This window comes from Nicotiana tomentosiformis, chromosome 6, assembly GCF_000390325.3.
Source record: "Nicotiana tomentosiformis chromosome 6, ASM39032v3, whole genome shotgun sequence".
NCBI classification, from domain to species: Eukaryota; Viridiplantae; Streptophyta; class Magnoliopsida; order Solanales; family Solanaceae; genus Nicotiana; species Nicotiana tomentosiformis.
The window spans coordinates 38,255,134-38,399,312 of NC_090817.1; the positions used below are offsets into that span (position 1 = coordinate 38,255,134).

The 144,179-nt window shown below is 39.6% G+C and overlaps 5 protein-coding genes across 7 annotated transcripts; all 5 read left to right on the forward strand.

Moving 5' to 3' along the window:
* Positions 1-13,457: 13,457 nt before the first annotated feature.
* LOC138893823 (uncharacterized) lies at positions 13,458-14,048 on the forward strand. The gene has a single exon (XM_070178487.1). The coding sequence runs from the start codon at positions 13,458-13,460 to the stop codon at positions 14,046-14,048; it is 591 nt and encodes a 196-aa protein (XP_070034588.1).
* Positions 14,049-16,809: 2,761 nt separating this feature from the next.
* LOC138893824 (secreted RxLR effector protein 161-like) lies at positions 16,810-17,283 on the forward strand. Its single transcript, XM_070178488.1, has one exon. The coding sequence runs from the start codon at positions 16,810-16,812 to the stop codon at positions 17,281-17,283; it is 474 nt and encodes a 157-aa protein (XP_070034589.1).
* A 10,833-nt stretch (positions 17,284-28,116) lies between these two features.
* Positions 28,117-49,069, forward strand: LOC104085544 (uncharacterized). Its single transcript, XM_070177279.1, has 17 exons — positions 28,117-28,333; positions 28,732-28,903; positions 29,249-29,551; positions 29,649-29,738; positions 36,127-36,573; positions 36,699-36,806; positions 40,955-41,085; positions 41,184-41,316; positions 41,642-41,969; positions 42,059-42,573; positions 42,699-42,881; positions 42,957-43,115; positions 43,398-43,472; positions 43,771-43,951; positions 44,820-45,007; positions 45,528-45,743; positions 47,558-49,069. The coding sequence occupies exons 1-17, from the start codon at positions 28,155-28,157 to the stop codon at positions 48,203-48,205; spliced, it is 4,056 nt and encodes a 1,351-aa protein (XP_070033380.1). The 5' UTR covers positions 28,117-28,154; the 3' UTR covers positions 48,206-49,069.
* Positions 49,070-55,874: 6,805 nt separating this feature from the next.
* LOC104085184 (thiosulfate/3-mercaptopyruvate sulfurtransferase 1, mitochondrial-like) lies at positions 55,875-107,024 on the forward strand. Of its 3 annotated transcripts, XR_011408488.1 has the most exons (13): positions 55,875-56,117; positions 56,832-57,017; positions 57,601-57,660; positions 57,849-57,911; positions 58,148-58,272; positions 58,355-58,517; positions 61,652-61,711; positions 62,350-62,408; positions 64,223-64,304; positions 69,527-69,590; positions 75,282-75,489; positions 75,578-75,645; positions 75,729-76,022. XR_011408488.1 is itself a non-coding variant. In XM_070177280.1 (12 exons), the coding sequence occupies exons 1-12, from the start codon at positions 56,010-56,012 to the stop codon at positions 75,822-75,824; spliced, it is 1,134 nt and encodes a 377-aa protein (XP_070033381.1). In that variant the 5' UTR covers positions 55,876-56,009; the 3' UTR covers positions 75,825-76,022. The 3 variants fall into 3 exon arrangements, 2 of the variants coding, with proteins under 2 accessions (XP_070033382.1, XP_070033381.1); XM_070177280.1 differs by lacking the exon at positions 75,282-75,489 and having other exon boundaries at positions 55,876-56,117; XM_070177281.1 differs by lacking the exons at positions 75,282-75,489; positions 75,578-75,645; positions 75,729-76,022 and adding an exon at positions 106,987-107,024.
* A 1,031-nt stretch (positions 107,025-108,055) lies between these two features.
* LOC138893825 (uncharacterized) lies at positions 108,056-108,976 on the forward strand. Its single transcript, XM_070178489.1, has one exon. It carries the CDS (start codon positions 108,056-108,058, stop codon positions 108,974-108,976), a length of 921 nt encoding a protein of 306 aa, XP_070034590.1.
* Positions 108,977-144,179: the final 35,203 nt, after the last annotated feature.

Here is a 144,179-nt window from a genome sequence, read left to right on the forward strand (position 1 = left end):
TCTGAAACGTGGAACCCCTCGGCTTTACTCGAGGTCATGTCAGATCGTCCTTTTCTCTCATTTTTTTACTGGAAAATCGAGGGTAACTTTATCTCCGATTTTATCCGTACACAATACCAATCATAAGAATTTAATTTAATAGTTTGCGTCCCTCTTTCTATGCAGAAACATGCATTTTCCTGTTTGTTTGAGTCTACACTAACATACTTTGACTCATTGATGTTGTTCTTATGCCCGAGTTGAGTTTTCTAAATGCTCCTATGCAATAGGGGCAAATTCGTTCTTATCAATTGCACTTTTAAGTTGCTCTCCGGAGTTTTGCCTTCACATTTTGTCCTAATTTAAACGCTTTTTTTTTCACTCTAAATTTAAAGCGATTAAATGACTAATTTCTTTACTGTTTTTCCTGCGGGTCCATATAAGTTCACACTCCGACAGGAAAACAAGTCTTACTTGTGACTTTTAGTTTTATTGTTTTACTTGCAAATATTAGCTTATGGGATTTGGTTAACATGTAATTATGCATTGTAATTGTTTGAGTTGTGATCTTACATCATATGAATCATATGTGTAGTTTCGTTGAGTAAAATATTATTGCATTGTTTTTAAAAATCAAAATCGTTTATAATAATATTAACATGAATTGGATGTAATAAATATTCTTGTAATTCTTTATTGATATCTAAGGGGAATAATTTGGATCTTAATTTATTTTTTAACTTACAATTGTTTAGGGTTTTGCTTTTCAGCCAATGTTGCTGCTACTTTAATCATGCTTTACAGGATACTGTTTTATCTATGGATAAATAATTTACGTAAATTCATATAATATCTTGATGGGTTTAAAGTATCTTAGATTTATGTTTTGATGATCTAACAAACTTATTGTTAAGAACCATATAAAGGACTTGATGTACACTTGTTATATATCTCTATCAACGGACTCAAGCTAATGTGTGTTGTATGACTTCAGACAGAAAAGAATCAACTCAGGGACCTGATTCCTTTGAGTTTCCCTGAAAGCAGTACGAAGTCAACTCTACAGCTGGAAAGTGACTGCCTGCACTGTACATGCTATAGTGCAGAAATAGTGCAGCAGTCACATCCCATTGGGAAGGGCTTTTTACCAACCAAGTGTTTACATCATCCAAGTGATGTCATCCAAAGGATATTAACAAGAACCATTACAAGAAAACATCACTTTAACACTTTTGAAATAATTCAAGCACTCAAGATCTGATAATCAAGCATTTAAGTCACAAGTGCATCAAGAACAAAGTACAACACTACTACGAACCAGTTCCTACAACAAGTCTTTTGTATGTCCTTAGTTGAGTTGTATCTTCGTATTAGTTTTTCATTGTAATTCCTACTTTGCTTACTTAGAAGCTTTAAGTAGGAACCTCCAAAAACCATAAACTCTTAGAGTTTGTGTCGTGACTAGAGTTAGTCTTGAGTTGAAGTCTTTGAAATAGGTGTATTGCAAAGTGGCTTGTAATAGGTATATTACAAGTTAGTGAGGGATTAAGAGTTTAATTCCTAGGTTACAATAGGTTGTAATCTAAAGATTGCTCAAGTAGTGAAGTTGAAATCCTACAAGTGTAGGTCGTAATTTTTTATCCTCTTGAGCATGGATGTTTCCACATAAAATCTCCTGTGTCATTTACATACTGATTCATTAGCTATTTCTGTGGGAAATAGTATAGGACCAGGTCTCTATACAGTTTGGTAGACTCATACATTCTATCAATTGGTATTAGAGTCGATTCTTTCTAAAAGGTTAACACCTAGAGAGGATCCTCACCATGGCTGCTCCACCAAACATCGAGGAAGGACAATCAACCTACAGGCCCCCGAGATTCAACGGCCAATACTATGGCTGGTGAAAAACTCGAATGCATGACTTGATAATGGCAGAAGACTCCGAGTTATGGGATGTTATTTGTGATGGTCCATACGTCCCAACAAAGAAGGTAGGAGAACATACTGTAATGGTGCCAAAAACCAGCAAAGAGTACAATGATGTCGACAGAAAAGCTGCAGAAAAGAACTTTCACGCCAAAAAGATTTTTGTGTGTGGCATAGGACCTGATGAATATAATAGGATCTCAGCCTCTCAATCCGCCAAGGAGATATGGGAAGCTCTACAAATGTGTCACGCCCCAAAACCGAGGAGCGCGACCGGCGCTCAACCGAGTGAACCCGACCGAGCAAGCCTGTTAGATGTCATTCTACCCAAATTCACTCGTGAATAAAGAGGAGATGTACTCCGTTAATGAAATACTAAAGAGATTTCATTAGCCGCTTCCATTTAATTCCCATTAACAGCATCATTCAATATTTCTAAAATAGTACGAGTTTATAGATTTAATGAAAAATATGTTGCCAAATACCAACAGTTCTAATCCAATTCCCAACATCAAATACTACCCACAACCTGTCTACGGAGCCTCTAAGTACAACTGAAGAGTAATATGAAAATGCCGGCAATAAGGCCCCGGCTATACCTCAACAATAATACATAAAGAACAAAAGATACATGACCCCGGGATGAAGTGGGGCTCATCAAGTCAGCTGGGAAAAAAGTGTACTGCTATCACTGATCAATGTCTCCTGCTGTGGAACCACCTGCATCCATTTAAAGATGCAGCGCCCCCGGCAAAAGGGACGTTAGTACCGTCGAATAGTACTAGTATGAAAACTAAACACCAATTTAAGAATTTAGAAATCCAAGATAATTATGATGAACCAGTGTGGCAAAAGAATAATATAGATAACCATCTCAACCATAGAAAGCTTATTAAAAGCTATCAACAATATTTATAGGATTTAAGATGAGATCCTCTATAACCATCTTCACACAAAGCGACCCGCCGCCTCACCCGATGTAGGTAGGTGGAGGTGTACGTACAATACCACAACTCAAATCAAGCGGCCCTGCCGCCTCACCTCAATGTATGTGGGTGGATGTATAACCACAGTACCAAGAACCTACACAAAGCGGCTATGCCGCCTCACCCCAATGTATGCGGGTGGAAATGTATCAACGATACCAATACCAACACAAAGCGACTATGCCGCCTCACCCCAATATATGCGGGTGGTGGTGCCACAAAAATACCAAAACCATACACAAAGCGGTCGTACCGCCTCACCCCCAATGTATGCGGGTGGTGGTGCCACAACAATACCAAAACCATACACAAAGCGGTCGTACCGCCTCACCCCAATGTAAGCGGGTGGAGGTGCAGTCCCACAATATCATAATCCCTACACAAAACGATCATGCCGCCTCACCCCAATATATGTATGTGGGTAGAGGTGTATCACCATCACAATCTCTATACCATAATCCCCACACAAAGCGGTCATGCTGCCTCACCCCAATGTATGCGGGTGGAGGTGTATCACAATCACAATCTCTATACAACTGGGCATAATAACATTGACATAAATCACGACTACAAATTATAACATGTGGATACGTAATCCATTGTTTGGGACATATCCTCAATTTATAATGCAATATAATAAGAGCATTTGAAATACGAATTGAACATATATCTTCATCACAAAACTTATCGGAATACTCGATTTATAATCAACATCTCGGAACTTACAAGGATAATGAGAATTCCAATTCTTAAAAAAGAGTTTAGCCAACATACCTCAATTGAGCTTCCTTAAACTCTAAAATGTTCCAGAATTCTTAGCAACTTCAATCTATTTTAGAAATATAAAAAATTGAACCACAATTAGGAAGATGATTATGGTTCTAGCTCATTTGAGCATTTTATCAAACATTAGGTGTGCATTAAGGTTCAAGGTCCTTATATGGAGGATTCCATCATGCCACAATCCAACCTTTACCATTTTTTGCTCAATAATCTTTCTACACCCTTTGATAACACATGCATGTCAAATAACCAACCATCTTGCCCAGAAATTATCTTGCTTATTATCCATTTCCATACAAAATTCGAAATTGAGGGTTAGGGTGTAGAATCTTACCTCTAGGATGAAAACCTAGTGAGTTTTCCTTCTTAATCTTCCAAATCTTAAGCAAGAATTGAAGAACAATTATTGAAGAATCACCTTCTCACTCTAGGGCACCCTCTCTCACTCAAAAATGTCAGATAATAGCTCAAAAATGGCCCAAAGAGTGTATTTAACGAAATAGGGTCAAGTTTTAAAAACCCAAAAATGGAGCTTCGGAACAAGGTATACGATCGCATAATCGATATGCGCACCGCATATCAGTTGCATAGATGGTTACAAAATAGCCAAAAGAACTGTTTGTGTATGCGATCACTATACGGTCCGCATAACCGTTATGCGGTCGCATAATGCACCGCATAACAGTTACGTGGTCGCAAAATGCACCGCATAACAGTTATACAGTCGGATAGTCGACCGCATAATTGCTTTCAATTGGTCCAATTAACTGCCTCACTCTGCGGCCATTATGCAGTCCATAGAGTAATTCTGCGGTCGCATAATGGACCGCATAAATGCACTTTTTCGCCAAATATTTTTCTTTACTTTCCGGTGCATTGTTCAACCCAAAAAGTCCGAGCCGCTACAATACTCAAACACGTAAGCCCAGTCCGATACCATGAAACATTATTTTCTTTGCAAAATTTACCGGGTTTACCACTTAAGTACTTCGAAATTTTCTGGGGTGTTACATTCTCCCCCGCTTAAGATCATTCGTCCTCGAATGAGGGTAAAAATCCGTTATTAGTATCTTATGCAACTTAGTTTGTTTTATAACACAAACTAGCATCCCCAAATTTGACTAACTCCCTAAATTTCCAAATATTTCGTCAGAGTTTCCCTTGTAATTAGGCCTATCCACCTTTCAGAGAGCCCTAGAAACATATCATAACAGCATATACATAATTCAACAACGTAACATAATACAAAATAATACCAACTGTGGCCTCACAAGCAATTATATTACCACAACGGAACACCCTCAACACCAAATGTGCAAGTCATACATATTTCATAGGAATATCCCTTAGAATTTTCATAAGGCACAACTCATAATTACATGGTTATTCAAATAAATAAGGATACATTTTCTTCATTTCTTCTTCGGCCTCCCAAGTAGCCTCTTCAACATGTTGGTTTCGCCATAGCACTTTCACGGATGCAATTTATTTGTTTCTCAACTTTCGGACTTGCCGATCAATAATAGAAACCGGAATCTCTTCATAAGTCAATTCTTCATTTACCTCAATAGTCTCAACCGGAACAATGGTTGTCGGGTCTCCAACTACTTTCTTCAACATAAACACATGAAACATCGAGTGTACTAATGGCATCTCGGGTGGTAGGTCAAGCTTGTATGCTACCTCACCGATCCTCTGAATGATTTTGTACGGTCCGACATACCTCGCACTCAAATTCCCTTTCTTACCAAATCGCAGTACACCCTTTATGGGGGAAACTTTCAAGAATACCCAATCATCTTCTTTGAACTCCAAACCCCTACGACGAACATTCGAATAGGATTTCTGACGACTCTGAGCAGTCTTTAACCGCTCCTTAATGATTTTAACTTTTTCCTTAGCCTGATGCACGAGGTCTGGCCCTATTAACTCTGCTTCCCCAATTTCGAACTGCCCAATGGGAGATCTACATCTCCTACCATATAAAGCCTCGAACAGTGCCATTTGAATGCTAGCGTGATAGCTATTGTTGTAGGAAAATTCTATGAGTGGTAAATGATCATTCCAATTACCTTTGAAGTCTAGAACGCAAGCATGCAACATATCCTCAAGCGTCTGAATAGTCCACTTTGCCTGCCCGTTAGTATGCAGATGAAAGGATGTATTAAGATTCACCTGAGTACCCAAACCTTGCTGAAATTTCTTCCAAAAATTAGCAGTGAATTGTCCCCCCCGATCAGAAATGATGGAAACTGGGGTGCCATGCAACCTGACTATTTCTTTGATATACAACTGAGCATACTGCTCCACTTTGTCGGTAGACTTAACCGGCAAAAAGTGTGCTGATTTCGTGAGCCGATCCACAATCACCCAAATTGAGTCAAACTTGCGCGGAGTGCGCGGTAATCCTACCACAAAGTCCATATTAATCATTTTCCATTTCCACATTGGAATTTCTATGTTCTGTGTCAACCCACCGGGCCTTTGGTGTTCGGCCTTCACTTGCTGACAGTTCGTACATCTTTCTACAAAGTCCGCCACATTCCTCTTCATATCATTCCATCAATAGACTTCCTTAAGACCATGATACATTTTTGTAGAACCTGGGTGCACAGAATACATAGAAGTGTGAGCTTCAGTCAAAATTCTTTCACGGAGACCATCCACATTTGGAACACAGACTCCCTTGGTACCTTAGTGTACCATCATCCATGCCAAGAGAAAAGGCCACGGTCTTATGTTTATGAATCCCCTCTTTCAACTGCACTAACAATGGATCGTTGTATTGCTTCTCTTTGACTTCCACAACAAGCGATGATTCAGCCCTATTTTGCACAATTACCCCTCCTTCACTAGAGTCCGCAAAACAAACTCCCAAACTATCCAATCGATGAACTTCTTTGGCCAATGGCCTTTGATATGCCTCCAAGTGTACTAAGCTACCCATAGATTTCCGGCTAAGAGCATCTGCCACAACATTAGCCTTCCCCGGATGGTATAAAATATCAATGTCATAATCCTTGAGTAATTCAAGCCATCTTCTCTGCCTCAGATTCAATTCCTTCTGTTTGAAAATATATTAAAGGCTCTTATGGTTCGTGAATATATCCACATGGACCCCATATAAATAATGACGCCAAATTTTCAATGCAAATACCACTGCTGCAAGTTCTAAATCATGTGTTGGATAGTTCTTTTCATGATTCTTTAGTTGCCTAGAAGCATAAGCTATAACCTTCCCATGTTGCATTAATTCACATCCAAACTCGATTCTTGAAGTATCACAATATACCACAAATCCATCTATACCCTCTGGTAGAGTCAACACCGGCACCGTAGTCAGTCTTGCTTTCAATTCCTGGAAACTTTTTTCACAAGCATCTGACCATTGGAACTTAATTGCCTTCTGCATCAATTTAGTCAATGGAGAGGCAAGAGTAGAAAACCCCTCCACAAACTTTCTGTAATATCCAGCTAAGCCTAAGAAACTACGAATCTCTGTTAGAGTTGTAGGCCTCGGCCAATTCTTCACAGCCGCAATTTTCTGAGGATCAACCTTAATCCCCTCACTAGAGACAACATGACACAAGAATGTGACAGACTCGAGCCAAAATTCACATTTCAAAAATTTCGCATACAACTGGTGTTGATACAGAGTCTACAACACTACCCTGAGGTGATCGGCATGGTCCTCTCAATTTTGTGAATATACCAGAATATCGTCAATAAACACTATCACAAAAGAATCGAGGAATGGCTTGAAAACACGATTCATAAGATCCATGAAGGCTGCTGGAGCATTTGTTAGCCCAAAAGACATTACTAGAAACTCAAAATGCCTATACCGGGTTCTAAAAGTTATTTTCTGAATATCCCGCTCCCTGATTTTCAATTGGTGATACCTGGATCTCTGGCACCTTGCAATTGATCAAACAAGTCATCTATCCTTGGCAGTGGGTATTTATTCTTGATTGTGACCTTATTAAGTTGCCAATAGTCAATACACATTCTCAGTGACCCATCTTTCTTTCTTACAAAAAGGACCGGTGCGCCCCAAGGTGACACACTCGGCCGGATAAAATCCTTTTCTAACAAATCTCTTAATTGTTCCTTTAGCTCCTTCAATTCTTCCCGTGCCATTCTGTAGGGTGGAATAGATATAGGATGTGTGTCTAGCATCACATCAATCCCAAAATCAATCTCCCTGTCCGGTGGGATCCCAGGGAGTTCATTCGGAAAGACTCCTGGAAATTCATTCACAACAGGCACGGACTCAAGTGTACGTGTCTTAGCATCGGTGTCCGTAACCCGGACCAAATGGTAAATACATCCCTTGTTTATCATCTTTGTGGCCTTAAGGTAGGAAATAAACCTATCCTTTGGCACTACATTATCACCATTCCACTCAATAACTGGCTCATTTGGAAATTCGAACCTAACAGTCCTAGTTCGGCAATCAAGCTTGGCAAAACAAGAATAAAGCCAATCCATCCCCATTATCACGTCAAAACCGACCATTCTCAATTTAATAAGATCGGCCACGGTGTCTCGACCACGCAATGTGATAACACAATCCCTGTAAACCTGCGCGGCCAAAATAGACTCACCAACAGGAGTAGATACAGAGAACGGCTCATAAAGCTGTTCTGGTTCTATCCCAAAATCCATAGCAACATAAGGAGTGACATATGACAAAGTGGAACCGGGATCAATAAGAGCATATACATCATGAGATTGGACAGTCAATATACCTATGACAACATCTGGAGAAGCCTCTGATTCCTGACGTCTCCGCATAGCATAAAATCTGTTGGGTCCTCCCGAATTTTGTGCACCACCTCTAGCTGCACCACGCTCTACGGGTGCTGGGGTGCCTCGAGCTGGAGGTGTTATGGATGTAGTAGCTGCAGAATTAGTTGGATGTGCCACGCCTCTGCCTATATTTCGGCGAGACGAGCGAAAATCTCTCTGAATGTGACCCCGCAAACCACACCCATAGCATATTGGTAAGTCCATAAAATAGGACCCAAAGTGCATCCTCCCACACTTAGGGCATGGAAGCCTCCGCTGCTGAAACCTTCTGTCGGGCCGACCCTGATGGTGGGGTCCCCTGTTGCCCTGACTGGGTCCAGATAATTGTGCACCCATCGAAGACTGGGCGAATGATTGGAAAGGTCCTGATGACGCTCCCATGAATACCGACCTACCACCACCACCACTGGAAGAACCACCAAAGTTGCCCGCAGACCGGGCCTTGCTGCTACTCTGACGCTCCATTATGTTCTTCATTTTGCGGGTCTCTGTGGCTTGAGCAAATGCTACCATCTTACCATAGTTCATAACGAAATTCAAGGCAGCTGTAGAGGCCTCATTTATAACCAAGGGGATAAGGCCCTGTACAAACCAGCGCACTCTAGACTCCATAGTGGGCAATATGTGAATAGCATACTTGGACAGGCGCGCAAACTTCATATGGTACTCCCACACATTCATACTACCATGCTTCAGGCTTTCAAACTCAGTGGCACGAGCTGCCTTAGTTTCGGCAGGCAAGAAATGATCCATAAAGGCATCTATGAACTCATCCCACCTTGCCGGAGGGCTTCCCTCCTCAAGGGATTCCTCCCACAACTCAAACCAAGAATAGGCCACCCCTTTTAGGCGGTAAGAGGCCAACTCTACTCCCTCTGTCTCTGTAGCATGCATAACCCGGAGAGTTTTGTGCATCTCATCAATGAAGTCCTGGGGGTCCTCCTCGGGATCAGTACCCATAAACACTGGAGGATCTAACTAAAGAAACTTGTTCACCCTGGAACTAGCGGATTCTCCTGAATGACTGGAAGGAGTAGGCCCAACACTCGATCTTTGGGCCTGAGAAGCCACTATCTGTGTCAATATTTGTATGGCTCCCCAAATATCAATATCAGACACACCAGAATCGGAAGCTGGAGCTGGAGGTGGAACTGGAATATCAGTTGGAGAAACTGTTGCACCTTCTGTAGGTGTAGGGACAGGTGCGGTCTAATCAGTTGTAGTAGAGTCAGGCAATGTAGTAACTGGAGGAAAATTTCTCACTCCTCGGTTGCTCACCCGCATCATCAATTATACGATCAACTGTCACTCCTGGGGTGACATTGGCTCTTTGGCCAGTTCTTGCCTTCTTCTTAGGTCCCATGTACTGAAAATTAGAGCAACGCAAGAGTTAAAGGAGGAACAATCTTACAACCAGCTTTATCGCACGATCAAGAATCATGAAAGAAGGGCATTATTCCTTAATGCCCATGTAGCATCCTAATTATAGATGTGGTCGACAACATACCGATAATAAGGACTCTACTAAACACGGCTCCGAGACATCCTAGGACACTTTAAAACCTTAGGCTCTGATACCAAGTTTGTCACGCCCCAAAACCGAGGAGCACGACCGGTGCTCAACCGAGTGAACCCGAACGAGCAAGCCTGTTAGATTTCATTCTACCCAAATTCACTCATGAATAAAGAGGAGATGTACTCCGTTAATCAAATACTGAAGAGATTTCATTAACCACTTTCATTTCATTCCCATTAGCAGCATCATTCAATATTTCCAAAATAGTACGAGTTTATAGATTTAATGAAAAACATGTTGCCAAATACCAACAGTTCTAATCCAATTCCCAACATCAAATACTAACCACAACCTATCTACAGAGTCTCTAAGTACAACTGAAAAGTAATATGAAAATGCCGGCAACAAGGCCCCGGCTATACCTCAACCATAATACATAAAGAACAAAAGATGCATGACCCCGGGATGAAGTGGGGCTCACCAAGTCAGCTGGGGAAAAGGTGTACTGCTATCACTGATCAATGTCTCCTAGTGTGGAACCACCTGCATCCATTTAAAGATGCAGCGCCCCCGGCAAAAGGGACGTTAATACCATCGAATAGTACTAGTACGAAAACTAAACACCAATTTAAGAATTTAGAAATACAAGATAATTATGATGAACCAGTGCGGCAATAGAATAATATAGATAACCGTCTCAACCATAGAAAGCTTATTAAAAGCTATCAACAACATTTATAGGATTTAAGATGAGATCCTCTATAACCATCTTCACACAAAACGGCTCTGCTGCCTCACCCGATGTAGGCAGGTGGAGGTGTACGTATAATACCACAACTCAAATCAAGCGGCTCTGCTGCCTCACCTCAATGTATGTGGGTGGATGTATAACCACAGTACCAAGAACCTACACAAAGCGGCTATGCCGCCTCACCCCAATGTATGCGGGTGGAAATGCATCAAGGATACCAATACCAACATAAAGCGACTATGTCGCCTCACCCCAATGTATGCGGGTGGTGGTGCCACAACAATACCAAAACCATACACAAAGCGGTCGTACTGCCTCACCCCAATGTAAGCGGGTGGAGGTGCAGTCCCACAATATCATAATCCCTACACAAAGCGGTCATGCCGCCTCACCCCAATATATATATGCGGGTGGAGGTGTATCACCATCACAATCTTTATACCATAATCCCCACACAAAGCAGTCATGCCGCCTCACCCCAATGTATGCAGGTGGAGGTGTATCACAATCACAATCTCTATACAACTGGGCATAATAACTTTCACATAAATCACGACTAGAAATTATAACATGTGGATACTTAATCCATAGTTTGGGATACATCCTCAATTTATAATGCAATATAATAAGAGTATTTGAAATACGAATTGAACATATATCTTTATCACAAAACTTATCGAAATACTCAATTTATATCAACATCTCGGAACTTACAAGGATAATGAGAATTCTAATTCTTAAAGAAGAGTTTAGCCAACATACCTCAATTGAGCTTCCTTAAACTCTAAAATATTCCGGAATTCTTAGCAACTTCAATCTATTTTAGAAATATAATAAATTGAACCACAGTTAGGAAGATGATTATGGTTCTAGCTCATTTGAGCATTTTATCAAACACTAGGTGTGCATTAAGGTTCAAGGTCCTTTTATGGAGGATTCCATCATCCCACAACCCAACCTTTACCATTTTTAGCTCAACAATCTTTCTACACCCTTTGATAATACATGCATGTCAAATAACCAACCCTCTTGCCTAGAAATCATCGTGCTTATTATCCATTTCCACACAAAATTTGAAATTGAGGGTTAGGGTGTAGAATCTTACCTCTAGGATGAAGACCTAGTGAGTTTTTCTTCTTAATCTTCCAAATCTTGAGCAAGAATTGAAGAACAATTATTGAAGAATCACCTTCTCACTCTAGAGCACGCTCTCTCACTCAAAAATGTTAGATAATAGCTCAAAAATGACCCAAAGAGTGTATTTAACGAAATAGGGTCGGGTTTTAAAAACCCAAAAATGGAGCTCCGGAACAAGGTATGTGATCGCATAAACGATATGCGGACCGCATATCGGTCGCATAGTTGGTTACAAAATAGCCAAAAGAACTGTCTGTGTATGCGGTCACTATGTGGTCCGCATAACCGATATACGGTCGCATAATGCACCGCATAACAGTTATGCGGTCGCATAATGCACCGTATAACAGTTATACGGTCGCATAATGCACCGCATAATTGCTTCCAATTGGTCTAATTAACTGCCTTACTCTGCGGCCATTATGCGGTCCGCAGAGTAATTCTGCGGTCGCATAATGGACCGCAGAAATGCACTTTTCCGTCAAATATTTTTCTTTACTTTCCGGTGCATTGTTCAACCTAAAAGGTTCGAGCCGCGGCTCGCAAGCTCGTCGCGAAGAATTTCTACAATCCTCAAACACGTAAGCCTAGTCCGACACCATAAAATATTATTTTCTTTGCAAAATTTACCGGGCTTACCACTTAAGTACTTCGAAATTTTCTGGGGTGTTACAAAACGGCACATAAGGGAACCACTCAAGTAAAGCAGTCCAAGATCGACATGCTCACCACTAAGTATGAGCTATTTAAAATAAAGGATAATGAATCCATTCAAGACATGCATACTCAATTTACTTCCATTATAAATGAGCTACACTCTCTTGGAGAAATCATTCCTAGGAACATGCTTGTGAGGAAAGTTCTTAGCATTTTACCTAGCTCCTAGGAAAGTAAGGTGAACGCTATTACTGAAGCCAAGGATTTTCAAACACTGACTATGGACGAGATGGTTGGAAATCTGAAGACATATGAGATGAAGAGAAATGAGAACCAAAGAAGGAGAAGAACCTGGCACTCAAAGCTAAAAATAATGATTCGAGTGAAGAGGATAGTGATATGGCATACCTTACCAGAAGGTTTCAGAAAATGGTTCAAAGGAATGGAGGTATACCAAAAAGAGGTAGTTCCAGCAAACCAAAGAATTATGACCTATGTCATAAGTGTGGAAAGCCAGGGCATTTCATCAAGGACTGTCCTCTTCTGAAGCAAGAACATTTCAAGCACGACTCTGATAAAGCAGCCAAGAGGAACCCGGTTCCTGACAAACGCTTCAAAAGAAAAAACGCAGCTGATAATGTTGTGAAGCAAGTTCTTGCAGCATGGGGAGACTCCTTCATTGAGTCTGAAGAAGAAAATGATGCAGGTGATAGCTCCATGTTGGCAGTTGAAAGTGAAGCAAATGAATATGATTCAATATTCATCTTGATGGCTCAGTCAGCCGATGATGAAGACGATGATAATGATGAGGTAAATTTTAGGGATGTTCAGAGAAATCTGAAATCCTATTCTCCTAAAAAAACTCATGTCATTAGCTAATGTATTGATTGATGCATATCATAGTCTGATGAGTGATACGGATGCCTTAACCATAGAGTTAGGAGATGTTGAGCAGACTAGAGATGACTTGGTTGTTTGTGTAGTTGACCTGAAGGAAACCATAGAAAATATGAAAAATGAAAAGGAGGTTCTAACAGAAAAAATTGCTAGTGTAGAACATGATAGAGATGATTTGATGGTAGTTGTAGTTGACTTGAAAGAAACCACTGAGAACTTTAGTAAAGAAAAGAATGCCTTAGTGGATAAAGTTACTATCACTGAGCAAGAAAGAGATGATCTCCTAGTGGTGATTGCAGACCTAGAGGAAACAATTGAGGAACTTAAAGCAGACTCTAGGCCTGAAAATTCTGAAAAAGGAAAGGAAATTGCCAGTGAGGCACATATTAAACTTGAAAGTGAGCTGAATATTGTGAAAACTAGTTTATCTGCTGAGCTTGAGAAAAATAGGAAGCTTCAAGCAGAATTAGAAAAAGTAAAAAATGATCTTGAGAAATCTCTTAAGTGGACCTGGTACTCAGATGCTATTACTGCCATGTATGTTAACAATGGTGGAAACATGCAGGGAATAGGGTTCCAAAGGGAGAAAAGTTCCCTATAACCCTCATAGCAAGTACGTCATTGTACCTGATAACTGGATTTGTACCCACTCTGGGAACAATGGGAATTTCAAGGAAAATTGCCAAGCCAGAGTCCAGTTTGTTCAGAAAAATAAAGTTTTTTGCTGAAAAAGTAACTACTAGAAGAAAACCATGTGCCACTCACAAAAAACGCATGTTGCATGCATGGACTAGAAGAGCTCCCATTCATCCTTTTTCTCATTACAAGGGACCCAAACTTGTTTGGGTTCCTAAATCTAACCCTTGAATTCCTTGTGCAGGGAACAGTGAGAGGAAGCAGTCAACAATGGATCATGGACAGTGGATGCTCTAAGCACATGACTGGGAATACCATGGACTTCCTTTCACTGAAAGCCCTGCAAGGAGGGAATGTGTCCTTTGGAATTGGGAAAAAGGGGTAATTCTTGGTGTTGGAAAAATTGGAAAGCCTCCCTCACACTCAATCGAGAACGTGTATTATGTCAATGGTCTGAAGTACAGTCTCTTGAGTGTTTCTCAAATTTATGATAAGGGAAACAAAGTGGAGTTTTTGTCAAAGATATGCACAATTACTAATCTGGTAACTAGTGAAGTGGTACTTGTGGCCAAAAGATACAAGAATATCTACGTTGCTGATTTTGAGTCCCTACAAAGCGGTGACATGAGCTGCCTGAAAGCTGTTGATGATGATGCCGAGTTGTGGCACAGAAGGCTGGAACATGCAAGCTTCTCTCTTCTGAACAAACTGATACAGAAGGACCTGGTTCGTGGCTTGCCAAATTCAAAGTTCAAAGAGCACAAAGTATGTGGTGCCTGTGCTAGAGGGAAGCATGTGAAATCTTCATTCAAGCCAAAGAAGGATGTTAGCACATCAAAGCCACTTGAACTACTTCATATGGATCTATGTGGCCCTATGAGAGTGCCAAGCAGGGGAGGAAAAAGATACATTTTTATGATAGTAGATAACTACTCAAGATTCACTTGGACGTTGTTTCTCAGAACAAAGGATGAGACCTTCGAAGTATTTGTAGCCTTTGTGAAGAAAATTCAAGTGAAGATGGAATCAAAAGTGGCTTGCATCAGATCCGATCATGGAACAGAATTTGATAATGCCAAGTTTGATGAATTCTGCAGTGAAAATGGCATCACCTATAACTTCTCAGCTCCAAGAACTCCACAACAAAATAGAGTGTTAGAAAGGAAGACTAGAACCCTTGAAGATATGGCCAGAACAATGCTTATTGACAGTGGGATAGCCAAAAACTTCTGGGCAGAAGCCATAAATACTGCCTGCTACTTGGTGAACAGGTTCATGATCAGATCCTTCTTGAACAAAACTCCCTATGAGCTGCTAAATGGAAGGAAGCCCAAGTTGACTCACTTAAGAACGTTCGGGTGCAAGTGTTATGTTCTCAACCATGGAAAGGATCAGCTTGGAAAATTTGATGCCAAAAGCGATGAAGGAATTTTTTTGGGGTATTCTTCTCAAAGCAAAGCTTACAAAGTTTACAGTAAAAGGACTTAGTGTGTGGAAGAAAGTGTTCGTGTAATCTTTAATGAGTTCCCTTCATCTGGTGAGAAGAGCAACAAGGATGATCAAGACAGTGAGCCACTGCTGGTTCCAGGAGAAATCATTGATATGGCAAATGGAAAGGCAGATATGATGAGTCAAGTGAAGGAGACAAATGAAGGCAATGCAACCTCCTCCACTCCAACTCAAGCGGAACCAGGTACCCAAATCACAACCACTGAAGCTAAAGAAAGAGTGGTTGATGCATTTCAAAGTACTCCACAGGTAGCAGAAAGAAGAATGCAAGGGAACCAGCCAGGATTACCTAGTTCCTCCACTAATGATATTCAAGTGTCAAACTGGAAACACAAAAGCTCCTATCCTCTCGATAATATAATCACCCCCTTGATTTTGGAGTCCAAACTAGATCAAAAGCAAGAAATTCACTTGCCTTCTCAGCCTTCCTCTCCCAAATAGAACCCAAAAATATTAAGGAAGCCTTGAAGGATGCAGACTGGATCAAAACTATGCAAGAAGAGCTGCATCAATTTGAACGGAACAAAGTATGGCACTTGGTACCTAGACCCTTAGATAGAACCATCATAGGGACCAGGTGGGTGTTCATAAACAAGCTTGATAATCATGGAAACACTACAAGGAACAAGGAAAGGCTAGTTGTTCAAGGCTACAATCAGGAGGAAGGGATTGATTATGATGAGACCTTCGCTCCAGTTGCTCGTATGGAAGCCATCAGAATTCTCATTGCCTTTGCATCACATATGGAATTAACCTTGTTCCAAATGGAAGTCAATAGTGCATTTCTGAATGGTTTTCTCAAGGAAGAAGTCTATGTTAAGCAACCTCCAGGTTTTGAATGTCATGAACATCCTGAATATATGTTCAAATTGGACAAGGCACTATATGGTTTGAAGTAGGATCCTCGAGCTTGGTATGAAAGGTTGTCAAAGTTTCTCTTAGAAAATGGATTTACAAGAGGAAAAATTGACAACACTCTATTTATGAAGAAATGAGGAAGAAACCTGCTCATTGTTCAGGTATACGTTGATGATATTATCTTTGGGGCAACAGCTGGCTCACTTTGTGAGGAATTTGCAAAACTCATGGGAAATGAGTTTGAGATGAGCATGATGGGGGAGCTGAACTTTTTCTTGGGTCTTCAAGTGAAGAAGTCCATGAAGGGAACCTATATCAGTCAGTAGAAATACATCAAGGAGCTTTTGAAGAGGTTCGATATGGAAGCATCAAAAGTGATCGACACTCCCATTGCCACTCGACTAGACTTGGATGAATCTGGCTCTTCTGTAAATCAAACAATGTATCGAGGCATTATTGGATCTCTCCTCTATCTCACTGCCAGTAGACCAAATATTGTATTCAGTGTGGGGCTATGTGCAAGGTTCCAGTCAAACCCCAAGGAATCTCACCTAAAGGCTGCCAAAAGGATTCTGAGATATCTTAAGGGAACACAGGACTTGGTTATGTATTACCCTTCAGGTGACAATTTTAATCTTGTTAGGTACACTGATGCAGATTATGTAGGTTATCTGGTGGATAGGAAAAACACATCCAGAATGGCTCACTTCCTAGGATCCTATCTGATTTCATGGAGCACAAGGAAGCAAAACTCTGTAGCTCTCTCAACAGCTGAAGCAGAATATGTTGCTGCAGCTTCTTGTTGTCCCCAGCTCTTATGGATCAAACAATAATTGGAGGATTTTGGAGTATACATTGACTGTGTACCTCTTCTATGTGACAACACCAGTGCACTCAACATGGCAAAGAACCCGGTCCAGAACAAAAGAACCAAGCACATTGATGTGAGACATCATTTTCTCAGAGACAATGTGGAGAAGGGGCTTATTAACATGAAGTTATGTAGTACAGAAGACCAAATTGCAGACATATTCACCAAAGCTCTGAGCAGGGAACATTTTGAGAAAAACAGGATGGCACTGGGGTTAATCAAGCCTAATTGAGAACCTGATTCCCTTCCATGTGGCTATGAAAGTTACATTCAGGTAAATCTAGCTAAAGTGTTTTCCGGCCAAGCCTAACTCACCTCTATACCGTTGCAGGTAGACACACATGATAATTATAGAAGGTGAAGAAACAATGCGTGAGCGGTAAAAGAGAGTTGAAAAATCTTTTCCGAAAGACCGGTCAAGAACCTGGTTCTTGTACCACAGGTTAGTAGTCTTGTGTTTTTTTCATGCATATCTCAAAAGAAACAAAATTAACTGTCACGTCATCCACCTTTTCCGACCTTGTATATCACGTCTTTTCTTTCAAATCTTTTCACTTCCCTCTGCAACATTGCATCTTCCCACAAACCTACAGCCATTTCAGAACCCGTTTATCATCCCTCATAATTATCCTTTCCCTCCTTAAAACCCCTACACCTCCTAACCTTAAGCGATCATCCTTCTCTCTTTCCACTCTTCCAGAACCTTCTACCCAACTATCTACCATGGCTGAAGAGCAAGCAAACCTACCCACCTATGAAGAGAAAACCCTTGACTCATCCGCCATGTTAGAAACACCACCAAACGTCCCCTCTTCCACCATTGTTGACCCAGAAACACCCAAACCCGATTCCCTTTCACCCCCTATCTCTCTCATCACTCCCTCTGTCGATACTCCTTCCTTAAGTGTTGAGGAGTCAGAAGCAACAAAAATAGATAGTGTTTCTTCTCTGTTGCCTGATACTCTCAAAGAATAGAACAAGGATGAAGAAAAGGGTGAAACTCAACAAGGAAAAGGGGTGTCCGAGGAAGATACTGATCAGTGTGCTAGTCTTCTGGTTACTGGTGCTGCTATGGAACCTCAGGAAAAGGAGGCCATCGAAAACATGTTGGCCATTGCTGCCGAGAGACTAGTGAATGAGGTAACTTCTTCCATGCCTGAGTCTCAGGGGGAAGGGACTCCGCTCTTAGGAGAAGAAGGAACAATTGTGCTCTTCGGATCTTCTGCACCTGAAGAAGCTACTGGGAACCCTACTGATGAACCTGATCCCCTCCCTGAGGAAATAGGTCAGGAATCATCTTCCCAGGTCAGCTTCGATCCTTCTCCATCTCCTCACTTTGATGCTGAACCGTTGGATTCCATCCCTCCCGTTGTGAGATCTAGTGATGAGGATGAACAGGATGATGTGGTTCTCAGTGCACACTTTAAGATTAGAAAGCCCATGGTCACTTCTGAGCCCCCTTCTAAGCGACCTACCACAAGGTTGTAACAGAAGGAGTAGCAAGAAAAAGAAGAAGAGGTTGGTGAACGATGGGGAAATTGTGTGTGACAAAAGTATACCTGTAGTGGAAGTGGATGAGGATGCTCAAGAGGAACCAAGTTCCCTGGTTAAGAGATCTCAGAAAAAGAAATAATCTGTTGAGAGTGCTTGAAAGGAAGCTGTTGAAACATCAAGTAAAAAGTCTGTGAAAGGTAGTATCAAGTCTAAGCAAGTTGTGGAGGAAACATCAGTGTTTGATGATGATATTCTGGTGAAATCAAGTAGCAAGGGTAAGTCCATTGAGAAGTCTGGTAAAAGGAAGTTGGAAACTGTTGGGGCACCCGATTCTGTCAAAAGGGTGAAAAATGTAAGTGTGCTTGGGCAAGAAAGGCTGCAGTACCAGAAGGTACTGTGGGGTCGCACGTTTGACCCAGAGATTTCTGAAATGGCGGGTATGAGACAAATTCTTGAGATGGTGGAATTTCAGTAGTGGGGCCATCTGTTCAAATAGGATGTGCCCAAGGTGTATGAGGATGAGGTCCAAAGTTTCTATGTTGAACTCTTCACTGTTGAAGATGACCACATCTGTGTCCTAGTAAATGATGCGGATATTGTTATAGATGCTACTGTGTTGGGAAACATTCTCAGGGTTCCATCTGAAGGGTTGTCATCTATGAGAGGCGCTCGTGGCTCTAATTTTAGGCGCGCCATTGTGAAAGAGAAAGTTGTCCAGCATGGGGAACGGGTAAATAAGAAGGCTCTGCTTCCTGTGTACCAACTGTTATTTGAGTTGGTTAATAAGGTTCTGCTCCCTCGTGCTGAGAGAAGGTCCATCACATCCTGGTTTGATCTATACTTAATGGAAGCATTGGATGAGTTTTGCTCTATCAATTTGCCTGCCATTATGATTGAACATATGCAGAAAGTGGCAGCTTTCAAGGATGGGAATCATGGACTCCCTTATGACTTTCTTCTCACGCGTGTCTTCAAGTTCTTTAATGTGCCCTTAGGACAGCCCAAGATGGGAATTAGGAAACAGACCTTCTCAAAAATTACACTGGAGGAATGTGAATGTGTTGAAAAGGTTGGAGGAATGGGCAGCACTTCGACGATCTCCCAGCTGATCAATGCCCAGAATAGTGCTATAGAGGAGATCAGGAAGCTGAAGGCAAGGAATGCCATTCTCGAGACTCAGCTAAGTCAGGCTATAGGGGCACCAGGACCTTCCAGTTCATCAAGTGAAGAAGTTGCTCGTCTGTCAAAAGAAAATGCTGAGCTTAGGCAACAGGTGGAGAACCTGTGAGAGAAACTGCTCGCAGAGAAGATGTCCGCAAATACTCGGATTGACCTTGTTCTCAACACTCTTGTGGCCTCCTCCAAGCCTTCTTCCTCTAGTGCTCCCTAGGAATATCTTCCAGTGACCAGTGCCAGTGACTAGTGTAAAGTTTCTCTCTTTTGTTTTGATGACTTGTGGTAGTTTTTTTTTTTGTGATGTAGATGGACTTCACCTGAACTGCTCCCGCTTTCAACAGCCCAAACTTGCCTCTGCTTTCTTGACAGAGGCTTATGTCTTATAAATCAATGAAGACTCTCTTTTTGCTGTTAAATGCTTGTATTTTTCTGCTTCTCTTTTCTATCATGTTATGTGCACACATGTGGCATGAGTTAGCTGGGCTAGACTTCTTTATGTTGATAACTTGCTTGTGTATTTTTAATGATGCCACAAGGGGGAAGATAAATTGAAGCAGGGGCATCTGAGTAAGGGGAAACATAGAGTCAGGGGGGACTTGTGAAGTTCCTGGTACTTTATCTGCTTTATTGTGTTCTACAAATGGTTTTCAATTTTTAAGTTTGTCATCATCAAAAAAGGGGAAATTGATGGGTTTAAAGTATCTTAGATTTATGTTTTGATGATCTAACAAACTTATTATTAAGAACCAGATAAAGGACCTGATGTACACTTGGTATATATCTCTATCAACGGATTCAAGCTAATGTGTGATGTATGACTTCAGACAGAAAAGAATCAACTCAGGGACCTGATCCCTTTGAGTTTCCCTGAAAGCAGTACGAAGTCAACTCTACAGCTGGAAAGTGACTGCCTGCACTGTACATGTTATAGTGCAGAAACAGTGCAGCAGTCACTTCCCATTGGGAAGGGATTTTTACCAACCAAGTGTTTACATCATCCAAGTGATGTCATCCAAAGGATATTAACAAGAAGCATTACAACAAAACATCACTTGAACACTTGTGAAATAACTCAAGCACTCAAGATCTGATAATCAAGCATTTAAGTCACAAGTACATCAAGAATAAAGTACAACACTACTACGGACCAGTTCCTACAACAAGTCTTTTGTATGTCCTTAGTTGAGTTGTATCTTTATATTAGTTTTTCATTATAATTCCTACTTTGCTTATTTAGAAACTTTAACTAGGAACCTCCAAAAATCATAAACCCTTAGAGTTTGTGTCGTGACTAGAGTTAGTCATGAGTTGAAGTCTTTGTAATAGGTGTATTGCAAAGTGGCTTATAATAGGTGTATTACAAGTTAGTGAGGGATTAAGAGTTTAATTCCTAGGTTACAATAGGTTGTAATCTAAAGATTGCTCAAGTAGTGAAGTTGAAATCCTACAAGTGTAGGTCGTGATTTTTTATCCCCTTGAGCAGGGATTTTTTCACGTAAAATCTCCTGTGTCATTTACTTACCGGTTCATTAGCTATTTCTATTGAAACTGGCATAGGACCAGGTCTCTATACATTTTGGTGGACTCATACATTCTATCATATCTCAAGTTGACAACCAAAGTACTTGTATTAATTACACATTTCGTGCACATTCACAATATACATTAAATTCAATATATAAAAAAATGAAAGATAAATAAGTGGTTCTTATTTTTTCTTTTAAGAGAGAATTTTGGGGAATTTTAAAATATGTTAAAAGCAATGAATAAGGGAAGAAATCAAATAATTTCAAAAAGTTAAATACCTTTCTTGGCCTATGAATCATATGAAACTTCCATGAGATACGATTTTACTTCTGGCTTTTGTTTTGGAGGGAAATTGTTCTCTCTTTGTATGTTGTTTTAATATGTTGTCTTTGAGACACTGGATGGACTATCTCAATATCACGAGGTTAAAAATTATATTTATCTCTCCTAGATTACCTCTTTGATTAGTATACAATGAAATTTTATTATAAAAATTCTAGTAATAATTACTTATCTGTTATGAATATATTATATTATGGATGTTCATTTAGTACTCCGTTGTAAATAAGCTTCATGAAGAAGCTTATCCATATGAGGCTCCGCCGTAAATATGTTTATCCATTTAGTACTCCATTGGAAATAAGCCTCCTGAAGAAGCTTATCCTTTCGGTACTCAGTTATGGATAAATATTGCCCATGGTAGAAGATTATCTATATGTGGTACAACAACTTAAAGTAGCAGCTTACAAGCAGCTTGCAGTAGTAGCTTACACAGCAGCTTGCAGTAGCAGCTTACACAACAGCTTCCTTTCTTCTATAAATAGAGGAGAATTCAGTTCATTATGTACATAAGTTTGAAGTTTGAATAATATATCAGTTTCTCTCTATACTTGTCTTTACTTTACAGCTTTTATTTTATAACACGTTATCAGCACGAGACTCTGCCATCTCGAGCAAATACTTTGAAAGTATAAGAGGTACGAATTTTCTTTTTCTAAATAATGTCAAATCTTTCTAAACTTGAGTTTGTAGCCCTGGATATATCGGGCAAAAGCTACATGTCTTGGGTGCTTGATGCCGAAATTCATCTTGATGCGATGGGTCTGGCAGACACCATCAAAGATAAAAATCAGGCATCAAACCAAGACCGTGCCAAAGCAATGATATTCCTACGCCATCACCTTGATGAGGGCCTGAAAATGGAATATCTTACTGTTAAAGATCCAGTCATACTGTGGAATAATTTGAAAGATAGATATGACCACCTGAAGATGGTCGTTCTTCCACAGGCACGTTATGATTGGACTCATCTAAGGCTACAAGATTTTAAATCTATCAGTGAGTATAATTCTGCTATGTTCAGAATTATTTCCCAATTGAAACTATGTGGTGATAATATTACTGATCATGATATGTTGGAGAAAACTTTCACCACTTTTCATGCCTCGAATATGCTCCTGCAGCAGCAATATCGAGAGATGGGATTTAAAAAGTATTCTGAACTTATCTCACATCTTCTTGTAGCCGAGCAACATAATGGGCTATTAATGAAAAACTATGAAAGCCGACCTACTGGTTCATGTCCATTCCCTGAAGTGAATGAGATGAACTTCCACCAAGCTAAGCGTGGAAGAGGACGTGGCCCCAGTCGTGGTCATGGTCGTGGTCGGGGAGGAAACTCTAATCGTGGTAATAACAATGCACCAAAGAACCCTCCTCACCACCAGCAGTGGAAAAGGAAGGAACAAAAGTATGAAGCGATGCAAACAGCAAAGCCAGAAAATGCATGCTATAGATGTGGAGGAAAAGGGCACTGTTCACGTACATGCCGTATGCCAAAGCACCTGGTTGAGCTATATTAAGCCTCCCTGAAGAAGACAGAGAAAAATGCTGAAGCAAATTTTATTTCTAAAGATAATTTAGACTTCATGCATTTGGATGTAGCTGATTACTTTGCATTCCCAGAAGGAGAAACAAGTCATGTGATCGGTAGTGAGTCTGTAGAGATGTAAATATTTTAATTTTTGTTATTTGTAGTAGATAGTATGGTTATGTAATTGTTGTACATAAATAAAAGTTATGCTTTGATAATAATGTTTACTATCATATTTATTTTGTTTATGTCATTTTGAAGAATATGGATAATCCTCAAATTATGTTTGGATCAAAGACCAATCATGAAGATATTTGTATAATTGATAGTGGAACAACTCATGCCATATTCAAAGATCAGAAATACTTTTCTTATTTGCATAAGGAAAAAGCAAATGTTTCTACAATTTCTGGTAATATAAGCTTAATTGAAGGCTCCGGAAGAGCTATTGTATTTCTGTTTAAGGGAACAAAACTTATTATCGACAATGCATTGTTCTCCTCCAAGTCCCGAAGAAACTTGTTGAGTTTTATAGATATCCGCCGAAATGGGTATCATGTTGAGACAATAGATGAAATGAACGTGGAATATCTTTGTATTACAAAGAATATTTCTGGCCAGAAATGCATTGTAGAAAAGTTACCAACTTTATCTTCTGGCTTATACTATTCAAAGATTAGTACAGTTGAAGCACACTCTATCGTAAACCAGAAGTTTACTGATTCAAATACTTTTGTGCTTTGGCATGGCCGATTGGGCCATCCTGGATCAATAATGATGAGACGAATTACTGAAAATTCGAGTGGGCATCCATTAAAGAACCTGAAGATTCTTACAAATGATGAATTTTCTTGTGATGCTTGTTATCAAGGCAAAATGATCACTAGACCATCACCAATGAAGGTTGGCATTGAGTCCCCTACCTTTTTAGAACGTATACATGGGGATATATGTGGACCTATTCACCCACCAAGTGGGTTGTTTAGATATTTTATGGTCCTAATAGATGCATCTTCAAGATGGCTCATGTGTGCCTATTATCATCTCGCAACCTGGCGTTTGCAAAGTTATTAGCCCAATTAATTCGATTAAGGGAACAATTCCCAGATTATCCTATAAAGGCTATTCGCCTTGATAATGCTGGAGAATTCTCATCTCAAGCTTTTGATGATTACTGTCTATCAGTTGGGATAAAAGTTAAACATCCGGTAGCTTATGTTCATACTCAAAATGGCCTTGCAGAGTCATTTATTAAACGACTGCAATTGATAGCAAGACCACTACTTATGAAAACAAAATTGCCCACTACTGTTTGGGGCCATGCTATCTTGCATGCAGCATCACTTATCCGTCTCAGACCAACACATTATAATAAATATTCTCCGTCACAATTAGTTTTTGGTCATGAACCAAATATTGCCCATCTACGAATTTTTAGATGTGCTGTATATGTGCCAGTAGCACCACCACAGCGCAGTAAGATGGACCCCCAAAGAAGGTTAGGAATATATATTGGGTTTGAATCACCCTCTATTATTCGCTATCTTGAACCATTGACGGGAGATTTATTTACTGCTCGATTTGCAGATTGTCGATTTGATGAAACAAATTTCCCACAATTAGGGGGAGAGAAAAAGGAAATCAAAAGAGAAATTGTGTGGAAAGTTTCACCATTATCTCACTTTGATCCACGTACCCCTATATGTAATCAGGAGGTCCAGAAGATCATCCATTTACAGAATATAGCAAATCAAATGCCAGACGCATTTACTGATTTAAAAAGGATAACTAAGTCACATATCCCTGCAGAGAATGTGCCTATCCGAATTGATGTCCCAGCAGGACCATCTATTAGCATGAGAGCTAGTGAACCTAAAGCACGCCTGAAGCGTGGTAGGCCTGTGGGTTCTAAGGATCGAAATCCTAGAAAAAGAAAATCGGCAAATGATCAAAATGATATTATGAAGGGATCTCCTGAAGAGACCCAAGGTCTGATTAGTTATGGGATTCCTGAAGAAATCAATGAACCTGAGACTCAAGTGAGCGAGGAACTTTTAATAAGTTCTACTGGTGATGGGATTAATTTAAATCAATCTGAAATAGAGGTGGATAATATTTTTGCATATAATGTTGCACTTAACATTATGCAAGATAGTGAGGATTTTGAACCCCGATCTATCGAAGAATGTCAACAAAGATCTGATTGGCCAAAATGGCAAGGGGCAATTCAATCAGAATTGAACGCACTTGCTAAAAGAGAGGTTTTTGGACCAGTAGTCCAAACACCTGCTGGTATAAAACCAGTTGGTCATAAATGGGTTTTTGTGCGAAAAATGAATGACCAAAATGAAGTTGAAAGATACAAGGCTCGCCTTGTCGCACAAGGATTCTCACAACGACCTGGAGTCGATTATGAAGAAACATATTCACCTGTTATGGATGCCATAACATTTCGATATCTCATCAGTTTAGCCTTACGTGAAAGGCTTGAAATACATATGATGGATGTGGTTACAACTTATCTGTACGGATCACTTGATAATGAGATTTACATGAAAATCCTTGAAGGATTTAAAATGCCTGAAGCATATTCAAAATCTCGGGAAATGTACTCAATCAGATTACAAAGATCTTTGTACGGTTTAAAACAATCTGGGCGCATGTGGTATAATCGCCTCAGTGACTATTTGCTGAAAGAGGGTTACATAAATGATGTTATTTGTCCATGTATTTTTATAAAGAAAATGGCTTCAGAATTTGTTATACTTGCTGTTTATGTTGATGACATAAATCTTGTTGGAACTCCAGAAGAGCTCCAAAAGGCAATTGAATATCTTAAGAAAGAATTTGAGATGAAAGATCTTGGAAAGACAAAAATTTGTCTTGGTCTGCAAATTGAACATTTAGGAGACGGGATCTTTATCCATCAATCCGCCTATACAGAAAGGGTCTTAAAACGCTTTTACATGGACAAAGCGCACCCATTGAGTACACCAATGGTTGTTCGATCACTTGAAGTGAATAAGGACCCGTTCCGACCTCCAGAAGAGGATGAGGAACTCCTGGGTACTGAAACACCCTATCTCAGTGCAATTGGTGCACTTATGTATCTTGCTAATGCTACAAGGCCTGACATAGCATTTTCTGTTAATTTACTAGCAAGATATAGCTCTTCTTCTACACGGAGACATTGGAACGGGATTAAGCATATATTGCGATATTTAAAGGGATCTCTTGATATGGGTTTGTTTTATGCTAACAAAAATAGTGCAGATCTTGTTGGTTATGCAGATGCAGGTTATTTATCTGATCCTCATAAAGCTAGATCTCAAACCGGGTACGTGTTTACATGTGGAGGTACTATCATATCATGGCGCTCCACAAAACAATCTATTATTGCTACTTCTTCAAATCATGCTGAAATAATAGCTATTCATGAAGCAAGTAGGGAATGCATATGGTTGAGATCAATAATTTATTTTATTCGAGCAAAATATGGTTTGGAATGTGAGAAAAGACCCACAATTTTATACGAAGACAATACTGCATGCATAGCCCAATTGAAGGGAGGATTTATAAAAGGAGATAGAACAAAGCACATTTCACCAAAATTATTCTACACACACAATCTTCAGAAAAATGGTGACATTGATGTGCAACAAATCCGTTCAAGTGACAATCCGACAGATTTATTCACCAAATCTTTACCAACTTCTACTTTTGAGAAGATGGTATACAAGATTGGAATGCGGAGACTTAAATATTTGAAACAAGGTTTTCATCAGGGGGAGTAAAATACGCGATGTACTCTTTTTTCCTTATTAAGATTTTTTCCTACATGGTTTTCCTTATAAGGTTTTTAATGAGGCAACTAGCAATGCGTATTACTAAATATGTGTACTCTTTTTCCTTCACTAGGATTTTTTCCCACAGAGTTTTTCCTAGTAAGGTTTTAACGAGGCACATTATCTTTTAATGAACATCCAAGGGGGAGTGTTATGAATATATTATATTATGGATGTTCATTTAGTACTCCGTTGTAAATAAGCTTCCTAAAGAAGCTTATCCATATGAGGCTCCGCCGTAAATATGTTTATCCATTTAGTACTCCATTGGAAATAAGCCTCCTGAAGAAGCTTATCCTTTCGGTACTCCGTTATGGATAAATATTACCCATGGTAGAAGATTATCTATATGTGGTACAACAACTTAAAGTAGCAGCTTACAAGCAGCTTACACAGCAGCTTGCAGCAGTAGCTTACACAGCAGCTTGCAGTAGCAGCTTACACAGCAGCTTCCTTTCTTCTATAAATAGAGGAGAATTCAGTTCATTATGTACATAAGTTTGAAGTTTGAATAATATATCAGTTTCTCTCTATACTTGTCTTTACTTTACAGTTTTTATTTTATAACATTATCCATATTTTGATTCTCTTTTTACGAGCACGTGAACCGCGGATAAATTAACTAATTTCAAGGAAAATAGTGAATGAGCTTTTTTCTGTTTTAAGTTTTAATTTTCTTCTACATTCTAGCTATTTCGACGGTGGACTAAACCTGTCAGGTATTTCAAAGTTTAAGGATAGTTTCTGTAAACATGTATATTGGAGGAATGTACTTAAACTTGTGGTACTACTTACGGATGTTTGCGTTAAAACTTAAAAACAAGAACAATCCGACCCGCTCCGACCCTTTATTTGACCAAAGTATATACTACCATGTAAACCGGTGTGTTTGCTGCAATTGGTATTGGTAAAAAGAAAATGGAAGGACGTAATGACGACGAAGAAGGTGGAAGCAGCGCCATATTTTCTGAACTCAAACACTACTGCATAGAACTACTGGAACTCCGCCTAAACCCTAAGAAAAACTCCTCCACTCTCTCTCATCTGCTTCAACTTCTTCGCCTCTCCTCTCCTGTTTCTCTCCAGCCCTTCTTCGAGTATGTTCCTTTCTATTTAATCAACTTTTTTCCCCCTGCTATATCAATCCTTAACTTTTGCTATCTAAGTTAACTTTTTTGGATTTAAGTTTTATATCGTGAAAATATAAAGAATTCTTACACTATTAGTTCAATTTAACTGATTATATCAGGTTATCACTCTATTTTCCAGGGTACCATACTGAGTTACCTATTGTTATTGGTCAATTTTACTTGATAGTTTAAAACGCATATATACTGTCAGAGCACAAAACTTATAACTCTTGGTCTGCTTGTAAGAATGCATGAGTGACAGGCTCTGTATAAATTTGCTTTTGTTGTTTGATATGTATTTTCTCTTTCATTTTTAGTCTTTTAATTCAGTGACAGGCAGATTTCTGTTTGATTTTTTTTTTCAGCTTCACATTGTTACCATTGCTGCTTCTACTGGACGCCGCTGTTGATAGCAGATCATCACCCGGCATTGATTCTAACGTGACGCCACATACAGTTAGTGATATCGTGATGGAAGATGCTCTTCATTGTCTAGAGGAACTTCTGAAGAAGTGTTGTTTAGGGTCCGTGGATCAGGTAGTTAGACTTTCTGTTTAAGTGCAGTAGCTGCATTTCCTATGATTAGTGATAATTGAAGAAAATTTTTGTTACCTTTCATGACAGGCCATGCTTTTAGCATTATTTCTAAGCTTGACAAACCTTTGGTTATAACGTCAATTTGAAATTCGCACTACCAATAGTAGATAAACTTTTATCTTCTTTCGAGAAGTACCAGTAGTGGATGAACTATGTTGAGGGTTCACAATCTCTTTTGTCTAAGATTTTAACACTTGGGTTTGATAACCTACCTGTGCAGAATTAAATATAGCTGTTGACGTTTGATTGGTACTGTTCTCAAGAATCCATAATTTGCTTTTGCAGTTCATTGAACTAACAAAGAAATTGAGTCGCGGGGCGTCGCTTTCTCCTCTGGAGGCTTCAGAAGAGTTCCGTGAAGGAGTGATAAGGTGTTTCAAAGAACTGTTGGTTAATCTGCGTTGTTGTTCCAGTGAGTCCTGCTCATGCAAACAAATCAGTGGTTGGCCTTTGCTTCTGGAAAGAAAAAATTTGCACTCTCCACCTGTCTCAAAACTTAAATTCAAGGATGAAGAGTGTTTAGTTGCATTTCTACAGTCTGAAACTGCTTCAGTTGCTGTTGGAAATTGGCTCTCACTTCTGCTGAAGGTATAAATTTAGTCACCTCGAGGAAAATATATTTCCTTAGCCATTCTTCATAGTATTTCTCTAGTATTACTTTTGAGAGTATTTATGGCTTTCTCAGGCAGCAGATGCTGAGGCAGCACGGGGGCAGCAAGGCAGCGCAAGCCTTCGGATAGAAGCTTTTTCCACTCTGAGAATACTTGTTGCTAAGGTTCCTTATTTCTCCTTTCCGAGCTGCTTTTCATATTATTGGCTTTTCGAATTCTCAGTTATTCCTTCATAGGTTCTGTTAGTTTACAGCATGTATATAGTCCCACATTGGTAGAAGAGTAGTATGTCCTTGTATAGTATAGCTATAAATAAGGACCTCTTGTATTGTATTCTTCATCTAATATCAATAACATATTTTCTCCCGTGTCTTCTCACATGGTATCAGAGCAATTGTGAGAGACTTATCGCTGTGCATAAATTCCAGCAATTCCGGGAAAGAGAAATCGCTGTGCATAAATTCCAGCGATTCTGGGAAAGAGAAATCAGTACTTTTTTAAGTCTGTTTTCTATCTGCTTCATTTCTGTCAGTGTTGTGCAAAATCCAACACTACCACAAGAGTCGTCATTGTCCGGCGACCAAACCCCAGTGAAAAACTCCGGCAGCAGCCTCCTCACGCGCCACCAGAAGCTCACGTGCCGGCGCATACGACCACTTCCGGCCATTTTTTGAAAATCTTCCTTCAGAATAGTTGGGTCGCCTGGTAATTCCGATTCTACCCTTACTGTTTTCATTTCATTCCGACAACTTTGAGTTTTTTCCGGCAGCTACAGTACTATTCCGACAGCCACAATACTATTCCGACAGCTGCAGTAGATTCCGGCAGCTACACTACTTCAGTATTCTGTTTCTGTGTTTCCGTACACTGTTTCAGTGGATTACAGTTGATTCTTTCTCCTATTTGGTAATAATTTGCAACAATGTCTTTGGGATTTGATGCTTTTGGGTCTAGAAACATGAGTTCTGGAAGCTCTAGTGCTATTATTACCTCGGAACCTTTAATGGGAGGTTCAAACTACTTAGCTTGGACTTCATCTGTCGAGTTATGGTGTAGAGGTCAAGGTGTTTAAGATCATCTAATCAAACAGTCTAGCGATGGAGATGAAAAGGCAATAGCACTTTGGGCAAAAATCGATGCTCAGTTATGTAGCATCTTGTGGCGATCTATTGATTCCAAGTTGATGCCCTTGTTTCGTCCATTCCAGACATGTTATTTGGTTTGGGCAAAGGCACGCACCTTATACACTAATGACATATCTCGCTTCTATGATGTGATATCACGGATGACAAACTTAAAGAAGCAGGAATTGGATATGTCTACTTACTTGGGTCAAGTACAGGCAGTCATGGAGGAATTTGAGAAGTTGATGCCAGTTTCTGCTAGTGTGGAAAAACAACAAGAGCAGCGACAGAAGATGTTTCTCGTTCTTACCCTCGCTGGACTTCCTAATGATCTTGATTCAGTACGCGACCAGATTTTGGCTAGTCCGTCTGTCCCGACAGTTGATGAATTATTCTCTCGATTACTCCGTCTTGCTGCAGCACCAAGTCCACCAGCGATCTCATCACAGATACTTGATTCCTCTGTTCTTGCATCCCAGACAATGGATGTTCGGGCATCTCAAACTATGGAGCATAGACGAGGAGGAGGTCGTTTTGGAAGATGTAGACCCAAGTGTTCTTATTGTCACAAACTTGGACACACTCGTGAAATGTGCTATTCCTTACATGGTCGTCCACCCAAAAATGCTTACATTGCTCAGACCGAGACTCCAGGTAACCAAGGATTTTCTTTATCTAAAGAAGAATATAATGAGCTCCTTCAGTATCGAGCAAGTAAGCAGACATCTCCACAAGTAGCCTCAGTTGCTCAGACTGATACTTCTGTTACTGGTAATTCTTTTGCTTGTGTTTCCCAGTCTAGCACTCTTGGCCCATGGGTCATGGACTCCGGCGCTTCTGATCACATCTCTGGTAATATATCACTTTTGTCAAATATTGTATATTCACAGTCTCTTCCCACTGTTACTTTAGCCAATGGATGTCAAACTAAGGCAAAAGGAGTTGGACAAGCTAATCCCTTGTCTTCTATCACCCTAGATTCCGTTCTTTATGTCCCTGGCTGTCCTTTTAGTCTTGCATCTGTTAGTCGTTTGACTCGTGCCCTCCATTGTGGTATATATTTTATTGACGATTCTTTTATTATGCAGGACCGCAGTACGGGACAGACAATTGGTACAGGACGTGAATCAGAAGGCCTTTACTACCTTAACCCACTCAGTCCTTCCACTACATGTCTAGTTACAGATCCTCCAGATCTAATCCACAGACGTTTAGGACATCCGAGTTTATCCAAACTTCAGAAGATGGTGCCTAGTTTATCTAGTTTGTCTACATTAGATTGTGAGTCGTGTCAACTTGGGAAACATACCCGAGCCTCTTTTTCGCATAGTGTTGAGAGTCATGCAGAGTCTGTCTTCTCCTTAGTTCATTATGATATATGGGGTCCTAGTAGAGTCAGTTCATTCTTGGGATTTCGTTATTTTGTTAGTTTCATTGATGATTATTCAAGATGTACTTTGCTTTTCTTAATGAAAGATCGTTCTGAGTTATGTTCTATATTCCAGAGTTTCTGTGCTGAAATCAAAAACCAATTTGGTGTTTCTATTCGCATTTTTCGCAATGATAATGCCTTAGAATATTTATCTTCTCAATTTCAACAGTTTATGACTTCTCAAGGAATTATTCATCAGACATCTTGTCCTTATACCCCTCGGCAAAATGGGGTTGCTGAGAGAAAGAATAGGCACCTTATTGAGACTGCTCGCACACTTCTAATTGAATCTCGTGTTTCGTTGCGTTTTTGGGGCGATGCAGTTCTCACAGCTTGTTATTTGATTAATCGGATGCCTTCATCTCCCATCAAGAATCAGATTCCGCATTCAGTATTGTTTCCCCAGTCACCCTTATACTCTTTTCCACCTCGTGTTTTTGGGTGCACGTGTTTTGTTCATAACTTAGCCCCTGGGAAAGATAAGTTAGCTCCTCGTGCTCTCAAGTGTGTCTTCCTTGATTATTCTCGTGTTCAGAAGGGATATCGTTGTTATTTTCCAGATCTGCGTAGGTACCTTATGTCAGCTGACGTCACATTTTTTGAGTCTAAACCTTTCTTTACCTCTGCTGACCACCATGATATATCTGAGGTCTTACCTATACCGACCTTTGAGGAGTTTACTAGAGCTCCTCCTCCTCCTTCGACCACAAAGGTTTCATCCATACCAACCGTTGAGGAGTCTAGTGTTGTTCCCCCTAGTTCCCCAGCCACAGGAACACCACTCTTGACTTATCATCGTCGTTTGCGTCTTCCATCAGGCCCAACTGGTTCTCGTCCTGCACCTGACCCTGCTCCTGCTGCGGACCCTGCTCCTAGTACACCGATTGCACTTCGGAAAGGTATACGGACCACACTTAACCCTAATCCTCATTATGTCGGTTTGAGCTATCATCGTCTGTCATCTCCCCATTATGCTTTTATATCTTCTTTGTCCTCGGTTTCCATCCCTAAGTCTACAGGTGAAGCGTTGTCTCATCCAGGATGGCGACAGGCTATGAGTGACGAGATGTCTGCTTTACATACAAGTGGTACTTGGGAGCTTGTTCCTCTTCCCTCAGGTAAATCTACTGTTGGTTGTCGTTGGGTTTATGCAGTCAAAGTTGGTCCCGATGGACAGATTGATCGACTTAAGGCCCGTCTTGTTGCCAAAGGATATACTCAGATATTTGGGCTCGATTACAGTGATACCTTCTCTCCCATGGCTAAAGTAGCTTCAGTCCGCCTTTTTCTATCCATGGCTGCGGTTCGTCATTGGCCCCTCTATCAGCTGGACATTAAAAATGCCTTTCTTCACGGTGATCTTGAGGATGAGGTTTATATGGAGCAACCACCTGGTTTTGTTGCTCAGGGGGAGTCTCGTGGCCTTGTATGTCGCTTGCGTCGGTCACTTTATGGTCTAAAGCAGTCTCCTCGAGCCTGGTTTGGTAAGTTCAGCACGGTTATTCAGGAGTTTGGCATGATTCGTAGTGAAGCTGATTACTCTGTGTTTTATCGGCACTCTACTTCAAGTCTCTGTATTTATCTGGTAGTCTATGTTGATGATATTGTTATTACTGGCAATGATCAGGATGGTATTACCAATCTGAAGCAGCATCTCTTCCAGCACTTCCAAACTAAGGATCTAGGCAGATTGAAGTACTTTCTAGGTATTGAGGTTGCCCAGTCTAGCTCAGGTATTGTTATTTCTCAAAGAAAATATGCTTTAGACATTCTTGAGGAGACGGGGATGATAGGTTGCAGACATGTTGACACTCCGATGGATCCGAATTCTAAACTTATGCCAGGACAGGGGGAGCCGCTTAGCGATCCTGCAAGCTATAGGCGGCTGGTTGGAAAATTAAATTATCTCACAGTGACTAGACCCGACATTTCTTATCCTGTGAGTGTTGTAAGTCAGTTTATGAATTCTCCCTGTGATAGTCATTGGGATGCAGTTGTCCGCATTATTCGATATATAAAATCGGCTCCAGGCAAAGGGTTACTCTTTGAGGATCGAGGTCATGAGCAGATCATTGGATACTCAGATGCTGATTGGGCAGGATCACCTTCTGATAGACGTTCTACGTCTGGATATTGTGTTTTAGTAGGAGGAAATTTGGTGTCCTGGAAAAGCAAGAAACAGAATGTAGTTGCTCGGTCTAATGCAGAAGCAGAATATCGTGCAATGGCTATGGCAACATGTGAGCTAGTCTGGACCAAACAATTGCTCAAGGAGTTGAAATTTGGTGAAATCAATCGGATGGAACTTGAGGTTTATATGGAGCAACCACCTGGTTTTGTTGCTCAGGGGGAGTCTCGTGGCCTTGTATGTCGCTTGCGTCGGTCACTTTATGGTCTAAAGCAGTCTCCCCGAGCCTGGTTTGGTAAGTTCAGCACGGTTATTCAGGAGTTTGGCATGATTCGTAGTGAAGCTGATCACTCTGTGTTTTATCGGCACTCTGCTTCAAGTCTCTGTATTTATCTGGTAGTCTATGTTGATGATATTGTTATTACTGGCAATGATCAGGATGGTATTACCAATCTGAAGCAGCATCTCTTCCAGCACTTCCAAACTAAGGATCTAGGCAGATTGAAGTACTTTCTAGGTATTGAGGTTGCCCAGTCTAGCTCAGGTATTGTTATTTCTCAAAGAAAATATGCTTTAGACATTCTTGAGGAGACGGGGATGATAGGTTGCAGACATGTTGACACTCCGATGGATCCGAATTCTAAACTTATGCCAGGACAGGGGGAGCCGCTTAGCGATCCTGCAAGCTATAGGCGGCTGGTTGGAAAATTAAATTATCTCACAGTGACTAGACCCGACATTTCTTATCCTGTGAGTGTTGTAAGTCAGTTTATGAATTTTCCCTGTGATAGTCATTGGGATGCAGTTGTCCGCATTATTCGATATATAAAATCGGCTCCGGGCAAAGGGTTACTCTTTGAGGATCGAGGTCATGAGCAGATCATTGGATACTCAGATGCTGATTGGGCAGGATCACCTTCTGATAGACGTTCTACGTCTGGATATTGTGTTTTTGTAGGAGGAAATTTGGTGTCCTGGAAAAGCAAGAAACAGAATGTAGTTGCTCGGTCTAGTGCAGAAGCAGAATATCGTGCAATGGCTATGGCAACATGTGAGCTAGTCTGGACCAAACAATTGCTCAAGGAGTTGAAATTTGGTGAAATCAATCGGATGGAACTTGTGTGCGATAATCAAGCTGCCCTTCATATTGCATCAAATCTGGTGTTCCATGAGAGAACTAAACACATTGAGATTGATTGTCACTTCGTCAGAGAAAAGATACTTTCAGGAGAGATTGCTACAAAGTTTGTGAGGTCGAATGATCAACTTGCAGATATTTTCACCAAATCTCTCACTGGTCCTCGTATTGGTTATATATGTAACAAGCTCGGTACATATGATTTGTATGCACCTGCTTGAGGGGGAGTGTTAGTTTACAGTATGTATATAATGTAATATTGTCCCACATTGGTAGAAGAGTAGTATGTCCTTGTATAGTATAGCTATAAATAAGGACCTCTTGTATTGTATTGTTCATCTAATATCAATAACATATTTTCTCCCGTGCCTTCTCACAGGTTCAATGGAGTTTACTCATGTGAGACCATGCCTTTAACATGATTTAACTTCTTTACTCGATTTAATGCTAGAATTCTTCCCATAAAATGACTGAAAAGTCGTCAAGCAAAGTAGAAATACATGAAAATTATGATTAAGATTCATTGTAGACAAGGTGTCTCTTCTCTTCGTGATACAATAGTATATCTCCAGGTGTTTATCAAAATATACATGTTCATTGCCTAGAATCTTGTCAGATGGTTGTTATTTTTACTACTATCAGTTTGTTATTCTAGTGCTCAGTCCTAGGCAGCATTGCTGTTCAGGTTCATATAAGTCACATCTTTACGATTTTATATGATGCCTGGCAGGTTGGCACTACAGATGCTTTAGCCTTTTTTTTGCCTGGAGTTGTTAGTCAAATTGGCAAAGTTTTGCATATGTCGAAAACATTCATTAGTGGGGCTGCTGGGAATGCAGAAGCTTTGGACCAAGCGATTAGAAGCTTGGCAGAATTTCTTATGATAGTTCTCGATGACAATTCTAACTTGCCTTTTCTTGATCCGTCCCTTGATGATGTCAAGAAAGAGAAATCACCAGTGGCGTTTCTGGAAGCACTTCGTCATTTGCTCTCTACTATGCATGATCAAAATTTGAGTGAGGCTGTTGACAGAGGCACCCTTGTACTTAGCTCTACAGAGAGGGAAAGTGTCAGTCCTAGAAACGTGAATGGATCTTTGCGTGTAATTCGTACAAAAGACTGGATTGTTGATACCTCGTCGCATGTTGATAAGCTGTTATGCGCAACTTATCCCCATGTAGGTTATAACAAGTTTCTCAGTGGCACTTGAGTTTAGAAGATTTTTTATCAAGTCAATTTCAATTGATAGTTCCATGTTTTTTGCCAAACAGTTTAAATTAATAATTGCATTTGTGTTCTCAGCTTTGCATGCATCCAAGCAGAAAAGTAAGACAAGGACTCTTGGCGGCAATACAGGGACTCTTATTAAAAACCAGTTGTGTGTTGAAGGGAAGCAGATTGATACTTTTGGTGAGGTCCAAACTGGAACTTATATCCTATAATATTTGTATATCTAATAGTTAATGTACAATGGGAGTTGATCAGCCCAAGAAAGATATCCCTTTCATAACAAGTTTCCTTTTCTCTTTCCTTATTCGTCTTTTTTTTTTTTTTTTTTTTTAAGCGTCGGACACTAAGATGCTCTATGTGTGCTTGAACTCTCAGAGTAGCATTGATTTTGAATTGTAGCTTAAATAGTGGGTCAATGTAGGTAGAGAGATCTCCTTTTGATAAGTTCAACATTTATGAAAATAGACATGGGATCAATGGGCTTTCGAGTAGTGAAGGGCAAACATCCCTCTTAAGAGAAGTATACCATTTTCAAACAGAACAACAAAAGGAAATTAAGACTGTCCGTTTTGGGATTGAGGGAGTCAAAAGTTATTGTGCCTATGGTAGTGCTTTTTGCATTTTCATCAGCTAACTTTAACCTATTCTAAAGTTGGTCCTAGAATCTGGAAGTTTTTTTAAATTGCAGTTGCTCTAGCCAAGACTCGGGTGAGGAAAGTTGTGTGTGTGTGTTGGGGGGGGGGGGGGGGGGCTCGGACCACTTCCTAGTTGTGATGGGGTTGCACCAGGGGTCAGCTCGCAGCCCGTTTTTATTTGCCTTGGCAATGGACACACTGACGCGCCATATTCAAGGGGAGGTTCCATGATGTATGTTATTTACACATGAAATTGTACTGCTTGACGAGACGCGAGGTGGTGTAAACGCGAGACGGGAGGTTTGGAGACACCCTAGAATCTGAAGGGTTCAAGTTGAGTAGGACCAATGCAGAATACTTGGAGTGCAAGTTCAGTGACGGAACCAGTGAAGCGGACAGAGATGTGAGGTTTGATACACAACTTATCCCTAAGAGAGATAGTTTTAACTACCTTGGGTTTATTATCCAAGGAAATGGAGAGATAGATGAGGATGTTACACATCATATTGGAGTGGGGTGGGTGAAGTGGAGGCTAGCATCCAGTGTTTTATGTGATAAGAATGTGCCACCTAAACTTAAAGGCAAGTTTTAGAGAGCGGTGGTTATACCGACTATGTTGTATGAGGCTTAGTGCTGGCCAGTCAAGAACTTGCATGTCCAGAAGATGAAAGTAGCAGAGATAAGGATGTTGAGATGGATGTGTGGGCATAGCGGGATGTATATGATTAGGAATGAGGATATTGGGGCTAGAGTGAGAGTGTCTCCGCCTCTCCAGTGGAGGACAAGATGCGGGAAGCTAGGCTTAGATGGTTTGGACATGTGAAAAGGAGAAACAGAGATGCCCCGGTAAGGAGGTGTGAGAGGTTGGCTGGAGGGGTTGAGAAAAGGTAGAGGTAGGCCGAAAAAGTATTGGGGAGAGGTGATTAGGAAGGACATGACGTTACTTCAGCTTACCGAGAACATGACTCTTGATAGGAATGTGTGGAGGTCGAGAATCAAGGTAGACGGCTAGTAGGTAGTCGTGAGTATTAGTGTTAGACTTGTATTCTGTTATTGTTAGATTTATTACTTGTTGTTCCTCTCGTTTTATTTTTTTACTATCTTCTTGTTGTTATTGCTTGGTGATATTGCTTTTCTTCTAGTCTTTCGTGAGCCGAGGGTCTATCGGAAACAACCTCTCTACCTTCAAGGTGAGGGTAAGGCCTGAGTACACACTACCCTCCCCAGGTCCCACTTGTGGGATTACATTGGTTTTTTTTTTTTTTTTTTTTTTGTTGTTGTTGCTCTAGCTGATTTGGCTGGATGAGATTAGTAATTGTGAAATAAAGTTCCTGCTAATATGCTTCCATATTTTATTCTTTTGAGAAGTAATATGCTTTCATGTTATATTCGGCCTATTAGCATGTAGAAATCTGTTGCATACCATTCAGACGTCACATGTCTTAAATGAGAAAATAAAATAAAAGCAAGACTTGTTTATTAGCTGGTGTTGTGGACCCATTCTATTAGCACTTTGGTCTTATGTAGTAGTTTATACTGGCTCTTTCTGTCATATTTCCCTTAGAAGTGGAATTTCATAGTGCTATACCTGGAGATATCAAACATCCAGAAGCCATTGCAATATTATGAAATTATCCAGACTTCCAAATTCTTGTTGGCATGTCCATATGCTACTAGCTCATAGCCATATTGATTCACAAAGATTGACATTGTAAGACATATCGGAGAGTAGAGATGTAATATTTTTTCTTTCTTATAACCAAATGCCCGAGGACTAGTGGCGCAAGGTTTGAAACTCGCTAGATAATTGGCCCGTCCCTCCACTTTTCTCTGCTTAAATACCAGGCTTTATCCGTGGGAGGGTTCGAACCCGTGACATGCGTCAAGAATAAGAGATGTATTTATAATTAATATCAATTAAAAGACACGCACTACACACCTGGAAATTTTCCGCTGTGGGACAATGTCTAACTTACTACTAAACATGTCTTACATTTTCCCTTAACTTCTAATAGTAACACTTAATATAACACTAACAGGCCTTCTCAAACTCAAATGGGAAGAACCACTAACTTTATTTATTTTGAAAATACAAAAAAGTGAACAATTTTCAGATTAGTGAATGTACTGTAAAATTGCTTGATTATTGTTGCGGGAACAGTTGTGGGAAAACTTGCTGGAAGTTGCTGGAATCTTGTCAGATATGGTGCTGGAGAAATGGTTGGAATATTGGCCAGACAGAGGCTGTGCTGCCAGAATGGTCACGGGGAAAGAGACGCGATGCCACTTGAAAAGTTACAAAATAGTCATAGTGCCACAGGAAGGAGTACTGGAAAAGAGGCATGGTACCTTGGAACGATTATTAGAACTGGGCATGGTGCTGTTGGAATGAGCACTAAAATAGGAGAGATACTACTGAATGATCATCGAAATGATGCTAAGAACAGTAAAATTATGAAAAGTGAAACACTTGTTCAGGTGGGCGGCATAGGGCCGACCTTCAATATTTGGAAGTTGATTTCTGCCAAGATCATAGAGGTTCTGACACCAAGTCAAAAATACGAAAAAGAAGAGATGTATTAGTGACTTGATTAGAATTGAATACAAGCCACAGTTATTCATAGGTCTGGAATACTCATTATTTTACATTGTGGGACAAATATCTGAGTTGACCAACTCTAACTTAACAAAACAGTTATAACATTCTAATATTAAGACATAATATTCTAACAGATGCTGTGGATTGTATCTGTGTGGCGGAGCCACTTGCATAATCTATTGTGCTATACCGGTTTTTCTTGTGCTTTCCTCTCATGGAACTCAATACTCCATAATGTTTCTAGTGATTGCTGCTACAGTCTGTCAAAAGGTGCATAACCCACTATTGCAACAAACACATTGCTTTACCTTAGTCTTTGACAGTGTGAGGAGACTGTAATTGGCACTTGACACTTAGTTTAGTTTTCTGATAAATATCTGCTCCTTTTTAAATCTTCACTCGGTAATACTTGCAAGCTTGCGATGCCGTGATTTTCGATGAATTGGTACAATTGTAAATATGAAAGTCGGAATATATTGACATACAGGGGCGGATGCACATGGGGGGAGGGGGGGTGAGTTCACGTGAACCCATCCTCCTCTCCCTAAATCATTTAGAGTAGCAATGAATTTCAGCTCAAATGCCTAAATTAACATGGGTGAACCCAATCTCAAGTGAGCATTTTAGTGCACTGGTAAGAAGGTGCACCTTCTATCTTTTAGTCAGGGATTCGATCCCCGTACTTTCTTTTTTTAAAATCATATTTTAATTAATAAATAGGTCCAAAACCCCGTGCCTTTGCCGCTTTTTCTAATTAAACACGCCTCTTTTGTTTCTTTTCTTTCTTTAGGCTTTGTTTTGACTTTTAAAATTTCTAAACCAAAAATACATCTCTCATACACCCTTTCGGAAACTCGGATTTTTGGTGCTCATGGTGCACCCATGCTCTTGAAATCCGGAATACGCCTTTGTTGACATACTCTTGTATATAAGTGAATTGCATTTCCTTGTTTTTTTCTTTTTGGTGCCATTGGGTCCTTTATTAGCAGAGTCTTGAAGCTTCTTTGAAGTGCAAAATTTGGTACATATATTTTTCATTTTTCACTAACCAAATATTTTGTTCTGAATGTATTCTTGGCTCTTGTAAATTGCAGGAAAATCTATGTGTCTTGGCATGTGATGACTCCGAGGAGGTGTCTTCAGCTTCACAGTTGTTCTTTGGGTATCTGCTCACGTCACATGGAAAGCGTCAAGTAAAAGATGATGTTAGAGAGGTTTTTAACAGGTCTTTGTAGTCCTAATCTTTTCTCTGTTGAAACATATATATTTGGTAGCGGCCTATGCACTAGAAGTGATCTAATGGACTTTACATCCTCTTCACAGGCTTGTTAAAAAGCTTCCAAAAGTGGTCCTTGGAGCTGATGAATCATATGCAATTGCACATGCCCAGAAGCTACTCGTACTGATCTATTTTTCAGGGCCTCGGCTCGTGGCAGACTACCTCCTTCAGTCTCCTGTAGGTGCAACAGGCCTAGCGTTTTCTTTGTTTCTATCCTTTTAGGCAATTCTGAGCTATCAATTCTTAGCTTTGGGGTCATTGTTCTTTTCTTTTATGGTTCTCTTTTGCTTGGAGAGGCGGGGTTGAGTGGATGAACGTATACTCTCCCACTTGCTTGCTTACTTGCCACTGGACACTTGTGGAGCTGCTATTTCTTACATATATTTAATTGTTACAGAATTTATTTCTTTTTTCTTTTTCCTTAGTATCATCCCTCATTCAGATCAGAATACTTAAAGTGTAACGCCTTTCATCTTTTAATGCCTTTCAGTGGAATGTGTAGGTGAGATCTGCTCAATTCTTGGATGTTTTAGCCCTCTGTCTGAGTCAAAATTCAGTTTTTGCTGGTTCCCTTGAGAAGAATGTTGTAGCAAAGCCTTCCTCATCAGGGTTCATGCATTCCCTAGCAGAGATAAGAGCTATTAGAGCTGCTGGCTTTGACAATCTGGGAAGTAGAGAAAATCAAAATAGAAGAGTACATGCCACAGAAAGTGTAAAGAATGAGCATCAGCTGCCGCGCATGCCACCTTGGTTTGTTTATGTTGGCAGTCAGAAGCTGTACCGTTGTCTAGCGGGGATCCTTCGACTTGTAGGTTTATCTTTATTTGCAGGTTGTTTTTCCCTTCTGAACTTTTTAACCGTATATTTACTTCTTTCCTGACCTAATGTTATGACATTTTCCTTTTGTTGCTTTGACTAGATTCTCGAACTGAAGGGTCTCTCTCTGTTATCATTGACCTTCCATTGGAGAACCTGCGGAAATTGATTTCTGAAATACGGATGAAGGAATACAGTGAAGAGAGCTGGCAATCTTGGTACAACAGGATTACTTCAGGACAATTAGTACGACAGGCCAGTACAGCTGTGTGTGTCCTGAATGAGTTGATATTTGGTTTGTCAGATCAAGCAATTGATGACTTTACCAGAATGTTTAGAGCATATGTAATGGCACCACAAGAAAATAAGAAATGTCAAGAAGATGAGAGTCAACATTGCAAAATTGAACAATCTGCGCCAGAGGGATCTATTTGGAAGATTTGCCAAGTTAAGGGAGAAAGGAATCATTTAGTTGACTGCATTGGCAGCATATTACATGAATACCTATCCCCTGAAATATGGAGTCTGCCCGTTGAACATACGGCTGCTTTACAACAATCTGATTGTGAGGATACGAACATTAGCTCACATTTCTTTAATGACAACGTGATGCTGCACCAGGAAATTTTCTTTTCCATCTCTTGTTGTGATTGTGGTTTCATGCGTTACTTATCTTATCAATGTCTTTTCTAGCGGATCAAATTATGCTTTGTCATATTGATGTTAGTTTTGCTATTGTCAAACAGGTTATTATTGATGGAATTGGCATCTTTTCTATGTGCCTTGGGGAAGATTTTTCTTCGTCCGGATTTCTTCATACATCTCTTTATATGTTGCTTCACAATCTTAGTTGCTCTCACTTCCAAATCAGAAGTGCATCTGATGCTGTATTACGCATTGTTGCTGCTATGCATGACTATCCAACAGTAAGCAGCAGCTATGGATTTCTTTCTTGTTGTGTCTTTGAAGGTTACTGGCACTAATTATAAAACTTCTTGCAGGTTGGACACTTGGTTATAGCAAATTCAGATTATATAATTGATTCAATATGCAGGCAGCTGCGCTCTCTAGAGCTTAACCCTGATGTACCAAATGTACTTGCTGCCATGCTTTCGTACATAGGAGTGGCGCACAGTATATTTCCTCTGTTGGAGGAGCCAGTATGTCTCAACTTTGATATCCTGGAAATTGGAATCAACAAAAAACTTTTTTCTAACTTCTCGTTCTGTTTTGTTGTCTCCAAATGCAACTAGTTTGGAAATGAGGCATATGTTGTTGTAGGTCCTGTCGTCTGTTTTATTATGTCTGCCTCTATGGACATGACCGATAAATATGTATGTGTGTGTGTGTGTATATATATATATATATATGTATATGTATATGTATGTATAGTTTTTAGTTTAAGTTGCAATATGTTCAGAATGAATTTGTGATTTCTGCAGATGCGTGCTGTTTCCATGGAGCTTGAAATTCTTGGCAGGCATCAAAACCCTGGCTTGACCATTCCCTTCTTGAAGGTGATTTCTGACATTTGCTTACTGTACTCTAATTTGAATGCACTTACTGATAGATATAGCTATAGAGGAGAACAATCAGTTCTCTTAGTCATATTCATTGTCTTAAAATTAGAAAGTGCATTTCTCTTTGACTGTTATGTCTTGCCTGGAAAGAAAGCTCACTTAATTCGTGTATCTCTGCATCAGACCTTTTGTTGTGATTTATTGAGCTATCATTAAATTTCTTTAGATTCTGACTATTGGATGCGGTGCTCTTCTCTATTCAGTTGCTTGGTTATAATCTTCCTCCACTCTTTAGGCAATGGCAGAAATAGTTAAGGCATCAAAGCATGAGGCTAGTGCTCTGGTGGATCAAGCAAAGTCATATTATGAGGATGTGGAATCTAGAAAGCTGAACCTGCAGAAGGGGACAGAAAAGATTTTTGATGATTCAGGTTCATATAATGATGACAAAGTTGGCAAGAAGTCGTCTGAATCTGGTATGTATCCATTAAATCATGCGACAATTGAATATATATTTATATTTATATTATATTAAAAGCACGAAGACCCTTAGCGAAATGTTGTTCGTCCTTTTTACCCTTTTATAATAGAGTTCACACTTAACAAAATAGTCATTTAATTAATCTTATAATATTTAGGAGTTTTAAATTAGCTAAAATTAATGTTATAAAATCTTTTCCTATTTGTTTTGTGTAGGAAGTCCTATTATTTAGGATTTTGAGATTCATTAAAACTTTACCTTATATAAATTTTTATTGGTTCTACACATCATAACTACAATATCTTTTATGATAATTTTTTAAATATTTATATTATGTTAATTCTAACATAAATAAATAAATTGACCATAACGAAAACTCCTGAACCTTTTTTACCTTATATGCCTATTAATAAATTGACCATAACATAAAGTATACTGAAATAGGAGATAATAAAAGGTTAAAAGTTTGTTGCATCTAGAAAAATATTTTAGAATAATGCTTATTGGAAGGCTTAAACAGTTGCATATATCTGAATAAAATTTAGAGACCATTGTGATAAAGATGCTTTCACAAGTTCCATCTTGGGAGACACTCTTAAAGAGTCACTCATGAAAATACCAATTGCAAGCACTGGCAACATAATAATATTAGAAATTTGTGCTCAACTCCATGATGCTGACATGAAGTATGGTGATATCTTATTCTTGAGTATCAAATTTTCTTTTGGTGTTGAATCATATTTTGAGGAACACTCGTATATAATATTGAAACATCAGGGTCATTTGCCTTTTTTGGAGGTCATGTCTGAATTTACCTGATTGATTGCATTGGCCATCTGATGGTGGTATTCTTCTTTTAATAGGGATGCGGATCTACGCCAATGATGTTCATACGCAAATGGAGTGGGAGACTATGCTGTTCAAAATGAGTGACTTCAGAAGGTTTAGACGAACAGTTGGATCTATTGCAGGTTCATGTTTAACCGCTGCAACTCCATTACTTGCTTCAGCAAAACAAGCAGCATCCCTGGTAGCACTTGATATAGTTGATGTATGGTTTTGAGCTTTATTTTGTGGCAATTAAGTAATTTCACAATGAAATTTAAGTGTTTAAATGCTGAACCTTCTATGCTGATACATAATATATTATATGCATACACAGTTTCACGGGTCTTTGGAAATTCGTAACTTCATTTTGTTCCTGCTCAGTAAAAATAAGTTCATTCCTATTCATGATAGGATGACCTTACTGCCGCAGTCCCTCTTATACCACTTTCCTTTTCTCATGTAAAAACTTGTCTTAGTTGGCCAGTCTTGTTTTTGTAGATACTTTTATATTCTTCTGACAGAAGATCGAAGTTGAGGATTCCTTCTCAAAAAAAAAAAAAAATCTAAGTCGAGGATCCATCATACACTTTTGTCTCATTTTGCTATGGTTGATCATTTATCCACCCTCATATTTATTAAATGCTGCATATATGCAAATTCCTTGGAAGGAACAAACTTATTTACTTACTGGAATATTGCACATGAAAGTTTCCTTTGATTCATTTATTTTCAAATGTCTTTAGGATGGATTTTTGACAGTTGCCAACGTGGAGGATGCCTACAAGCATGAGAAGGAAATCAAAGAGGCAATTGAACATGTGGCTGAAATGTGTTCATTCTATAGTCTTAAGGATGCTTTAGATGCTGATGCTGATGAATCTACTGAGAACAGACTGCTCCCTGCAGCCAATAAAGTATGGCCTTTTTTGGTTGCTTGTATTCGAAATAAGAGTCCATTGGTGAGTGGCTTTTTAACATTGTTTTTGGAAACCTACTAATCATTTCTGTGGATTGTTTCTTCTTATAAATCTTTTTAAATTTAAATAGATATTTGACTATTTTCAATTTTATGGCAACTGTAATTATGAGATGTGCTAGGGGGAAGCACGATTGGAAACTGATAGAATATAGAAGTTCCTAATTTATGGTTTGGATTCTAGGATGCTGCTAATAAGCAGTTACCGTGAAATAACTGAATCCATAGTGAGCGGGACGAGAACTTGTATGTCCGGTTTGAGCTATCATGCAATAGATTGGACACTGGAAGCAATAGACAAATCTGTGTCCAGTGGGCAGTGGCTAAGATTTCACGAATTTTGGGCCAAAAACATCCCTAAAGTATATTTTATGACTTAAATTACATCCTTGAAGTATCTTTATGAATAAAAAATATCCTTTTAAGTTTTCCAAAGTGAGCAAATTTCATCCTTCTGTTACCCATCGTTACAAAACTAACGGACCCCTACAAAACCACAGGTGACATGACATCTGCCCAAAACATTGCCTGCTTCTCCATGCCTGATCGTTAAGGCGCACTTTTTGTACTGAAGGAAATACTGTTGTATATATGAAATAGTGTTTAGAGTAATTTTCTCATTTCTGTGATATCTCAGATTTTCTTGTTTCTGGAGTTTCTGATTTCTCCATATTCTGGTCTTCTGGAGTTTCAGCATTTTCTGCATTTCTGGTTTCTAAAACTGCATGTTTTTTTTTTAGCATTTTATGCATTTCTAGTTCTGCACTTCTGCTGCACTTTTTCACTTCTGGTGTACCAATTGATTGTTTTTAGGATGGGATCTGGTGGAAGCTTGTTACAGAACTTCCAAAATTCTGTAGTGTTTCTGGTTTAACCGTGAATCTTTATTGGTGAACAATAATGGTGAGACGATGAATTGGGTTTTAACATTTTTTTCCCTTTGATGAGTGGTGAAAAGGATGAAAAAAGATGGAATCCTTTCCTGGTTATGCTACACTTATGCTTCATGTTCTACTTGTACATGTTTAGTGTGGAAAAGGATGATTGGATGGTTCTACAAAACAATTTGAAAAAATAATTCCTTGAAACCTCCTCTTGATCATGCTTCATCTTACAACTCATAACTAGTGATAAGCATCACCCAGAAGCATGTCTAAGTGGATCTACCAGTGTTATGAGTACCGACTTCAAACAACTCTGTTTGTACCATAACGTTTTGTTTTTTACTTCAGGGTTGGGCAAGGGGGTTGTAAAGCAGGGTGTTTGGAGTATATGACATGTGCTGCCCGTGATTTTGAGGGATTCTGTTAGTTCTGTAATCATGAATAACAGAAGAATGAAACCTGCTCATTTCGATAAACTTGAAGGATGTTTAAAATGTGTGCTGAGATATTTTAAGGATGTAGTTAAGTTACAGATATATTTATGTAATTGGCCAAAAACTCATGATTTCACTGTTATCTTTGTTTCATAAGTACTTTTACATTCTTTAATGATTACCATTAGAGTCCTTGAGATATCTGGAGGTGAAACTTGGTTATCATTCTGACAATGAAATCTTTAGTAGGACAAAGTAAAGAGAATTTTGTCTGATTGGGAGGGACTTGAGAAACATCCCTACTATTTCTTTTTCTTGGTTGTACCATTGTTTGGTTTTTGCTTCCCTTGCCCACCCCCACCCATGAAGGAAAAAGAACTTGTCGAGCAAAATTGAAATTGTAAGTTTGTTTCAAAGGTAGTAGTATCGTTGGTAAAGCAGCTTTCTGACTATTGGTTTTTCTGTTCAATAATAAGCAGGCTGTTCGAAGATGTGCGCATACAATTAGTAATATTGTGCAAATATGTGGAGGTGACTTCTTTACTCGGCGTTTCCATACAGATGGGAAACACTTCTGGAGCCTTTTAAGTACTTCACCATTTCAAAAGAGAGCTCCACATTTAGAGGAGGCTCACTTGAGGCTTCCATACCGAGGTGATTCTGCATCTTCAGGAGATCCGGTAGCTGAGATTTCTGATCTAAAAGTCCAGGCTGCAGTGCTCAGCATGCTTGCGGATCTGGCTCGGAATAAACATAGTGCTTCAGCACTGGAAGCAGTTCTGAAGAAGGTCAGCGGTCTCGTTGTTGGGATAGCATGTAGCGGTGTTGTAGGCCTTCGAGATGCATCTGTGAATGCCCTTGCTGGACTTGCTTCAGTCGATCCTGATCTTATTTGGCTCCTTCTAGCTGATGTTTATTACTCGAAGAAGAGAGAGACACCTATGCCTCCTACAACAGTAGAGTTTTTAGAGATACCTCAAATTTTACCTCCACCTTTGTCCTCCAAAGGTTACCTTTATTTGCAGTATGGAGGGAATAGTTACGGTTTTGACATTGATTTTACTTCTGTCGAGACTGTGTTTAGAACACTACATTCCCAGGTTTTCAGTTCACAAATGTACAGTTGAGTTCCAATATCTCTAGTGACTTCTTTCTTGTGGTTGGGGTTGAGGGTGCAAAGGAGCTTATTGAAAAAGAAAAAAACAGTAGTTGCTCTTAAATATGTTTGCTCAGTGCCTTTAATCTATTTGCTAATCATTCAATCCTAGGCAATCTGCACTCTCGAAAGATCCATCGTAACAGGAAGAAGAGTAGCAAAGGGGTGTTTTCAGTCAAGTCATGCTATAGATATCACGAAAAGAATTACACTTGAAGCCTTGGCCCTGGAAGCAGATCTGGAAAACAAAAGCTCCATAAAAAGTGGCATGCTTTTCTTGGATAGTAGCCAAAGAGGCTTGCCAGCTCATGATAATCTTCAGAAGAGAGGAATGAGGTAATGCAGTAGATTTAACCTTTGTGGATTACTGAGGCTCCCAACTACTTGTTTTTGCTCTGCTCTGTCACATCAAATGTGCCAATTGTTATTGAAGTTTGCTGGCACCAAATGGGCCATTCCTGGGACAAACATTGCCCGTTTGAGATGTTGGCAAGGAAAAATGAAGAACTAAGTGGTGGTACACAGCTCCTGCATGCATTCTGGTGGACTGTTTGATGTGAAAGAAATGCTAGATGCTTTGAAGATTAAGTTCAACTCTATCCAAAATATCAAGTTCAAGTGTACTTTGTCCTTTTAGTTTTTGGTGTAAAGAGGAACTTGTAGAAGAAACAGATTCAATACTTGGTTCCATCACTCCATGGTTAGAAGAGAGATATGACTTTGGATTTTGCTCACTCTGTACAGATTTGCAGCGCTTAACTTAGTGCTGCTTTTGTGAATAATATTTGTTACCTTTTCGAGAGCAAAAGAGAGTCATGATGCGTTTTACTTTTAATTTAGTGATACCACTAGTATCTTGCCCATGCCAAGTCAAGGTTCGATGCCCTTTGTTTTAATGAAATTTCATAATTAGCAGAAACGAGTTACTTGAAAGAGATTGAACATTGGAAAAAGATCATAAATAAACCCAACTTATGACTTCTCTTCCTAGCATCTATGTTACTTCTTACTTTAGAATTAGAATGTACAAAAAAATCTTCACTTCAATTTGATGTTAAATGCTTTACTAACTTTATAGAAAAGAAAAAGTCATGATTTAAAAAATTATTAGTTAGTGCAATTTTGCATTGAGATGAACGTAAAGAAAAGTATTTAAAAGATCAACCATTTGACTTGTTCTGTTATATTTCAATATCTATGCATTTGTAACGGATGTGCTAGACACTTTAAACGTTTATTCGGTTCGGAAGATATTACGAGTCAATACGGGTTGGATTGATTCTGTAAGTCAATTTACATAGATTAAGAAAACAACTTCATTTTGGTTAACAGGCACAAGATTCACTTGAATGTTAATTTTAAGGTCCAAACATATACCACGTCAAAAGTTAATTTGACGTAGTGTGCCAAATCAAATTAAAGATTAAACAAAACCCTTCTAAGTGTCCTGTTCACAATGTGAATGTTACTTTATTATGTTTCGGCCAGTGACGAAATCAGAAATTTCCTCAAGGGTGTTTAAACTTGAAAGAAGTGAAAAACAATTCTCGATAAAAAATGTTCAATATATGTTATATACTTCTAAAACTTAATATTTTACCTATATACATTATAATTTTTCGGCAAAGGGTGGTCAATGATAAGCTGTAGCTTCCCCCTGGTTTCGGCGGATGTACATGACAATTAGAGGGCCAATGGAAACATTCTAAATGTTCAAATATGTTCTGGCCAATTAGATACACTCTTTTAAATAATGAATGAAAGAAAGAAAAAATTTGATTGGTTTGGTGACTCCGATAAGCCAATCAAATGAAATAGAAGTAATAATATTAAATAGTGAATTTTTGATCCTACACAACCATTAATGTCATATATGTTGCTAAACAATCCTAGTAATTCACATAGATAAGGGTGGCAAGTGAGCCGGTCCAGGCCCGGGACCGGCCCAGGACCGTGGGCCAAACGGGCCAGACCGTTTGGGCCGGTTTTAGCGGGTCTGGGCCGGTCTCGTGGGTCAGTCCTATGATTTGGGCCCGTCAGGCCCGGGACCGTTTAGCCCGTCAGGGTCCGGGACCGTTTAGCCCGGTCCCTTAGCGGGCCAAACGGTCCCAACGGCTATTTTTTTTTAAAAAAAATAAATATATATATATATATTTTTTTATTTTTTAAAAATATAGCCGTTGGGCTGTCAAAAATAGTCGTTGGCTATTTATAAAATAGCCATTTAACCCCCCAACTTTGTTTTAATCCCATACTTTTTATAATTACACTTTTTCCCTATTTTCAACTATAAATACCCCATCATTCTTTCATTTATTCTTACAAAATCCAATCTATCACAATCTCTCTCTAATTTTCTTCTATAATTGCTACTATTGCTTACTTTATTGTTACAATTTGTGAAACAATTGTGAAGTTGTTGAATTGAAGTCTTCAACGATAATCAATTTCCAACAAGTTGTTCGTCAATTCGGTAAACTCGTTCCAACTCTTAAGTTTTAATATTATAATTTTATTTGTTTTATTTATTTTCTATTACTTTATTAATTAAGATGGCTTCCTTAAAAAAACTTTTTGGTAAAAATAAGGAAAAATCCAAGAGTGACGAATCTAGTGCTCAATATGTTCCTCCCCCACTGCCCCGGGCTCCCCGAACCAAACTCCATATACGTCCTACACCTGCTATTCTTGATAGCGATAATAGTTTATTACAATTTACTGAAAGTCAATTTTGCCATAATATTATATCTGGTGAACAATTAGACCATGAATTAATGAATGTTCTTTATTCTAATCCAACTATTGATGAAAATGATGACGAGGAAATAGATTTTGATGAAACTCAACCGGATGATGATACACCAACTAGTCCTGCTCCTGATGTTAACCCAACTAGTGGTAACCCTGCTAATCCAAATGATGCCCCATTTGATACTCCTGTTACTAACCCTACTTTTTCTAGACAACCTAGCAAACGGACGAAAACATCTCCCGTTTGATCATTTTTTACTCAACTAATTCCAGAAAATAAGGCTAAGTGTAAAACTTATGGCACGGAGTTAGTTTTTAAATATTTTGGATCGCGGGGGAGGGGGGGGGGGGACTTTGGCTAGTTTTTAATTATTTTGGATCTTCGTCTGAAAGCTTTGGCCGAGGAGAAAAGTCTACCTACTCCTAGTCAGGTTGATCCTAGTATCGGTTCAAATCAATTTCAACCGGGAAGGAACACTGTTATCGGTGGTATTTTATATTATGATCCAAAAAAAGATCGGGAAGAATTGGCAAAAATGGTAACTGTTATGTGTTTACCCTATAGTTTTCCTTTTGACCCTAACTTTGTGCATTATATTAGAAAAAATTTTAATCCTACTTATAAAGGTTTTCCTCGCACAACCATAAAGAGCGATATTTATAAATATAAACATGAATATGAACAATATTTGCGCTATTTATTTACTCATATAAATTGTCGTGTTGCTATTACAACTGATATTGGTAGAAGTGGTAACGACTGTGATTACCTTACTGTTACCAGTAATTGGATTGATAAGGATTGGATAATGCAAAAGCGCATTATTTCTTATAGAATAATTAATTTACGTCACACATGGCAATTTATTGCTAGCACAATTACAGATATTTGTAGATATTTTTGTATTAGTGATAAAATAATGTCAATTTCAATGGATAATGCTACTAGTAACACAAATGCTATAGCCTTGCTTACCACTACGCTAAATCCTACATTTAGTGATATTTTTCATGTTAGATGTATTTGTCATATTTACCATTTAATTGTGGGTGATGGTATGAGAATTTTAAATATTGAAATTGAAAAGGTTAAAATGGCTCTTAACTGGCTTTTATATTCAAACCGTAGAAGTAGACTTAGATAATATTTTAAAAGATGCGATAAATTTGGCCTAAGAGAAAGAAAAGTTCTTAAACCTTGTCCAACTAGATGGAATTACATGTATGAATGTTTGGTTGTTGCATATGAATATAGAAACCCCATAAACTCAACATTTAATGCACATGTAAGTGATGATGATGAGCACCTTACAAATGGGGATTGGGCTAATGTTAAAATACATGTAGAATTTTTAGAAAAATTTCATATTGCTACAAATGAATTTTCTGGGAAATATTATCCTACTATTTCTAACTGTTTAGTTTATATTGCAGAACTTGCAAATTTGTTTGCTCATTTTTCAGAGGATGGAAAAATTTATAAACTTGCTATTGATTATATGAGAAAAAAGTTTAAAAAATATTTTTTTCCTATTCCCCCTATTTATGGTGTTTCTGCTTTGTTAAATCCTTGTATGAAATTAGGAGGTCCTCATTTTTGGTATGAAACTGTTTATAATGGTTTAGCACTTAAAGATGAGGAATTGTCTCAACTTCCGGAAACAATAGCCTCAATTAGAATAAATGCTCAAACTATTTTTAATACTTATCAAGTTGCATTAAATCATGCTAGACCAAATGTTCCAACTCATTCTTCTTCTGATTCTCAATCATCTAAAAGAACTGCGGGAGTAAGAGCACTTAGTGCTTGGGCGGGGTTTAGGGGTTCTCAAGGTTCTAGTAGTAGTAATTTTTCACAACTAAATGAGCTTGAAATTTATTTGTCGCAGGGAATTGAGGAAGTGAATCCCGACGGTTCCTTTAATCTTTTGGAATGGTGGAAGGACAAAGAAAAACACTTTCCTGTTCTTTCAGGATGACCCGAGATATTTTAACTATTCAAGCTTCAACAGTGGCATCAGAGAGCGCTTTTAGTCAAGCAAGACTTCAACTCGGTGATTATAGGGAGAGTTTGGAAAAATCAGTACTTTTCAGAGATTGGATCCGGTCAGAAAGAAGAAATTTTGGACTTGCTGAATCACAACCAGATGAAGACGAAGCTTACGAAGAAATGCTAACTGAACTTGCGGAGGATGTTGCTTCGCTCGGGAGTGGCGATGACCAAGCAACTTTTCTGCCACCACCAACGGAAATTCCTCCGGACCTCGATAGATTTATGAAGTTTGTAAGAGATACCATGTAACTTGTATGAACAAAAATTAGTATGTATTAGCTCTGATGGTAAGCACCATCCACTTCCAACCAAGAGGTTGTGAGTTCGAGTCACCCCAAGAGCAAGGTGGGGAGTTCTTGGAGGGAAGGATGTCGAGGGTCATTTGGAAACAGCCTCTCTACCCCAGGGTAGGGGTAAGGTCTGCATACACACTACCCTCCCCAGACCCCACTAGTGGGATTATATTGGGTTGTTGTTGTTGTTGTTGTATATTTTGGCACATCTTGATTAGTTTCTTTTTCTTCTCAATAGTGGTATTAGCACCTTGTTGTGCTCATTCCATAGGGGGATGAAGACTAAGAAAGATATTGCCATATTTTTTAATGCTATAATAAAATTACAAAGGCATATCTCTTTACAATATTTTTGTCTTTAGACTTAGATATTATTTTTAACATCCTTTTGTCTTTAGACTAATATATATACTATACTATACTATACTATATATACATCTTATATATAGTATATAAGCTTTATATATAGCTTATCGAATATAACTTTTATATATATACTATACTATACTATATATACATCTTATATATAGTATATAAGATGTATATATAGCATATAGAATATAGCTTATATATAAATATACTATATATACATCTTATATCGATATATATATATATATATATATACTATACTATACTATACTATATATACATATATAGTATATAAGATGTATATATAGCTTATCGAATATAACTTTTATATATATATATTATACATTTAATATATATTCTATACTATACTATACTATATATACATATATAGTATATAAGATGTATATAGTATATATTATACATTTAATATATATATATATATATACATCTTATATATAGTATATAAGATGTATATATAGCTTATCGAATATAGCTTATATATATATATATCTTATATACTATATATAAGATGTATATATAGTATAGTATATATATATATATATATATATATATATATATATATATATATATATATATATATATTATATACTATACTATATATACATCTTATATATAGTATATAAGATATATATATAGCTTATCGAATATAGCTATATATATATATATATATATATATACATCTTATATCGATATACTATATATACATCTTATATACTATATATATTCGATATTAAATATTGAATATTAAAATTTAGGATGTTAAATAAAATTTAGGTCACAATTCTATAATAAAATTTACAAAGCATTGCCTTAGATAGTTTTTTAACATTCTTTTGTCTCTAATATCTATTTATTTTTATTTTTTTAAAAATATATGTTGGACCCACTTAGTCCGTTTAGCCCGCGGGCCGGGACCGTTTAGTCCGGGACCAAACGGTCTCAGTTCCGGACCAATCCATACAAAAGCCCGTTTGGCCCGCCCCCATTTAATTTGGAATTGGCCCGGGACCGTTGAACCGGCCCACTTGACCCGTTTAGGTCCGGAATCGGCCCACTTGCCAGCCCTACACATAGAAGATTAAGGAACCCATAGTCTTTCTCAAAATTCTTTAGCAAAGAAGAACGGATGAGGAAAAGTTATTCCTCCAGGTCAACTCAAAAGCTCAACTGCTCAAGTGCAATTTGACTCTTCTTGATGATAAAGTACATCAATAAAAAGGTCAACATCATGTTTTTTTAAAACATATACAGCCTCGTCCCTCGAATTAAAGTAAACAACTTAAGATAAGAATTAGAATATTTTAAGTAATATCATATTTCTTAGTAACAAAATATTTTGTACTTGTAGTTCCTTATTACCCCTTTGAATTTTTATGACCGAATATTTTGTACGCTAAGTTGGACCAATTATGTCCATCATATTTTCTCTCGTAAATTTGAACCATCAAATACTAAAATATTCTGTTGTAAAGGACTTAGCGAAGAAAGATGACATTCCGTATAAAAATGTTGTTGTTGTATTTATTGATCGCCTTTTTATGACTTGATGACTTGTAATATGCTTAAAACTGATGTAGTAGAGTTTCATCTCACGAAGACGCTTGAATCAAGTAAATCTCTACTAATGCTACAAGCTATGTTGTACAATATCACTTTTTATATGCGGCAAAATATTTTAAATGAGATCCAATTTTAATGTGTTTAAGAATTGGATTCTTCTATTCAGTTATGTATAACACTTTTATGACCAACACAATCAATCATGAGCATGCGACTTATGATGATTGCGCTAACTTTTGAGCCATTAATAAAATATGTAAAGGGCTAAAGCTCAAGTCATGAACAAATATGACTCTAGAGTCGACTTATAGCTTCACTTGCCTATTTGGCTTTAAATCGCAATCGTAGGCTCATTAATCACCTAACGATTTTAAACTCGTCAAGTTTATCTAGTTGTACATTATTTAAAAAAAAAACTTTAGTCTTAATAGTCGAAAAAAATTATTGTCAACATACACTGAATGTAATAATGAGTAGTAAATCATTTAATAATTATTTTTTAATCTTTACATATATTTATTGTTACAATACAATACGTTTGTTGTTTATGTCTTAGAAAATAAATAAATCAATTTTAAAGTCCTTGGCATCATCTATCATCACTTGTAAGAGCTGCAGCTGTTTGATCCTGCAATACGATCCCCTTACCAAACAAAAGTTCAGAAAAATCCCCAAAAAGCCGATCCCCTTCCTTTCTTTTTCACTTGGTAATATGTTGTGATATTCCTATGGCTTCAGCCGTTTTATCCAAGAGTCTCTTTGCCTACCGCTTTCTTAAATCCTCCTCCACTTCCTTACTCTGCCCAAAACCCCGATTTTCGCTCTCTGCCTTCACCGTGAGTTCTCCTTATATTCTTTCACTACTTGCTATTTTTTTGCTTCTAGTTGTATATGCAAATCTGGTTCATTTTGATGATGATGCATTTTCTTCAGTTGGTCATTGTTATCATCATAGTTGCTATTTACTAAACCGGCCTTTTGTGAAGATTATCCATTTGATAATCGCGTCTTGCAAATAAGATGTCAGTTAACTTTTTTGCTTCGGGTTCAATAGAATCCATTAGCTTTGTCTCACCCTGTATAGGTGTTAAAGATGTCAGTATTTTTTTGTTAGAAGTTTTTTTCTGAAAAAGTACTTTTGGAGAATAGAGTTTGTGTTTGGCTAATCAATTTGAAAAACATTTTTGCTAATATTACAGCATCGATTTGTGATTGGCCAAGGTTCCAAAAGTTCCATTTTTGAAAAGCTGCTTCTGGCTCTGCCACTACACAAAAGCATTTATTTTTTATTAAAAGCTTGGCCAAATATCTCAACTCTCTAAAATAAGCATTTTGTTTTTCAAAAATAACCATTTTCGACTTCTCAGAAGCTTGGCCAAACAGGCTACAAGAGTTATTGGATAATTTTAGTTCTTGGGAAAAGTGTGGTTTCTTTCATGTCATGTGGAAATTTGTTAGCAGCACAACAACTTTCTGGCTCTTATATATTCTTGTATTTATTTGCCATAAAAAGTTGACAACAGTGTTTATCATTTGCTTAATCCTTGCAGAGGAAACCATTTCATTTGCAAGCAGCTCCAATCTACTACTCTAACAAGGTTATTGATTCTTTTACTCGTATGGCTTCCTCAACTGTTGGGGCACAACCATCATTCTCAACACTAGCAATGTCAACCAATGAATCGGTTGTTTCAGTTGACTGGCTCCATGCAAACCTCAGAGAGCCTGACTTAAAGGTGTGTGATTGATGTTTTTAATCTTACTGCAGCGCTTACCAGGCAAACGCTTGGTAAACAATAAAAATGGTGGGTGGAGCCAGGAATTTATACAAGGGGATTCAAAATTGTCACACTTGGGATCTGAACTTATGACCTAAAGCAATTTGTGAACTCTTTTCGCCACTTGTAGAACTTTCCCCTGTGTCAAGGGGATTCAACAACTTATCAATAGCTAGCTAACAAAACTAGTTTTGCCTATTTGCACAGTATAATGTTTCGATGAAGGGGCTTGATAAAAAAATGTTTCGACGAAGGAGATTCAATTGAACCCCCTTCCTTCAAGTATGGCTGTTATTACAACGGTCTAACTACATTTTCTGTTCTACATATTAAACCTAAAGTTATGATATTTTTGCACTCAGCCCAAGCCTTTCAAATGTACAATGATTTCCTTTTTCTTTTCAAATCTATTTAGCAATGCTTTTGCATGTGTTATCTTTCTCTTTCAATTAGTTGGGTGAGGAGTGTGGTGCAGGTTGTATTATGTAAGGCATCTGTCATACAGAACTGAAATGTTGTTTCTTTTTCCTTTTTCCTAAAGGTGTTAGATGCATCTTGGTACTTGCCAGACGAGCAGAGAAATCCACTTCAGGAGTATCAGGTGGTGGCTCCTAAGAAATTTTTGTTTGATGACACTGCTTTATCTTGATTCTTTGATTGCTTTGTAGTAAATATGTTCATAAACAAGCAATTTTCATTTTCTCATTAGTTTCTTTTATGGTAATTTGTTCAACAGTGCCCTTCTTTCTGTTTTTTCTGGTAGAATTTTTCTAACTTTGCTTTGAACAGGTCGCGCACATACCTGGAGCACTGTTCTTTGATGTGGATGGAATATCTGATCGAACTACAAATGTGAGACATCTTCCCTGCTAAATTTTTTTCTCCTCTTCAAAGAATGATTTTGCTCTATGTAAAGGCAAGTTACTAACCTTCTCTGGCTTCAGTATTGTACCATCTTTGTTTCATTTTAGTCCCATCTGTTTCTACACTTGTAGTAGATGCTTTAGCTAGTCATCCGACATGCTTTTGAGATGGATGTCATCACCTTTTATGGTATAAAAAGCTTCATTAATTGGTTGATTTATCAGTTGCCGCATATGTTGCCATCTGAAGAAGCATTTGCAGCTGCTGTATCTGCTCTTGGTATCAAAAACAAAGATGGTGTCGTCGTATACGATGGCAAGGGCATTTTCAGTGCGGCTCGTGTTTGGTGGTGAGTTATTCATTTGATGATAAAAGGCAGATAAGCCCATGTCATCCAAAAGTGACTAATCGATAGCAAAATCGGTAATCAGGATGTTTCGAGCCTTTGGACATGACAAAGTTTGGGTTTTGGATGGTGGCTTGCCAAGATGGCGTGCTTCAGAATATGATGTCGAATCAAGTGCATCTGGTGACGCGATTCTGAAAGCTAGCGCTGCCAGTGAGGCAATAGAGAAAGTATATCAAGGACAAATGGTAAGATAAATACTGTTTCCTATGAGCTTACTGTGCTTGAATATCCTTTAAAAAAACAAGATTTCCACAAAAAAGTTAATTTTTCTTTAACCATTCTAAAGCATAGCACCTTTTGATGCAATACTGTAATAGGACAATATTCTCTGAGATAGGCTGTATTCTTGGACTTTTGCTGCATCATACCAAATTTTGTTTAAGAATTGTCTTTCTTGGTGCTTCCTGAATATCCGGAGGGCTCAATGGACAAGAGGGTGTCTACTTCTGGGTTTCATGTTTAACCTTCGTTATGTAAGGGATGTCAACTTTTGCTTAAAAGTCAAGTCAGACTGTCTTTTTAGATTCTGTTCTCCTTTGCTTTGTGTACAAGAGGTGGACTTAAAAACTCCTACTCTATGCTTAAGGAGTCAATTAAATCCATCATGTTTCCTAGCTCCTTAACTCTATTCACTTTGTTTGAAAAATACAAATAGTGAAGATGACGATACTTTACAAAGGTTATACGTTCGTTTTCTCTTTTAACACCTATGATTCCCTTCTAACCATATAGTCCAGATTATACACAAAAGTATGGAGCACCAAATCTGTTTCTTATTCTTTCCAGTCTTTTGCTCTTGTCAACTGTTGAGAGATTGCTTGAAATCTCTTGGCATGTCCCAAATAAACCCAACTATAGTTACAATCTTTTTCCATATCTGCCAGAATTATCTGCAATGAAGAAAGAGATGATTGACTTATTCTAAGGAATCTTCACACTAAAAGCATCTACTGCACAATGGATATTCTCACTTATGCTATGTTGCACAGACTTTCCAAAATGATGCCGCACCCGTGTCGGATCCTCCAAAAATATACTATTTTTAGAGGATCCGACACTCAACCGGCAACATTTTCGGAGAGTCCGAGCAACATAGCTCTTATGTAATTGTTTTTTCACTACAACAACAACAACAACAACAACCCAGTATAATCCCACTAGTGGGGTCTGGGGAGGGTAGTGTGTACGCAGACCTTACCCCTACCCTGGGGTGGAGAGGCTGTTTCCGATAGACCCTCGGCTCCTTCCCTCCAAGAACTCCCCACCTTGCTCTAGGGGTGACTCGAACTCTTTTTCACTATCTTCTGTAAATTGTGTCGAGTCAAGCGAGCATCATGACTTACAATCCACCCAAAACATGCTACTTTTGTGGGGACTTTAACCTCCAAGGTCGACAAGAGGGGTTGCTCCGATGGTCAGCACTCCCCACCTACAATCCCAGGGTCGTGGGTTCGAGTCACCAAAGGAGCAATAGCTCCAACAAAGGGGGATTAAAAAAAAAAAAAACCTCCAATGTCACTGATTTTCCAGATCTGCCAGACTTGTCTGCAACGTAGAAAGAGATGATGCACTGATTCTAAGGGATCTTCACACGGAAAGCATCTACTGCATAATGGATACTCTCTCTTCTGTAAATGGTCTTGAGACTTCCTCTTCATATTTTGGAATCTTGTCGATACATCTCCAGTTTAGTACACATTGATAAACTTTGCCATGCTAAACATCTATTACATTCTCCCACAGCTATTTCTGCTGTCACGATGTCTCCAGTGCCATTTGAAGAGTAGGATTTTGTTATGATATTTCAAGTTCTTGACTCCTGCTCCACATTTTTTTTCCATGGATACGGTAGACCATATGACTAGATCTTTCTCGTCTTCTCAGAATTGCCTTCCTATAGAAAAATTGCTTCTTATGTTATTCAATTTCTTTCCAACACTGGAAAGTATAGGCAGTAAGGACATCAAGTAGGTAAGGATGTCATCCAAAACGCTATCGGCCAGTGTAAGTCTTTCCCCTAAAGATAAGTATTGCTTCTTACAGGGAGTTGGCTTCTTCTCACATCTATTAATGAAACTTCACCAAGCACCAAGGTCTTTAAATTTTGCTCCCAAATACTGGGGAAGGTAGACAATAGGGAATGTTTCCACTTCGTAACCTAAAATCACTGCCAAATAGTGTATCACCTGATCAGCATCACGGGAAAAATACATGCAAGTCCTGAAACAAGGTTGGAGACGAAATCATGGTCAAACTTAACCGACAACCAAAGCATTAAGAGTCGTGGTCATGTATCATAGCTTAATCGGAAGGTACTAGGAGCCACTGAAGATGGTCAATCTCATATTCGTGTACCCTCTATAAGGTCATCCATGGAATGGAATAGGAGATCTCCAGTTAGGTTAGGGATTTGAAGCCTGAGGGTTGTGAATTCCTTTACATAGTCTTTCGATGGTGTCAGTTTGCTTCGACTCCTTCAACTTCCGCCAAGCCTCATATATGACATTGACAGGATAGGACTGGTTTTTGAGCTCAGTCTTGAACTGGTCCCCAAGTGCCACTGTGACAAAGACCCTTCTCCATGTCAGCTTTCTTTCTGTGCCACGGGGTGACAGTGTTGGTCAGATATAGGATTGCGTTACGTACTTTCCCACATGTTCAATCGCGAAAGCAAACTGTCCAAGTGGTACAGTTAAAACAGCAGTCTTTGTGCTGAATCATTTATAAAATTTACCTTACCTTCCAAACGAAGGCAAACTGTCACAAGTGCTGCAAGCACGCTTAGTTTAAGACCTAGGCTGTGACAAGGTGGTATCAGAGAACCTTGTATTCCTACATTTGCTCTGACCAATAGATTGAGAGCATATATAGTGTTTCTGTAAGACTGTAACATAATGATATCCAACTTTTACGGATTAATTGAATTTTAAAACTCTTGCATTCTATCTCGACATGTAAGTTTAACATCAAGGATTATAAATTGGAGCTTTTGGTAATTTCTTCTGTTTACTGCAGTGCCAAAAGTTTCAACTAACTAATGTTGTTTTCCATAGCATGAAGCTTTTCGAAGTAAATGATATGATATTTGACAATTTTCTATTTTCTTTCAAGCTCTGTCTTCTTGGGGCATGAATATGATGAATCTTTGCAAGTACCTTTTTTCCCGTTGGAATATATGTAAATAGAGTTGAAACATCAGTTTTTCTTGCCTTATAAAAATTGTCGGTACATTTTCACTCTCCCTCTCTTTGTAGCTTCTGAAATTGTGCATTTAATGTATATTGTTTTAATATTTCTCTTAGAAATTTTTTTTGTGCAGGTTGGACCTACTACCTTCGAGACCAAGTTTCAGCCGCATCTTGTCTGGAATCTCGATCAGGTTGGTTTCCTTGTTGTGCTTTCTGCCTACAGCACTTGCTGGGAGCAGCATCTAGCCATGTGTCACCGAAGCTGGTGGTAATGGCAAGGAACTTTTCTGGATTATCAAGACCTAGGCTGTATACAGATTCAAACTACTTATAATTACATTATTTCTTGTTCCAGATACAATTTAGAGCTGATGGATGGTAGGTCTAGAGAAAAGGGACAACATGAACCGAACTAGTAACAGATTGTGATTAGTGGGTATTAAGCAGCTTGTTGATTCATATTTGTGACCCTTAGTGCAACTTTATTCTGCAAAATCCTGCTCCAGTTTCCTTGAGTGACTGTGAGAGCTCCACTGAGTTTCTGAAGAAAATCTAGGATTATGACCTTTATTGGTTGTTTTCTGCTTAGGTCTGTTTCATTGTCTGGAGAAACTGGTTATTGCCGCTCTTTGTGAATATCAACTGTTGGATGACTGTATGATAGTCCAATATGGGAAAAAATGCGAACACAATCTTTGTCCTTATTTTTACATATGTCAACAAGATTGATCTTTCAATATGCTATCCATATTTAACTATATTTGTGATTTTTTGTCATTAATTCTAGCTTAGTTATAGATTTGGAGATATAATTTGTTTATATTCTCAGGTTAAAAGGAACATTGAAGACAAAACATATCAGCATATAGATGCTCGATCCAAAGCTAGGTACTTCATTATGTCTGCAAACTAATTTCTTTATACGTGATAGACTAATATGCTAAGCTATTTGCTCAACAATACATGTACCAAGATGAGAAAGTTATTTATATATTTTATTTTTGTCAGTTAGTTCTTGAAGCAATTATAGCCTTTGTGACCATTAGATTTTACTTCTCCCTCCTAATTTATGTGACACATTAAGTTTCAAAATGTTTCACATGTGCTACGAATAGTAGTGATTTTTTATTGGACCATCCCATACCTCAAAGATTTCAACTTCATTAAAAGCACAAAGTTAACTAATGAGGTGATGCTCTCCTTTTCAACAATTAGTTCAATATGCTAGTCAAATAGTCTTTGTGCCTTGGCAAATATGTCGTATGATTAGAGATGCGGGAGTAATATCTTTTGGCATGTCTTGCTGGATGCTCTACTTTTGAATAATTTCTTCAATATGCTAGTCAAAGAGTCTTTTGCCGTATTATGTTTTATGATTAGAAAGGTCGGAGTAATATATTTTGGCATGTCTTGTCATCTAGATGGCCGTGATCGAATATATGAAAATTTTTCTTTCTTATGATACATTATGTTTAGGACATGAGGGCAGAACCCTACTACTCCTGATGTGACTGTCGGCATAGCCAAATTAAACATTTAGCAATGGCTCCAATTAATGTGCCTTAGCTAGTAGGAAAAATTAGATATTTCAGTGGTTACCCTAGGGAAATGGAATCCTGAAGATGTTGCAAATATATCCTTCTTTGATCTGCTCAAATTCACCATAGTTATAGAGTAAGGATTTATTAGTGTTTTAAGACATCTCACATATCTACTGGTTCATGAATGGACCACTCATTATGTAATGTCTTAAATAGGTAAGGGGTGCTTATATATGTTTTCTTTACAGATTTAGAATATTATAGCAACTTCTTTTTTTAACTGATGTGAAAGGAGCATTCTCACATTGTCCCCACGGGTTACTCACTTGGCAAAGGTTGAGGAAGTTGTGTCTAGGTCACAGGTTGGAGTCCTGTGCCGAGCAAACTAACTTTAGTTTTTAAGTGGAGAAGGGTAGAGGGGCGGACCCATTGTCCCCGAGTTCCGAAGGTTGCAGTTGGCCCAAAGCGTCGGGTCCAAACGTATTTCTCGGTCATAAATAAAGAGGGAGCATTCTCACATTATCTTCTACAGTAGGATTTCTTCCCTTATTGGCGCCATCACTTTGCTTAGAAATAAAAAAATATTGATTTCTGCTGTCTTTTAGGTACTGTATCATGATGGTCTAGGAAAAATCATCTTAAGAATAGTTTTTACAGGTTAGGTCATATCCACATTTCAAGTTGTTTTGGTGAAGTTGCTTTCTTAGTCATTTTTATTTTCAAGAATTATTGTTTCTGCATAGTCATATCATGGAAGCTAGGCGCAGTATTGCTTGTCCAAGAATGAGTAATTGTGCATATCTTCTCTTTTCATTTAGCTATAACACAGATGCTGCTCTCTTCTGTTTTGAGTTTAAAACAAAGCTACATCGATGTGGTACCCAAAGACGTACAAACATAAGATATGTTGGTGTGGAGTAACAGTTTATGTTTTTTTGGATAATTAAAGATAAATGTACCTGACATTAGATTAGGAAATAAGCTTTTATTAAAAGGAGATAATAGAGGCCATAAATTCAAAATCTACTACACTTGACTGAAGCAAGTGGAACTGTTTTAATGTGTAAAATTTTCCAGAATTCATTTTAAGCAAGCTTAATTTTTTCTAGAGTTAATCAATATTTGTTTATTTATCTAGAGTTCTGTTTTGCACCTTTTTAGGTTTGATGGTGTTGCACCAGAGCCTCGAAAAGGAATAAGAAGTGGACATGTACCTGGGAGCAAGTGTATTCCGTTTCCACAGGTGAGGATCTGTGTGTTGAAGAAAAATGGTCTTTTCAGTATTCTGAAGCAGTTATTCTATTTCATCTCTTGTATAAACCATTTCCTGCTTGAAATTGAGATATGGCGAAGTATTTCCACTTGAATAGGTAAATTATTTGTATGCTAGTTCCAAAATGTATTTGATGCTTTGATACCAAAATAATAACAAAGTAAGAAACAACTAATTAAGTTAAACTTAATTATAGACATGAAAATTTCCGTACAAATGGGCTGGCTTCAACATCCAGAGGATGGCTTACCAAGCCACACAAACAGTAAATTTGCTTATAGTCGCAAAAGTTTTTCTACCAATGGGCTGGCTTCAACATCTTGAGGATGGCTTGTCAAGCTACGCAACTCGGAAAACTTTTGTTTTACAACTAAATTTAGCTGTTATAACTTAGAAAATGTTCGTACTACAACTAGCTAACTTTCTTAGATTATTCTTAGTTCATTTTCATATAAGGATCAGCCTTTTCATCTATTTCGAAAGAAAGAACAAAAGAGAAATTTAGAAGGAACTCGTATATAATATATCACAAAAATTTACAATGGTTACTAGATGATCTTCTTAGTACTACATAGCCTCCTTTATATAGGGGATAAAAGGTTATTACAAGACAAACTTATCTACAAGTGGGTTCCCTTCGACATGTGAAAGACTTTAGCTAAAATAACTATTATACATGACAAAGCTTGTGAAAGTATGTGAAAAATGGGTAATATACATGACAAAGCATGTGAAAGCATGTGAAAGAAGGGTGATATATATGACACAGCATGTGGAAACATGTGGAAGCATGTGAAAGTGGGCCCCAGAGAGTATGTAAATATGAGAATTTTTTTGTTGATATGGATAGATGATTTTTAGGGTTTTTTGGCCGGTAATATGGGATTAAGATGAGAATAGCATGAGTTAAGGTTCAAATCCTCATTATCGGTTGGCGTCGATTCTGCACCGTATCTGGCCTTGTCTTCTGGGCTTCTTTTCAATTATCTTGTGTAGTACCGCTTGGTGCTTGATGATCTTGTTCCGCTGTGTTCCTTCTCCTCTGTTGGTAGAATTTGAGATGTAACATCAATTATGTAGTCTCAACCTGGCGACATCATGAGTGATTTTATATCGGATGCTTTCGTAAAGTGTCTGGTGTTCCTGTGCTGCTTCTCGGACCCGTTCCCAATGGGGATGAGTGCTGGTATAATTTCAATTTGCCCATTCCTTTGGCCATATTTCTCTTGGAATATACTTATTTTGCTGGAAAATAATACTTTGTGCTTTGATGTATTCTTCTTCCATGGATAAAATGGAGATGGAGAATTTCCACCAGAATGATATTTTTGCTTCTGCCTGAACCATTCTGTTAATAATCTTCACCAGTCTATGGAACATGAATATCTCCGCTTTGCAGGAATCTTTGAAATATTTCATCCAATACCTATGAGGCTTGAACCATAATAGAAACACTTTAAGAGCAGGTTCAATGTTGTTAAAGTCCTTGAACACATTGCACTTGAATTCCATGAAAATATAATACTGGTGACATAAGTATTAGAAAAATCATGAAAGTTCTTGGGAAATTCTCTGGCTTGTGCTATGAATACGTGACAAAATGGATATTCTGATTGACCCCAGATGGTTTAAGAATGGATCATCCGTGTTGCAGAAAAGTCTAGAGCTCGTAGTAAGTTCTTTCCATTATGATGGAGGGATCAAAGGGATTTATGAGGTTGAATAACTCTGGTGGGTGATATGTCGGTTTTAATAAACTGTTTTCTGAGACATTCGTAAACATAAAGATCTGGCTGGTGGGCTTTTATTTTGACCTCATCTTCTTTGGTGAAAATCTTTTTGAGATTTTCTATCTCGACTAGAAGAATTCTCAAAAAGATTTTCGCCAGAGAAGATGAAGTCAAAACAAAATCCAACCAGCCAGATCTTTATGTTTACAAATGTACCAGGAACCAGTTTATTAAAACCGATAGATCACCCATCAGAGTTATTCAACCTCATAAATCCCTTTGATCCATCCATCATAATGGAAGGAAATTACTACGAGCTCCGGGCTTTTCCGCAACACGGAGGATCCATTTTTAAACCATATGGGGTCAATCCAGAATATTCATTTTGTCACATATTCACAGCACAAGCTAGAGATTTTCCCCAAGAACTTTTATGGTTCTTCTGGTACTTATGTCACCAGTATTATATTTTCATGGAATTCAAGTGCAATTCGTTCAAGGACTTTGACAACATTGAACCTGCTCTTAAAGTGTTTCTATTGTGGTTCAAGCCTCGAAGGTATTGGATGAAATGTTTCAAAGATTCCTACAAAACGAAGATATTCATGTTCCATAGACCGGTGAAGATTATTAACGGAAAGGTCCAGGCACTAGTAGAAATATCATTCTGGTGGAAATATTTCGTCTCTATTTTATCCATGAAAGAAGAATACAAAAAAGCACAAAGAATTATCTTCCAACAAAATAAGTGTATCCAAGAGAGATATGGGCAAGTTGTACCACACTTATCCCCATTGGGAACGGATCCGAGAAGCAGCAAAGGAGTACTAGATGCTTTACGAAGTCATCCGATATAAAATCACCCATGACGTCGCCAGGTTGAGACTATATATTACACCTCACATTCCACCAAGAAAAGAGAAGGAACACGACATGATCGTCAAGCACCAAGTGGTACTACAAAAGATAATTGAAACGAAGCCTAGAAGATAAGGCCAGATACGAAGCAGAATCGACGTCAGCCGATAATGAGGATTTGAATCTTAACCCATGCTATTCTCACCTTAATCCCTGCCAAAAACCCTAAAAATCATCTTCCCATACCAAGACAAATTCTCATATTTTCATACTCCCCGGGCCCCACTTCCACACACTTTGCCATATATATCACCCAACTTTCACATGCTTTGTGATGTATATTACCCCTCTTTCACATGCTTTCACAAGTTGTCTTAGCCCGTTTGTACCTGGCGATAGATGTGCTGACGCGACACATTCAATGGGAAGTGCCATGGTGTATGTTATTTGCAGATGACGATGACGTAGTACTGATTGACGAGAGGCGAGGTAGGGTTAAAGCTATGCTGGAGGTTTGGAGACAGACCCTGGAGTCTAAAGATTTCAAGTTGAGCAGGATCAAAACAAAATACTTGGAGTGCAAGTTCTGTGAGGGGACTTACGAAGTAGATGTGAAGCTTAGTCAAGTCTATCCCCAAGAGAAATAGTTCCAAGTATCTTGAGTTTGTAACCAGGGTAACATGGAGATTGACGAGGATCTCACTTATCGTATTGGAGCCGGGTGGATGAAGTGGAGGTTCACATCTGGTTTTTTGGGGGATACAAATGTGCCATTAAGACTTAAAAAGGGTAACTTTACAGAGTGGTGGTTTGACCGACTATGTTGTATGGGGCTGAATGTTAGCTAGTCAAGAAATCCCATGTCTAGCAGATGGAAGTGGCAGAAATGAGGATGTTGAGATGGATGTGCGGGCATACCAGGAAAGATTAGATTAGGAAGGAAGTTATTCGGGATAAGGTCTGAGTGGCCCCTAAGGACGAAAAGATGTGGGAATCGAGGTTGAAGTGGTTTGGGCATGTGAAGAGGAAGAGGAGAGGCATAGTGGCCCTGTTTAGGAGGTGTGAGAGGTGGACCACGGCGGGTCTGAAAAAGGGTAGAGGTAGGCCCAAGAAGTACGGGAGATTGGTGATTAGGCAGGACATGACATTGTTTCAACTTATCGAGGACATGATACTCGATAGGAAGGTGTGGATGTCGAGAATTATGGTTGAAGGTTGACAGGTAGTCGAGAGTTTCTCCTAGTCTTACCAGTAGTATTACTATAATTTTTGTATTTTCTTATTCATAGATCTCTGTTTCTATCTGCTATATTGTTCGCTTTTGTTATCTTATTTCCTTGTTGTTATTGTTTGTTGCTTCCTTTTCACCGTCCCTTGAGCCAAAGGTCTAGCGAAAACAGTTTCTCTATCTTTACAAGGTAAGGGTAAGGTCTACATACATATTACTCTTCCCAGACCCCACTTATGGGATTACACTAAGTTTACTGCTGTTGTCATGTATAATAGTTTTTTACCTAAGGATCTTTCACATGTCTAACGGGACCCACTTGTAGATAAGTTTGTCTTGTAATAACCTCCTAGCCCCTCTATAAAGGAGGCTATGTAGTACTTGGAAGATCATCTAGTAATCATTGTAAATCTTTGTGGTATATTATATATGAGTTCCTTCTAAATTTCTCTTTTATTCTTTCTTTCGAAATGGATGGAAAGGCCGATGCTTATATGAAAATGGAATAAGAATACTCTAAGAAAGTTAGCTGGTTGTAGTACGAACGTTTTATGAGTTATAACAGCTAACTATGGTTGTAATGCAAAAGTTTTCTGAGTTGCGTAGCTTGGCAAGCCATCCTTTGGATGTTGAAGTCAGTCCATTGGTAGGAAAACTTTTGTGACTACAAGCAAATTTATTGTTTGCGTATCTTGGCAAGTTATCCTCTGGATGTTGAAGCCAGCCCATTTGTAGGAAAACTTTCTTATCTAAAATTAAGTTAACTTAGTTGTTTCTTACTTTGTTATTATTTTGACGGAGTATTGACTTTCAAGCATTGGTATCATCTGGACTATCGGATGCATGACATTGTAGGTTTCTCACATTGACAATAAGGAAAACCATGAGCTTCTTCTAAGTTTGATACATTTTGCTTAAAACCTTTTGAACGGAGTGTTAAAGAAGAAATTTCAATAGTTTGCCTCTCGTGTCAGCCATGAATCATTGTGGGCATATTGGGCTCTTGGATTCTACACTGATGCCCTTGTCTGTCTGCAAAGATTCTTGAAAGATGAGGCCTACCTGTCTCTTTGCCCTGCTAAGGGTGCACCTAGCATTGCACCTAATCCCTGGAAAAGACATTGTGTATAGCTACCTCTTCAATTTTCTTGCTTCTTTTCTTCGATGATTTATGCAAAGACCTATCTAGTTGAAGCTCTGAATCAACCTTGGATAGTCTCCAGCACTATGAGAGTTTGAACCAATGAAATGTGAGCTTCACACTGTTTTTGCTTGTAATTCCTTGTTTCCAAAAGCTTAATCCTAATTAATCCTAGACTAGATCAAGTTCTGTAGCTATATGATAAAATCTATCTGTTTGTGGTGATTCTTTTCAGATGCTGGATGGCTCGCAAACACTCTTATCCCATGAAGAGCTCAAGAAAAAATTTGATCAAGAAGGTAACAATTGGTCTCGTGTTCTTAGCTTAGAGTTTGAGCATGTTTCATTTATGTGGTTTTGCTTTCCTGCTATTTTTAGTCTTGTTGAATATTAGATCTCATAAAAACAGTGAGCCATATGTGAAAGAGTGCGTGCTTGTTTGAGGCGGGTTTAAGACCTGAAGCTACCATGAAGCTCAGGTTGGGTGCTTCAGTGCAAGCTCCTCATTGAAAAGGCTTGCCGCTCATTGCCCATACAGTCCGGCACCTCCTTTAAGAGGGCAACACTACAATAAATATAGTCGGCAAAAATGGAACATTTATTATTAAGAACATTTTCCTTAGTGATTAGAAAAAAGATTTGAAACTTTAGTATATAAAATAATATTTACAAAAAGAACTTAACATTTACATGTAAATCAGAAAATATGAAATAGTATGTGAACTTAATTGACTTGACTTTTTCTTCATATATATCTCTTAATTATAGTTTTTTTTAAAAATAATCTGTTCTCCATATAACAACTGCGTGTATATTAGTTATTTTTTCTTGCATTAAATACATTTTTCTTTGTTTTTTAGCAATTTTTTCCCACTAAAACCATGCTTTAATTGCATTTTGTGCTTTAAGCCCCAATATATTTTGGCGCTTTTCTATGCTTTTTGCCTCTGTTAGTTTACATGCCTCTGTTAGTTTACAGCATGTATATAGTGTAGTATTGTTCCACATTGGTAGAAGAGTAGTATGTCCTTGTATAGTATAGCTATAAATAAGGACCTCTTGTATTGTATTGTTCATCCAATATCAATAACATATTTTTTCCCATGCCTTCTCACATGGTATCAGAGCAATTGTGAGAGACTTATCGCTGTGCATAAATTCCAGCGATTCCGGGAAAGAGAAATCGCTGTGCATAAATTCTAGCGATTCCGGGAAAGAGAAATCAGTACTTTTTTAAGGCTGTTTTCTATCTGCTTCATTTCTGTCAGTGTTGTGCAAAATCCAACACTACCACAAGAGTCGTCACTGTCCGGCGACCAAACCCCAGTGAAAAAATCCGGCAGCAGCCTCCTCACGCGCCTCCACGCGCCACCAGAAGCTCACGCGCGTGAGCTCACGCGCCGGCGCGTACGACCACTTCCGGCCATTTTTTGAAAATCTTCCTTCAGAACAGTTGGGTCGCCTGGTAATTCCGACCCTACTGTTTTCATTTCATTCCAAAAACTTTGAGTTTTTTTCCGGCAGCTACAGTACTATTCCGACAGCTACAGTACTATTCCGACAGCTACAGTATTTCAGTATTTTGTTTCTGTGTTTCCGTATACTGTTTCAGTGGATTACAGTTGATTCTTTCTCCTATTTGGTAATAATTTGGAACAATGTCTTTGGGATTTGATGCTTTTGGGTCATGAGTTCTGGAAGCTCTAGTGCTATTATTACCTCAGAACCTTTAATGGGAGGTTCAAACTACTTAGCTTGGGGTTCATCTGTCGAGTTATGGTGTAGAGGTCAAGGTGTTCAAGATCATCTAATCAAACAGTTTAGCGATGGAGATGAAAAGGCAATAGCACTTTGGGCAAAAATCGATGCTCAGTTATGTAGCATCTTGTGGCGATCTATTGATTCCAAGTTGATGCCCTTGTTTCGTCCATTCCAGACATGTTATTTGGTTTGGGCAAAGGCACAGACCTTATACACTAATGACATATCTCGCTTCTATGATGTGATATCACGGATGACAAACTTAAAGAAGCAGGAATTGGATATGTCTACTTACTTGTGTCAAGTACAGGCAGTCATGGAGGAATTTGAGAAGTTGATGCCAGTTTCTGCTAGTGTGGAAAAACAACAAGAGCAGCGACAGAAGATGTTTCTCGTTCTTACCCTCGCTGGACTTCCTAATGATCTTGATTCAGTACGCGGCCAGATTTTGGCTAGTCCGTCTGTCCCTACAGTTGATGAATTATTCTCTCGATTACTCCGCCTTGCTGCAACACCAAGTCCACCAGTGATCTCATCACAGATACTTGATTCCTCTGTTCTTGCAGCCCAGACAATGGATGTTCGGGCATCTCAAACTATGGAGCATAGACGAGGAGGAGGTCGTTTTGGAAGATCTAGACCCAAGTGTTCTTATTGTCACAAACTTGGACACACTCGTGAAATGTGCTATTCCTTACATGGTCGTCCACCCAAAAATGCTTACATTGCTCAGACCGAGACTCCAGGTAACCAAGGATTTTCTTTATCTAAAGAAGAATATAATGAGCTCCTTCAGTATCGAGCAAGTAAGCAGACATCTCCACAAGTAGCCTCAGTTGCTCAGACTGATACTTCTGTTACTGGTAATTCTTTTGCTTGTGTTTCCCAGTCTAGCACTCTTGGCCCATGGGTCATGGACTCCGGCGCTTCTGATCACATCTCTGGTAATATATTACTTTTGTCAAATATTGTATATTCACAGTCTCTTCCCACTGTTACTTTAGCCAATGGATGTCAAACTAAGGCAAAAGGAGTTGGACAAGCTAATCCCTTGTCTTCTATCACCCTAGATTCTGTTCTTTATGTCCCTGACTGTCCTTTTAGTCTTGCATCTGTTAGTCGTTTGACTCGTGCCCTCCATTGTGGTATATATTTTATTGACGATTCTTTTATTATGCAGGACCGCAGTACGGGACAGACAATTGGTACAAGACGTGAATCAGAAGGCCTTTACTACCTTAACTCACTCAGTCCTTCCACAACATGTCTAGTTACTGATCCTCCAGATCTAATCCACAGACGTTTAGGACAACCGAGTTTATCCAAAGTTCAGAAGATGGTGCCTAGTTTATCTAGTTTGTCTACATTAGATTGTGAGTCGTGTCAACTTGGGAAACATACCCGAGCCTCCTTTTCGCGTAGTGTTGAGTGTCATGCAGAGTCTGTCTTCTCCTTAGTTCATTCTGATATATGGGGCCCTAGTAGAGTCGGTTCATCCTTGGGATTTCGTTATTTTGTCAGTTTCATTGATGATTATTCAAGATGTACTTGGCTTTTCTTAATGAAAGATCGTTCTGAGTTGTTTTCTATATTCCAGAGTTTCTGTGCTGAAATCAAAAACCAATTTGGTGTTTCTATTCGCATTTTTCGCAGTGATAATGCCTTAGAATATTTATCTTCTCAATTTCAACAGTTTATGACTTCTCAAGGAATTATTCATCAGATATCTTGTCCTTATACCCCTCAGCAAAATGGGGTTGCTGAGAGAAAGAATAGGCACCTTATTGAGACTGCTCGCACACTTCTAATTGAATCTCGTGTTCCGTTGCGTTTTTGGGGCGATGCAGTTCTCACAACTTGCTATTTGATTAATCGGATGCCTTCATCTCCCATCAAAAATCATATTCCGCATTCAGTATTGTTTCCCCAGTCACCCTTATACTCTCTTCCACCTCCTGTTTTTGGGAGCACATGTTTTGTTCATAACTTAGCCCCTGGGAAAGATAAGTTAGCTCCTCGTGCTCTCAAGTGTGCCTTCCTTGGTTATTCTCGTGTTCAGAAGGGATATCGTTGTTATTCTCCAGATCTTCGTAGGTACCTTATGTCAGCCGACGTCACATTTTTTGAGTCTAAATCTTTCTTTACCTCTGCCGACCACCATGATATATCTGAGGTCTTACCTATACCGACCTTTGAGGAGTTTACTATAGCTCCTCCTCTACCTTCGACCATAGAGGTTTCATCCATACCAACCGTTGAGGAGTCTAGTGTTGTTCCCCCTAGTTCCCCAGCCACATGAACACCACTCTTGACTTATCATCGTCGTTTGCGTCTTCCATCAGGCCCAACTGGTTCTCGTCCTGCACCTGACCCTGCTCCTGCTGCAGACCCTGCTCCTAGTACACCGATTGCACTTCGGAAAGGTATACGGACCACACTTAACCCTAATCGTCATTATGTCGGTTTGAGCTATCATCGTCTGTCATCTCCCCATTATGCTTTTATATCTTCTTTGTCCTCGGTTTCCATCCGTAAGTCTACAGGTGAAGCGTTGTCTCATCCAGGATGGCGACAGGCTATGAGTGACGAGATGTCTGCTTTACATACAAGTGGTAATTGGGAGCTTGTTCCTCTTCCCTCAGGTAAATCTACTGTTGGTTGTCGTTGGGTTTATGCAGTCAAAGTTGGTCCCGATGGACAGATTGATCGACTTAAGGCCCGTCTTGTTGCCAAAGGATATACTCAGATATTTGGGCTCGATTACAGTGATACCTTCTCTCCCGTGGCTAAAGTGGCTTCAATCCGCCTTTTTCTATCCATGGCTGCGGTTCGTCATTGGCCCCTCTATCAGCTGGACATTAAAAATGCCTTTCTTCACGGTGATCTTGAGGATGAGGTTTATGTGGAGCAGCCACCTGGTTTTGTTGCTCAGGGGGAGTCTCGTGGCCTTGTATGTCGCTTGCGTCGGTCACTTTATGGTCTAAAGCAGTCTCCTCGAGCATGGTTTGGTAAGTTCAGCACGGTTATCCAGGAGTTTGGCATGATTCGTAGTGAAGCTGATCACTCTGTGTTTTATCGGCATTCTGCTTCAAGTCTCTGTATTTATCTGGTAGTCTATGTTGATGATATTGTTATTACTGGCAATGATCAGGATGGTATTACCTATCTGAAGCAGCATCTCTTCCAGCACTTCCAAACTAAGGATCTAGGCAGATTGAAGTACTTTCTAGGTATTGAGGTTGCCCAGTCTAGCTCAGGTATTGTTATTTCTCAAAGAAAATATGCTTTAGACATTCTTGAGGATACGAGGATGATAGGTTGCAGACCTGTTGACACTCCGATGGATTCGAATTCTAAACTTATGCCAGGACAGGGGGAGCCGCTTAGCGATCCTGCAAGCTATAGGCGGCTGGTTGAAAAATTAAATTATGTCACAGTGACTAGACCCGACATTTCTTATCCTGTGAGTGTTGTAAGTCAGTTTATGAATTCTCCCTGTGATAGTCATTGGGATGCAGTTGTCCGCATTATTCGATATATAAAATCGGCTCCAGGCAAAGGGTTACTCTTTGAGGATCGAGGTCCTGAGCAGATCATTGGATACTCAGATGCTGATTGGGCAAGATCACCTTCTGATAGACGTTCTACGTCTGGATATTGTGTTTTAGTAGGAGGAAATTTGGTGTCCTGGAAGAGCAAGAAACAGAATGTAGTTGCTCGGTCTAGTGCAGAAGCAGAATATCGAGCAATGGCTATGGCAACATGTGAGCTAGTCTGGACCAAACAATTGCTCAAGGAGTTGAAATTTGGTGAAATCAGTCGGATGGAACTTGTGTGCGATAATCAAGCTGCCCTTCATATTGCATCAAATCCGGTGTTCCATGAGAGAACTAAACACATTGAGATTGATTGTCACTTCGTCAGAGAAAGATACTTTCAAGAGAGATTGCTACAAAGTTTGTGAGGTCGAATGATCAACTTGCAGATATTTTCACCAAGTCTCTCACTGGTCCTCGTATTGGTTATATATGTAACAAGCTCGGTACATATGATTTGTATGCACCTGCTTGAGAGGGAGTGTTAGTTTACAGCATGTATATAGTGTAGTATTGTTCCACATTGGTAGAAGAGTAGTATGTCCTTGTATAGTATAGCTATAAATAAGGACCTTTTGTATTGTATTGTTCATCCAATATCAATAACATATTTTCTCCCATGCCTTCTCACAGCCTCCAACAGTCATGGCAAAAAACAAAGAAGCAAAAGAGCTAGGTTTTCATATTAGGTGTTCTTGAGTTTGTTCATGTTGTTTTCTTCTTCCACTTGTGTTGATGCATTATCTGGCATTGGAGGAGTAAAATGTTATTGCCTTTAATGCAATTATGGCACATTGAAAAGGTTCCCCTTTGAAATGAAGAGTTGGCACTTCTTCATTTGGTAATGTGATTTTTCTTTAATCATGAATTGTATATAATTTGGACGTGTCGTGCCCTTAAGGGCTAACAATACTTCGTTCTTTTGGCAGGTATCTCTTTGGACAAGCCTGTAGGCACTTCTTGTGGCACCGGTGTAACTGCTTGCATACTTGCCTTGGTTAGTTGAACTCCCCCCCCCCCAATGTAGCTACTCCATTGTCGCAAAAGAGGGGTGACCTCAATGTTTGTTCATCTCTTTAGGGCCTCCACCGATTAGGGAAGACTGACGTTCCAGTCTATGATGGTTCGTGGACAGAATGGGGAGCGCATCCAGATACCCCCGTCTCCACATCTTAAGCATGAAGAAAATGCTCTCAAGAGAGGTGTTCGTAAGGTCTGCTTTGTTTTTATTGGTGAACATCGATGACTGTGAATCTTGCTCCCCATTTCTTAATTGTTGGTGTAACAAACAGACACTGTATTGTTGAATGATACTGGGATAAGGATAAGAAATATTCTTGATTATACGAACTACCTTAATTTTACATTGTGTTATATTTTGGAGCTAGTTGTCTCGTATTTGTCCCTGATCTTAATGGAGGTCAAACGTGGATTGGGGAGCTTTGAGCCCGATCAAACTCTTGACAACAGTGGGTTCCATCTTTTTTATTTTTATTTTTACAATAGTTTAAATTAGCCTTCCAGTTTTGTTTTTTAATCATTAAATCTTTTTGGAAAGTTTTGGAATTTTATCTACAAGTGTGAGACTCATGCATCATCTGGTATATGGCAAAGGAGACGACGAGCTTTTGTTCTTAATTTGAATGGTCCCCTATCTAGTTAGACGCTAATTAGTACTTGAGGGGGGAAAGGGATTTTGTCTTCTTCAAATTGAGTAGTCTTGATTTTTTTAATTAATGAATCTTAACTGTTAGGAGTACCATTTTCTATTATGGAGGTGTATATAAGAAACATTATATTGACAAAGAATGTTTCTTTTGAGTTAATGATTGAGTTGAGGAGAATGAGAAGATGATTTTTGGGAACCAATTCCTCAAGAGAGGAGAAGAAGCCAAGAAAAGTAGATGAGACTGCATGTGATAAGACAGGAGATTCAGGAACTTGGCGATGCTGCCTTCTTGCTTCAAACATAAATGATCTCAAGAACGCTCGAGGACTACAGAGTACATGCCATATAGCTTCTGGCAGTGCAAGATGTTAGCAACCAGTCGGAAGAATATATTGTTATGGGACTTGACAGTGTTGGTTTGGAAGAATATATTGTTACCCACAAGCTAGTCAATATGCTTGATTATAATAAAGTTGATATTTCTATAATTTATTGCCCGACGAAATAATTAATAACAGTAAAGAGAATTTGCATAAACAAGAGTATGCAATTTCATGAATACTCATAAGAAATAATAAGTAAAATGAACACCTGATAATCTGCAGCTTTCCTCTGCATGCCAAAAATTATAAACTTATAAATGTACGTGTAAATTTGGAAAGCCAAGCGTGAAAAAATAAGAAGAAAAAAGTTAAATACATGACAACTAATTGAAAGGTTCCTCTAGAATACATGATACATGTATTGGAATTTCAAAAGTTAATTATAGAATTTGCGAAGAATATACGTCGCCAAGTCCTTTAGAACAACAACAACAACAACAACCCAGTAGAATCCCATTAATGGGGTCTGGGGAGGGTAGTGTGTACGCAGACCTTACCCCTACCCCGAAGGAGTAGAGAGGCTGTTTCCAAAAGACCCTCGGCTCAAAAAAATAAAAAATAAAAAAAAATACCAAAGACAAAAGGACAAAAGGGAGACAATATTAGTATCACAGCAACACTCATAGGATAAATAGCAACACCATGAAATCCAGAAGAAAGATGCAAAGCAAAGGGAGACAATATTAGTAAATATTAGTATCGCCACAACAATCATAAGAAAAATAGGAACACCGTGAAATCTAGAGGAAAGATGCAAAGCAAAAGCGATAGCTAGTAAATAGGACATACACTAAAAAGCGAAATAGTAAGCCACAACATTGCCACTAGCTATCTTAGATAAAACCCCTAAATGTCTAGTCCCACAATGGTACGAAGTAAGGCACGACTCAACTACCTCCTAACCTACAACCCTAATACTCGACCTCCACATCTTCCTATCAAGTGTCATGTCCTCAGAAATCTGGAGCCTCGCCATATCCTGCCTGATCACCTCTCCCCAATACTTCTTAGGCCGCCCTCTACCTCTTCTTGTGCCCTCCACTACCAGCTGCTCACACCTCCGTACCGGAGCATCTGGGCTTCTCCTCTGAACATGTCCGAACCATCTAAGCCTCGCTTCCCGCATCTTGTCATCAATGGGAGCCACATGCACCTTCTCCCGAATATCATCATTCCTAATCTTATCTATCCTAGTATGCCCGCACATCCACCGCAACATCCTCATTTCTGCTACTTTCATCTTCTGGATATGTGAGTTCTTAACGGGCCAACACTCAACCCCATATATCATGGCCGGTCTAACTACCGCTTTATAAAACTTACCTTTGATTATCGGTGGCACTCTCTTGTCACACAAGACTCCAGATGCTAACCTCCACTTCATCCATCCTACCCCAATACGGTGTGTGACATCCTCGTCGATCTCCCATTCCCCCTGGATAACCGAACCAAGGTACTTGAAGCTGCCTCTACTCGGGATGACCTGCGAATCAAGCCTCACATCCACGCCCACTTCCTCTGGCTCAACGCTAAACTTACACTCCAGGTACTCCGTCTTCGTCCTGCTCAACTTGAAACCCTTAGACTCAAGTGCTTGTCTCCAAACCTCCAGCCTCTCGTTAACACCGACTCGCGACTCATCAATCAGAACTATGTCATCGGCGAATAGCATGCACAAGATGTAGAAATGGGAAGATATTGGTTAATATGTACATGACAAATGATCAAGGTAAGAGTCAGCACATGACAAGTATTTCCTGATCAGCTCCAAGTTATCCGGCATCGCTAAGGTCGGAAACCGAAGATCAAGAAGCCTAGCTATCCCGGGATTGTCCGGTCAGAGCCATTTCGAATAGATATCCCTAGATAACATGTGAGAGAGATATTAGGGGAGTTACGATTAGCTTGTACTATGAATATTCCTCTTTCCCATGATTATACCCTATTCACATTCCATTTCTCATATTACTATTATATTGGAGTGATTTTGGCACTTTTCTCTCAATTTCTGGCCAATTATTTCATAATAAGAATTTTTTTACATCATTCTCGAGTTTATTTCGTTACTTTTGTTTATATTGCTAGCATTGCTCTCTTACTATGTACTACCAAAGATTCATCCTCATTGGTTTAATTCGATTGCTTCTAGCCTAACTATATAAATTAAATTGACTAATCTAATAAATAATCAAATTTTAGGTTAAACAGTTTAGCGCGCTCACTGTGGGCCTAAGAAAATCTGTGGCTAATCCAAAATGCTGCTAATCTTTTGTTGATCTTTGCTTTTTAGTATTTGTAAGGAATCATGGCAGAAAATACACCAATTGAAAGCCAAATTGGAAATGTTGGTTGCAGGCAGAATAGCCAACTCTACGCCAGTCTCTAGGGAATTGGCAAAACTCGAGGGAACCTTCACCTCAGAGAACTGCAAATGGAGAAGCTTCAAGAGTATAGCCAGATCAGACAAAATTCTAGCTCAATAGTAGGCTTGAAACCAGCAAATCAACACAATGATATTGTCCTTAGGAGAGAACGCAAATCCAAGATCACCGGCATCTCTGAGACTGAAAATGGCAGAAGTCACCCCAACTGCTGTGTGAAGAAGTTCTGGTGCCAAGGAACTCATGAGTGATAGTTCAGGTACCACTAGTGCTTCAAATATGCATAGTTTAGTTTTATCTTTGTAGGAAGTTTTGATGAAACAGATCAAGGAGTAAAATAAGCGGATTGACCGGATGCTTGGGGCGCTCTGCCCTTGCTCAAAGGAAAGATATTCTTAACAGCCTTGGAAGCCGGAGGTTGCTCCCATGCCTATTCCCAATAAGTTTGGGATGTCAGATCTTGCTAAATATGATGGAACTTTAAATCCTCGAGACTATGTCACGACCTACACTACCAGAACTAAAGGGAATGACCTGATAAAATAGGAGATCAAATCAATGTTGGCCAAAAAGTTTGAAAAAATGTTCACAAAGGGAGCATTAAACTGGTATTCACTTTTATCCGAAAACTCAATAGGTTCTTTTGGAGAATTCACAGATGCCTTCATTAAGGCGCATTACGAAGCTTAGAATGTTAGAAGGAGGATGGAAGATATCTTCAACATTCGACAGGGAGGCACTGAGTTACTCCAGGACTTCGTGGACCGATTTCAAAAGGAACATATACTTCTATTGGAGGTCCTAGATAATTGGGTTGCATTTTTTTTTTCCTAGCAATCTGAACAAAAAGAGTTCGGAGACTACTAGGAGATTGAAGGACAACATCCGAGAATTTCCCAGGTAACTTGGGACGACATGTATAGCACCAAGCTCCGGGTAGAGGAAGATAAGCCATTAATGTTATTATTCTGTATTGCTATAATAAATAATTAAACTTTCTGAAAAAACAAAAACAGAAAGTTAGTAATAATTATTTAACGAAATAGATTCTGAAAAACAAAAAGAAACAATATAAGAATAAATCGAGCCCACCGAATACACAGTATGTCCTTAAGGAAATTATTCCCCTCAAATACCCGAGGTGCTGGAATATATCCTCCCAGGATAGAACGATTTAACTCACCAGTGTATTGATACCAAAACTCTGATGAACTGCGAACCACTCAATGGTCGTAAAACACACTGAAAAATATTGCGCAGAAGAAGAAGAAGAAGCAGCTCAGAAAATTTCGTAAGGAAAGATTCTGGGATTGAAACTCTATTTATACAGTTGCTCGCATTGTTTCTGAAAAGGTTTGCAACCTTTCAGAAACAGCCATGGCTGTTGGAAAAGGTGTGTTTGAAATATTGCGGGAAATTTAAAATAATCCGGGAAAGAAAACGGGCCTGACCGAACCGGGTCGCGGGTCATGGGTTATTCCGGATTGAATTTTTTTGTTAATTATTTAATTAATTAATTAAATAATTGAAAGAAATTTTGTCCAAAAAGATTAATCAATCAATCGATCTTTGACCAAATTCGAATCCGAAGCCGAAGCCGAAGCCGAGCCGAGCGAGCGACGACGACGACGGCGTGAAGCTTGCCTTTTTCTTAACTCTTTAAGAGCTAGAAGAAGAGCAATTATATATATACCCATCAAAAGCTTTTTCTTCCTCCGATATGGGACAATGTCCCTTTCCCAGGGAAAACTCAAATATTTCATTTTTCCTCCATTTCTCATTCACCTTCTTTAAGCTACACAAGCTTAAAATCCCAACAATCCCCCACATGAATGGGGAATGGCGATAAAATAAAGGAATGCACGGACGCGTGTGTGTTTTACATGCAAGGATTAATTGCATCTGGATAAGTAGGTTTTCCTTTGAACTTTCCGTAGTGAACTTATATCGGATATACTCGGTCAATCGGTAGATTTGATATCTTTGAACCGTCGAGCTTTGTTGTATACCTAGACAACATAAGTCACACAATCAATCCTTAACCATCTATGGTTCTCACGGTTGTGTTCGTTTCAACCATGAACACCGCCTGGTTTCATGAGTGCTTAGAGAATGTGCCTTTACTTTCATTCCCCTTGAAGCGGCTTACACTTCACACTCATATAGGTGATTTCTAAACGTGTAATCCTATAGACACACTATCTGGTCATATCCTGCCAGACTTAGCAAATCATTAAAAAACCTTTAAGCTTTGTTGACTCATCAAAAAGCCTTAATGCTTTACCTCGATTTCTGAACATTGTCTTCATCACGAGAATGGGTTGAGTTATTTGACAATGTTGAACCGTCATTCATAACTTTGTTTGATCTCTTTGAACCTAGCTCGTGGGATCTCCAGTCTGCTAGGTAGAGTTACCGTCATGATGACTTGTCCTAGACCTTAACCCCATTCCCTTTGATGATCTTTCAACTGCCTCTCTAGATAGGCCTTTTGTAAGTGGATCCGACACGTTATCTCTTGACTTTATGTAGTCAATTGTGATAACACCACTAGAGAGTAGTTGTCTAACTGTATTGTTTCTCCGTCGTATATGACGATATTTTCCGTTATACATAACGCTCCCTGCCCTGCCTATTGCCGCTGGACTATCACAATGTATACAAATAGGTGCCAAAGGTTTGGGCCAAAATGGAATATCTTCCAAGAAATTCCGGAGCCATTCAGCTTCTTCACCGGCCTTATCTAAAGCTATGAATTCAGATTCCATTGTAGAACGGGCGATGCACGTTTGTTTGGATGATTTCCAAGACACTGCTCCACCCCCAATTGTGAAAACATATCCACTCGTGGATTTAACTTCAGATGATCCAGTGATCCAATTTGCATCACTATATCCCTCGATCACGGAGGGATATTTGTTATAATGCAAAGCGTAATTTTGGGTATGTTTGAGATACCCCAAAACTCGTTTCATTGCCATCCAATGTATGTGATTGGGATTACTTGTAAACCGACTCAGTTTACTAATAGCACATGCTATATCTGGTCGTGTACAATTCATGATATACATCAAACTTCCCAATACTCTTGCATAATCCAATTGTGAGTCACTTTCACCTTCATTCTTTTGAAGTGCATAACTCACGTCAATTGGAGTCTTGGAAATTTTGAAATCCAAATACTTGAACTTGTCAAGTACCTTTTCAATGTAGTGAGACTGTGATAATGTTAGACCTTGTGGAGTCTTGTGAATTCTGATTCCTAAGATCACATCAGCAACTCCTAAGTCTTTCATATCGAATTTGCTAGCCAACATGCGCTTAGTAGCATTTATATCTGCCATGTTTTTGCTCATTATCAACATGTCATCAACATATAAACAAACAATGACTTCATGACCTGTAGTGTTTTTAATGTAAACACATTTGTCGCACTTGTTTGGGTGCTTGTTTAAGTCCATAAAGTGACTTAACAAGTTTGCACACTTTTTTTTCTTTACCAGTTACCACAAAACCCTAAGGTTGTTCCATGTAAATCTCTTCCTCTAATTCTCCATTTAAGAAAGCTGTTTTAACATCCATTTGATAGATTTCAAGACCATACACGACCGCTATTGCCAATAACACCCTAATAGATGTTATCCTCATTACTGGCGAGTAAGTGTCAAAGTAATCAAGGCCTTTCTTTTGTCTATAACCTTTGACGACAAGTCTTGCCTTATATTTGTCAATAGTGCCATCAGCTTTCACTTTCCGTTTAAAGATCCATTTCGAACCTAAAGGCTTATTTCCTGGAGGAAGATCTACCAATTCCCATGTATGGTTATCCAAAATTGATTGAATCTCACTATTGACTGCCTCTTTCCAAAACGTTGAATCAGAAGATGACATAGCTGCTTTAAAAGTTTGAGGCTTATTTTCAAGCAAGAATGTCACAAAATCTGGTCCAAAGGAAGTAGATGTTCTTTGACGTTTGCTACGCCTTGGATCTTCTATACTTGGAGTATTTTCCTTTGGTTCTTCCCGAGGTCGTTTAGGTCTTTCACTTAACAACTCACATTCAGTTTTATACGGATAGATGCTTTCAAAGAATTCAGCATTATCTGATTCCATTACCGTATTAATGTGAATTTCGGGATTATTAGATTTATGAACCAAAAACCGACATGCTTTACTGTTTGTAGCATATCCAATGAAAACGCAATCAATAGTTTTTGGTCCGATTTTAACCCTTTTAGGTAAAGGAACTTGTACCTTTGCTAGACACCCCCACACTTTGAAATATTTCAAGTTGGGTTTTCTTCCTTTCTATTTTTCATATGGAATAGATTGCGTTTTGCTGTGGGGTACTCTGTTGAGTATTCGGTTAGCTGTAAGAATAGCTTCGCCCCACAAACTCTGCGGTAATCCGGAACTTATTAATAAAGAATTCATCATTTCCTTTAATGTCCGATTTTTCCTTTCCGCAATTCCATTGGATTGAGGTGTGTAAGGTGCAGTAGTTTGATGGATAATTCCATATTCCGAACATATTTCTGCAAATGGAAATTTATATTCTTCACCCCTATCACTTCTAATCATTTTGATCTTTTTATTCAATTGATTCTCCACTTCATTCTTGTATTGCTTAAATGCTTCAATTGCTTCATCCTTACTATTAAGCAAATAAACATAACAATATCGAGTGCAGTCGTCAATAAAAGTAATAAAATACTTTTTCCCACCTCGAGATGGTGTCGACTTCATATCACAAATGTCAGTATGAATTAAGTCTAAAGGATTTGAATTCCTTTCAATAGACTTATAAGGATGTTTTACAAACTTAGACTCAACACATATTTGACATTTTGATTTATTACACTCGAATTTAGGCAACACTTCTAAATTAATTAACTTCCGCAAGGTTTTGTAATTGACATGTCCTAAACGAATATGCCATAAATCATTTGACTCCAATAAATAAGAAGAAGCTGCAATTTTATTCATACTGTCAACAACCATTACATTTAGTTTGAAGAGGCCCTCTGTGAGGTAGCCCTTTCCAACATACATTTCATTCTTGCTTACAACAACTTTATCAGAAACAAATACACATTTGAATCCGTTCTTAACAAGCAAAGAAGTAGAAACTAAATTCTTCCTAATAGTAGGAACATGAAGAACGTTGTTGAGCGTTAACACCTTGCCGGAAGTCATCTTCAGGAATATCTTCCCATAACCTTCAATCTTGGCTGTTGCAGTATTTCCCATGGAAAGCTCTTCTTCGGGACCAGCAGTAGAGTAAGTCACAAATGCTTCCTTGACAGCACAAACATGTCGAGTGGCTCCAGAGTCAATCCACCACTCCTTCGAATTTCCAACTAGGTTGCATTCCGAAAGCATTGCACATAGATCATCAATGTCATAATTCTTCTCCACTATGTTGGCTTGTCCCTTCTTCTTATACTTTTTCGGGAGACGACAATCAGGGGCTTTGTGACCGGTTTTTCCACAATTGTAGCAGCTGCCCTTGAATTTCTTTTTGTTCTGCTCCTTAGTCTGTCCAGAAGACCTCTTTCTCTTCTTACTTTTTGGAGCAGTCTCCTCAACGATATTAGCTCCCTGATCGTTGAATTTCTACGAGACTTCTTCTCGGCTGTTTTGTTGTCTTCCTCAATCTTGAGACGAATCACAAGATCTTCCAACTTCATTTCTTTGCGCTTGTGCTTAAGATAGTTCTTGAAATCTCTCCATGAAGGAGGCAATTTTTCAATCATTGCAGCCACTTGAAATGCTTCATTCACGACCATACCTTAAGCAATAAGGTCATGAAAAATAAGTTGAAGCTCCTGAACTTGGGTTCCAACAGTTTTACTGTCTATCATTTTATAGTCTAGAAACTTGGCAACCACGAACTTCTTCAAGCATGCATCTTCAGTCTTATACTTCTTCTCAAGTGCGTCCCATAATTCTTTCGAAGTATTCATCGCACTGTATACATTGTACAAGTCATCCTCTAAAGCGCTTAAGATATAGCCTTTGCAAAGAAAATCTGCCTGCTTCCATGCCTCAACAATCATGAATTTCTCGTTGTCCGGCATGTCCGCAGCAGGCGCTGGAGGTTCTTCACTAGTGAATTTCTGCATACCAAGTGTGGTAAGCCAGAAGAACACCCTTTGCTGCCATCCTTTGAAGTTGGCTCCGAAAAATTTCCCCGGTTTCTCTGCCGGTGGAACAGCAGTCCGGCTTGACGAGGCTATCGTCGTTGCCGCAATAGTCGCAGAAGAATTTCTGTTATCAATTACCATTTCTCACTGTAAATAACAGAAGAGTTCAATTAATGGAAAAATCAGAATATTACACAATACTGTTATTAACAAAAAAAAAGCAGTATGTATAATAAATAAAACCGAAGTTTTTATATACTGTTTTACAGAAAAACGATGAAGTTTTTATGTTCTTCAAATCGTCTTACAAATTTCAATACTCTGATGAAGTTTTTATATCTTCAAATCAGAATAGTAAAATTCAGAAGTAGTAGAAAACCACACAGGTTTTAATCTCCACAAACAAAATACAGAATAAAAAAAAATAATTTCCTTAAGATTGTTATTATTCTGTATTGCTATAATAAACAATTAAACTTTCTGAAAAAACAAAAACAGAAAGTTAGTAATAATTGTTTAACGAAATAGATTCTGAAAAACAAAAAGAAACAGTGTAGGAATAAATCGAGCCCACTGAATACACAGTGTGTCCTTAAGGAAATTATTCCCCTCAAGTACCCGAGGTGCTGGAATATATCCTCCCAGGATAGAATAATTTAACTCACCAGTGTATTGGTACCAAAACTCTGATGAACTGCGAACCACTCAATGGTCGTAAAACACACTGGAAAATATTATGCAGAAGAAGAAGAAGAAGAAGCTCAGAAAATTTCGTAAGGAAAGATTCTGGGATTCAAACTCTATTTATAGAGTTGCCGGCATTGTTTCTGAAAAGGTTTGCAACCTTTCAGAAACAGCCATGGCTGTTGGAAAAGGTGTGTTTGAAATATTGCGAGAAATTTAAAATAATCCGGGAAAGAAAACGGGCCTGACCGAACCGGGTCGCGGGTCATGGGCTATTCCGGATTGAATTTTTTGTTAATTATTTAATTAAATAATTAAATAATTGAAAGAAATTTTGTCCAAAAAGATTAATCAATAAATCGATCTTTGACCAAATCCGAATCCGAATCCGAATCCGAAGCCGAAGCCGAAGCCGTAGCCGTAGCCGAAGCCGAAGCCAAAGCCGAGCCGAGCGAGCGACGACGATGACGGCGCGAGGCTTGCCTTTTTCTTAACTCTTTAAGAGCTAGAAGAAGAGCAATTATATATATACCCATCAAAAGCCTTTTCTTCCTCCGATATGGGACAATGTCCCTTTCCCAAGGGAAACTCAAATATTTCATTTTCCCTCCATTTCTCATTCACCTTCTTTAAGCTACACAAGCTTAAAATCCCAACAATCCCCCACATGAATGGGGAATGGCGATAAAATAAAGGAATGCACGGACGCGTGTGTGTTTTACATGCAAGAATTAATTGCATCTGGATAAGTAGGTTTCCCTTTGAACTTTCCGTAGTGAACTTATATCGGATATACTCGGTCAATCGGTAGATTTGATATCTTTGAACCGTCGAGCTTTGTTGTATACCTAGACAACATAAGTCACACAATCAATCCTTAACCATCTATGGTTCTCACGGTTGTGTTCGTTTCAGCCATGAACACCGCCTGGTTTCATGAGTGCTTAGAGAATGTGCCTTTACTTTCATTCCCCTTGAAGCGGCTTACACTTCACACTCATATAGGTGATTTCTAAACGTGTAATCCTATAGACACACTATCTGGTCATATCCTGCCAGACTTAGCAAATCATTAAAAAACCTTTAAGCTTTGTTGACTCATCAAAAAGCCTTAATGCTTTACCTCGATTTCTGAACATTGTCTTCATCACGAGAATGGGTTGAGTTATTTGACAATGTTGAACCGTCATTCATAACTTTGTTTGATCTCTTTGAACCTAGCTCGTGGGATCTCCAGTCTGCTAGGTAGAGTTACCGTCATGATGACTTGTCCTAGACCTTAACCCCATTCCCTTTGATGATCTTTCAACTGCCTCTCTAGATAGGCCTTTTGTAAGTGGATCCGACACGTTATCTCTTGACTTTATGTAGTCAATTGTGATAACACCACTAGAGAGTAGTTGTCTAACGGTATTGTGTCTCCGTCGTATATGACGAGATTTTCCGTTATACATAACGCTCCCTGCCCTGCCTATTGCCGCTGGACTATCACAATGTATACAAATATGTGCCAAAGGTTTGGGCCAAAATGGAATATCTTCCAAGAAATTTCGGAGCCATTCAGCTTCTTCACCTGCCTTATCTAAAGCTATGAATTCAGATTCCATTGTAGAACGGGCGATGCACATTTGTTTGGATGATTTCCAAGACACTGCTCCACCCCCAATTGTGAAAACATATCCACTCGTGGATTTAACTTCAGATGATCCAGTGATCCAATTTGCATCACTATATCCCTCGATCACGGAGGGATATTTGTTATAATGCAAAGCGTAATTTTGGGTATGTTTGAGATACCCCAAAACTCGTTTCATTGCCATCCAATGTATGTGATTGGGATTACTTGTAAACCGACTCAGTTTACTAATAGCACATGCTATATCTGGTCGTGTACAATTCATGATATACATCAAACTTCCCAATACTCTTGCATAATCCAATTGTGAGTCACTTTCACCTTCATTCTTTTGAAGTGCATAACTCACGTCAATTGGAGTCTTGGCAATTTTGAAATCCAAATACTTGAACTTGTCAAGTACCTTTTCAATGTAGTGAGACTGTGATAATGCTAGACCTTGTGGAGTCTTGTGAATTCTGATTCCTAAGATCACATCAGCAACTCCTAAGTCTTTCATATCGAATTTGCTAGCCAACATGCGCTTAGTAGCATTTATATCTGCCATGTTTTTACTCATTATCAACATGTCATCAACATATAAACAAACAATGACTTCATGACCTGGGATTGATTGTGTGACTTGTGCAGAAGAAGAAGAAGAAGAAGAAGAAGCTCAGAAAATTTCGTAAGGAAAGATTCTGTGATTCAAACTCTATTTATAGAGTTGCTGGCATTGTTTCTGAAAAGGTTTGCAACCTTTCAGAAACAGCCATGGCTGTTGGAAAAGGTGTGTTTGAAATATTGCGGGAAATTTAAAATAATCCGGAAAAGAAAACGGGCCTGACCGAACCGGGTCGCGGGTCATAGGTTATTCCGAATTGAATTTTTTGTTAATTATTTAATTAATTAATTACTTAATTGGAAGAAATTTTGTCCCAAAAGATTAATCAATCAATCTTTGACCAAATCCGAAGCCGAAGCCGAAGCCGAGCCGAGCGAGCGACGACGGCGGCGGCGCGAGGCTTGCCTTTTTCTTAACTCTTTAAGAGCTAGAAGAAGAGCAATTATATATATACCCATCAAAAGCCTTTTCTTCCTCCGATATGGGACAATGTCCCTTTCCCAAGGGAAACTCAAATATTTTATTTTTCCTCCATTTCTCATTCACCTTCTTTAAGCTACACAAGCTTAAAATCCCAATAATTAACACATATTGTGGCTGATACATAGACATATAGAGTTTAGCCATAAAAATTCAAGACGTCGGTATGAACCTTACACCGGCAAGGACCCTACAGGAGTTCAGAAACAAACTGAGACAATAGGGGTGCAAACTTAACTAACTATAGTTTCGATGTCAGTAACTCGGACTTAATAGTTGTGATGAAAGACATGGGATATAAAGTAAGATGCCCTGGGGAAGTGAGAATGGATCCTAGTAAAAGGAGTCAAGAATCTTGGTGTGAATATCACAATGTTCAATGGCATAAGGTAAAAGATTGTAAATCCTTGCAGCATGAGGTGACGTACCTCCTCAAGAAGCATATTACGGGGAGTTTCTCAGCGACAAAGGAAAACAAATATACTTAAAGAACCAGACAATGAAGAGCTACCCTGAACTCCATCACCAAACACACGGCTAATGTCATCTCTGGATGAGAAGAAGTTAATGACATCACGTACACAGCTGCAAAGAAGTACGCCAAGGTGTTAGTCACGCATGAAAGATGACAATATTACCTTCGACGATGAGGACAGCGATAGACTGATGTTCCCACATCATGATGCACTAGTAATCACTTTACGAGTTTTAGTCACTGATGTTAAATGTGTTCTGATTGACCCAGGTAGCTCAGTTAATATCATACACTTGTGGGTTATAAAAGAAATACAGATGATGTACATGATCATTCCAAAGGCATGAACACGTTTCGGGTCCAACAGTTGTAGTAAAACAACACGGCAAAATTATCCTACCCATTTTTGCACAAGATATAATTAAATATACCCCATTCCAAGTGATAACTGCAGATATGACATACAACATCATCTCGGAAGACCATGAATTCATGACATGTATGTCGCGCTGTCTACATTACATCAGGTAATAAATTTTCCAACTAAGTGGGGAATTAGAGAAATTACAGGAGATCAAAGAGCAGCATGAGAAAGAAATTCAGTGGTTCTAGTAAACAACCTTGCCAAAAATTAGAAGCATCTAATAGAAATTTAAGCTACAGGGGTCGTCAAGCAACTCGAACCCCTCAATTGAAGAAAGACAGTATACAACTTAGCAGATGAACCAGATGCTATCAAGTCGACAACTGAAGAGCTAGAAGAGTCATCCTCTTCGTTTACTTCTCAGATAGAAAGGTTTATGTGGGTTCCGGACTTCACCCCAAACTTAGAGGTAAATTAATTAAATTTTTGTGAGCTAGCGTAAATTACTTTGCCTGGTCCTATGTTGATATAATAGGCATACCATCCGAGTTAGTGACCCATAAGCTCAATGCAGACTAGTATCATCCACCGTTAAATTAAGGACTCCAAGCTACTGAAGATTATATTGATCCGAGACCGAGAGGCCAAGTAACCAACCAAACTGGTTGGCTAATGTGGTGGGTGGTTCTAAAGAAGAATAGTAAGTGGAGAGTGTGCATTTATTATGCACATTTGAACAAATCATGCCCTAAAGACTCTTTCCCTTTACCATATATTAATCAATTCATAAACACAAAAACTGGACATGTGTTGTTAAACTTTCTAGATGCATATTCCGGGTACAACTAAATTAAAATAGACCCTAAGGACTAGGAGAAGACTTCTTCATCACGTACCAGAGGACTTAATATTACAACGTAATGCCATACGGTCTTAAGAATGTCGGAGCCACATATCAGCGACTGATAAATTAGATGTTCAAGTAATGCATCGGGAAAACAAAAGAAGCTTTTATTGATGATATGCTAGTAAAGTCAGTCCAATCAGAGAATCATTTGAACCATTTGAGGAAGACATTTGCTACTCGCAGATGGTATAATATCAAGTTACACCCGGAGAAATGTGAATTTAAGGTAGCTTCCGGTAAGTTCATAGATTTTCTCATTTCCAATAGAGTAATTAAGGTCAACCTAGATCAAATCAAAGACATCGAAGGAATACCGGATATGCTAACAAGCAAGAAAGAAGTGCAAGGTTGACATGTCGAATAGCAATATTAGGAAGGTTTATATCTAGATCGTCGGCGAGATGCCATATGTTCTTCTAGTACTAAAGAAACAAAAATACTTCGGATGAACTGTGGAACGTCAGTAAGCTTCGAAAGATCTAAAAAGTTACTTGGCTAATCCTACATTGATTTTAAAGCCCCGGGATGGAGAGATGCTATTGTTTTACTTAGTTTTAGAAGTGTCAGTAAGCGTTGTTCTAGTCTGAGAAAATGAAGGTACACAATATCCTATCTATTATGTTAGCAAGATAATTTTAGACACAAAAACTAGATATCCATATCTAGAAAAATTAGCTCTTGCACGAATAATAGCTGTTCAGAAGCTTAAGCCTTATTTTCAATGTCATCCAAATTCTGTAGCAAATACATTTCCCTTATAGTTCATCCTTCATAAACAGGAGCTTTAGGGATGACCTTGCCAAATCGACGGTCAAACTTAGTGAATATGAGTAGCTGACTTTAGTACGGGTATACTCCCTAAGGCTAAAAAGAAATAACAATCGCTTCTGGAGCAGTCCTTGGAGTCTGGACCCTCAACACAAATGGATCATCCAATGTTAAAGGGTTCGGCCTCAGAATTGTTCTTACTGCATCTTCCAGAGAAATAATTCAACAATTGACAAAATTTTGTTATAAAACTAACAATGAAGTCGAGTATGAGCTGTAGTTGCTGGACTTGAATTAGCTAGGGGACTCGATGCAGGACACATCAAGCTAAAAAGTGATTCCCAACTCGTGATTAGTTAAATGGGATTCCAGCTTCGATAATCGTATCCTTCCGGACGTATGCGGCCCAAGAAAACCAGATGCAACAATACTTAGAAAATGTAATGAACCTCTTAGCTCAATTCTGAGAATAGAAGGTCATGAAAATACATCGAGAATACAATGCCGAAGCATATGCTATAGTAAACCTATGATCCATAGTAGATATTACCGAGTCTGGGAGCAATGCGGTAGTAGTTCATATATTCAATTCCGCTATTGACCACAATAGAAATGAGGTAAATTCAACTTATTTAACTTGTGATTAGCATAACTAATTTATCAATTACTTGTAGAATGAAATCTTTCCCGAAGATAAAAAAGTATCTCTACAACTTAGGGTTCGAGCAACTCAATATTATCTCATCGAAGGAGAGCTCTACCGAAGAATGATCAATGGTCCCTTAGCTAAATATCTCGGACGCGGACAAATAGAGTATGTAATAAGAGAAGTTGATGAAGGAAACTGCGGTGAGTGACATAGATTTAACTCGGAAACTCATCAGAGTTGGATACTATTAGCCTTGAATAGAGGAAGATACGAAGGTATACCTTAAAAAGTGTGATTGTATACGGTCAAAATATATTTCGGCTTTCCTACGTTCGATTGAGTTCGAGTGTTAAAAAGTCGGAATGAGATTTTAGGAGTGAGCTCCGAAGTCGGTACTAACGAGCCTCGAGCCCGAAGGTCGCTCGAGGAATCGGCTCGATAATCCTATCGAGCCAGTGATCGAATCGATCCGTGAGGCACTACTTCGAGGTTGGAAAGGCGCGACGCCCATCTCGAAGGCCGAACTCGAGCCAAGACCGAAGGGCCCGACCCAGTAACGAGTTCGAGCCAGTATCGAGCTCACAGATAAGAGCCGTTGCGACCGCACCAAGAGAGAAAATCTTAGCAGGAATCAAGGAAAAGACAAGTCATCATGGGCCTTCCACTATTTACTTTATTTTATTGTTTTTTGTAATGACCATCTTCTATAAAAGGGGGAATCCTTGTAAGCTAAGAACAGAGACAAAAAATCACTAAACACATTGAAAGATATCCCCTTGTGCTTGTTTTACTCACTCTTTTTGCTCACTATTTTTATTCTCATAGTCAAGAATACACATATCTCTATTTCTCTATACGATTTATACCGAATTGTATTGCATATCCTTAGAATCATAAAAAATCTAACGTTATCCGATTTTTTCGGTAAACAGTTTGGCGCCCACCGTGGGGCTAAGGGTAGCAGTGATCGTTTGATATAAATCCAAAGTGCACGCCAGTTTGCAACTTCAAATCAGCAATGGCTTTACCTATCGACCATGAAGCCGGCCTTCAAGGTGAAACCAACAACTTGGCACCCGGAGCCGGAAGGCCAATTAACGATGGCACCAAGGCTCGAATCGAAATACCCGAAACCCGAGCCTAAATACCATTGGATATAAATTCACAAATAGCTTTGGAGGCGAATCAGCGTTCCAAACCGGAAAGAAGCATTCAGGGCGGTACTCCATCCGTAGCTCGAGACACCCAAAATGTGGGGGAAATCGGGGCCAGCCTACGTATGATCTTCGAGATGCTACAAGCCCAACAAGTAGTGATAGCTCAGTTACAGAGCTAAACTCGCGCACAAAGCAGGCCAGATTCCAATCCACTTCGAGAAATCACCCCCAGAACAGAGCCCGCCATAGTGAAATCAAACGAACAAGAATCGGGGACTACTCCCGGAATTACTAAATTGCTCGAAAAACTCACAAAACGAGTCGAAGCCAATGACAAGAGAGTGGAAACATACAATGCCAAGGTCGATCAAATCCTGGGGGCCCCACCAATGATAAAGGGGCTTGATTCGAAAACATTCATACAAAAGCCTTTTCCCTCGAGTGCGGCACCGAAACCAATCCCCAAAAAATTCCGTATGCCCGAAATTCCCAAATATAACGGTATGACCGATCCTAACGAACATGTCACCTCTTACACATGTGCCATCAAAGGTAACGATTTGGAGGACGATGAGATCGAATGCGTGTTGTTAAAAAAGTTTGGAGAGACCCTCTCGAAGGGAGCGATATTCTGGTATCACAATTTACCACCAAATTCTATCGATTCTTTTGCCATGTTAGCTGATTCATTCGTAAAGGCACATGCTGGAGCAATAAAGGTTGCAACAAGAAAATCAGACCTCTTCAAAGTAAAGCAAATGGGGAACGAAATGCTGAGGGAATTCGTATCCCGATTTCAAATGGAACGCATGAAATTACCACCGGTCACAGACGATTGGGCGGTACAAGCTTTCACCCAAGGGTTGAACGAGCTAAGTTTGACAGCATCACATTGGCTGAAATAAAATTTAATCGAGTATCCAGCGATAACTTGGGCAGATATACACAGCCGATACCAATCGAAAATTAGGGTCGAGGATGATCAGTTGGGAGCTCCGTATGGACCCGTGCATCAGAACAAGACAGCTACTAAAAACCAAAAGGAGATCGATAGAGAACAAAGGTCAGACAGAGACCGATATCGACCGTACATCGCAGATCGGGTGAACAACGGTTCAGCACACAATACAGTTTGGAACAATCGAAGGATCGATCGAGGGCAAAACTCTCGGGGACTTATGAGCAAGAGCGGCTTCGATAAATATGTCGATCCTATAGAAGCACCTCGATTATCAGAATATAACTTCTGCGTTGGTGCATCCGCTATCGTGTCGGCCATCGGACGCATCAAAGACACTAAATGGCCTCGACCCATGCAGACCGATCCTGTCCAAAGATATCCCAATCAAACGTGCGAATAGCATGGTACCCATGGCCACAGAACGGAAGATTGCAGGCAACTAAGAGAGGAAATAGCCCGCTTATTTAACAAAGGGAACCTTCGGGAATTTCTGAGTGATAGGGGGAAGAACCATTTCAAAAACAGGGATTTCAGCAAGCACAACGAGCAAGAAGAACCGCAACACGTCATTCACATGATCATCGGCGGCATCGATACCCCTCAGGGACCAGTGCTTAAACGTACTAAAACATCGATTGTGAGGGAAAAGCGATCTCGGACTCAAGATTACGCACCCAGGGGGACTTTGTCCTTCGATGATGAAGATGCAGAAGGGGTCATCCAACCTCATAACGATGCACTGGTAATATCCGTACTCATGTATAAAACTAAAATTAAGCGTGTGTTAATCGATCTAGGTAGCTCGGCCAACATCATCCGACTGAAGGTAGTAGAACAACTCGGCCTACAGGATCAGATCGTATCCGCAACTCTGGTTCTAAACGGGTTCAATATGACATGTGAAACCACCAAAGGCGAGATAATCCTACCAATAAACATGGTCGGAACCATCCAGGAAACAAAGTTTCACGTGATCGAAGGCGATATGAGATACAACGCCCTCCTCGGGAGGCCATGGATCCACAACATGAGAGCTGTACCTTCGACCCTACATCAGGCCCTCAAATTCCCTACACCGAGAGGTGTCGAAATGGTGTACGGAGAACAACCAGCCGCAAAGGAAATGTTCGCCGTCGAGGAAGCTAAACCAACATCCTCACTTTCGTCGATAGAAGGATCGGGCTCAGAAGGAGAACGGGACACCAAATAGCAATCACAGACATCGGCTTCGACCCATCCAGATAACCAGAAGATCGAAAAGGATGATGATCAAAGGGTCCCTCGATCTTTCATGATTCTCGATGACTGCGACGCCACCAAATCAAAAATCGAGGAACTAGATCAAGTCACATTAATCGAGCACTGGCCCGAGCGAAAGGTATACTTAGAAACGGGGTTGAGCCCCGAACTCAGGAAGAAACTCGTTCAATTTCTTATCAATAACATCGATTGTTTTGCCTGGTCCTATTTAGATATAACAGGGATCCCTCCGGACATAACGACGCATCAGCTAAGTTTGGACCCCAGGTTCAGATCGGTGAAGCAAAAGAGAAGACCCCAGTCCGAGGGAAAGCACGCATTCATAAAGGATGAGGTAACCAAGCTTCTCAAAATAGGGTCCATTCGGGAGGTGAAATATCCCGAATGGTTAGCCAACGTAGTTGTAGTGCCTAAAAAAGGGAACAAACTTAGAATGTGTGTGGACTATAAGGATTTGAACAAAGCATGCCCCAAAGATTCCTTTCCACTGCCCAACATCGATCGCATGATCGATGCCACGACCGGCCACGAGATCCTCACTTTTCTCGATGCCTATTCCGGGTATAATCAAATCCAGATGAACCCGGAGGACCAGGAAAAGACTTCATTTGTCACCAAATATGGAACGTATTGTTATAATGTGATGCCCTTCGGGCTAAAGAATGCAGGGGCTACTTACCAGCGCCTAGTAAATAAAATGTTCGAAGAACAAATAGGAAAATCAATGAAAGTTTATATTGATGACATGCTAGTTAAATCCCTGCGCGCAGAGGACCATTTGACCCATTTGCAGGAAACGTTCGATATTTTGAGGAAATACAACATGAAGCTCAACCCCGAAAAATGTGCTTTCGGGGTCGATTCGGGCAAGTTCCTCGGCTTCATGGTGTCACATCGGGGAATAGAGATTAACCCCGATAAAATCAAGGCCATAGAAGACATCATCGTTGTGGGCAGTGTGAAAGCCGTACAAAGGCTAACCGGTCGGATTGCAGCCTTAGGCCGGTTCATTTCAAGATCATCTGATCGAAGTCTCAAATTTTTATCTCTACTCAAAAAGAAGAACGATTTTTCTTAGATCCCGGAGTGCCAACAAGCATTACAGGAACTAAAACGATATCTATCAAGCCCACCACTACTTCACACTCCAAAAACAGACGAAAAGCTTTGTTTGTACTTGGCAGTATCGGAAATCGCCGTAAGAGGCATCCTTGTTCGAGAAGAGAAAGGTACGCAATTTCCCGTTTATTATATGAGTCAAACCTTAGGAGAGGCGAAAACTAGGTATCCGCAACTAGAAAAATTGGCACTTGCACTGATAAATGCCTCTAGAAAGTTAAGACCGTACTTTCAATGTCACCCCATATGCGTATTAACCACCTACCCACTTCGTAATATTTTGCACACGCCCGAACTATTAGGTCGATTGGCCAAATGGGCCGTCGAACTCAGTGGGTACGATATCGAATATCAACCCCGTACGGCCATCAAGTCTCAAATTTTAGCAGACTTCGTGGCCAATTTCACGCCAACCCTCGTACCCGAAGTCGAAAAAGAACTCTTGTTGAAATCAGGTGCATCATCGGGTGTACGGATCCTTTTTACGGACGAGTCTTCGAACGTGAAAGGGTCCGGGCTGGGCATAGTTTTGAAACCCCCCACGGGTAACACTATTAGGCAATCTATTAAAACTATCAGGTTGACTAACAACGAGGCCAAGTATGAAGCCATGATTGCACGTCTCGAGCTAGCTAGAAACTTGGGAGTAGAAGTCATTGAAGCCAATTGTGACTCTTTGCTGGTGGTGAGTCAAGTAAACAAAACCTTCAAAGTTTGAGAAGGTAGAATGCAATGGTATTTAGATAAACTGCTTGTTACTTTGCACCATTTCCAACAATGGACTTTATAGGATGTTCCACGAGAACAGAATAATGAGGCCGATGCGCTTTCAAATTTGGGATCGTCGGTCAAGGTAGATGACTTGGGCTCGGGGAATGTTGTTCAACTTTTGAGATTGGTAATCGAAGAAGGTCACGCCGAGAAAAATTCTACAAGCTTAACCTGGGATTGGAGAAACACGTATATTGAATACTTAAAGAGCGGAAAGCTCCCATCGGACCCTAAAGATTCTAGGACCCTATGGACTAAAGATGCTCGATTCACATTGGCTTCAGACGGAACGCTATATCGAAGGACATTGGATGGACCGTTGGCAGTATGCTTGGGTCCGGGAGATATCGATTACATCCTACGGGAAGTGCACGAGGGCACTTGTGGGAATCACTCCGGTTCTGATACATTAGTTCGAAAAATAATCAGAGCAGGGTATTATTGGATCGATATGGGCAAAGATGCGAAAGAATTTGTTCGTAAATGTGACAAATGTCAAAGGTTTGCGCCAATGATCCATCAACCTAGAGAGCAACTTCACTCAGTCCTATCCCCATGGCCGTTCATGAAATGGGGAATGGATATCGTCGGCCCTCTGCCATCAACCCCAGGTAAAGCCAAATTCATTTTATTTATGACTGACTATTTTTCTAAATGGGTTGAAGCACAGGCGTTCGAGAAAATAAGAGAGAAATAAGTTATAGACTTTATTTGGGATCATATCATATGCCGATTCGGGATACCCGCCGAAATAGTATGTGACAATGGAAAGCAATTCGTTGGCAGCAAAGTAACAAGATTCCAAGACCACAAAATAAGAAGGATACTATCGATGCCATACCACCCCAGTGGGAATGGACAGGCCGAATCAACGAACAAAACTGTCATTCAAAACCTAAAGAAGAGGTTGAACAACGCTAAAGGAAAATGGAGAGAAATCCTACCCGAAGTCCTTTGGGCATATCGGACGACGTCAAAATCCAGTACGGGGGCAACCCCATTCTCCTTAGTATATGGGTCCGAAGCATTGATACCTAGTGCCAGATTTCGATTCGCGATGGAAGAATCAAATAACGAGGCTATGAATACTAGCCTCGAACTATCGAACGAAAGACGAGAAGCTTCTCTCGTCCAATTGGCCGCCCAAAATCAGCGAATCGAAAGATATTATAATTGAAGAACCAAGCTCCGCCATTTCAAGCCCGGGGACTTAGTGTTAAGAAAAGTTACCATCAATACCCAAAATCCGAACGAAGGAAAACTAGGACCGAATTGGGAAGGACCATATCAGGTGCTCGAGAACATCGGAAAGGGATTGTACATGCTCGACATTATAAACGGCAAACAACTATCAAGCAGCTGGAATGTATCATATTTAAAACGCTACTACTGCTAAGGTATGATCTTTCCATACTCACTTACATTTCAAAACTGACCCCTGCAGAAGTCCGAACGAGGGCTAAGTTGGATCTTTCGCTTGAAAGCACGCGTTGCACTCTTTTTCCCTTAGACCGATTTTATCCCGAATGGGTTTTTCAGCAAGGTTTTTAATGAGTCAACCATTGATCGTGCTGCACTTACAACAATATCCGAGGCCTCTTTACAATAGACCTCGAATAATGAGGGGGTATTAGGCCCTCAAATACATTGAGTTCAGATGCAAGAGAGTTATTTCACAACAACAGGGTTCCAATAGGAAAAATTGTAAGAGCCAAATGGTCGAAACAAACCATGCTCATGTAGATTGGCCTGAACCCAGGCACGAAACATGAACACATGTGTAATAACATGCGAAAAAAGTTCTATTCTTTATCGGGATCTTGTATCCAAGGAAACTTCCTCTATTTGGAGATTTATTATGCAAACATAATCAAATTAAATTCGACCAATTAAGCCTACGGGCTACTTCGACCATTATGCCTACGGGCTACATTGCATCGAGTTCGAATCATTCACTCGACTGCTAAGCCTACGGGCTACATCGACCATTGCGCCTATGGGTTACATTGCATCGAGTTTGAATCATTCACTCAACTGCTAAGCCTACGGGCTACTTCGACCATTATGCCTACGGGCTACATTGCATCGAGTTTGAATTATTCACTCGACTGCTAAGCCTATGGGCTACTTCGGCTATTACGCCTACGGGCTACATTACATCAAGTTCGAGCAAGCACTCACTCGACCACTAAGCCTACGGGATACTTCGACCATTACGCCTACGGGATACATTGCATCGAGTTCGAGTCATTCACTCGACTGCTAAGCCTACGAGCTACTTCGACCATTACGCCTACGGGCTACATTGCATCGAGTTCGAATCATTCACTCGACTGCTAAGCCTATGGGCTACTTCGACCATTACGCCTACGGGCTACATTGCATCGATTTTGAATCATTCACTCGACTGCTAAGCCTACGGGCTACTTCGACCATTACGCCTACGGGCTACATTGCATCGAGTTCAAATCATTCACTGGATGACTAAAGCCTACGGGCTACTTTCACTTTGAGTTCGAGCAAGCACTCACTCGACCATTACGCCCGCGGGCTACATTACTTCGAGTTCGAATCATTCACTCGACGATTAAAGCCTACGGGCTACTTTCACTCCGAATTCAAGCAAAGCACTTACTCGATTATTATGCCTACGGATTATATTTCTTCAAAGTTCGGATCATTAACTCAACTAGTAAGCCCAAGGGCTACGTCACTTCGAACAAATCAATAATAGAGACTACAAAGTCCAAACTTGATTGAATTGTTAAGATCCTTGTGAAAACATTTGTAAGGCACGCATAAAATCTGTACAAATCGGCCAAAGTTGTCTATATACAAAAATTTCTACATGATTAATTACAAATATGAACTAAGCTTCTTGATCATCCTCAGGGGCGTTTGCTTCTCTGTCAGGATCTCTCCCATACTCGGATCCGCTCTTGCTATCATCATCATCATGATCATCGCCATCAGAAGCCAAGGCTTCAGCTTCAGCTTCGAGCTCTTTAGCCCTTTTTATTTCTTCAGTAAGGTCGAAAGTTCGAACATGTATCTCCTCGAGGGTCTCACTCTGAGACCTACATTTAGAAAGTTTGGCAATCCAATGTGCTCGGGTGTCGACAGTATGCGCCGTCTCTCGCGCCTCCATCTGAGCAGCGTCGGCATCAGCCCGATATACGGCAATGGACTTATCCGCCAAGATTTTTGAGGACTCAACCTCGGTCTTGGCCTCAGTAAGATGGGCTTCAAGCTCCTCGATCCTCTTAGCTTGAGCCGAACCCTTTTGTTTAACGTTTCGAAGCTAAACATCGCCCGATAATAAGTTGGTCAAAATGGTCTCCTTTTTCGTAGCCAGGCGATCGATAGTCTCTTTCCACCGATTACATTCGGCTTTGATTTGATCGAATTCTTCCCGAAGTGACCCGATCATTTCAACCTTTTGCTTCAGCTGAGACAATGAAGGGTTAACTTCCACAGTCGAGTCAAACCCGTACTTTAACAGAATGAGGCTCACCTGCTTGTCAAGTTCAGCCTCTTCTTCACGATCCTTAGCCAAATCCGCTTGGAGGTCCTTTATAGCCTCGTCCTTTTGGCTGCAAAGAAGCCGCAAGGCGTCTCTCTCCCCCGAGACTTTCTGAAGCTCGACCTCACACTAGCTAAGGTCGACCTGAAATCTACTAATGGCCTGCACAGTAGGGAAGGAACACGAGTCAAATTCGAAAAGGAACAAAGAAACCAAGTATAATAAAATCATTACCTGAGTAATGAAACATTGGGCCTCTTCCAGTAGAAGAGAAGCATCCCCGATATCGGAAGCATCACCAACTCTGATAAAGCAATCCTAAAAGGGATCCCCTGTACTAGAGCCTTCGCCCATATCGAGGGTCTTCAATTCTCGAGCTTCCTTTAACGCCTCCTCAGAAAAGGTGGGAAGAGAAGGCGAATAACCCACTGTCGTAGTCCCAAGTGAATCACTCGGGGCGTTCCAATCAAGACTCGGGATCCCGGTGTCAACCCCGACTGGTACAGCTGCCATCGGTTCAGGAGCTTCGGTAACCTCGATAGCTCTGGCAGATCGGGACACCAAAGTCGAGGCACCTACTTCTTCCTCTTCTTCTTCTTCTTCTTCGTCTTCTTCTTCGTCTTCTTCTTCTTTTTCTCTCAGTCGTTGGACCGAGTCAATCGAAAGGGCAATTGCCTTCCTCCTCACCCTTCGAGTTTTGGGCTTGGGGCCCTCTAATCGAGAGGCAGCTTTGCGCTTCTTGTCTTTCCCCGATTTCGGGACCAGGGACTTGGTTCCTTCTTCACCGCTCGAAGGCCTCAAAGCGGCGTCCTTGGTTACGCCTGCATGAAAGGAAATCGGTAACGAATGGAGCACAAAGAGCGCTTCGAAGGAAATGAGAAGTAAAACCTTACCATGCTTCTTGGCTTCCCATCTGCCTTTAGACAAATCACGCCAAGCACGTTCGGTGTAAGAGGAAGTCGAGGCTAACTTCCGAACCCAATCCTCGAGGTCGGGCACCGGTTGTGGCATCCAAGGGGCAGCTGTATATTGGAAATTTTTTTTCAAGAAAGGATACAAAAGGCGACGCTTATGAGAACAACTTACGATCGAAATTCCATTCCTCGGGGAACAGCATCTTCTCTTCCGGAATGAGGTCATGGGTCCACACCCGAATGTAATACCCCATCCAACCCCGATCCTTGTCTTCGTCGATACTCGACATCAAAGCCTTCGATGCCCGACGATGAAGTCTGATTAATCCTCAAAAGATTTGAGGCCGATACAACCGTATGAGGTGATTTAGGGAAAAATCCAGCCCCCCGACTTTGGTGAAAAAGAAGCGAAGTAGGATTACTATACGCCACAGAGAGGGATGAATCTGACCAAGGGTGACCTGATATCTCTTGCAAAAATGGATGACCACCAGGTCGACCGGACTCAATGTGAAGGGATAAGTGTAAATAGTTAAAACCCCCTCCACATGGGTGACGACGCTCTCTTCGGGGGATGGAATTTGCAACACAACTTCGGAACCCCAGTTGCAGTCTTTTCTGACGGCCTCGAGATGACCCTCCATTATAGAGCACATATACATCGAGACGTGCTCGCATTGACCCGGGACGGATGAAGGATTCTCAATCTTATAATTGATCTTTAGAGTACATGGGCCGGGAATGTAGTCATAGGTGGACGGCTCCACCGGTGCCTTGTCGCCGGACGGCCGTGAAGAAGAAGCTTTCTCCTTCTGAGGCACAGTTTTAGAAATCTTGGCCATTGATATGGGAGGAAGAAATACAAAGGAAAGTGAAAAATTGACAACACCAAAACTCTGGTAGCAACAAGAAAGGAAGAAAAGATGAGAAAATTTGGGGGAGTGAATGCGTGAAAGAAGTAAATGATAGATGGAAGAGCTATTTATAGGCTCGCATCGTGACGGTTCAATATCACAGGTGGCCGACCACCATCTGACAAGCATTAAATACCTTGAAAGGCTGAATCGATAGGACAACTATCACATACGTCATAATCGATCCCTGTGAAAATGTCGGCTTATGACCCGATCGAACCACTAAAAATCACATCGATTCTCACCGCATCCTTTGTGAGAAATGAGGGGACTATCTCTATACGGTCGAAATAGATTTCGGCCTTCCTACATTCGATCGAGTTCGAGTGTTAAAAAGTCGGAATGAGATTTTGGGAGTGAGCTCCGAAGTCGGTACTAACGAGCCTCGAGCCCGAAGGTCGCTCGAGGAGTCGGCTCGATAACCCTGTAGAGCCCGTGATCGAATCGATCCGCGAGGCATTTCTTTGAGGTTGGAAAGGCACGACACCCATCTCGAAGGTCGAACTCAAACCAAGACCGAAGGGCCCGACCCAGTAACGAGTTTGAGCCAGTATCGAGCTTACAGACAAGAGCCATTGCGACCGCACCAAGAGAGAGAATCTTAGCAGGAATCAAGGAAAAGACAAGTCATCATGGGCCTTCCACTATTTGCTTTATTTTATTGTTTTTTGTAATGACCCTCTTCTATAAAAGGGGAAATCCTTGTAAGCTAAGAATAGAGACAAAAAATCACTAAACACATTGAAAGATATCCCCTTGTGCTTGTTATACTCACTCTTTTTGCTCACTATTTTTATTCTCATAGTCAAGAATACACATATCTCTATTTCTCTATACGATTTATACCGAATTGTATTGCATATCCTTAGAACTATACAAAATCTAACGTTATCCGATTTTTTCGGTAAACAGTGATAAATGTCAATATTTTGGTCATCAGTTACACCAACCTGCAGAATCACTCCACTCTATTCTTAACCCATGGGCTTTCATGAAATGAGAAATGAATATAGATACACCACTTCCAAAAACACCAGTACATGTACGATTGTTTTTAGTTTTAACTAATTACTTTACTAAGTGGGTGGAAGCAGGTGCACCTGCTAGGATTCGAGAAAACGAACTGGTAGGTTTCATTTTGGAGAAATATGATTTGTCGCTTCAGAGTACCTAAAGAAATAGCTTATGATAATGGATCACAATTCATTGGGGGCAAAAATGACTGAGTTTCCCGAATAATGACGTAACGACCCGACCGATCATTTTGAGCTTTAGCGTTCCATTCGGTAGTTTGAGACTTTGATTAGCTTCATATTATGTATTATGACTTGTGTGTATGGTTGGTTTCGATTTTCAAGCAGTTCGGGATTGATTTGGAAGAATGATTCTCGTTTTAGAAGTTTTAAGTTGGAAGAGTTGACCAAGGTTTGACTTTTGGGTAAACGGACTCAGAATCAAGTTTTAATTATTCCAATAAGTTTGTATAATGATTTTGGACATGTCTACAAAGTTTGGTTAAATTCGATAAGTTTTGGATAAGTTTGGGTTGTATGGTGGTTGTTTACAGTTTCGACGTCGATTTGAACATAAAAGTTACCATATTGAGCAAACAAACTTTGATTCGTGTTTCGACTAAACCATTATATCCGTATCATAATTTTGGAACCATAGCTACTGAAATCATCAAGTTTAGACATTGTATGAGGAATTTATGATCAATTTACTAAGAATTGGGTTGCTAGATTTTTTCAGATTAATTACAAAATTACCACTGAATTCGTATTTAAAAATCTGCACTATTTTCAAATATTGAAACCAACATATATACATCATTATAAGGTCAAATGGAGTGATTAAAAAGTATAACTTGACTGGAAGTTTACGAGAAATCCATTGGAGGCATCAAAAGCGAGTTTCGGGATTGTTTGGCACAAGAAACGAGACAAAACAACTGGGCATTTTTGGCTATTAATGTTGTTGGAGTTTTTCTCATCTTGAAAGTTTGAGATTGGGAGAATTCATGGATATTCTTCAAGTTTCTTCCATGAGGTAAGGTCTAAACCATAACCTAAGTATTTCTCTTTGATTCATTCCCTTGGTTTAAGATTTAATCCATGATTTTAATTGAAAACCCATTTTATTCTTTGAATCAAGACCTAGGGTTATATCCTAAATTTTAAAAATTGAAATTGAGTTAGAGGCATTTATTTTCCGATTCATTTTGGGGTCTTATTCTCATATATTAGGAGAACAACATACTCGAATTTGGCGAGTTTCGGAGGAGTATTTTGGGAGATATGGGACCCAGTTAGTGTGGGTTGGACTCTTGGGTTATGAACACCCAAGAGTGATATTTTGGCGAATTAGTTGAACTATCAGACTCCGATTGAGTCAATTTTTGTTCGTGTGAGCTTGTATTGGTTCGAACTTCGCTCGGGTAAGCGTGGATTCAGAATCCAAGGTGGGTCCGGCATTGACTTTTGGGAAAAGTATAAAGATCATAGCTTTATTTAATGTAATTGATTTCTCTTGCATTGTTTGTTAATATTAAGTAGTTTTTGGTTAGATTTGAACCGAGCGGAGGTTAATTTTAAAAGGACAACTATTTTGGGTGATGAATCGGCCTAATTGGGGTAAGTATCTTGCCTAACTTGTGTGTGAGAAATTACCCCTCGGTTTTGGGTGATGGTACTATTTGAATTATATGAAAAACGTGTACACGGGGTGAAGCGTGTGTACACGAGCATATATTTGGTATTTGACCAGTGTAGACTTCTAGACTTCTTCCATGCATTTAATTGTATTTGTCACAACATGTTATATCTTTCATTGTTGAATTTGCTCGTACGTGCCTATTTGAAGTTGTTAGTACATGTTCTATCTTTTATTATCAAGTTCACTCTTATATGTCTTATTTGTTAATTGTAACTACTTGTTGAATTCATGCATTATCTGTTATATGACTTAATTGTTAATTGATTCTTGGTAACCGTGTCTTTATTTATAAATTGTCATTACTTGCTATTTGATTTTTGGGAGTTATCGTGTAACTTTGTCACATGTTTGTGACTTCTTGTGTAGCTTCGTTATGGTGTTTGGTTTTGTGATACACTGTGTAATGCCTATTGTTTGGGGATCGGGTTGCACGCCGCAACAATATTGAAATGATATGAAAAGATGTGATATGGAGCGATAAGGACGAACGATATGATATAGGTGAGATCAGGTTGCACGCTGCAACAGATATTGTTATTATTGTGTGGGATCAGGTTGCACGCTGCAACAAATAGTGTTATTATTGTGTGAGATCGGGTTATACGCCGCAACAGATATTGATATTATTGTGTGGGATCGGGTTGCACGCCGCAACGAATATTGTTATTATTGTGTGAGATCGGGTTGCACGCCGCAACAAATAATGTTATTAATGTGTGGGATTGGATTATACGCCGCAACAGATATTGTTATTATTGTGTGGGATCGGGTTGCACGGCGCAACGGATATTGTTGTGTTGCTTTAACATGCCAATTTATGTCTCCGTTATTTCTTGATAAATTGATTGTCAAGATGAATTTATGTGCATGGGGTCATTATCTCATATTCGATTAAGTTGTTGGTAATTTAGCGGTTTTAAAATGAAAGAATTCTTAAGGTGTTCCCCTTGTGTGTCTTTTAAAATAAAACTCATATTTCACTTGGCGTTTTACTAATTTAAATGGTTATCACATTTTTACTTTAATTGGATTCTAAAATTTTACTCATCACCTTATTGTTGTGTACTTTACTTAAAAAATGTTATCACGTTTTATTTTTAACAAATTCTATATATAACTTGTTAAGTTTAACTAATGTTTTACTTTGTTTAAATACGATATTTTCACTTCATCTCATAAATTTCTAAACTAAGCTCATCTAATACTCTATTTGCACAACCTCTCCTTTATTTTAGTTTATTTGAATCCTAAATTAAGCTTCATATCTCATTTGGTGCTTTACTTTATTCAAGTTTGAAATTGTGTTTCATTGTGTTTAAATTTATCCATCGATCATCTTTGTTGATATTGATACGAATACGATGTACATGGTAGCACGAGGACTTTTCCGAGTGAGGGTGATTGCTAATGTGGGCACGAGGTGTCATACGTGTAAGATTTGGAAGTTGTAACTCAAGATTTGTGATTACGAGTGGTACCTCGGGTAATTCTTGTTGTAATTCGTGCATTAGGAACTATTTGATTGATTGAGTTTTCATCGGTTCTCCTTACTTGAATTCATTCATATTTCATATGTATTCTAACTATGTTGTTGCTTTATTACCTGGTTATTTCTTATTTCCATTCGTGTTTCTATTATTTTCACTGTTGATTGTAAATTTGTGATCCTTCTGCTGTTGGTCTTACATTGATGTTCTTTCCATTGTTAGCTTTATGATATATCCTGCACAGGTTTACATGTCTGGTAGGTATCTTGACCTGGCCTCGTCACTACTCTAACGAGGTTAGGCTTAATACTTACTGGGTACTGGTGTGGTATACTCATGCTACGCTTTTGCATATTTTTATTCAAATCTAGGTACTTCTGATCGAGTTGGTTAGAGACTTATGTCTAGGTATACCTGCTCGACGTTCGCAGGCCCCGAAGTCACCCTTTGTTGTTTTTTATTTCCACCATTTTTATAATTTCGGGACAGTGATGTACTTGTAATTCCTAGTTACTCCTAGAAAAGCATATGACTTGTACTACCGATTTTGGGATATTGTATCATATTGGGATTGTTGGCTTTATATAGAAATATACGATTTATTTTAAATAGTTGTATTGGTTAAATTCTGTCATTTAATTCATTAACTATTAGGCTCACCTAGTCTTAGAGACTAGGTGCTATCACAACATCCTACAGAGAGAAATTGGGATCGTGACAAATGAAAAACTAAAAAGATTACTTCATCCCGTATCAACCCAATGCGAATGGCCAAGTTGAATTATATAAAAACAATTGATGGACAACTTGAAAAAGAGATTAGAAGCAGCTAAGGAAAGGTGGTCGGAAGAATTACCTGGTGTCTTATGGGCATATCGAACAAAAACAAAGACAAGTGCAAGAGAAACTCCATTTTCACTTGTCCACGGATCGGAAGAATTAACCCCGATTGAGATAGGAGAACCATGCCTATGATCCGGTCATGCAACTGAGGAATCTAATGATAAAGCATTGATAACGATATTAAAGTTAGTGTAAGGGCACCGAGAGATGGCATTAATTCGGATTGTTGCACAGAAGCAATGACTTGAGAAATATTACAAAACGAGGGCCAACCTTCGGTATTTCAAAGTGGGGGACAATGTCCTGCAGAAAGTATTCTCCGAATGCAACAACCCAGTCGATCATTTTATGTTTTAGGATCATTTTTACCTATTTGAGACTTCCCATATATTCATTTGGTATTTTATGACTTGCGGGTATGAATTATTCGGGTCGCGAGAGGCTCAGGAGTGATTTGAAATATTTTTCTAACACAAACACAACTAAGCTAGTTATTTAATATCTACTTTTATTAATAACACTAACGCAAATGAGGGGCACACTCTTGAAGAGATTGAGAGTATCCGAAATGACATGGTGGGACGTACACAGACCGAGATGGAACTAAGGCAAACCATCACTGCCTTAGAGTGCAAACTCATGGAGGCTTTGAGTACTATCGATGCTATGAAGGCAAAGATAGAGTCACTTGAGGAGCATGTTAGTGCTTGCATGACCGATGCAGCCAACAATATTGTGGTGGTGAGGGAGGCCAAGATCGAGGCTCCCATACCCCCGGTGTTCAAAGGTGTTCGTGATGCACAAGAAGTGGAAAACTTCCTTTGGCACTTGGAGAACTACTTCAAGCACGGCAAAGTGAGGGACGACGAGGCCATGATCAACACTGCAGTGTTATACCTCTTAGAGACTGCCATGCTATGGTGGAGAAGGAAGATGGCCGACGTGGATAAATGTCTATGTACTATTAGCACGTGGGATCAGTTCAAAGCCGAGTTTAAGAGACAATTCTTTCCAAACAATGTATTGTACGAGGCAAGGCGCAAGCTTAGGGAGTTGAAGCAAACAGGGAGCATGCGTGTCTATGTCAAGGAGTTCACTACCCTTATGCTTCAAATCCCCAACTTGACCAATGATGACTTGTTGTTTCACTTCATGGACGGGTTACAAAATTGGGCTAAGCAGGAGCTGCAATGCCGGCAAGTCGCAGATATAGACCAAGCCATAGTAGAGGCCGAATTATTGATGGATTTTATTCATGACAAGCACGACAAAGGCAAAGGAAAAGAAACAAAGTTTAACAATGTCAAAAGTGGGGGAGACCGTGGCAAAGGCAAGGAGATACAACAAATATACTACAAGACTCAAGATTCCAAAAAGTCGAGTGGCCGTCAGGGCTACTCTGAGAAGAATGCACATTACCAGAAGAAGGGATGTTACATATGCAGAGGGCCGCACAGCTTTAGGAATTGTCCCGACCTAAAGAGCCTCAACGCCATGGTCCGTGAACGGAAGGAGTAGCCGCAAGCATAGAGTTCGAGAACCGTACACTTGGGTATGAACGGATTATGTGGTGCCGGCACGAAGCAAGCTATCCAACCTACCGAGAATGGCAATCAGTACGTGCATCTCATCATCAACAACAAACCTGCTAGTGCAATGGTGGATACTGGAGCAACTCATAATTTTTTGACTGAGGCTGCCGCAAAGAGTCTAGAATTGAAGCTTGCTCCAACCAACTCTCGTGTCAAGGCTGTGAATGTCGAGGTATAGAATGCTCGTGGGGTAGCTAATGGAGTTGGTGTCAAATTGGGAACTTGGAAAGGTATGACAAACTTTACCGTAACCGCTATGGATATCTTTGACATCATATTGGGGCAAGAGTTCTTTAGACATTGTCATACTTTGATCGACCCCTACCTCCAACATCTCTTGGTTATGGAGCGAGAAGGAGCTTGCATGGTACCTACAATGACTATGCCACATGGATATATCCAAGCACAACTCTCAGCTATGCAGGTTGTCAAGGGGATCAAGAAGGGGACCCGACGTTCGTGGCAACCATCACAAGTCTGGAGGAAGATAAGAGTTTTCAAGAGACACTGCCGCCTTGCATAGAGAAGTTGCTTGAGGAAAAGAAAGACGTCATGCCCGAGGAGTTGCCTAAGCATTTGCCGCCTAGGCGAGAGGTGTATCACAAGATTGAGTTGGAGCCAGGGGCTAAGCCACTTGCATTTGCCCTATATCGTATGGCACCGCCCGAGCTAGAGGAGCTCAGGAAACAATTGAAAGAGCTGCTAGATGCTGGTCACATTCGCCTATCAAATGCACCTTTCGGTGCACCAGTATTGTTCCAAAAGAAGAAGGATGGATCACTACGCTTGTGCATAGACTACCAAGCACTTAATAAGGTCACAGTGAAGAATAAATACCCGATCCCGCTCATTGTTGACTTGTTCGATAGACTTGGGCAAGCCAAGTATTTTACCAAGGTGGATCTTCGTAAGGGCTACTACCAGGTTTGCATTGCAGAAGGGGATGAGCCAGACACAACATGTGTGACGAGATATGGAGCCTTTGAGTGGTTGGTGATGCCCTTCAGCTTAACCAATGCACCGACCACATTTTGCACCCTTATGAACAAGATTTTGCATCCCAACCTTAATCAGTTCGTGGTAGTCTACCTAGACGACATAGTCATCTACAACAATACCTTGGAGGAGCACATGGAGCACTTAAGAAAGGTTTTCCAAGTCTTGCGGGAGAATGAGCTATACATCAAGAGGGAGAAATGCGAGTTTGCACAATCAAAGTTTCACTTCTTAGGCCATGTTATTAGCAATGGCGAGCTACACATGGACGAGGCTAAGGTACGTGCTATCCAGGAGTGGGAGGCACCTATAAAGGTAACTGAATTGAGATCCTTCCTTGGCCTTATTAACTACTATCGTCGGTTCATCAGTGGCTACTCAGCAAAGGCCGCACCATTGACTGAGTTGCTAAAGAAGAACAAGCCATGGGTTTGGACGGAGCATTGTCAAAGGGCGTTTGAGGACCTCAAGGCAGCTGTAATAGAGGAGCCATTCTTGGCATTATCTAAGTTTGCCAAGACATTTGAGGTGCATACAGATGCCTCATATTTTGCCATTGGGGGTGTCTTGATGCAGGATAATCATCCCATAGCATTTGAGAGCCGCAAGTTAAATGAGACGGAGCGGTGTTACACAGTGCAAGAGAAGGAGATAACTGCTATTGTGCATTGCCTTCGTACATGGCGATATTATTTTCTTGGGTCGAGATTCGTGGTCAAGACCGACAATGCAGCTACTAGCTACTTTCAGACGCATAAGAAGCTCACCCTAAAATAGGCTCGGTGGCAGAATTTCTTGGCCGAATTTGATTATGTGCTGGAGTATAAGCCTGGCAAAGGTAACATTGTAGCCGATGCCTTGAGCCAGAAAGATGAGCTTGCTGTAATTACTTCAACAAGATGGAACATTCGTGAGGCTATAAAAAAGGCATGCAACATGATCCAGTAGCCAAACAACTTATCGAGTTAGCCAACAAGGGCAATACGAGATGTTTTTGGGTCAAAGACAGCCTACTACTTACCACAGGTCGGCGGGTCTACGTGTCTAAGTTTGGAGACATTAGACGGTGGATCATAAGGGAGAGTCATGACACAATGTGGGCTGGTCATCCAGGCCAACGTCGCACTAGGGCCTTGGTTGAGTCAATCTACTATTGGCCACGCATGCGAGATGATATAGAGTGTTATGTGCAGACTTGTCTAGTCTGTCAACAAGACAAGGTTGAGCAACAAAAACCAAGAGGACTTTTGGAGCCACTACCAGTTGTAGAACGTCCATGGGAGAGCGTGACTATGGATTTTATCACTTGCCTACCAAAGTACGACAGTTATGGTACCATTATGGTGGTGGTGGAATGTTTTCAAATATGCCACCTTCATGCTCGCCTCACCAGGTTGCCCTACCAAGGAAGCCACCAAACTATTCTTTAAGAACGTGGTGAAGTATTGAGGCTTACCAAGGCATATTATCAGTGATCGTGCCCCCATTTTACTGGACACTTTTGGAGAGAGTTATTCGACATACTTGGCACGTAACTACACTTTTCCACTAGTTTCCACCCACAGACCGATCGACAAACAGAATGGGTCAATTCCTTACTAGAATCCTACTTGAGGAATTATGTAAGCGCACGTCAGAAAGATTGGGCAAGGCTCCTAGACATCGCCCAATTCTCTTATAACTTGTAGCGGAGTGAGTCCACGGGGCGGACACCATTTGAGCTAGCCACAGGCCAACAACCACAAACTCCACATTCATTACCAGCCGCGTTCAAGGAAAAGAGTTTGGGGGCTTATCATATGGCCAAAGGATGGGGGGAGCAACTTGACACTGCTAAGTCCTACTTGGAAAAGGCAGCTAAGAAGATGAAGAAGTTTGCGGACCGTAAGCGGCATCCCACAGACTACAGAGCTGGGGACATAGTCATGGTGAAGTTTAACCCAAGACAGTTCAAGGCACTATAGGGCATGCATCAGAATTTGATTCGCAAGTATGAGGGGCCATTTAAGATCGTCGCCAAGGTAGGCAAGATCTCATACAAGCTTGACATGCCATCATATCTTAAGATCTACCCTGTCTTCCATGCCATCATGCTTAAGCCATATCATGAATACAAGGATGATCTAAGTAGGGGCCAATCAAGTCGAGCGCCTATTACTATCACCGCCTCGCATGACCGGGAGATTGAGGCTATTATTAATTACCAGGACAGGCGAAAACAAGGGAAGAAAGCCACCGCAATATTCCTCGTCCATTGGAAGAGGCAACCTCCCAAGGAGGCCACGTGGGAATGATATGAAGATTTATGGCAATTAAAAAGATAAGATCCGAGAGTTTATGCAGCAGCATTGCGCCACGGTCGTTGCAACATTAAGTAGGGGAGAGTGTGATGACCCGCCACATCATCATGCCATATAGGAACTATTTGGCATATATTAATACCATGTGGAAGCTTACATAGGAGGAAGCTTACATATGAGGAAAGCTATATAATCTTGAGTGACTCTATCTTTGCCTTCGTAGCATCAATAGTACTCAAAGCCTCTATGAGTCTGCACTCTAAGGCAGTGATGGTTTGCCTTAGTTCCATCTAGGTTTGTGTACGTCCCTCCATGTCATTTTGGTTACTCTAGATCTCTTCAAGAGTGTGCCCCTCATGAACGCTAAGGGTGCCTTCTACCTTCCCTAAGCGTTGGCCAAAAATCTCCACGACGTCCATCCTCACGTTCATCTTCATCACCCACTCTTTACCGAGAGAGACGTCCTCGGGAAGGACCTCCACTTCATCCTCGTTCGCCTCGGTGGTAGATGGTTTTTGGGATGTAAGCCCTTCATTTGACACAACCTCGGATGGCAACTCCTGGCTCTTGTTGGTGGCACCTCCTGGCTCTTGTTGGTGGCATTCCTCTTTTTGTTACTACCGCTCTTGCCAGCAGCATCCTGGATGACGTTGGCTTGGGTGTTGGCAGCGTTAATTTCTCCGTCATTCGCCATTCCCTTAGTTGCAACCTGGCTCTGATACCACGTTGTCACGTCCTTAGTAGTTAACTAAGTACACGTGTGGCACTTGACAACTCGCTAACGATCTTGCATAACTTACTCACGTTCTTGCTATGCCAATTCAACCTTACTACACTCAAGATCGCTAAGAGAATGGTAGAAAGAACATAAGAGTATTGTTAAAGGAAGCTTTATTTTAGAGAGAACTTGAATTGTTTGCTTCATGTGCTCCTCCAAGGTGTTGTTGTAGATGACTATGTCGCTAGGTAGACTATCGCAAACTGATCAACGTAGGGATGAAAAATATTGCTCATAAGGGTACAAAATGTGGCCGGTGCATTGGTTAAGCCGAAGGGCATCACCAACCACTCAAAGGCTCCATATCTCGTCACACATGTTGTCTTTGGCTTATCTCCTTCTGCAATGCGAACCTGGTAGTAGCCCTTGCAAAGATCCACCTTGGTAAAACACTTGGCTTGCCCAAGTCTATCGAACAAGTTAGCAATGAGCGGGATCAGGTACTTATTATTCACTGCGACCTTATTAAGTTCTCGGTAGTCTATGCACAAGCGTAGTGATATATCCTTCTTCTTCTGGAACAATACCGGTGATCCGAAAGGTACCTTTGATCGGCGAATATGACCAGCATCTAGCAGCTCTTTCAATTGTTTCCTGAGCTCCTCTAGCTCGGGCGGTGCCATACGATATGGGGTAAATGTGGGTGGCTTAGCCCCTGTCTCCAACTCAATCTTGTGATCCACCTCTCGCCTAGGCGGCAAATGCTTAGGCAACTCCTCGAGCATGACGCCTTTGTTTTCTTCAAGCAACTTCTCTATGCAAGGCAGCAATGTCTCTTGAAAATGCTTGTCTTCCTCCAGACTTGTGATGGTTGCCACGAACGTCGGCCCCCCCTTCTTGATCCCCTTGACAACCTACATAGTCACTATAGGTACCATGCAAGCTCCTTCTCGCTCCATAACCAAGAGATGTTGGAGGTAGGGGTCGATCAAAGTATGGCAATGTCTAAAGAACTCTTGCCCCAATATGATGTCAAAGATATCCATAGCGGTTACGATAAAGGTTGTCATACCTTTCCAAGTTCCCAATTTGACACCAACTCCATTAGCTACCCCACAAGCATTCTGTACCTCGGCATTCATAGTCTTGACGCGAGAGTTGGTTGTAGCAAGCTTCAATTCTAGTCTCTTTGTGGCAGCCTCAGTCACGAAATTATGAGTTGCTCCAGTATCCACCATTGCACGAGCATGCTTGTTGTTGATGATGAGATCCGCGTACTGATTGCCATTCTCGGTGGGTTGGATAGCTTGCTTCGTAACGGCACCACATAATTCGATCATACTCAACTGTATAGTTCCCGAACTCTCTGCTTGCGGCTGCTCCTTTCGTTCACGGACCATGGCGCTGAGGCTCTTTAGGTCGGGACAATTCCTAAAGCTGTGCGGCCCTCCGCATATGTAACATGCCTTCTTTTCGGCCTGTGCCTTCTTCTTGGTGTAGCCCTGACGGCCACTCAACTTTTTGGAATCTTGAGTCTTGTAGTATTGTTGTTGTATCTCCTTGCCTTTGCCACGGTCTCCCCTACCTTTGACATTGTTAAATTTTTTTCTTTTCCTTTGCCTTTGTCGTGCTTGTCATGCCTGAAATCCATCAAGGATTCGGCCTCCACTATGGCTTGGTCTATATTTGCGACTTACCGGCGTTGCAATTCCTACTTAGCCCAATTTTGTAACCCGTTCATGAAGTGGAACAACAAGTCATCATTGGTCAGGTTGGGGATTTGAAGCATAAGGGCAGTGAAATCCTTGGCATAGACACATATGCTCCCTGTATGCTTTAACTCCCTAAGCTTGCGCCTTGCCTCGTACAATACATTGTTTGGAAAGAACTATCTCTTGAACACGACTTTGAACTGATCGCACGTGCTAATAGTACATAGACCTTTATCCATGTCGGTGATCTTCCTTCTCCACCATAGCATAGCAGTCTCTGAGAGGTACAACACTGCAGTGTTGATCATGGCCTCGTCGTCCCTTATTTTGCCGTGCTTGAAGTAGTTCTCTAAGTGCCAAAGGAAGTTTTCCACTTCTTATGCATCACGAACACCTTTGAACACTGGGAGTTTGGGAGCCTCGATCTTGGCCTCCCTCGCCACCACAACATTGTAAGCTGCATCGGTCACGCAAGCACTACCATGCTCCTCAAGTGACTCTATCTTTGCCTTCATAGCATCGATAGTACTCAAAGCCTCCATGAGTCTGCAATCTAAGGCAGTGATGGTTTGCCTTAGTTCCATCTCGGTCTGTGTACGTCCCTCCATGTCATTTCGGGTAATCTTAATCTCTTCAAGAGTGTGCCCCTCAAGAATGCTAAGGGTGCCTTCTACCTTCCCTAAGCGTTGGCCAAAAGTCTCCACGGCGTCTATCCCCGCGTTCATCTTCATCACCCACTCTTTACCGAGCGAGACGTTTTTAGGAAAGAACTCCACTTCATCTTTGCTCGCCTCAGTGGCAGATGGTTCTTGGGATGTATGCCCTTCATTTGACACAACCTCGGGTGGCATCTCCTGGCTCTTGTTGGTGGCATTCCTCCTTTTGTTACGGCCGCTCTTGCCAGCAGCATCCTTGATGACGTTGGCTTGGGTGTTGGCAGCGTTAATTTCTCCGTCGTTCGCCATTCCCTTAGTTACAACCTGGCTCTGATACCACGTTGTCACGTCCTTAGTAGTTAACTAAGTACACGTGCGACACTTGACAACTCGCTAACGATCTTGCATAAGTTGCTCACATTCTTGCTATGCCAAGTCAGCCTTACTACACTCAAGATTGCTAAGAGAATGGTAGAAAGAACAGAAGAGAATTGTTAAAGGAAGCTTTGTATTAGAGAGAACTTGAATTGTTTGCTTCATGAATTACAAATGAATGGCCCCCTTTATATAATAGTCTCCCAGGGGCTAGTGTGTAAATATTACTTATTACACAAGTCCTTAATATTTACAAGATAAGGGCCTTTTCTAGAATTCTCTACAAGCCTAGAAGATTCCAAGGACTTTCCTAGCAAATCCATAAGCATTTAGGATCTTCCAAAGGAAATGTCCATATTTCTCTAGAATCTTCTCACAAATACTAATTTTCCTCCTATGTATGCTTCCACATGGTATTAATATATTCCAAATGGTGCCTATGTGGCATGGTGACGTGGCGGGTTATCACACTAGGAAGATAAATACATAAGACCTCCAAAGTGGACATATAATCCTCGTCTAATGATATTGACCGTAATTGCACATGCTTCTATATGAATTTCCAACTTGTCATTTGTGCAAGATGTCCATTATGAATATATAGAGTTGCTCTCCTCATTTGGCATACCAACTGACATGGTCATATTTGCAAACCCAATTGATATGTTTTTCACCATTTATGCCCGAAATAATCATCAGCCTTTCGCAAAGTCCCAAAAATAGACACAAATTAGCCAGGTTGTGGCTATTTTTGCAAAACTATCCAACCAAATCCTGAATAGCCTAAGTAGAGACTCCTTGATCCATTTAATATCACCTTGCATCATCAGTTGACCAAATTTTAGTTCCCACATTACCTCCAACAATCCCGTATACTTGTTGTCTAAAGTGTTTGTTCTTGTACCAATTTTTTGCTTTTCAGGATATGTGGCTGCTCCTATTGTTATCTTTCCATCTTGTATCAAACAATCCCATATTGGTTTTTCCCCATTGACAATCCTTCAATTGTCACGATCAAAAATTCATCTAGTCGTGGTACCTAACCCAATACACTAGGTAAGCCAAATTACATTCAACACAACTCAAATGAGAATAATAGGAGTCAATGAGTAAAAGTAACTGAATTTCTATACAAAATCCCAATGATTGGTAGTACAAATCATGTGCTTATAAGACGTAGAATTTACAAAGCTGGTACGAAATAAATATATTATATATTCGAAGTATACGTAAACAAATTTGTAAATCTAAAGCTACCAAGGACAAGTGACAGCTATATCCGGAAAGCAGGTACATCTTCAATGCTAGCTTCCGCCATACACCGCAATATCAGCTCCAAGATCTGTACGCAAGGTGTAGAAGTATAGTATGGGTACAACCTGCCTCATGTACTCCATAAGTAACAAACCTAACCTCAGGTTGAAAGCAGTGACGATCTCGGAAGATAGTTAGAGTCCAATATTGATAATCAATAACAACACAGGATATAATGACGACAGTAACAATAAATAACTTAAATGAATTATCATTTTCATTTAGTTCACAAATGCAGGAAATTTGACATGCTTTACTAGCTTTAACAATTAAAGCCTGAATCTTTCACCGAAATCACAAAAATATGAGTTTATTAGAGAACTGTGACTTTTCCAAACTTTCAACATCAGATAAGACATTTTATTTACCAACTAGCATGAGAAAAATACATCTCTATGCCTACATGTCACGTATACATGTCAAGTCAATAACATCATGTTGCCATCTAGCATGAGGAATATACATCTCTATGCCTACATGTCAAATATACATTTCAAGTCAATATCATCCGTTCATCAGCTAGCGTGAGGAAAATACATCTCTATGTCTATATGACAAATATGCATCTCAAGTAAATGATTTTCCAGTGCTACCATCAAGCATACTCACTCTCATCACACTCAAGGAACCTGGCTCAAAGCCCCACTTTATCACATATACAATCACCCGGCACTGTACGGGTGTCTGGCTCAAAAGACAATCACCAAAGCAGGTATATATAATATTGCGCCTGTGCCTACTACTGGTATATCAGACTCCGGAGAGGTGGATCCTGCCCAAGCGAAAATCATAAGCCAATATGGCCTATTGCGACATGCAATCCGATCCAAATAATAATAAAGCCAATAAGGCATGCTGCGGCTTGCAGTCCGATCCAAATAACAATAAAGCCAATATGGCCTGCTACTGCCCGATCTAAGTAACACTCTCAACATGGCTCTAAAGCCCACCTCAGTCATCAATCTCTCAAGTCTCAATGGCTCACAATCTCATATCACTCAGTCCAACAACATCACATATGGGAAAACAACAACAATATGCGATGTAACAATGAATGATGATCAGAGACTGAGATATGATATGCAAATGAAGAATCATGATAGAGTGTATAATTACAGTTAAGTCAGATAGCCCAAAACCATAAATATAGGCTCATTATGTCTCAACCAAATAATTTCATAACCTAAACATGATTTCTAACATGAATCACAACTCAGATAATCAAACAAGTAGGGAGAACATAGATATAACAAGATATAATAACAAAACAAGTCTGGTAATAGTCTAAAACTTAGATCGGATCATGATTACCCGGTGCACACCCACATGCCCGTCACCTAGTATGTGCGTCACCCCAACACATCACAAATAACATATTTCCCAGGGATAATTACCATCAAATCTAAGTTAAGATATGTTACTTATCTCGAACAAGCCAAATTAAATACCAAGCAAGCCAAACAATACTTTAAAAATGTCATCCCGCTCGAATCCACCTCCAAACTCGAAACTAGCCAAAAGCAACTCAAAAACATCAAATAATTCAAAAGGGAACAAACCCAAACGATAAAGGTCGAATCTTTAATCAAATACTCAAAGTTAACCAAAACATCAACTCAGGTTCGCACCTTGAAACCCGACAAAAATCACAAATTTCAACAACCCATCCAATTATGAGTCCAACCTTTCTAATTTCACTTAAATCCGACTCTGAATCGATGTTCAGATCTCAAATATTCACTTTAGAAATATTTAGACAAAACCCCCAATTTCACTTTTAAATTCATCAATCAAATGCCAAATCAAAGATGAAATCATGTAATATAATCAAATATGAGTAGAAAATACTTACCCCAATCTATGTGGTGAAAATCCTCTCCAAAATCAACCAAATCCAAGCTCTCCAACTCAAAATGTGATAAAATAACTCAAAGGTCCGAAATAGAGGACTTATAGTTCTGTTCTAGGGATACCCTTCACGATCACGGTACCAGCTTCGCGATCGCGAAGCACAAAACTGCTTATCCTTGAAGAATCCCTACGCGAACGCGGCCCGAGGCTCGCGATCACAAATAACATCTGCACATACCAGCGCGAATGCGGACGCTCAAGAGCGAACGCGAAGAAGAAACCATGAAGACCTGCCCAGCCTAGCTCTACACTACGTGAACGCATAGCAACATGCGTGAAGCGATGCTCAAGCCCCCACAACCTACACAAACACGATCATACAGTTGTGAGCGCGAAGAGGAAAATCACCCAGCTCCAGATTTAGCCTACGTGATTGCGGCTACATCTTCGCTATCGCGAAGAACAATTGAAACACCAGAAAACAATAGAAACCAACAATGCATGATCTCCGAAATGATCCGAAACTCACCCGAGCCCCTCGAAACCCTGTCCGAATATACCAACAAGTCTCAAAACACAACACTAACCTACTCGAGGCCTAAAATCACACATAACAACAACAAAACTATGAATCGCACCTCAAATCAAATTTAATGAACTTTCGAACTTTTAACTTCCAAAACTCGTGCCGAACCATGTTAAATCAACTCGGAATGACATCAAATTTTTCATACAAGTTTCAAATGACGTAAAGAACCTATTCCAACTTCCGGAACCACAATCCGAACTCGATATCATCAAAGTTAACTCCCGGTCAAACTTATGAACCTTCCAAATGTGAATCCGGGCATACGCCCAAGTCCAAAAAATCACCATCCGGACCTAACAGAATCATCAAAACTTCGATCCGAGGTCAAATACACAAAAGTCAAACTTGGTCAACTCTTCCAACTTAAAGTTTCGAAAATGAGAATCATTCTTCTAAATCCATCCTGAATCACTGAAAAACCAAAATCGACGATACACGCAAATCATAATATACCATATGATGCTACTAATGACCTCAAACCACCAAACTAAGTGTAAATGCTCAAAGCGATCGGTCGGATCGTTACATTCTTCCCCACTTAAAAATACGTTCGTCCTTAAACGTGCCATGAATCGTTCCAAAGCCATCAAATCACCGTATAAACGCACCATGCACATACCCATGGTTGATCTCACGTCACCCCAATCCATCTAAGTCTGCCAACACAACATAACTAAAGATTCTTCCTTCAACCTTAGTCCATAAACCTAGGAACCCAATTTCCTACATCCGAAATTCTTTATAAGACCCGATTATCGCATCTACACATGACATAAGTCTGAAAAATTGTATCAAGCCATAACCATAACCCAGGATGTAATCACATAATATACCACATCACCCGAATACTCATAGCAATAACTTCTGCCCACAATAGTTGTTCAATAACAATAAGGTACCAGTAACAAACTTCATATCAAATAAAACCTTATTCTAAACCTTCGTACACTGCCAAATGTGAAAGAAACACGCTGAAACTCATAACCACCCATCAAATCAACAAGCCGCGGAGCTTTCTCGCCCGATAAGAACCATAGCCCTATGTTTAAGCTTACTAGTGACATCATCTCATCTCCAAACATACCTTACTCAATCCCAATAGTGCTCATTCCAGGTTTACTAACCTCATCTAATCTAGTACAAGCCGATCGACCGACATGACACACCAATATCACCTAGAGCCACATACATGCAATCCGTGCACCAAACAAGCAACAACTCTAATGCACCCAAAAATGAAAAGAGAATCAAATGAGAGAACCATTTCGCAAGCTCAACAAATACCACTACAAGCACAATGCTATGAACCCATCATACAACGGATAACCAAAATACACGAAATCAACACAAAGTATCATATCCCACCCTAACTCCGCTGCGATGTGTGACCCCATCCAAACACCGGTCTACATGAAATATCTCGAGGCATAATGCTCAAATTTTAACAACCATATGTAGACCAACAACAAACACACAAAGTGCATGGTCATAACCATGGAGAAACAGATAGCAAAATATACCACAAACAAGAAACGATCATAACCAAGGCGCAACCAATCATTCAACACCCCAAGAACCATCTTGTTCGAATTCCGCCACTGGACCCAAACAAAACCTTATCATGTGTGTAAATAGTCAACATCCACAATCAATTGCAACATAGAAGAGTAACACATAAAATATATCAGAACACGAGCAAGCTCAACTCTAACCGAATAATACACCCCTCAATAATAGCTGTGCTGAGTAAACAAATCAGACCCGTTATAGACTACATATCCACAATAGGCCTACCTGTGGCCTCCAAATCAATTCTGATCCTCCTAATATATATATATATAAAATCTCTGAGAAGTCCATAATAACCCATCCACAATACATACACTCAGCCGTCAACTTCTTAGCATACCTTCACCTCCACAACTAAAGAATAATTTGCCTTTGAGAACCCTCCCAGTGTCCAAATCCCTAGAATACATAAATCATCATATCTGATCCTGACTCGACCACCAAGTGAATCACACATCCCTCATACAAAATTATACCACGAGAAATATTTCCATAATTGTTTCGTGCCACATAGCAATAATTGAATATTAATAGTCGATCAACCAGGCGATTACCGAAATACCAGTCAAGCATCTGCAAGTCAAAACAGAATGCGCCCTTCTGAAATGAACTCTCATCTCAGGTGATACCAATAGTACCAGCATATTTCTAAACATCTGAAATCGTCTGTGATGCATAAAACTCATGACCTTCCCTTCGAAACAGAACTGCAACCTTGTACATGTAATTCTCAATCCCACACATCGCACCGCATCCATCATGCCATCACATAAAATTACGAGAATCACATTATCAACTCTGAGTCACAAGCAGTATACATACCCCATCAGCCAGAAAAACCTTCCACTTGATCCCATCCATGAGATAATCACAACGCGCAACAAACTCCCCATGCCTGTAGAAAAATATCCATCTCAAGTTGTGGTAGTAATCATCGAGAACTCTTTGAAACCCATTTGCACATAACCAAGCCATCATAACTAAATTCCTCTAACTCAACCAAGTCACACATGTCGCCAAACCCAAGAATATTGCCATAAAACACCAGTAAAGCCACACCATAAAAAACTAAAAGAACCGATCATATCCACTACCATGCCGATCCAATCTACCACCAAGGTGTCCTATTTCTCCTAGTTCCTTTTGAATTGCCTTCAAGTTAACACTTCTCCTTGCCAGTACACTACGATCCTTGCCCAAAGCTCACCACAAGAGATCCTAGTGTGAAACCATGTTGTCTTAAGGTCCATAGGCCATTGTATAGCCTCTTAAGCCCCCAATAAGTACCACAACCGAGATACCCACTCTGAAGGGATCGTTTTTGAATCTGAAGTTGTTTTCCTTAACCTCTCTGATACAAAAATGTAAAATCCAACAATGATACTGAAATACCGCGAACCCCAAAACCATCCAATGCAAATCTCATATCTTAGCCTTTTACAAATCTAGAAATTCCTTAAATGTCATATATGAATCTTGAATCCACTAAAACCTCCTCGAGAGTGCTCAGCCTCGAAGAATCCCTACGCGAATACGGCCCCAGGCTCACGATCACGAACAACAATTGCACATACCAACACGAACACGGACACTCAAGTGCAAACGCGAAGAAGAAACCATGAAGACGTGCCCAACCTAGCTCTACACTACGTGAACGCGTAGCCACATGCGCGAACGCAATGATCAAGCCCTCATAACCTACGCGAACGCGATCATGCAGTCGCGAATGCAAAGAGGAAAATCACCCAACTCCATATTTAGCCTACGCGATCACGGATGCATCTTCGCGATCGCAAAGAACAACAGAAACACTAGAAAACATTAGAAACCAGCAATGCATGAAACTCCGAAATGATCTGAAACCGCCCAAACAAGTTTCAAAATACAACACGAACCTACTCGAGGTCTCAAATCACACGTAACAATATCAAAACCATGAATCACACCTCAAATCAAACTTAATGAACTTTTGAACTTTCAACTTCCAAAACTCGTGTCGAACCATATCAAATGAACTCAGAATGACCTCAAAATTTGCACGCAAGTTCCAAATGATGTAACGACCCTATTCCAACTCCTGGAACCATAATCTGAACTCAATTTAATCAAATTCAACTCCCGGTCAAACTTATGAACCTTCCAAACCTTTAAATTGACAACTTTTGCTAATTAGCGCCAAAACCTTCTAGAAACATCCAAATGCAAATCCGAGCATACGTCCAAGTCTAAAATCATCATCTGTAACAGAATCATCAAAATTCTGATCCGAGGTCAAATACATAAAAGTCAAACTTCATAAACTCTTCCAACTTTAAGCTTTCAAAATATGAATCATTCTTCCAAATCCATCCCGAATCACTCGAAAATCAAAACCGATGATAAACGCAAGTCATAATACACTATATGAAGTTACTCATGACCTCAAACTACTGGACTGAGTGCAAATGCTCAAAACGACCGGTCAGTTGTTACATCAATAGAATAAGCTTTATACAATTCTAATACCACACATTAAAATGCCCTCAATGAAGTGAGCATGATCACACACATAGACATAGTGAGTATGACCATTTGTACCATGATTGTGCAACTTAATGTACTTGAAAAAAGGAACACCATATTAGATATAAAAAATATACCATCATACCCTCCTCCACAAGGACGTGGATATGGTGGCCAGTTTCTTCCTCCTTCATGATTCCCTTCTCAATTGCACCTTCACTCCGTCCTTTTTTCTTCACCAATTCTTCATCCTTTGTATCTCCTCTTCATTTTTCTCATGTTCTAAACGGCCTAACCCTCAAGTAGGGTTCATTGAGCTTATCACTATTGAGTATTGGTGTTCAATTTTAGCCCTATGTATTTAAAATTAACTTCTTCAGATGTTCTAGTCATAAATAGTTTAAAATACTATGGTTAGACATTTTTAAGCTTCAAAATAATTTATTAATAATTATTCCTATTTTTGTAAATATTGAGATTTTTATCAATTTATTATAATTATTAAAATTTTACTATTTTAACACATTTTTCTAAACCACAGAACAATTTGTTAATAATATTTTACTACAATCTTTTTCTAATTAATTCTTCATCTTTTTAGTACAAATCAAATTATTCATGATATTATATTTTTATTATATTAAATTATACTTTATCTATGCTTTATTTATAATCGTATGTATACTAAATATATTTTTAGCACACTCTATTATTTCATATAAGCCGAAGGAATTTATTTTAAACACGAATCATACACTTTCTTGATATTTTATGCATATTCATTACTCAATGTATTTTTAATTATGCCTTTATACATATACACAATATCACATATTATATCTTGCACTGTAATACACAAATAAAGAGAATGAGCTCATGATTTTAAACACATAGTTTTGAAAAGGAGCCCACGGTTTTATAAAAGGTACCATGGTTCTTCTCACATGAGAGGAGGGGCTACATTTGTATAAAAGGGGTTAAAACCTATTTCATCTATCACTCTCGCCTTTGCTCACATTCAACCGCCCCCTTTCTCCTAAAAAGGACCTCTTCCTGCTCTCACACTGCCAGAACGCGACCGATGACCACCATCCTACCGACGGCTCCACAAAACAACCGCACCACACCTTACTCTTTTCCATCCATGCTTCACCTTTCTCCCTCTCTCGCAGCTGCTACGAACCGCTGCTAGAGTTGACCATTCGTCAGCTAACGACCTCCATTGTTTTCTACTGCTTTGCCTTCCCCTTACCTCACACACTCTCTTTCCTCTTCTTGTTACGACAACGAATAAAGAGGCCACCGGAAACGGTGCAGAGTCGATCAGGCATGACAAGATCTTACTGAAATAGCAAAGTTCCAGCGGTCGCTCTTCTTATTTATTCTTCTACATGTGCCTAACCACAAGCTATTAAGCTTCTTGGAATCGTGTAACTCCGGTGACTTCACCTAGATGTTGTTGTTGCTCCGGCAGGTGCTAATTCTTGGGTCTCTTTTATTCACATGATTCTTTGACAAATTTAAGGCAGTCCGCTGCTCTGGCTTCCTTGCCATTATAGCAGTGGCCGGCCTTGTGTCTCTCAATGATATATTTCTTTTTTTTGTTAGATGTGTTGAGCTATTGATGTGTCCCACATTGGATTCTGAATAATTCTCATGTTGTTTAATTTTTTCGATGACTACTTTGTGTTGTTTGCTGCTGGAATGTGTGTGGGGTTCATGTCTTGTTAGTTGCTTGACTAGACTGTTGCGCTATCGATTTGCTCTTTGAGTATCAGAACTGGACATATTTGTTTGGAATAACTATATTAAACCAAGTACCATGACCTATGAATGGATACATACATTTTTAGCCTACTTACAAAGGACAAGGACGTGGTGATCCACACTATGGAGGGTAATATGGCTGGTCACCGGAGTTGTAACCAAGATGACATATGCATTCTTATGCCTTTGTGCAATTGCATACACCCCCCGAGCCTCCAAAAATAGTTTTAAAAATATTTTCTTAAATTTATGTCGTATCTTATTTATTATTTGAATTTAATTTAATTTAATTTTCTACATTGTCGCATTTAACTAACGATTTCTCTTTTATTTTTGCGAGGTGCTTACACGAAGTAGTTTTCAAAAGATAGACTCTTGAAAAAATTCGAATCCCCATTCATCCTACTTCAGACTTTCTATTCTTGAATGTACAAAATGTTAAGAATGATGATCTTATTTACGGGACTCAGGGAGGGTTTGATATGAGTATTATTTATTTTGTTAGTTGTACATACCCTCTTGCTTACGACATAAGATTATTCCATCTAGTTTAAATATCTACAATAGCTCGCTAATAATTAATTTTTATGCGAACTTGTAAATAAATGTCAATTTGTGAATGGTTGTTTTTTTAAATATAACTTTAACTAATAATACAAATCACAACAGGATTTCTTCTCTCTTGTACCTCCATCTCCTAAAAAGTCTATACGCCCTAACCCTTATATTTTATTTGGAACACTTAGTTCGTAATTAGAGGCTTAAGTTAAGAGAGTTGACCAAACTCAATTATTTGGGTCAACAAGCTCGGATTGGTAATTTGAAAGTTCGGATAGGTTCGTATGCTGATTTTTGGACTTGTATATATGTTTGATTCATCACTCGGGGGGGGGGGGGGGGTGAGATTCAAACATATCTTGTGAACGTTGAAACTTGAAGAACTTTAGAAAGTTCATAATTTGGCTTTAATCATGATTCTTATTTGTGATGTTTCCGTATATATTTGAGTCCTTGGACAAGTTTGTATAGGGTATACAGACAAGCTCGCATGATTGAACGGGGTACTGGGGCGCTCAGGTGAATTTCACGAGAAGCAGGGGCCAAGGTAGGGTTAGAGCAACCAAGGCACGTACGACAACACCTGCGATAGATGGAGCACCCTTAACTGCTCGTGATTGTAGTGGGTAGCTTCAATGGAGCCATCTGAAGCTCTAGAGGTAGATCACGTCCCAGATCAGGTTGCTCTACTGGTTCTGGTATCGGTTCTTGAGGGTTTTATTGCTACTCTGGTGCTTCAGGAGACTATGGTCCGGATTCTGAATTACATTGAGGTTTTGGCATATGCAGGGATGATTCTTATAGTCCCAGCTACTTTTCAAGCTGTAGAGGGAGATTACAACCCAGCTACTCACACCCCAAAATAGGTCACAATTATATTTTGAACTCTTAGAGTTTCAAAAGTTATATCAATTGGGGCAATTTAGCCTATTGCTGTAGTTCGACCAAAGGTTAGGCCCGCTATATGTGTTGAGGAGCAGAAGAGGATGGATCGGTTCCAGAAGTTAGATTCTTCATGTTTTGATAGTTATCCCACATCTGATGCTAAAGACTTCTTATACATATGCCATAAGATTTTGCATAATTTGGGCCTTGTAGAGTCCAATGGAGTTTATTTCACTACTTTTCAATTAAGAGGGCCAACCAAGAGATAGTGGCAAACTTATGAGCAAGGTAGGCTAGTATGGTCACTTCTTCTCACTTGGACTCTATTTTTGACTCTTTTATTGGAGAAGTTCATTCCACTCACTAGGAGAGATGAGTTGCATAGCCAGTTTAAGTATTTGTGCCATCGGGGCATATCAATTAGTAGTTATGAGAAGAGGTTTATTGAGTTATCTCGCTATGCAACTTTCTTGATGCCCACCAAGACAGAGAAGGTGAAAAGGTTTATTGAGGGTCTCTATTTTGGTATTTGATTTGGGATGGCACGAGAGACCAAGATAGGTACTACCTTTGCTCAAGATGTGGAGATAGCTAGGAGGATGGAGTGCATTTGTAGGCAAGAGGGGATGAGCATGAGGCTAAGAAGCCTCGCAGTACTCGCCGATTCAGTGGTGCCTTCTTTTGGAGACAAAGGTCATTATGGTAGAGGAAACTGTGATAGGCCAGTACAATCCGCATTTCATATTTCTCATGGAACTTTAGTCAGTCATGATTCTCACGATACTTATTCGGGGAAAGCATCCTACAGTGCGCCTCCAGCTTATGGTTCTTACAGTGGTTATTCCAGTCATTAGGGACAGACTTAATCCCATTAGCCTCACCAATAGAGGGGTTGATTTGAGTGTGGAGATTTCAGGCACATGAGGAATGATTGCCCAAGATTACAGAGTGGTAAGCCTCAGCAAGGTACTCATATTATGATTCTAGCCCCGGTTGCTACACCACCGGCCCACCCAATTAGTGGCGGAGGTCAGTCAAGTAGAGGTTGTCCTAGAGGTGCAGGACATATAGGTGATGGTCAGGCTCATCGCGGTGCTTTTCCTAGTAGATTAAGTTGATTGCATCTGATACGGCCATCACATATTGTTTTGGTTTATCATAGAGATGCTTCGATGTTATTTGATCAAGGTTCTACTTATTCGTATGTGTCATCTTATTTTGCATCACGTTTACGTATGACATAAGATTCTTTGGATATTCCTATTTTTATGTCTACGCATGTTAGAGATTCTATAGTGGTTGATCGAGTGTATCGATCTTGTGTGGTTACTATTAATAGGTATGACATGACAGTTGATCTCTTGTTATTGGGTGTCGCACCCCTTTTTCTCTCAAAAGTGGGTTTCGACATGTGAGAACTCTTTTAAATGGGTATTAAAAGAGGAGATTCACCACCTAACAATTTTGAGGTGTGTTAGGGCACCTACTTGCAAATAACTTTGTTTTGACTAGTCTACGTCACCAAAAATCGGGTAAGGGCTCAAATTACCTCAAAGAGAAGGTGTTAGGCACTCTTCGAGGTCCAGAACTATGGGTCCAGGCCAAAATTTATACTATGTGGGATTATCGGATTATAATTGTCTTAAGTGATCATATAGCCCAGGGAAGACAAGGAATTTAAAAATTCTATTACGAATAAGTGTAAATAAATCGGGCACAATTAAACTATATATATAGTCAATATAAGCCTTTAGAGGTTACAAGGTACAACTTAATTATTCTACATTCAATGACTAAGTGTGAACAATAAATATATAAAGGAAGGGGGTCCTAAGCTTTTTAGCCTAAAGGATCACCCCGTGCAACACAAATAATACTTCGCAACTCCTTAGGGTAAGGGTTGCTCATATTATTCAGCGGGCACAGACTATAATCTCCTGCTACCTGATTACCATGTTAAAGTTATTTACTTAAAGCGCTCTAATTCAATTCTAGATCGTCTCCTATGGGGGCGCTACCCATCCCATGCTTATGGTCCAGGAGGCTGTGGACCTACTATTTGGGTGGTTCTAGACTCTACTTAGGATGCTTAAAATGATAAAACTAGGCACGCATTCAAAACATATAGGACTTCAAAGTCAATAAATGGCTCAAGTTGGCCTCCACACATAACCAACAAATCGCACGTAGGCAGATTCATACATTAGGCGGCGGACAGTTTCAAATTAGAACACGTTAAAGTCATTAAGTCCTATAAACATGGTCTCTATGTGATTCTGGTTTCTAGTACTGCACAGGCAGTACTGCAGCTTTAGACTAATGTATTGGCAGATTAAGGGTATGGCAGGTCCTATAGGCATGATCTCTAATTGTTTGCACAATGAGGTGGTGCAACTGTTTGAAAACTCAGAATTAATAGCGCTGATTTTATAAACATGTTTCTTAGGCTGGTGACAGTATCCTATAGGTAGGATTTCTAATAGTTGATGATCAAATTTTATTTTATAATGTTGTATCCCTATAGGCATGTCATCTGAGTGTGGCAATACAATGATGCAACACAAATAGTCGATCAAATGATTAAGATCCTACAGTCATAATATCTGGATTAGCAGTGTAAAAAAAGCAATAGAAGCGACTGATTGATTGATTAGTTGAAGCCCTATAGACATGGTATCTATATTAGTAAAGCGTGTGTTATTGCTTCCTATATGCATGTTGTCTAATAATTAAGCAAGATGTTTGATTCCTATATACATGTTGTCTAAGAGCGCATAGTAGTAGACATGGAAATAGGCATAGCAAATACTAACATGCTTTGAATAGTGTACAAGTATTAGACGAGTTAAGTGAAGTGTGTGTGATCCCTATAGGAATTATTTCTATGAGTGTGTAGAATAGGAGCACGTTAAGCGAATAGCAAATAAGGCAATTAAATCTTATAGGCAAGTTTTCTACCCGTTCATGCGAGAATCAGGATACCCCAACTCCCTATTTACTAATTTTCCCATTATTCGTTATCACAAGTTATTACAGGCCCAGATGGAATAATACAAACTCGGATATGAATAATTACGTAATGAAACAACTATTGGCCCAATAGAACAGTGACAGGCCCAATACAAAATAACCCAGCGATGTTTCTAGGCCTTCAAAAACTTTACTTTCATACGACGAGTAGACCCAAATCCTAAGCTCATAGGAACAGTAGAGTAAGCCTGAATCCAATGCCCAAGTCCAACAATATATATGGCCAAACACCATGCCCATATGAATGACTTGCACCCTAATTAGATGTCAAACTTAACCACACAAGCAACAAACTTCACGTTGAATTAATTATACAGAGTAAGAAGTCCACACACTTAGTTCTTAGGACTGTAACAAACATTAATTCTCACTAAGCCATGTAGGATCATATGACATATTGGCAGGGGACACACAAGGCAGGTTCGTGTTTGCATTTTTTAGAAGCTAGAGTGACAAGATTGATCATCATGGGATAGCAAACCATTTCAAATGAAATTCCAAACAAAGCATGGTTATAACTAGCCTAAAGCACTTTTAAACAAAAGGTTTGATCATGAATGCTAGGAGAATCAGTAGAGCATAGCCTAAACGTGAAGGCTCTAACAAGAAAACCTAATGAAAACATCTTAACAGAACAAATTCATGATCGAACAATCACTTGACCGGACAAGGGAGAACTTTAACATTCTAACATCAGTCACAATACTAGAGGCATGTCAATTTTAAGAAGTAAGACAAACATGCATCAAATCCAGCAATAGTCGATCACATATAGGAAAAGCTAGTTGTAAAGTTTATTCTAAAGGTTTAACTAGTACTGAGGAGTACAGAGATGATCATGTCAACAAATACACAATAGAACATAAATTGCATGAGAACAAGTCATAATGAACGGTAGAACCCCAAAAGGGCAGCAGGTTAGGCATGAGTGATTTAGAAGAATATTTCCCAGGCTATCATAGCGATCCATAACAAGGCAGAGAAGCAAACTCAAGATAAACCTCAGATATCACCATAACACTGTAGAATAAACAAGCTTAGGAAATTAGAAAATAATTCATGCTAGCACATTTTCCAAATACATCTCACAACTAGAATCCAGGCAAGTTCAGTATCGAGACATAAGAAAGACCTTAGATCAAGTAAAGTTACAAGCAAAGTGGCGTAGTAAAGCAGTGCTTCATAGACGTTTCAGGGGCATGAATTAGGAGAACACATAATACAACCAAAGAGAATAAAATTTTTGTGGCCAAGGAGACTTACCAGTCGTGAATAGTCAAACAAGTAAATAAGCATAACGGTCTTAGTAGCACTCCTTGTTGAGCGTATATAGAGGGTATACCGCCCAAAATCCAAAGATTCGAATCGTTCCAGTCCGATCTCGGAAGTGGTTGTTGCCAAAGTTAGGCAAGTACCTAAGTAATACCATAAACGAACGACCAATAATGAGAGAAGGCTAATAAGGTAAGTAGATCATAGGTAGATTCCATCTCTAGGTCGAAATCGAAGAGGAATTAAGCAGCGGCTGCTAGGGTTTGCAGAAGAGAGGAGAAGGTTCGAGAGAGTATAGAGGCGACTGATTTAAGAAGAGTGGTCTTTAGGGTTGGATTATGGAGATATAAGGAAAATAGTTGGTTTAATGTGGGTCGTTGATCTTAAGAGATCAATGGCTAGGATTAAAAGAAGTTGGGGCGAGTCAAGGAAATGGGTTCTGACCGGGTTAAGTCAATGGGGTTGTTTGGTTTGGGCTGATGAAGAGTGGAAATGAAGTGGTCTAAGTGTTTGGACCTGATTTGGTCCGAAAATTAGCCCTATATTGGGCTATAAAATTAAATAGACGAAAGTTGTTTAAACTAATTTATAAAAAGTAATTTATAAATAATAAAAATATTACTTATGCATTAAAATGATTGAAAATAATATCTTAACGTTATAAAAATATAAAATTCTATTTTAGTGTAAATAATATAATTATATATATAGAATATAGGCTATTATTGCAAAATTGTGTAAATAGCTCAAAATGTACAAATGTAATTATATAAAATGAAATAAAGTGCTATAAAACATATATGTGGGTGAAATAATAAATTTGGATGATTAAGTCATCTCAAAAATAATTTGAAAGGGTGATTAATAAATATTTGAACAATTTAAATGCGAGAAAATCAATTTTAAAGCTCTAAAAATTATAGAAAATACTTATATGACTCTTGTAAATTGAGTAATGATGCGAAATGATATTTTAAAAATATATAGAATATTTTATAAAATGTGTGCAAAATTGGGTATCAATAGCTGCCCCTCTTTCCTCGGGATTGATGAAAGAATTTTTGGGTAAAGAAAATAATGACCAATTTTGACCGAAATAAGCGAGGATGAGGCATTTTTGAAACAAATGGGGGCCGAACCCTAGTTCTTAAGTTGCCTATATATCCCTGGTGTTACGAGAATCAGGTCGTGTGTAGTTCTGTATCCAACGGCGAACGAAACCGATAGAATTGTTATAAGAGTGGTCATGTGCTTCGAAAAAGGATCTCTTGGATAGGATAGCGTCGTGAGTAACGGATAATTTCGAGTGGAGCTATGAATGCGAATTTGAATGTTACGGATATTCAAGATAAATATTCAGGTGGTTATGGAACAAAGAGTATTCAATTTCCGGTCATTGTTTACAGTTGAGATAATCAAAGGATGTGAACATTAGTGAACGAAAATCGGAGCGAGGATTGCTCCTGTTTGTAGAACGGTTACCTCTCGAGTGACCTGCAAAACATGAAACATGATACATACGAATATATAGGGTTTTTGCGGAAACCTAAACATGATGCAAAGTCCCTTCGGACCATGAGAATTGACTTTGGACGATGAGGATGATATCCTTAGACCATGACGTCCTGGGCCTTGAAACGTATGATAGGTGATTCGCAGGCCATGAAATGGTGTCCTCGGGCCATGAGGATGGTGCCTCTGGACTATGATACATTTGAATAATGGTATGCAGTTTCGAGAGATCCTCAGGCCATGGCATGATGTCTTCGGGCCATGATGATGATGCCTTCAGACTATGATGCCCTCAGACAATGTGGCGATGTTTCAGTCCATGAAATGCAAAGATGAGGTGATATCGATCGTTTGATAGAGGGAACAATTTATGCTTAGTTGTATACGAGAACAAGACAAGGAAGCGCTTAGCCTTGTATGTGAGGAGGGCAGTGTTTAGCACTATGCAGAGGAGGGCAGCGTTTAGCCTTATGCAATAATGGAGGCAGTGCTTAGACTCATGCAAATGTAACGGAGACAGTGCGTAGTCTCATGCAAGGAAATGCAGCGCTTAACAACAACAATCCAGTAAAATCTCACTAATGGGGTCTGGGGAGGGTAGTGTGTACGCAGACCTTACCCCTACCCCGAAGGAATATAGAGGCTGTTTTCGAAAGACCCTCGGCTCAAAAAAACAAAAAGACAAAAGGACAAAAAGGAGACAATATTAGTATCACAACAACAATCATAGGATAAATAGGAACGGGTTCATACCCCAACCACATCAGTATGCTCTCTATCATATTTCTCTACCATCGATCTTTCTTAATTGCGTTTACCCACTGAATGCGGTGGTATGTTTCTTCTCCTAATTTCCTCCTATTTTCGATAACTGGCACAGTCTGGTTGGTGTAGATGGGGTTGCTTCCATCTCCGTGAATAATCACCTCTTGATGATTCCACTCGAACTTCACAGCCTGGTGCAGAGTAGAAGTGAATGCCCCAGCTGCATGTATCCATGGTCGTCCCAATAACAAGTTGTAGGTGGCGGATACGTCTAGCACTTGGAATTCAACATCAAACCAAGTCGGAACCATCTGCAGATCAAGGTTGATTTCTCCAATAGTGTCTCTCTGAGATCCATCGAACGCTTTCACATTCATGTTTCCCATCCGTATCTCATGCAGGCTTTTACCCAGTCTTTTCAGAGTGGTCAGGGGGCATATGTTCAGGCTCGAACCCTCGTCTATCAGAACCCTCGCAATGAACTTGTATTCAAATTGTACAGTGATGTGCAATGCTTTATTGTGACTCAACCCTTCTGGCGGTAGCTCATCTTCGTGGAAAGTGATTTTGTGACTCTTCAGTACCTGTCCTACCATATTGGCAATCTCCCCACTAGTGATACCGGTAGGCACATAAGCTTCACTTAAAACTTTCATCAAGGCATTCTTGTGCGCATCTGAATTTTGCAATAGCGACAAGATGGCTATCTGGGCGGGAGTCTTGTTCAGGTGATCAACAATAGAGTACTCCCTCACCTGTACCTTTCTCCAAAGATCATCGGTGCATGTCTCAACAACAAGTGGCTTAGATGTAATTTCTTTGCTTGTTCCTCCAAGATTCTCAGGTATAAACTCTGCTAGTTCTGGTCATACCTTGCGCAATACATGTCTCTTCCATCTTGGCTTTTCCTTTTCTTCTCGCCTCTGCCACATAATCCTATGGGGCGGCATCGGACTTATAAGATAGTGTTGGATATATCATCACAGTGAAAGGCATAGCTACCTCAACCTCAAACGGTGCCTAGGTTTGCACCACAATTAACGAGAGGGTGACAGGAGATTTTTTAAGAGCATCCCCCTCTCGAATAAGTCCGATGGATCCCTCCTGATCCCATTCCTCATCAGTTTCAATCACATTCATTCCCTCGCCCCTATGATCAGGGAGATGGTTATTACAGACATTTGGCACGTCTTCCTTTGCTTGTATAATTTTGGAGTTGATCAATGTCTGAATCTTGTCCTTCAGCATGCGGCATTCCTCAATGGTATGACCCTTCATGCCTGAATGATAGGCATAAGTTTTATTGGGGTTAACCCACGGGGAAGGGTCCTCAACAGCAACATCAGGAATGAGGGTGACGTAACCAGCGGACTTTAGTCTCTCATACAGTTGGGCTATGGGTTTAGCGATTGGGGTGTATTATTTGGGAGCTCTGCGGTCAAAGTTTAGTCGTGGCTTTGGGTAGTTTTGGCAGGCGGGAGGAAGTAAATGGTAATATGCAGGTTGGGTATTATATGTATGGTAGTTGGTGGCAGGGTATTGGTATTTTGGATGTGAGGGTTGATATGTGGGTGGGGGTGTTTGGTATGTAAGGGGAGACTTAGGGCCCTGGGCTACCATCACGTCACCCACTTCTTTCTTCTTCGAGATACCTCCTAATTGCATGTCTTTGTTTGTGGCTTGTAGTGCCTCTAAATTGGTTACCATCCCGCTTTTGATTCATTCTTCTATCCTTTCTCCTAACTTGATGATGTCTGAGAACTTGTGATTCTCGATAACCAATCAACCTTTCAAAATACTACGGATCCTAGGCTCTGACAAAGAACTTGTTCATTTGTTCTTCTTCAAGTGGCGGCCTCACCTTGTCGGCCTCTGATATCCAATGAGTAGCATACTCATGGAAGGTTTCTATCGGCTTCTTCTTGAGGTTCTGGATATAGAAAACGTCTAGCGTATTCTCTGTATTGAACCTGAATCTATCCATAAAATCTGATGCCATGCTCACCCAATTCGCCCACTTCCTTCGGATTCACCAAGATAATGTGTCTCTTATAAGACTTCGCATGAACAGTTTCATGCGGATTTATTCATTATTACCCACTCCCACAAGCTTGTCACAGTTTGTTCTCAGATGCACCTTATGATCACTAGTGCCATCAAACATCTCAAACTTGGGAGGTTTGTAACCCTCCGATATTTCTACATCTGGCCGGATACACAAATCTTTGTAATTCAAACCTTTAACACCATTCCCGCCTTCAACACTCTGAACTCTCCCTGTCAGTTTCTTGAGTTCTTCTGCCATGTTTAGAATGAGCATGTCCTTCTCTGTCGGCTCAGGTATGTATAGGGTTTATTGCGGGGTACTGGGTAAGGTTTCCACGTATATCGGGTTGCCTTGATGAGTTCTTAAAACTTGGGTATATGGGTGATTATTGATTGAAGTTTGAGGACGATCCGGGGTAATTTGTGGTGCATTTTGAGGAGTGTGATAAGTGGTGGTTTGTGGATACTGGGTCTGGTGATGGAGGTGTTGTTGAGGGATTTGCACTGGTGGCGAGTTAAGGTTTTGATTAGGTGCGGGATTATGATACTGGTGCATTGCAGGAGGGTTTTGTGGGGCTATGGGTGGTATATTTTGGTTTTGGGTATTTTGCGGTGGTGTTTGGTTTTGAGTGGTTGTGTTGTGCTGGTTGATATCAGGAACATTTAGAGTAAGGGAGAGGTTTGCGAGATTTCGGATATGCTCAAGCTCACCCTGCAACTCCAAGAGTTTCTGCTCCAAATATAGGACTAACTCATTCTATCCCGGCGTACTTCTTCTGTTTGAGGTTTCAACATTCTCTGCCATGGTAGCATTGTCTTTTCGGTTATCACTTAGATCATTCATATTCCCTTTGCCTTTGCTTTTCGGGTCGCTAGGTGGAGGATGAGGTGGAGGACCTCTGGATCTGGTGTGGTAAGCTGATGATGCCAGAATGCACGAACCAACCTTTGGGAATGAGAGTAATCAAAAGAAAGAAAAAAGAACAAAAGGCACCCAAGTCAGTAAGACAAAGTAAAAGAGTATTTGCAATATTTAAGCATGTATCACATAAGGTCATGCAATAATTCACGTCCTAATTTGGGGACCTCATTGTGCCTGAGGTAGGCTTAAGCGACACATAGACTTGGAGAAGATTCATGCCAACGTTTGCCTCATTCCATTAATGCGAAAATAAGCCAAATCTATAATTCACTAAATCAAAAATAATAATTATAAAGTCATTAATGGCATTAAGCCTTATTACATCGAAATCTAATCTAATCTACAAAGCAGTAAAGAATATTATCTCCTAGCCTACTTGGTCCCTAAAGAACCTTCTCCATGCTTGGCTCTCTTGACTCCATCAATCACGTTTCCCAGATCGCACATGTCGAGTATCAAGTACGCCATTGCCAACTTCCCTCCTTTATCAGGATCCATGCCTTGACAATCCCAAAGCCTCTTTCTCATCTTCCCCTGTAGCTCCATCAGTCCTTGCTCTAGATGTTCCAACCTCTCTATTGACCTATTTGCAATCTCCTTCCATTCTCTGATCTCCTCCATATCCACCTTATGCTGCTCTAGATGCTTAGCTTTAGATTCGAACACTTTTTTGCGTAGCCTTTTATACTTTACCCGTACCTCAACCACCTTATCTATGATCCTATATTTCAGATTGACCCCCAGTTTGATGTCCCCGGCTATGTCATCCTCCAACCATGAGAGATAGTAGTGCATATGATCGACGTGATACTTGTTTGGCTCAATAGTCTCTCCCTCCACGATGGTTTTTTGGTTCCACATGTGTTGGGCTTCGAACTTGAATGGGATGACATCTCCTTTAAAATCTACTTTATACTGAACCATATTGGAAACCCGAGGTATGACTTGTTTCCTCCCAACTTGCCTCATTACCCTTATAGGAGTGTAAGGGTAGATGCCTCTCAGCTCGATCAATACTAAGTGAGTGATTCCTTTGGACCTGATGATGAACTCACTACTAGGAAACCATTCAAACATCCAATGCACTTGCTCGTATGTCAGATTGCTGAAGAAACGCACCCAGCCTACAATATTTCCAGGATTTGCAGACCTGTCTGGAATGAATGTCATCTTCTTTGGATGATGACTGGCTATATAGTCATTCAGTGGCCTTCGAAGAAGCTCCTACCAATAATCACCCCTCTGAAAGTGTTCCAACAGCCAAACTTGTAGCAAAAGATTACAACCCTCGAAGTGTCCAAATCCATGCTTGTACCGATCCAGAGCACGACATATCTCAGCTAAGGTCACCGGGATGATAGTGTACTTCTTCCCCTCGATACCCTCCATTAAGGTCCCGGCGACCATGGCTAAGCGAGTATGAATCCTTTCCCCTTGCATTGGAAAGATCAACAAACCCAAGAAACAGACTATGAAGACAGACTCGGCGGTGCACCCATCCCAAAGAGGTAATGGCTAGCTCCTCATGATGAAGGCGATATGATTTGTTATGCCCATAACGCTCATAGAGAAATTCAAAGGGGATGTATGATTTCTTCAGACATACCAGTTCATCATTCTTCTTAAAACCCAACAGTTTCATAAAACCGCGTGTGGTGTAATTTTCAGGTACCAGTAGACCCGGACTATCCCATGGTAATTTGGAAATCTCGTTGGACTTTGGACAGGGTTCGTCTAAGCGGGTTGATACGTCAATGACCTCCCGATCCGTACTAGGTTTAGCATGATGCATGTATATTTCAAATTAAAGTGTGGTTTCTAGAAAGGTCTAGACTGGTACTCTCAAGTGGACAACTTGAGAGGTAAAGGCGCGGGACCATCGACTGCACCACTGATCGACTAGTCTACCGCAAATAAGCCTTTCCGATTTAAAAGGGTATTTTAGGGAAAGCGCGGACTCTCAACAAGCGCCGCTATATTGATAATAAGCACGAGTGGAGTATGATGCTGGAAGCATGCTTTATGAAAAAATAGTAATATGTTGCCAAATATTTGCATGATGAAAGTGCGTAAAAAAATAAATAATATGGATAGGAGAAAGAAAAGAAAAAGGAAAGACAAAAGAGAGAAGTCAGTTTAACTCATGAAATCATGCGAGAACGTAATTAAATGAAGTAAATAGGGAGATACGGACGAGAGAGACATGATATAGCAGTCTTAAATAAGATGAAGGAAACGGAGAAGAGATGTACATGTCATAGCAATGTAAGCAAATAAAGGGAAATAAGGGAGGGATATACATATCATAGCAATTTAAACAATTAAAGGAAAATAAGGGAAGGGATGTACATGTCATCAAATATATCCGTTACTCCACATAAGTCAACTTCATTATGGTAAGAGCCTAAGTATATCCCCAGCTGAGTCGACATGCTGTCGCATCCCTTTTTCTCTCAAAAGCGGGTTTCGACATGTGACAACTCTTTTAAATGGGTATTAAAAGAGGAGAGTCACCACCTAATCATTTTGAGGTGCGTTAGGGCACCTACTTGCAAATAACTTTGTTTTGACTAGCCTACATCACCAAAAATCGGGTAAGGGCTCAAATTACCTCAAAGAGAAGGTGTTAGGTACTCGTCGAGGTCCACAATTATGGGTCCCAGATGAAGTTTATACTATGTGGGACTATTGGATTATAATTGTTTTAAGTGATCATATAGCTGAGGGAAGACAAGGAATTTAATGATTCTATTACGAATAAATGTAAAGAAATCAGGCAACAATTAAACTATATAGATAATCAATACAAGCCTTTAGACGTTACCAGGTACAACTTAATTATTCTACATTCAATGACTAAGTGTGAAAAATAAACATATAAAGGAAGGGGGTCCTAAGTTTTTTAGCCTAAAGGATCACTCCGTACAACATAAATAATACTTCGCAACTCCTTAGGGTAAGGGTTGCTCATATTATTCAGCGGGCACAGACTATCATCTCCTGCTACCCGATTTACTATATTAAAGTTGTTTACTTAAAGCGCTCTAATTTAATTCTAGAATGTCTCCTATGCATGCGCTACTCGTCCCATGCTTATGGTCCAAGAGGCTTTGGACCTACTATTTGGGTGGTTCTAGACTCTACTTAGGATGCTCAAAATGATAAAACTAGGCGCGCATTCAAAACATATAGGACTTCAAAGTCAATAAATGGCTCAAGTTGGCCTCCACATATAAGCAACAAATTGCACGTAGGCCGATTCATACATTAGGCGATGGACAGTTTCAAATTAGAACACGTTAAAGTCATTAAGTCCTATAAACATGGTCTCTATGTGATTCTGGTTTCTAGTACTGCACAGGCAGTACTGCAACTTTAGACTAACGTATTGGCAGATTAAGGGTATGGCAGGTCCTATAGGCATGATCTCTAATTGTTTGCACAATGAGGTGGTGCAACTTTTTGAAAACTCAAAATTAATAGCGTTGATTTTATAAACATGCTTATTAGGCTGGTGACAGTATCCTATAGGCAGGATTTCTAATAGTTGACGATCAAATTTTATTTTATAATGCTTTATCCCTATAGGCATGTCATCTGAGTGTGGAAATACAATGATGCAACACAAGTAGTCGATCAAATGATTAAGATCCTACAGTCATGATATCTGGATGAGCAGTGTAATAAAAGCAATAGAAGCGACTGATTGATTGATTAGTTGAAGCCCTATAGACATGGTATCTAGATTAGCAAAGCGTGTGTTATTGCTTCCTATAGGCATGTTGTCTAATAATTAAGCAAGACGTTTGATTCCTATAGGCATGTTGTCTAAGAGCGCACAGTAGGAGACATGGAAACAGGCATAGCAAATACTAACATGCTTTGAATAGTATACAAGTATTAGACGAGTTAAGTGAAGTGTGTGTGATCCCGATATGCATGATTTCTATGAGTGTGTATAATAGGAGCACGTTAAACGAATAGCAAACAAGGCAATTAAATCATATAGGCAAGTTTTCTACCCGTTCATGCGAGAATCAGGATACCCCAGCCCCCTTTTTACTAATTTTCCCATTATTCGTTATCACATGTTATTACAGGCCTAGATGGAATAATACAAACTAAGATATGAATAATTACATAATGAAACAACTATTGACCGTATAGAATAGCGACAGGCCCAATACAAAATAACCTAGTAACGTTTCTGGGCCTTCAACAGCTTTACTTTTATACGACCAGTATACCCAAATCCCAAGCTCATAGGAACAATAGAGTAATCCTGAATCCAATGCCCAAGTCCAACAATATATACGGCCAAACACCAGGCCCAAATGAATGACTTACACCCCAATTAGATGTCAAACATAACCACACAAGCAACAAACTACACGTTGAATTAATTATAAAGAGTAATAAGTCCACACACTTAGTTATTAGGACTGTAACTAACATTAATTCTCACTAAGACATGTAGACAGGATCATATGATATATTGGCAGGGCATACACAAGGCAGGTTTGTGTTTGCATTTTTTAGAATCTAGGGTGACAGGATTGATCATCATGGGATAGCAAACCATTTCAAATGAAATTCCAAACAAAGTATGGTTAGAACCAGCCTAAAGTACTTTTAAACAAAAGGTTTGATCATGAAAGTTAGGAGAATTAGTAGAGCATAGACTAAACGTGAAGGTTCTAACATGAAAACCTAATGAAAACATCTTAACAGAACAAGTTCATGATCGAACAATCACTTGACTGGACAGGGGAGAACTTTAATATGCTAAACATCAATCACAATACAAGAGGCATATCAATGTTCTGAAGTAAGACAATCAGGCATCAAATTCAGCAATAGTCGATCACATATAGGAAAAGCTAGTTGTAAAGTTTACTCTAAAGATATAACTAGTAATGAGGAGTACAAAGTTGATCATGTCAACAAACACACAATAGAACATAAGTTGCATGAGAACAAGTCGTAATGAATGGTAGAACCCCAAAAAGGTAGCAGGTTAGGCATGAGTGATTTAGAAGAATATTTTCCAGGCTATCATAGCAATCCATAACAAGGCAGAGAAGCAAACTCAAGATTCACCTCAGGTATCACCATAATACAGCAGAATAAACAAGTTTAGGAAAAATATAAAATCATTCATGCTAGCACATGTGCCTAATACATCTCACAACTAGAATCCGGGCAAGTTCAATATCGAGACATAAGAAGGACCTTAGAGCAAGTAAAGTTACAAGCAAAGTGGCGTAGTAGAGCAGTGCTTCATAGAAGTTTCAGGGGCATGAATTAGGAGAACACATAATATGACCAAAGAGAATAAAATTGTTGTGGCCAAGAAGACTTACCAGTAGCGAATAGTCAAATAAGCAAATAAGAAAAACAGTCCCAGTAGTGCTTCAATGGCAAAGAGAGCAGTAGAACCCCAAAGTTCCCAGTACGTTAGAGTTCCCAAGGGTCTCATATGAACCCAGGGCTGTGCTCACACTGAGAGAGGTTCAAATAGTCGGATTCCGGTGGAATTGGCTTTCGCCCGGCCAAAATCGAAGTCGCAGAATAATATAGAATGAGTGAGAATAGTGGTAGTAACAATAGTCCAAAATAGTTATTCCCCCCTCCGAAGGGGAACGTGGAAGGGGTTTATATTGTACTAGAAATTGAAAGAACAAACATGGAAAACAATCAATTAAGCACAAATAAGGGAAGAAAATATCACATGTAAATTAGAATCAATAGAGGAGATGGAGAGTCTCAAACCCTAATTGGGTTCAACCGTCTGAAAATTGAATGAATAGAGCAAATCGCTATTTGTTGAGCATATGTAGACGGTATACCACCCAAAATCCAAAGATTTGAATCATTCCAGTCAAATCTCGGAAGTGGTACTTGCCAAAGTTAGGCAAGTACCTAAGTAATATCATAAACAGATGACCAATAATGAAAGAAGGCTAATAAGCTAAGTAGATCATAGGTAAATTCCATCTCTAGGTCGGAATCGGAGAGGAACTGAGCAGCGGCTGCTAGGGTTTGTAGAAGATAGGAGAAGGTTCGAGAGAATATACAGGGGGCTGATTTGAGAAGAGTGGTATTTAGGGTTGGGTTATGGAGATATTAGGAAAAAGGTTGGTTTAATGTGGGTCGTTGATCTCCAGGATTAAAATAAGTTGGGGCGAGTCAAGGAAATGGGTTCCGACCGGGTTAAGTCAATGGGTTTGTTTGGTTTGGACTTATGAAGAGTGGAAATGAAGTGGGATAAGTGTTTGGGCTTGTTTTGGTCCGAAAATTAGTCCTATATTGGGCTATAAAATTAAATACACGAAAAGTATTTAAAACAATTTATAAAAAATAATTTATAAATAATAAAAATATTACGTATGCATTAAAATTATTGAAAATAATAGCTTAACGTTATAAAAATATAAAATGCTATTTTAGTATAAATAATATAATTAAGTATTAAATATAGGCTATTATTGCAAAATTATGTAAATAGCTCAAAAAATACAAATGCAATTATATGAAATAAAATAAAATATTATAAAACATATATGTGGGTGCAATAATAAATTTTGATGATTAAGTCATCAAAAAATAATTTGAAAGGGTAATTAATAAATATTTGAAAAATTTAAATGCGAGAAAATTAAAGCTCTAAAAATTATAGAAAATACTTATATGACTCTTGTAAATTGTGTAACGATGCGAAATGATATTTTGAAAATATATGGAATATTTTATAAAATATGAGGGTAAAATTGGGTATCAACATTGGGTATGGTGGAGTTTGAGGTAATTCTTGACATAAGTTGGTTATCCATGTATCATGCTATCATGAATTATCATGCCAAGACTGTGATTTTAACTATGCCATAATTTCCTAGGTTAGAGTGAATAGGATCACTTAGTCATTCCACGAGTAGGAAATTTTCATATTTGAAGGCTCAGCATATGGATAAGAAGGGATGTTTAGCATACTTGTCTTTCATTTGGGATACCCAGTGTGGAGGTTCCTTCCATGGATTTGGTACTAGCGGTGAGAGAGTTTCTGGAAGTGTTTCCTACGAATCTACCAGTTATGCCACCGAATCGAGATATTGATTTTGGTAATTGACTTGGTGCCAGGCACTCAGCCCTTATCTATTTCACCATACCGTATGGCTCCAACTGAGTTGAAGGAGCAGTTGCAAGATTTGCTTTATAATGTATTCACTAGGCCAAGTATTTCTCCTTGGGGTGTACCGATGTTTATGAAGAATAAGGATTGTACTATGAAAATGTGAATTGATTATCGGAAGTTGGATAAGGTTACCAATAAGAACAAATATCCATTACTTTGTATTGATGATTTGTTTGATTAGCTTCAAAGTTCCAAGGTATTTTCAAAGATTGAATTGAGGTTGTGTTATTATTAGATGAAGATCAGGGCCTTAGATATCCATAAAATAGCTTTTAGGACTCGTTATGATCATTATAAGTTCTTGGTGATATCATTCGTTTAGACTAATGTCCCAGCAACAATCATGAATATGATAAATCAGGTGTTTAAGTCTTATTTGGATTCTTTTGTAATTGTGTGATGATATCTTATTTTACTCTCGTAGTAGGGAGGAGCATGAACAATATTTGAGGACTGTATTTTAGATTGTGAAGGAAAAGAAGCTTTATGCCAAATTCTCCAAGTGTGAGTTTTGGTTAGATGTAGTTGCATTCTTGGGTATCTAGTGTTTGGTGATGGTATTAAGGTTGATTCTAAAAATATTGAGGTGTTTAGAATT

What these genes read in the sequence shown, in the direction of transcription:
- LOC138893823 (XM_070178487.1), top strand. Translation starts at nt 13,458, where the DNA reads ATGAGTGATACGGATGCCTTAACCATAGAGTTAGGAGATGTTGAGCAG.
- LOC138893824 (XM_070178488.1), top strand. Translation starts at nt 16,810, where the DNA reads ATGGAAGCATCAAAAGTGATCGACACTCCCATTGCCACTCGACTAGAC.
- LOC104085544 (XM_070177279.1), top strand. Translation starts at nt 28,155, where the DNA reads ATGGAAGGACGTAATGACGACGAAGAAGGTGGAAGCAGCGCCATATTT. An exon ending in TGAGAATACTTGTTGCTAAG is followed by an intron (nt 29,739 to 36,126) that starts GTTCCTTATTTC and finishes GATGCCTGGCAG; the next exon opens with GTTGGCACTACAGATGCTTT. An exon ending in ACTACCTCCTTCAGTCTCCT is followed by an intron (nt 41,317 to 41,641) that starts GTAGGTGCAACA and finishes TGGAATGTGTAG; the next exon opens with GTGAGATCTGCTCAATTCTT.
- LOC104085184 (XM_070177280.1), top strand. Translation starts at nt 56,010, where the DNA reads ATGGCTTCAGCCGTTTTATCCAAGAGTCTCTTTGCCTACCGCTTTCTT. An exon ending in ATCCACTTCAGGAGTATCAG is followed by an intron (nt 57,661 to 57,848) that starts GTGGTGGCTCCT and finishes TGCTTTGAACAG; the next exon opens with GTCGCGCACATACCTGGAGC. An exon ending in AGTGCGGCTCGTGTTTGGTG is followed by an intron (nt 58,273 to 58,354) that starts GTGAGTTATTCA and finishes ATCGGTAATCAG; the next exon opens with GATGTTTCGAGCCTTTGGAC.
- LOC138893825 (XM_070178489.1), top strand. Translation starts at nt 108,056, where the DNA reads ATGGAACTAAGGCAAACCATCACTGCCTTAGAGTGCAAACTCATGGAG.